This window comes from Pecten maximus, chromosome 1 (genome assembly GCF_902652985.1).
Source record: "Pecten maximus chromosome 1, xPecMax1.1, whole genome shotgun sequence".
NCBI classification, from domain to species: Eukaryota; Metazoa; Mollusca; class Bivalvia; order Pectinida; family Pectinidae; genus Pecten; species Pecten maximus.
In genome coordinates this window covers 12,387,177-12,503,719 of record NC_047015.1, presented here as the reverse complement: position 1 = coordinate 12,503,719, position 116,543 = coordinate 12,387,177, and the positions used below count along the sequence as shown (strand labels likewise).

Sequence of the window (116,543 nt, the reverse complement as noted above, 5' to 3'; positions counted from 1 at the left end):
GGTCCTCTATATTTGTGTGAAGTTTCATTGAAATCAGCCCTTCGGTTTAGGAGGAGTTGTCCGGACGAACTTAGTTATGGTTCTTATCGGAAAACCTGTTTAAAGTGACCAGTTGCCATAGCAACCATAATTTTGAAAAAAAGAAAGTGGCATGCACATCTACACATGATCATTAATATGTGTGTGAAGTTTCATTGGAATCGGCCCATCGGTTTAGGAGGAGTTGTCCGGACAAAATGTGTCTACAGACAGACGGCCGGACAGAAAACCTGATTCCAGTATACCCCCCTAACGTCGTTGCGGGAATATAAAAATAGGTGGGGTCAATCACAACAGGAAAAGGGAACCTTATTGGGACCAAGGAACGACCATTACTTTTGTCCCATTAACAGTGATAATCAGGATATATTGTATTACCCATTAACAGTGATAATCAGGATACATTGTGTTACCCATTAACAGTGATAATTTGGATACATTGTATTACCCATGAACAGTGATAATCAGGATACATTGTATTACCCATTAACAGTGATAATCAGGATACATTGTATTACCCATTTACAGTGATAATCAGGATACATTGTATTACCCATTTACAGTGATAATCAGGATACATTGTATTACCCATTAACAGTGATAATCAGGATACATTATATTACCCATGAACAGTGATAATCAGGATACATTATATTACCCATTAACAGTGATAATTTGGATACATTGTATTACCCATTAACAGTGATAATCAGGATACATTGTGTTACCCATGAACAGTGATAATCAGGATACATTGTATTACCCATTAACAGTGATAATCGGGATATATTGTATTACCCATTAACAGTGATAATCAGGATACATTGTGTTACCCATTAACAGTGATAATTTGGATACATTGTATTACCCATTTACAGTGATAATCAGGATACATTGTATTACCCATTTACAGTGATAATCAGGATACATTGTATTACCCATTAACAGTGATAATCAGGATACATTATATTACCCATGAACAGTGATAATCAGGATACATTATATTACCCATTAACAGTGATAATTTGGATACATTGTATTACCCATTAACAGTGATAATCAGGATACATTGTGTTACCCATTAACAGTGATAATTTGGATACATTGTATTACCCATGAACAGTGATAATCAGGATACATTGTATTACCCATTAACAGTGATAATCAGGATACATTGTATTACCCATTAACAGTGATAATCAGGATACATTGTATTACCCATGAACAGTGATAATCAGGATATATTGTATTACCCATTAACAGTGATAATTTGAATACATTGTATTACCCATTAACAGTGATAATCAGGATACATTGTATTACCCATGAACAGTGATAATCAGGATACATTGTATTACCCATGAACAGTGATAATCAGGATACATTGTATTACCCATTAACAGTGATAATCAGGATACATTGTGTTACCCATTAACAGTGATAATCAGGATACATTGTATTACCCATTAACAGTGATGATTTGGATACATTGTATTACCCATTAACAGTGACAAACAGTGTAAATCAGGATTATTTTAGGTGTAATCCATCCTCATAGCTTTAAAAAGTTTAAACAAGATTTTATATTGGAATACATTATGATGGAACACTAAAACTATGGACTTTTCCAACAAATGATATAAAACATGGCAAGCTGCAGTGTATCAGAATATACGTGAAGTGAAAGGCTGACATAAGTGTTTGATTTGCATGGTTGTTTACAAGCACTTTCAAAGATCAAAAACAACTACAATGCTTATCATTAAAATGGCTGACCATGAACTTCTCTGCAATAACATTATCAGGAACTTTATTATCTAGAGGTACAGCTTTATGTAAATCACAACCGATCTATCTTGTTTCTCTAATGCAAGAAGATTCTGTACCACATGTATATATACTGAGCGATTTTAATTAAGGGACACCAGCTACATGTATGTCTAAACATCTCTAACACTAATTGATCACAGGATGAATATCATATCCTCTATGATTGCTATCATATATACAAACTACAGAAACTACTTTGAAATACTAAATGGAAACAACTTTTGGATATGTAATTAGCCTACAAATGTTCTTGGTTTCTGGGACGATGGGTATTGGTATAAAAAAAAAGCTGTCCCTACAACACTGATTCAGAGGAGTAGCAAAATTATCATAAATTCATGAGTAAACTTGAATTCAAATGAAACAGCTTCGAAAATGATAATGAAATATTTAACAAAGTTTCTGATATAGTATAAACTCAGGTCAATGTACTAATGAGACATATATATCGCCTTACTTTCCTTGAACTACATCTGATGCATTTTACAAAATGGTAGTTGTTCAAAATCTGAGTATTTGAAATTAAAATAAGAAAATATGAATTTCTAATTAAGTTTGGGACATTTTTGGTGCTAATAATATTACACTGAAGAGAATAAAACTATACACATTTACAACATCATCCAAATGGCAGACAAATCACAAGGGAAGTAACTCTAAGACAGATGGCAAAACTAACACTACAGTGGAATTCTAATTTATAACCGATACTTTGGTGCCATTTACCTTATCTGAATATGTGAAAAAGAAAAATGGCAATTTGATTTGTTCTCTAGAGATCTCATGGACAAAAGTGAGTGGGGACTCGCATACACCTTCTCCTCCCACCCATCACTACAATAAATTTGACTCGTGAGGTAATACTTTTACATTAGCTTTTAATTTCAAGTGGTCAAGTGTGACATCTGACCTTTAACCATCAAAATCTCATCAGGTGTTGACTTTTTGTAGGGTGATGTTTTAGTGTGAAATTGAACTAAATCTATCCAGGGGTTCATAAGATATCTTATACATAAGCTTTTCATGCACACGCACAAAGTGATTACAATATAGCCCCCTTACAAAATAGGGGATATATGATATAAACTGCATCAAGATATTGCACACACAATTAATTGGTATTCTCAGTACACCTGTCCACTGTCAGCCCTGTATCTATTGTGACTTCTATATATGGCGACACCCGAGCTGTGTGTATAGTTGAGTTACTAACAATAAGTTGCACACCTAATCATCTATTTCAGATATTGGATGAGTTCATGAAAAAGTGACGGTGACAAAACTACTAAAATAGTACAAAATATTCATCAAACTAATCACTTTTGCCAATATAAGATTAGTGATATAGTGTTGTTTGATCGGTTTTATGCAGGTTCAACATCTAGTAAATATTCTGAGCTGGGATTTTGATTGGCAACATAATAAAGCATACAACTTTGAGACAAAGCTAGAATAGCTATACCGATAAAGCTGGCTTTTTATGTACATTACTACATATCAACATTTTTGAGTTCTCTGAATTTGAGACATAAGTTATTTCCCTGCCAACAAAGAAATTCTCTCATTCTCTTGACACATACATTTTTGTCCTAATTCTAATTATCAAGTCTGCCTGCTACCGTGTCAAACGTTGTACAAAATGTATTTATTTGGAAAAGGTCATTTGTACTTCATCTTAAAATCTGAAAACCAAAAGCTACAAAAATATGCACCACCCTCTCACATTTCTGTGCCGACAGTACATGTTCCATTAAAAGTTCCCAACTCAGCACACAGTATGATACAAATCATTTATGGATAGTGAACAATTAGCAAACCCAGGTTAAATACAGGTTTATACCACAGACACACTCACTCATTTATATATATTATCTTTGGAACACATTTAATTTAAATAATGAGATCCCACAGGATCTTGACGCCACCACTGAATGAACTTGATGTAAGACTGATGCTATCTCTACTTTTCCCTTCTTTCCCCTTTGCTATTTAAGTATTTGATAACAAAGGGAACCCACAAATGAAATCTAAGAGGATTCTAAGAAGAACTTTCTTTGAACAAGAAATAGCAACAAGGCATCACAAACGATACAAATCCCCTCGCGTGCTAACACATGAACTCTGACGCAAAATGGGGTGTGGGGTTATTGCAGGACATTGAAATAACATCAGTTGTCATTTGCACTGAACTCCAATAGACATGGATGGGCTTATTATCAGGCATGGGCTCATTGCCAGATAAATATGGTATATATTGTTATGCATTCAACAGTATCTGGTTACGCATCACACTAGCAACTTCATTTCCTGATAGTTATTATAATTATAATTGGCGCCCTAAAACACGAACTCATTCGAGGTATTCCCATGCTGGACCCATAAATGAAGTTTGGTCAGGATCTGTTCAAAAATGAAGTTGCAAGAGCGCTGACAAAGATTTTCTATAAATAGTAACGTTGACCTTGACCTTGGCACCCTGAAACACGAACTCGTTCGAGGTATTCCCATGCTGGACCCATATATGAAGTTTGGTCAGGATCCGTTCAGAAATGAAGTTGCAAGAGTGCTGACAAAGATTTTCTATAAATAGTAACAGTGACCTTGACCTTGACCTTAACCTTGGCACCCTGAAACACGAACTCGTTCGAGGTATTCCCATGCTGGACCCATATATGAAGTTTGGTCAGAATCCGTTCAAAAATGAAGTCGCAAGAGCGCTGACAAAAAGTGAACATACGTACGTACGTACGAACGGAATGCTATATCCCCTCCCCGACTTTCGTCGCGAGAGGATAATAACAAACTTCCAGTGTCAAAATCGAATATGACCACCTGTCGGCCATTTGGTTTACAAATCAAACTCAAATGGACACAACTAGGGACCAAGGGGAACCTACACATCAAATTTAAGAAATTCCAGTACTTCTGAAAATATGGTGAAAACAAACACTTGAAGTACTTCAACTGTCAAAATCAAAGATGGCCACCAAACCGTCTCCAAATTCAATATGAACAAATGGATACCAAGGTGAGTCAGCATGCAAAACTTAGGAAAGATCCAGGGAGAACTTTGGATAGATAGACAGCGGACGAAAGGGCGATTTGAATAGCCCACCATCAGATGGTGGGTTAAAAAGATGTGACAATGGATTCTGTATACATTGTAAACAGTACTACATGTACATGTAGGTCCTATATAAATCTAGTACCTATGAAGGAATGGAATAGAGGAATTAAAATACTTCAGGTTATTTGGTTTACTAACATACTATTCATACTTCATACAACATTTGGAATATAATTCGGAACATTAACCCTGTGACAGGGATTTCTCTTAATTCCTGAACACATTCCTTTGACAGGGACTTCACTGAATTTTGGAACACATCCCTGTGACAAGGATTTCACAGAATTTTGGAACACATCCCCGCATTAAACAGGGATTACACTGAATTAGGGAACACATTCCTATGACAGGGATTTCACTGAATTTGGAACACATCCCTGTGATAGGAATTTAGCTAATGTGTATTGGCCTGGATTTTCACCCGACAAACTACCATCTATATATAAACTAAACAGTCATATGTGCTCCTACTATAGGCATAGTGTCTGATTAATCCAATTACAAACCAGAACAATGAAATAGGGCTGTCCAAGATAATGCATTCTTATAAATAAATGGAAAATCTATTAAATAATAATTTGAAGACTTGCAGATTTCTTTCCTCACTATTGAAAGCACCATATATAAGTACGAACCTATTACCAGGTACATGGGCAAACTTTAGGAATAACTGGCTCAACACCAATACCATGACAATAACACATGTCCTGTAGACACCATTACCTACATCAGCAACAGTCACATGACACAATGACCTTTACCATCAACAGTCAACATAATTACTGACACAACCAAAAGTCACTTATACAATATAATGTATAAGCATCAGTCATGGTTGACCGGACACAATTATATTACCTACACTGCCCACAGCCAGTCATGGTTGACCTGGTTGTCCTGCTGATACCATTACCTGTATCAGTAACTGACAAAATTACCTGCACAATCAACAGTCATGGTTGACCTGACACAATTACCTACCACCAACAGCCATGGTTGACCAGATACCATGATCTACTGCAAAAGCAGTCACAGATGACCTGATACCATTACCTACACCACAAACAGTCATGGTTGACCTGACATCATTATATTACCTACACTGCCCACAGTCAGTCATGGTTGACCCGACACCATTACCTACACCAGCAAGAGTCATTGTTGACCTGACACCATTTCTTAATCAAAATTTAAACATGTTAAGTATTTTATCACAAACAACAAGCATTTGAGAAGCAACATTTTTGACAACTGATCTCACTGGACTTGTGACTACTCCTCTATAGTAGATGGAAACCTACCATTTATGCCCTGCTTCACAAAAAAACCCCAGATGTTTTCAACATCTTCAAAATGTAGTATTCAAAAACTGTTTGTGTACAATAGCATACAGTATTTGCTAAGTCGTTATGTGCAAAATCAATGTATGATTACATCCTTGTTAACTGTGATTCTGACTGATGATATGTAATATATGTTACTCGTTATGATCAGAAAAGACAGGGTTGCTTATGATGTAGGTATCGGGATACAGCTGACCAATACATTAGCGTTAAGATCTTAACATTCTATAATGGGTGATTTCTTATTGCTCCTCAAAGGCTTGATTTAGAAAATAATCTTTATGAAATATGTCCCTTTATTTGCAGTTGCCAGGGTTAGAAAGAGATTCCAACAGGTGAACAATTTGACGCTTCAAATGAAATAGCTATTTGTAAGAGTGTATTAAAGCTATTTCCTATCTATTCTTTAAAGTAATTTCTTATGAAGATGCAAAGTCAAAGTAAAGGTAGCAATATCTCTCCTGTTTGACACATATCAACACTTTCAGACCTTGTAAAAACATGTTAGACATCAAACTTTGGATTTAAAATTACAGTTTTTTGAAAAAGGAATGATCTTAGCTTATTCATTAGATGGTATGATAGTCTTCCTATTCTATTCATACCACATCAGACTTGTATAATACCAGACTCCAGACTCATATAAAATAATGCCTGACACATATTTCCTGCACTTATCATCAATCATTTACATATAGTAATGAATGTCTCAGATGACACCACATTATGTCTAAATACTGTCATTATAAATGATTTAACTGTTTAATAGATCTTTTATAAAAATTACAATAATAATTTTCCGGGAAAACCTTTCAAAAACATTTAAGGGTATATCAGCAAACAAAAATTAAACACTGAAATCATTTTCTTATTATATTATAAAATACTTGGTACTTGCTTCCAGCCAAGTATGTGTGACTGTCGTTGGTTAACAATTTTGGCTGTGAAATATATAGTTGACATTATGTATGTAATACAGTAGGACTGGGACACTATCAATCATTTGTACTCAATGACACACATATAAAAGGAATGACAACTAACTAGAGTAATTGGATGTGGCTCCTGCAAGTAAACGACACAACCATCCCCGTACTGAACGCACGATTTGTCTTGGCAAGGCGCACGGCTGAAGCTTGGACATCATCACTCCACAGTTGACCAGATAATCAGTGAAGTGTGTTAAGGAAAGTGGAAGATTACCAGTAAAAACTTATAATGTACAACATGAAATGTTTGTTTGTACTTTCTTTCATGGTTTGGAGCTTTCAAATTACTTCGTAGGTACTATTTTGACAAACTTTCATGGGTAGCCCATGCAAAAATAATATAACAGTAACACATACAACAATATTTGCTCACTTGTGTATATATTTGTGGTTCCATATATAACAACCATGAAAACAACGAAATTTCATAAACAACGAACATTTTATGTTATACAGTATACTTATTAAGAACTTTCATCTACAATGAATATGTAGTTACCGTATGCTTCATTTCAGCATGAAAATAATTTTTGAAAAAATGAAGTCAGAAAATATCATTTAAACTGTTACAGAATAAGTTTGTGATATGGTCATATTTTTTTTTGGAAGGTTATCTAAATGTCAATCTTAAAATGAAGCCTAACTTCGTGCTGAAAAGTTTCCAGGTGAAAGGCTGAGGCAGATTCTTTGTCCACAGTTAATTATATATATGTATATATGTATCAAACGTTTTGATTAAATGTAGCAACTTTTAAATATCTTTGTTCTTTTTTTTAAAAGACAATGGATATTCTTGAATAAATAGTGGAAAGGATATATGAAAGACCAGGGCGGCTTTCCTCCATTGACATACAATACATACAGATATCCATCCCTGGGTTTACCCTGAATCGAGTAGTAATAAGGCAGGAAGCTGTGAGCTTGGAATCGTCGCTTTTCGTAGAAACGGATAGCAATTACATTTGTAGCAAGCACATGAAGGTATACGGCCTTACAATTACACCGATCTTTTGATGTTAGGTAGGAGATAAGGCTGTCCAAAAGCAAGGAAGCTGGAAAAGAAATAGAAGAAATCTTACTTTCCTTTCATAATAAAACAAAATGGTGCCTAATTGTGTCTGGTGCTAACATCACCATTACACATTTTATATCAACAATTTTGTACTTGTACACCTGTAAATTAACGAATTTCATACATTTCTATGTACATATATTATGTTCAACTTGTACGCCATTACACCTGAGCCTTACCTATCCCATGTTTCCTGAAGTCCACAACAACTCCAAGGCTCAGTATGTAGGCAACCTGAGAAGTTGGAGGGTGATGAGTAGCTAAAATGTCAGCATCCTGTGGGTTAAAATGTTTACATATTAAAACAATTGTTTAATTTTAAATTTAATACCAAATCAAAGTAAACAAAGTCATACTCCCCACTTCACAGAGCTAACATGAGGTCAAACTAGTCAATGATCATGCAGCTCAGATATTTTTCATTTTTTTTTTTTTTTTTTTTACAAATTGATGGACAGAATGACTAACCAACAAAAAAAGGCAATCACTATGCTAGCTATTCACATTTGAAATAAACTGCCACATCTAAAAACATTTCGACAAGCTCAAAGCTGGATAAGTATCTACTAGAAGTGATAAAGTAAAACTACAAAATTACTTTCCAACAATGGGTCCTTCAACTGGTATTTGAACATAAATTGTAAATGGATATAAATGTCATGTATTTGCATAATAAAATGATTGCAGACATTCTCCTGATGAAAGGCCATGATTTTCACAGGATTAAGCCAGAGAGTATATCTACTTCTTCATGCTCAGAAATTACATATGTGGTTATAGGGTGGCAGCTAGAACCTTATCCACATTAAGATCCAGGGATTAAGTTATAAGTGACAGAGCCAGAAACTGGGGCAATCCCAGATGGGACAAATTTGTCCATCTATTCAGCCATGATCTATATATGTTATAAACATTTTCCATTGTATGACCTAATATAGTGAGTATGACTACTGGCAAGTCCTAAAGGGAAGGGTGATCTAGACTATCTAGCAAGACCTCAAGGGAAGGGTGATCTCGACTATCTGGCAAGTCCCCAAGGGAAGGGTAACCTCGTCTATCTGGCAAGTCTCCAAGGGAAGGGTGATCTAGACTATCTGGCAAGACCTCAAGGGAAGGGTGAACTCGACTATCTGGCAAGTCCTCAAGGAAAGGGTGATCTAGACTATCTGGAAAGACCTCAAGGAAAGGGTGATCTCGACTATCTGGAAAGACCTCAAGGGAAGGGTGAACTCGACTATCTGGCAAGACCTCAAGGGAAGTGTGATCTAGACTATCTGGAAAGACCTCAAGGGAAGGGTTTACCCTATGGCCAATCCATGAAACATTGGTGAACTCAACTCTTCACTCCCAGAAATTAAATATGGATATGTATGCCTACTGAACAGGTACAGTTAGTGGTACCTCTCGTTTAAGGTCATCCATGGGACATATATCCAGTACTCATTGTTCCTGGGAGATTTTTGTTATCATTGAGCACAAACTAATAGGATATTATATAATTATGTATATAATACAGTTTCAGGATCTCGACCATTCCAAGTTATAATTGCTGACCCCATTCCTCAAGTAACCACAAGTGAAATTGTTCTAAAGGGAGTTAATCAATCTTTCATGAATAGATTAACTCATTGAATCATAACATCATAATAATAAACATAACAGATCTTGAACACTGTACAATGGACAAATCTACCTCTTTGTTAATGGAGGACAGCAACTTGACTTCAGACACTATCATTCCCACAATTCTTGAATGGTAGGTTGCAGCCAACGAGTAGAACTTGGGGTTGGAGGTTATTTCTTGGTACCATGTATCTGGGTATCTGTAACAAGGGAGCAAATATCAAATAATATACATGATATGTGTATATAATTGATGTACTACATTTAGATAAATTAAATTACTTATGACTGTCACAGGTGATATATATATGTATGTACAACTAATATGATTTATTGAGATACATGTAATTTATAATTATTTACAAACATCCAGCTTATATATTTCCACACAGTCATACCATAAACCTGATCTACACTACTTGTGAATATAACGATGAATTAATCCTGTAATAAAATGAGCAAAATATTGTTTCAATATATACATGTACATATATTCATTATAAGGAAACTTTCAAAGCACTATGATGATTACTGTTGATAATTGTAAGAATGCATAAAGAATCTTTAATGAAAATAAATTAAACACAATCAGACTATACACACTCTATTGGAAACCATTCTCTGCACAACTTCTTGACCTCGTCAATATCTGCTGGACACAGAAATCGTAGCTGGACCTCCCTCTGGACACTAAAGGACATTGGCTGACACATGCCCCTTCCAGAAACATCAGCACCTGACCAACATGGCTGCTTTATGATCACAATGCTTTCTGGCAAAATTTTATTTTGTCATTGATTGACTCAACAGATATACCAACACTCCATTGTCATCAGCAAGTCTACCTGCAGATAAAACAGATGGAAATATATCATTTTTTAAATCTTCATTATCTTTAAATTGCATATATTTCAACAATTTATTAATGAAAATAGTACTCAATATACTATATTTTTAGTAAAAAGTTTAAGTCTTGTGAAAACAAGAACTGTAGCCTGGATGACTGATTAGCTAATACACCCCGCTCCCCAATCCACCCTGATTCCCACTCTGTCCCAATTCAAACACTTTTCAAGATAATACAAAAGGGGAAAGTAGCATATTAATTAAAACCGTAAGCAAAGTTGCACAGCCTCAGAGCACATGTGTGGTGATCATAATTAACTGTTGAAAGAGATGTTCCGACAAGGAAAAGGGACACGACATATGTGACTGTCGTAAGAATACTAGGTATGTGGATCCAAAAAATAAGCCAATAACTTCAGCTACAACCACAAAGTTTTGAAAACTTTAGATGAAAACTGTTAACTGTACAAAGATGTCCTGATAAGAATCAAGGCTTGAACAGATAGACAGACAACCTGATTCCAACTCCCCCTCCCCCCTTCCGTAACTTTGTTGCAGGGAGTATATATGAAAACAGTAAAACATGTAATCTCACTAATTGTGAAAGGCACAACATGTTCTATATGAATACAGGTTTGTAGAGGTAATTTGAATGGGTTTAAAATTTAGAATTTTTAGAATAGTAAAAGTAAAAACTTGCAAAAGACGCAACTTGGCCACTGACTTGATTTGTGTACAAATTTTTGTATCTATCATAAGTATCAGTTGAATCTGTTTCAAACTGGCCTTGTGGACAGATATGGGCACCACAGTTTAATGTCTCCAATAAACATGTTTTGCTGGGGGTTTAACTTTTATGTGAGTTATAAACTCTTTAAAATGTTACTCAAATGTCTAGATATGCTCTCATCTGATTTTGTTTAAACCAAACTGAACTGACAGCAGTGGGTTTTTGTGAGTCCAGCTGTTCAGAACAAGAGTTCCCAGAGGGATCTTGGTGCCCACCATTGAATGATCTTTATTGGTTCTATCTCACTGATCTTCTCTATACTTTTCTCTTCTTTCTTCTTTACCTCTTAATGATCTTGAGATAAGGACAAGTGGAACCCACCTTTGAAGTTTGAGAAATATATCCCTCCTGTTTTTTTCAAGAAAAAGCAATAACCATCTTCAATTCTCAAAAATCCAAGATGACTACCTGTCAGATATTTTGTTTTTCTGATAAAAAAAACCCCACAATGTATGGGCATAACTAGGGACCAAGGGAATCTATTCATTACGTTTGAAAAATATCCCTCCAGTGCTTTTCAAGAAATAGCAATAACTTCAATTCTCAAAATCCAAGATAGCCACCTGTTGGCAATTGTTTTTCTGATCAAAAATCTAAATTGATTCGGCACAATGATAAGGAACCAAGGGGAACCTAGACATGAAGTTTGAGAAACATCCCTTCAGTACTTTTCCAGAAATAGCAATAACATGGATAGCTTACAGACAGATGGACCATGCCACGGACCATGAACACAGCGATTTGAATAGCCCACCGTCCGATGATGGTGAGCTAATGCAATCTATGTACTTAAATTCACCACCAATGAGATTTTGTTCAATTATCAACCCTCAACTTTAACACATACAGGCAATAGATTCTTTTTTCTCACACGAATAGGACTCATTATATGTTGATAGTTTACCCTGTCAATAAAACAACATAATACGATTATCTTACTTAGATAATTTTTTTATATATATATTTTTAAAATCCCTCATTTCAGATATTAATATAATCTGACATGGGATTGTTTTGTGGACAGAGATATCTCAACCCTAGTTTAAGAGTTTTGCTAGCCAGCACAAGTTTAGCCAATTATATAGCTAAACTCTTACATGAGGGTTCAGATATCCCTGTCCATGGTACAGGTCAATGTTTGATTATATTTCTGACATATTGTACTCATAAGTAACAAATTGTAAGGTGATGTGAATTGTGAAATATGCATCAAAATTGACAATGTTGCTAGGGAAAAGATAAATAGATCTCACAAATCGGATTAAAGACAGCTGGACACACGTACTATATGACACTTCTCACAGTAACGTAACGTCCTCATTTGTACATCATCAATTTTGATGCGCATTCCAAGGAGCATTGTCGATGGCATGATGAAAAACTTTTATGAAAACTTACATTTGTTTGCAAGTGTCTGAGAAAAATAATCAAACATGGGTCTGTTCCGCAAACAAGGATATCTCATAATCAACCCTCATGTATTAATATATTAGAGTGTGGCTGGCCAGCACTCGGCAAGCCTTGTGCTGATCACTGGCCAAACTCTCACACTCGGGTTGAGATATCCCTTTCCACGGACCCATGTTAGATTTTATTAATCCCATTTCGAGCAACCACGGGATCACCCTGAAAAGTATGCGAGGGATTTTTTTTCTCTAATAATATTAATGCGGGAATGTCTCCAAATCTCAGGGGAGTTCCCAACCTGATTTATCATTACTGTGCACAGAAAATTAAATGGTACCTAACTAGTTTTAAATGGTACCTAGCTAGTAAGTAAATATCATTTAACATAATAAGTCATCTGATATGTCTACAACACTTTACTGAGTAAGTGTAATGCAGATTCCTCTTGCCATGACTGACCTTGTATCATACACCGTTTGCTGAGTAGGTGAGCAGTTTGCATATATTATATAATTTTCAAATATTGATATAATTATTATTAGAGTCACTACAAATTATTATTTGACCTGAAAACAAACCCAATGATTATCTATCGCCCGTTCTTTTTGATAACGCATACAGTCCTGTATGACTTGGTCCCTGTCATCTTCAAATCATATGACATGATACCAAAGAAAAAAAGGCCAGAGCTCGTTAAAGAAATCAAATGCATTGTTTAAATGCCTTAGCTTACTTACAAAACTAACTTTCGTCCATATCTGATACTTCAAACAGTACTTTGAATATCAGAATTCGGTTCAAAAATATCATTTTCAGCGTTGTCGAAAACGTAAACAGTTTCCCGGAAATAATAAACATGAACTGCTGTATGCATGCGCAAAGACAGATCACTAAAATGTTTTAAAATCTTGTATGTGCTGTACTAAACTCAGGAACATGAAAACTATGGACCTGTTCGCGTATGCGGACAAACCGGTTCGTCAGTTTTTTTTTATGATATATTTCAAACTTATATCTTGACGGACCTGCAAATGAGGCTACAGGCCTTGGGAGTCTATGTCAAGGCGCGTCTGAAAACAATATTGTAATTTTAAAAGTTGAAGGAGTAGTAGTTTGCAGCCAGCCGGGATCGAAGCCTCGACCCTCAGCTCACTGGTCCGCCGCTCTACCGACTGAGCTATAGGGAAATTCCCCCTAGCTGGTATGGGGCGCCGTTTTACTATTTATTCCCATTTGGTGATATCACCTATTCAATCAGTGATATCACCTATTCGAATAGGTGATATCACCAATTCATTTTTCAAATAAGTGATATCACCTTTTCGAATAGGTGATATCACTTAATGAAACGAATAGGTGATATCACTTATTCGAATAGGTGATATCACTCATTCGAATAGGTGATATCACCAATTGGAATAGGTGATATCACTTAAAAATATTCTTAAGTGATATCACTTATTTGAATAGATGAGATCACCCATTCGAATAGGTGATATCACTTACTAAATTCTGAAGTGATATCACCTATTCGAATGAGTGATATCATCTATTCGTTTCATTAAATGATATTCGAATTGGTGATATCACCTATTCGTGTCATTAAGTGATATCACCTATTCGAATGAGAGATATCACCTATTCGAATTGGTGATATCACCTATTCGTTTCAATAAGTGATATCACCTATTCGAATGAGTGATATCACCTATTCGAATGGGTGATATCACTTAATGAAACGAATAGGTGATATCACTTATTCGAATAGGTGATATCACTCATTCAAATAGGTGATATCACCTATTCGAATCGGTGATATCACTATAAAAAGTTCTTAAGTGATATCACCTCTTCGAATAGGTGATATCACTCATTCAAATAGGTGATATCACCTATTCGAATCGGTGATATCACTATAAAAAGTTCTTAAGTGATATCACCTCTTCGAATAGGTGATATCACTTATTCGAATAGGTGATATCACTCATTCGAATAGGTGATATCACCTATTCGAATCGGTGATATCACTATAAAAAGTTCTTAAGTGATATCACCTATTCGAATAGGTGATATCACTTATTTGAATAGGTGATATCACCAAATGGGAATAAATAGTAAAACGGTGCCCCATAAGCTGGAAGCTAGAACGCCTTTCCTTATATTATCTTTGTGTCTACTCTGTAGATACTTTCCCCCTTTCCACGAGTACATGAACATACACAATTCGGAGTATAACGTTAGTTTCGGTTGAGCAAGTACAAAACCCAGAATGCACTCAAGCGTGAAGAGACTTTTCATAACATTCTGTATTTATTAGGTCAGATCTCACTTATTACTGAATGGATTTTTGTTCGGACACAAGCAGCAAAAGGGTTGATTTATCGTCCTTAAAAAAATATAAGTTATACATTTGTATTTAACAGTATACAAAATTAGAAGTGAAAGTGGTGGCAGGAATGAACCCATATGAAATAAAAATGTCGATATCTACAACTGTTTTCGTTATAATAAATACCTATATCTCAAATAATACTGGACAGAATTTTGTTCAGGAACCACCACCAAACGACGAATGTAGTACTCGTTCACATGATATAAAATGTCTGAACACATATTCGATATTAATCGCAAAAGTAGTGACCGGAATGAATTGAGGTGGTGTGAAATATTAGCAAAATCATCAACGTTACATTCCCATCATTACTGGCCCATATCTCTTTTTATTACTGAACCGGTTATTGTTCGGGTATGCAGTAATAACGGAGATATGACTAAAGAAACACAATAAATCAACACAAATCTCTTCACGCCTGAGAGAATTCCGGGTTTTATCCTCTTCCGTTTCGGTCACTAATCCTGTCATTAGCGTGTCCCTCCCGTGAAAAGCGTTTTCATAACGCCGATTAAAAGAAAGCATGGAGAAAATAAATGAACAACTCGATCACGTTGACGTCCAAGGATTTACTGGTAATGTACATAAATTTAAAAAATCATGACGAAATTTTCCTAGTAATATTTCAATTCCATTAGGCCTTGAAAACGGACACAAAGCATATGATATTCGTGTTTAACGGGTCTGAATTGCCCCTCCCCCACCATATTCCACCCCTCAGCTGCTCCACTGGGGCCGCTCAACAATAAGAGGACAACGTTCACGACCGGTCGATTCAATGTACTACTCAGCAAAAACCGCAGTCGCGATCGGTCATCACGCTGAGGGTGCTGACTATTGGTGCAGTGAGGAGCCTTTTGTGCAGGTTAAAACTATTTACATGATGGGAGTAGTCCGTGTACTTCACATGAAGGAGAGGAAAATGCAACGACCAGTGGCGCCTATTTTGGTGACCCTCTCACCTTAAATTCACCACTGACAACCAGTCATTGACCTGTGATTAATATATAATAATAAGGAGCCTGGTGACTAGAAAATTTGTTCGAAAATTTTTAGACAAGAAGAAAAATCCAGAAAATGTGCTCTACTACCATCACATAAACACTTCTCTGATCACAATCTGAAATTAAACAAACTTTGTAAAATGGCAATTACCATCCAAAAACGCAGATATATGTTATTGTATACTGATCTGAAAAGTTCATAGGAAATGTTTTATAGAAATTAAAATAACTGGGTTGGTGACCCAGCTTTTCCAATTGGCGCATAGATTATAAGGCATGGTAGCTCATGATCAATAGGCCACCTGATAAAAAAATATACACTTTGAGCTGTGTTACCTGGCCACCAGCACAAGGTTCAGTCCAGTTCCGCTAGGACCACTGCACTACCGTCAGGTCTGGTGTCTATCATATGGCATTGAAACGTCTACCACTTAGAGCCAATACGACGGAAATAGATTTAATCCCACAGTTTTCTGTTGTTTTGATATGAATACTAGTTATTGACAATGACTGAATTTTTTTGTATTAACTCTTTTTTTTATAGAGAACATTTTCAACAATTTTTTCGCAGAAAGTCTTGTTGGGTGATCATGAAGACACCAACCTGCTTGTGCTGGTGCCGTTTTCAGCCCTGAACAGCCAAATAATTATCTGATATTGTATTGTATTTCTGTATTTCAGTTATTCAAGTGAAGTACTCAGCGAGAAGTAAAGCATCCCACTGTATTTACTTGAAGGAGCATAATGTTCGTGAGGAAGATAAGTGTAAACCAAAGGAAACCACACTGTTTCTGCTCAATGTACCTCCCTATTGTAATGAGGTAAGAAGTAGTGACAGTTCTGTGATAGTAGCTAACGATAGGTGATAAAGGTATGATTGATTCACAAGCTAAAAATAGCAGTGTCATTTAGCATGTACTCAGAACAAAAATCTCGAGAACTTAGGTAATTCCCCCCATTTAAGCTGTTTGGAATTGCATGGATCAGGGCTAGGTATTTTCAGTATTTGTATTGTATGAATGGTTACAATTTGTTTCTGACTTAAACACAGTCTTTGCTACTTTACAACTACACCTGTGGATATAGTTTCCCAATTATACGTTTTGTAAAATGGAAATGATTCTACTTCAATGCTAACCTACCCTGTGAATCTAACATTTCACATGTCAATATATATATATATATATATTACTACCTGTCATACTACCTACACATATGTGAATGACATATAAGTTGTTTCTTTAAGGAACATTTGAGACACATGTTCTCTCCTTTTGGAAAAGTCCTCCGTGTTTATCTCCATGAGAAGCCGTCCAGTGGACCTCCACTCAAAGATGCCTCTAAATACTTTCCAACTGTGAAATTGCATGAGGTGAGAATAAACCATAGTTTTCTATATCTGTTTAGATATTATCATTAACAGCAGGTACCATGCCTAAAAGTGCTAACATTTTCTCATATACTAGTAAATTACTGTGACCAATTAATGTTCAAGGTCACAGGGGTCAAGTAGGTAAAAAAATCTTTATAGAATCTTCTCAAGTTCTGGAAACCTGCTATTTGGCTATAAGACACCTGTTTTAAATTGCTGTAAAGTTTCCTCATACAAATGACCTTGACATATTTTCAAGGTCAGAGAAGTATGTAAAAGACTTCAGAAATCTTCCATCTTCATAAGTGCTAGAAGAGCAAGATGCCATATGATTTGTCAGAGGGATTCTGGGACTGAGAGTTATAACATTCCTCATTTACCTTGGGTCCTATTACATGGTCAGATAAGGAAAATTCCTTTGAGAATCCGTTTTCTCAAGTTCCATAAAATCAAGATATTTTGCCAGCAGGTGACTAGGATGGAGTGTTATTGTAACGTATAGGGTTCTGTACGACAAAGAACAAAGTCTCTGCGATTAGTTTCTATATTTATTCCGTTGTAATGTAATGTATCAGTGACTTGCGCCACCTCGTGGACATGGATAGAAAGGTGTTACACCGAGTACACCGCCGGCACCTGCTGCCAGACCCGGCACCACCGGCTCAGTACGCCGGCACTTTTAACCTGCTCCGGTACGCCGGCGTGTACCACCAGAGCACACAGGAATACCTGCCAAGCCTTCCCAGACTTCCGCTGAGCTACCTACATGTATCAAGTCTTCGTAGACTTACCTGCTCATGCTAATCCTCGTACGAGTACAGGGAATGTCCGTGCCGGCGGCGTCCACGTGTTTATATACATGTCCACGAGGTCGCTTACAACAACGAAAATGCATAACGCTTATTTCCTGCAAAATAATGTACAATTTAAACCACGAGTTATAAAACTGCATAACACTTATATAAAATGCATAAAGCTTATTTCAACAAATTACAGAAAGAGTTTACTAATGTGAATAATAAAAAAATATACTTAATTATTGCTTCCTCCACTAATGCTAAAAATAGATCACAGTACCTAGCTGTCAAATGATACACATTACGTTTCATTATAAAGTTTATAACTGATATAAATGACCTTGACCTATTTTCCATGTCACAGGGGTCTAAAGTTTTAAAATTCATTTGAGATTTTTCTAACCTTCTAGAAGACCAGAATAATTGTGTTTACCAGTAGGTGCTTGGTATGGAGTGCAAGCTATGAGATTTCCTCATACCAATGACCTTTTTCTGTTGTCAAGGTTGCAGGGGTCAAATGCACTAAACACTTCACATTTTTTTTTCTCAAATTTCAGAATACCCATAATAATTATATGCCCTGATATTTTACGAGTATGTACCATTCCAAGGTTGAAATGCTCAAAAGTTTCTGAATACTGGTGACCTTGAACTCTTAAGTTCACAGTGGTGAATCAAATATGTTAAAAACTTCAAGATACTTCTCAAATATCACTAACATAGAGACAACATGAACATTTGAAATAGTAATTTTCCTTTACCTGTTATGAATTAAAACTAATTACTAGCCATGTGAGCAATTCAGGCCATCTGCCCTCTTATTTTCAGGGACATGCAAGGGTGGGCAATTTGCTTGATGTTCAGTAGAAAGCTGTGTACCAAATTGGATACTATGAAAGCCCCAGATACCTCAGATATTTCAGATGGATATTTTTGATAGGATGACTCAAATTTAAGTATTCTGGAGCTTTCTTAAAATTGAAACATACTAGTTTACACATTTTATACACCAGTAGATAATGTTGTTTTTATGTACAATACACTGATACTATTTGTTTTTTAATACTACCATATCCATGTGATATTATTTACCTTACAGGGTTTCAAGGTGGCATACATAGTATTCAGAAAGCCAGATGCCATCAAGAAAGCAAAGAATATTCCATACAGCAAACCACTAATTATATCATTGGATGACCCTCACAAATGTACAGGCACAGGAATGGGTAGTAAGTAATTAAAAATACAATAAGGCATTACTATCCAAGGACAAGAACTAATAAGCGAACAGCAATAGCATTGCTGAAGTCGCTGTAACTTCTATCAGCCATTACAGTACTGTATTACCAGAAAATAAAACAGGTTAACTGTACCCTACCAAGCCATTACTGTATTACCAGTATACACAACAGGTTAACTGTACCCTACCTAGCCATTACTGTATTACCAGTATACACAACAGGTTAACTGTACCCTACCTAGCCATTACTGTATTACCAGTATACACAACAGGTTAGCTGTACCCTACCTACCCACAGGGGCTTGGCACGATTTTCCAAATGATAGTCCATATATATATGTATATAGTATCAAGGGTAGTAACTACAAAGAGGGGGAAGACGAACGTATTTAAAAAAAATTAATTTGTCGTATTCTGCGGGTCAAAAATCTTAGTGACACATACATTACCTTAAAGAGAAATGTTTTATCTTTCCAATGAGTGTTCGATGAACAAAATTGGCCAAGTATTATCCAAGTTATGACCTGACGAATTCGGAAATAGATGCCGAAATGGCTAGGTCGGAATCTCCCTGTCCGGTTGAATAGTCGCCTCGCCTCTAATGGGTACCTCAATAACCATTCAGAAATCGAAAAATCGACGCTTGCAGCGGTATACAGTAACCATAACTATGTCAATATAGGATGTTGGTTGGTTATGTTATCCGTCATGTGCCGTAGCCAATTCCATATTACATCACCGAGCTTACCGTCTTCAAAAACACCGCCATCTTTCCCTAACCTTTCGTGATTTTGTTTATGTCGTTACAAGTGGTGGTACAGCCAAGAAGCGTTCCGAATGAAGGGAAAGATGGTGGTTCTTTTTGAAGACGGTAAGCTCGGTGATGTAATATGGAATTGGCTACGGCACATGACGGATAACATAACCAACCGACATCCTATATGGACATAGTTATGGTTACTGTATACCGCTGCAAGCGTCGATTTTTCGATTTCTGAATGGTTATTGAGGTACCCATTAGAGGCGAGGCGACTATTCAACCGGACAGGGAGATTCCGACCTAGCCATTTCGGCATCTATTTCCGAATTCGTCAGGTCATAACTTGGATAATACTTGGCCAATTTTGTTCATCGAACACTCATTGGAAAGATAAAACATTTCTCTTTAAGGTAATGTATGTGTCACTAAGATTTTTGACCCGCAGAATACGACAAATTATATTTTTTTAAATACGTTCGTCTTCCCCCTCTTTGTAGTTACTACCCTTGATACTATATACATATATATATAGACTATCATTTGGAAAATCGTGCCAAGCCCCTGTGTACCTACCCATTACTGTATTACCAGTATACACAACAGGTTAACTGTACACTACCTACCCATTACTGTATTACCAGTATACACACCAGGTTAACAATACACTACCTAGCCATCACTGTATTACCAGTATACACAACAGGTTAACTGTACCCTACCTAGCCATCACTGTATTACCAGTATACACAACAGGTTAACTGTACCCTACCAAGCCATCACTATATTACCAGTATACACAACAGGTTAACTGTACCCTACCTAGCCATCACTGTATTACCAGTATACACAACAGGTTAACAATACCCTACCTAGCCATCACTGTATTACCAGTATACACAACAGGTTGACTGTACCCTACCTAGCCATCACTGTATTACCAGTATACACAACAGGTTAACTGTACCCTACCTAGCCATCACTGTATTACCAGTATACACAACAGGTTAACAATACACTACCTAGCCATCACTGTATTACCAGTATACATAACCGGTTAACCATACACTACCTAGCCAATACTGTATTACCAGTATACACAACAGGTTAACTGTACCCTACCTAGCCATCACTGTATTACCAGTATACACAACAGGTTAATTGTACCCTACCCAGCCATTACTGTATTACCAGTATACACAACAGGTTAACTGTACACTACCTAGCCATTACTGTATTACCAGTATACACAACAGGTTATACTGTACACTACCTAGCCATTACTGTATTACCAGTATACACAACAGGTTAACTGTACCCTACCTAGCCATTACTGTATTACCAGTATACACAACAGGTTAACTGTACACTACCTAGCCATTACTGTATTACCAGTATACACAACAGGTTAACTGTACACTACCTACCCATTACTGTATTACCAGTATACACAACAGGTTAACTGTACACTACCTACCCATTACTGTATTACCAGTATACACAACAGGTTAACTGTACACTACCTACCCATTACTGTATTACCAGTATACATAACAGGTTAACTGTACCCTACCTAGCCATCACTGTATTACCAGTATACATAACAGGTTAACTGTACACTACATAGCCATTACTGTATTACCAGTATACACAACAGGTTAACTGTACCCTACCTAGCCATTACTGTATTACCAGTATACACAACAGGTTAACTGTACCCTACCTACCCATCACTGTATTACCAGTATACACAACAGATTAACAATACACTACCTAGCCATCACTGTATTACCAGTATACACAACAGGTTAATTGTACCCTACCCAGCCATTACTGTATTACCAGTATACACAACAGGTTAACTGTACCCTACCTAGCCATCACTGTATTACCAGTATACACAACAGGTTAACTGTACCCTACGTAGCCATTACTGTATTACCAGTATACACAACAGGTTGACTGTACCCTACCTAGCCATCACTGTATTACCAGTATACACAACAGGTTAACTGTACCCTACGTAGCCATCACTGTATTACCAGTATACACAACAGGTTAACTGTACCCTACCTAGCCATTACTGTATTACCAGTATACACAACAGGTTAACTGTACCCTACCTACCCATTACTGTATTACCAGTATACACAACAGGTTAACTGTACCCTACCTACCCATTACTGTATTACCAGTATACACAACAGGTTAACTGTACCCTACCCAGCCATTACTGTATTACCAGTATACACAACAGGTTAACCATACACTACCCAGCCATTACTGTATTACCAGTATACATAACAGGTTAACTGTACCCTACCTAGCCATCACTGTATTACCAGTATACACAACAGGTTAACAATACACTACCTAGCCATCACTGTATTACCAGTATACACAACAGGTTAACTGTACCCTACCTAGCCATTACTGTATTACCAGTATACACAACAGGTTAACTGTACCCTACCTAGCCATCACTGTATTACCAGTATACACAACAGGTTAACTGTACCCTACCTAGCCATTACTGTATTACCAGTATACACAACAGGTTAAATGTACACTACCTACCCATTACTGTATTACCAGTATACACAACAGGTTAACTGTACCCTACATACCCATTACTGTATTACCAGTATACACAATAGGTTAATTGTACCCTACCCAGCCATTACTGTATTACCAGTATACACAACAGGTTAACTGTACCCTACATACCCATTACTGTATTACCAGTATACACAACAGGTTAACTGTACCCTACATACCCATTACTGTATTACCAGTATACACAACAGGTTGACTGTACCCTACATACCCATTACTGTATTACCAGTATACACAACAGGTTAACAATACACTACATAGCCATTACTGTATTACCAGTATACACAACAGGTTAACTGTACCCTACATACCCATTACTGTATTACCAGTATACACAACAGGTTAACTGTACCCTACCTAGCCATCACTGTATTACCAGTATACATAACAGGTTAACTGTACACTACATAGCCATTACTGTATTACCAGTATACACAACAGGTTAACTGTACCCTACCTAGCCATTACTGTATTACCAGTATACACAACAGGTTAACTGTACCCTACCTAGCCATTACTGTATTACCAGTATACACAACAGGTTAACTGTACCCTACCTACCCATCACTGTATTACCAGTATACACAACAGATTAACAATACACTACCTAGCCATCACTGTATTACCAGTATACACAACAGGTTAACTATACACTACCTAGCCATCACTGTATTACCAGTATACACAACAGGTTAACTGTACCCTACCTAGCCATCACTGTATTACCAGTATACACAACAGGTTAATTGTACCCTACCCAGCCATTACTGTATTACCAGTATACACAACAGGTTAACTGTACCCTACCTAGCCATCACTGTATTACCAGTATACACAACAGGTTAACTGTACCCTACGTAGCCATTACTGTATTACCAGTATACACAACAGGTTGACTGTACCCTACCTAGCCATCACTGTATTACCAGTATACACAACAGGTTAACTGTACCCTACATAGCCATCACTGTATTACCAGTATACACAACAGGTTAACTGTACCCTACCTAGCCATTACTGTATTACCAGTATACACAACAGGTTAACTGTACCCTACCTAGCCATTACTGTATTACCAGTATACACAACAGGTTAACTGTACCCTACCTAGCCATCACTGTATTACCAGTATACACAACAGGTTAACTGTACCCTACATAGCCATCACTGTATTACCAGTATACACAACAGGTTAACTGTACCCTACCTAGCCATTACTGTATTACCAGTATACACAACAGGTTAACTGTACACTACCTAGCCATTACTGTATTACCAGTATACACAACAGGTTAACTGTACCCTACCTAGCCATTACTGTATTACCAGTATACACAACAGGTTAACTGTACCCTACCTACCCATCACTGTATTACCAGTATACACAACAGGTTAACTGTACCCTACCTACCCATTACTGTATTACCAGTATACACAACAGGTTAACTGTACCCTACCCAGCCATTACTGTATTACCAGTATACACAACAGGTTAACCATACACTACCCAGCCATTACTGTATTACCAGTATACATAACAGGTTAACTGTACCCTACCTAGCCATCACTGTATTACCAGTATACACAACAGGTTAACAATACACTACCTAGCCATCACTGTATTACCAGTATACACAACAGGTTAACTGTACCCTACCTAGCCATTACTGTATTACCAGTATACACAACAGGTTAACTGTACCCTACCTAGCCATCACTGTATTACCAGTATACACAACAGGTTAACTGTACCCTACCTAGACATCACTGTATTACCAGTATACACAACAGGTTAACAATACACTACCTAGCCATCACTGTATTACCAGTATACACACCAGGTTAACAATACACTACCTAGCCATCACTGTATTACCAGTACACACAACAGGTTAACTGTACCCTACCCAGCCATCACTGTATTACCAGTATACACAACAGGTTAACTGTACACTACCTACCCATCACTGTATTACCAGTATACACAACAGGTTAACTGTACCCTACCTAGCCATTACTGTATTACCAGTATACACAACAGGTTAACAATACACTACATAGCCATTACTGTATTACCAGTATACACAACAGGTTAACTGTACCCTACCTAGCCATCACTGTATTACCAGTATACACAACAGGTTAACTGTACCCTACCTACCCATCACTGTTTTACCAGTATACACAACAGGTTAACTGTACACTTAGTCTACCTTGCCATCACAGTATTACCAGTATACACAACAGGTTAACTGTACCCTACCTAGCCATCACTGTATTACCAGTATACACAACAGGTTAACTGTACCCTACGTAGCCATCACTGTATTACCAGTATACACAACAGGTTAACTGTACCCTACCTAGCCATTACTGTATTACCAGTATACACAACAGGTTATACTGTACCCTACCCAGCCATTACTGTATTACCAGTATACACAACAGGTTAACTGTACCCTACCTACCCATTACTGTATTACCAGTATACACAACAGGTTAACTGTACACTACCTAGTCATCACTGTATTACCAGTATACATAACAGGTTAAATGTACACTACCTACCCATTACTGTATTACCAGTATACACAACAGGTTAACTATACACTACCCAGCCATTACTGTATTACCAGTATACATAACAGGTTAACTGTACCCTACCTACCCATCACTGTATTACCAGTATACACAACAGGTTAACAATACACTACCTAGCCATCACTGTATTACCAGTATACACAACAGGTTAACTGTACCCTACCTAGCCATTACTGTATTACCAGTATACCTAACAGGTTAACTGTACCCTACCTAGCCATCACTGTATTACCAGTATACACAACAGGTTAACTGTACCCTACCTAGCCATTACTGTATTACCAGTATACACAACAGGTTAACTGTACCCTACCTAGCCATCACTGTATTACCAGTATACACAACAGGTTAACTGTACCCTACCTAGACATCACTGTATTACCAGTATACACAACAGGTTAACAATACACTACCTAGCCATCACTGTATTACCAGTACACACAACAGGTTAACTGTACCCTACCCAGCCATCACTGTATTACCAGTATACACAACAGGTTAACTGTACACTACCTAGCCATTACTGTATTACCAGTATACACAACAGGTTAACAATACACTACCTAGCCATCACTGTATTACCAGTATACACAACAGGTTAACTGTACACTACCTAGCCATCACTGTATTACCAGTATACACAACAGGTTAACTGTACCCTACCTAGCCATTACTGTATTACCAGTATACACAACAGGTTAACAATACACTACATAGCCATTACTGTATTACCAGTATACACAACAGGTTAACTGTACCCTACCTAGCCATCACTATATTACCAGTATACACAACAGGTTAACTGTACCCTACCTAGCCATCACTGTATTACCAGTATACACAACAGGTTAACTGTACACTTAGTCTACCTTGCCATCACTGTATTACCAGTATACACAACAGGTTAACTGTACACTTAGTCTACCTTGCCATCACTGTATTACCAGTATACACAACAGGTTAACTGTACCCAACCTAGCCATTACTGTATTACCAGTATACACAACAGGTTAATTGTACCCTACCAAGCCATTACTGTATTACCAGTATACACAACAGGTTAACTGTACCCTACCTAGCCATTACTGTATTACCAGTATACACAACAGGTTAACTGTACCCTACCTAGCCATCACTGTATTACCAGTATACACAACAGGTTGACTGTACCCTACCTAGCCATTACTGTATTACCAGTATACACAACAGGTTAACTGTACCCTACCTAGCCATTACTGTATTACCAGTATACACAACAGGTTAACTGTACCCTACCTAGCCATCACTGTATTACCAGTATACACAACAGGTTAACTGTACCCTACCTAGCCATCACTGTATTACCAGTATACACAACAGGTTAACTGTACCCTACGTAGCCATTACTGTATTACCAGTATACACAACAGGTTAACTGTACCCTACCTGGCCATTACTGTATTACCAGTATACACAGCAGGTTAATTGTACCCTACCTAGCCATCACTGAATTACCAGTATACACAACAGGTTAACTGTACACTACCTACCCATTACTGTATTACCAGTATACATAACAGGTTAACTGTACCCTACCTAGACATCACTGTATTACCAGTATACATAACAGGTTAACTGTACCCTACCTGGCCATTACTGTATTACCAGTATACACAACAGGTTAATTGTACCCTACCTAGCCATCACTGTATTACCAGTATACACAACAGGTTAACTGTACACTACCTACCCATTACTGTATTACCAGTATACATAACAGGTTAACTGTACCCTACCTAGCCATTACTGTATTACCAGTATACACAACAGGTTAACTGTCCATGACCTAACTATTACCGTATTTATGACTTTACAGAGTGGTGTAAAAATTACGAAGAAGAGAGGATAAATGTTGAAGATCTGCAACAGGAGATTGACACGTACATGGCTGAATATGATGCTCGGGTGGATGAGGTAATGTTTACACAGGGGAAATGTTGTATTTCAGGGGGAAAAGAATCTGAAGTAACTAAATATTTATTAATCATTATTGAGTAATCAGATTATAAAACTCTTTTCTTTTTAGCCCACCATCATCAGATGGTGGGCTATTCAAATCGCCCTGCGTCCGTGGTCCGTCGTCCGTCCGTCCGTCCCTCCGTCCGTCCGTCCGTCCGTAAACAATTCTTGTTATCGCTAATCCTCAGAAAGTACTGAAGGGATCTTTCTCAAATTTCATATGTAGGTTCCCCTTGGTGCCTAGTTATGCATATTGCATTTTGGGACCGATCGGAAAACAACATGGCCGACAGGCAGCCATCTTGGATTTTGATCATTGAAGTTTGTTATCGCTATTTCTGAGAAAGAGCTGAAGGGATCTTTCTCAAATTTCATATGTAGGTTCCCCTTGGTGCCTAGTTATGCATATTGCATTTTGGGACCGATCGGAAAACAACATGGCCGACAGGCAGCCATCTTGGATTTTGACCATTGAAGTTTGTTATCGCTATTTCTGAAAAAGAGCTGAAGGGATCTTTCTCAAATTTCATATGTAGGTTCCCCTTAGTGCTTAGTTATGCATATTGCATTTTGGGACTGATCGGAAAACAACATGGCCGACAGGCAGCCATCTTGGATTTTGATCATAGAAGTTTGTTATCGCTATTTCTGAGAAAGAGCTGAAGGGATCTTTCTCAAATTTCATATGTAGGTTCCCCTTGGTGCCTAGTTATGCATATTGCATTTTGGGACCGATCGGAAAACAACATGGCCGACGGGCAGCCATCTTGGATTTTGACCATTGAAGTTTGTTATCGCTATTTCTAAGAAAGTACTGAAGGGATCTTTCTCAAATTTCATATGTAGGTTCCCCTTGGTGCCTAGTTATGCATATTGCATTTTGGGACTGATCGGAAAACAACATGGCCGACAGGCAGCCATCTTGGATTTTGACAATTGAAGTTTGTTATCGCTATTTCTAAGAAAGTACTGAAGGGATCTTTCTCAAATTTTATATGTAGGTTTCCCTTGGTGCCTAGTTATGCATATTGCATTTTGGGACCGATCTGAAAACAACATGGCCGACAGGCCGCCATCTTGGATTTTGACCATTGAAGTTTGTTATCGCTATTTCTAAGAAAGTACTGATTTTGACAATTGAAGATTGTTATCGCTATTTCTCAAAAAGAACAGAAGGGATCTTTCTCAAATTTCATATGTAGGTTCCCCTTGGTGCCTAGTTATGCATATTGCATTTTGAGACCAATCGGAAAACAACATGGCCGACAGGCAGCCATCTTGGATTTTGACAATTGAAGATTGTTATCGCTATTTCTCAAAAAGAACCGAAGGGATCTTTCTCAAATTTCATATGTAGGTTCCCCTTAGTGCCTAGTTATGCATATTGCATTTTGAGACCGATCTGAAAACAACATGGCCGACAGGCCGCCATCTTGGATTTTGACCATTAAAGTTTGTTATTGCCATTTCTGAGAAAGTACTGAAGGGATCTTTCTCAGATTTCATGTGTAGGTTCCCCTTGGTGCCTAGTAATGCATATCGCATTTTGGGACTGATCGGAAAACAACATGGCCGACAGGCAGCCATCTTGGATTTTGACCATAGAAGTTTGTTATCGCTATTTCTGAGAAAGTGTTGATTGGATCTTTCTCCAATTTCATATGTAGGTTCCCCTTGGTGCCTAGTTATGCATATTGCATTTTGAGAATGGCCGACAGGCAGCCATCTTGGATTTCGAAAATTGAAACTGGTTATCACTATTACTAAGAAACTAATGAAGGGATCTTCCTGAAATTTCATATGTAGGTTCCCCCAGGTGCCTAGTTATGCATATTGCATTTTGAGACCAATCGGAAAACAACATGGCCGACAAGCAGCCATCTTGGATTTTGACAATTGAAGTTTGTTATCACTATTTCTCAGAAAGCACTGAAGGAATCTTTCTCAAATTCCATATATATAGTATATATAGGTTCCCCTTGGTACCTAAATCTTAAATTTTATATATAGGTTTCCCTTGTTTGAAAAGTACTAGAGGTTTCTTCTGAGTTTACACAGATTAGTAAGACTTAGAAGAAGAGAAAAGTAGAGAAAAGATCAATCTGACATGGAACCTATGAAGAACATTCAATGGTGGGCGCCAAGATCCCTCTGGGATCTCTTGTTTTTAATTTGAGCTTAACTTGGGGGTTACAAAGCTATTTTTAAACCTGAGCTTAACTAGGGGTCACATAGCTATTTTAAGACCTGAGCTTATCTAGGGGGTTACATAGCGATTGGCACTACAGAACCCAACAAAAAAAGATGATGTGCACAGACTGATTTTCTATTTATACCAGGTGACATTGATATTTGACCTTTCAGTCTGAAAAGATATCAAAAGCAAGCACTTTCTTTGCAAAAGCACTGGATAAGTCAATCTAAGCAGAAACAAAATATTGGATCAGATTACTTGGTAACTATGCCCCGCCAGGAAATCGGGTGCAGCAAGGGCAATTTATGTCTTACAGACATTTTCTAGGTTTTAGGGTTACCTGAGTCGAAGTCTCAGATGACCTATTGTGATCACCTTTTGTCTGGTGTCGTCTGTTGTAAACAATTTACATTTTTGACTTCTTCTCAAAAACCACTGAACCAAGTTCAATGAAATTAAACAGGAAGCTTCCATCGTAAAATGTCAATCAAAATTGTGAATTATATGGTCCTGACCCCCCAGGGGGCCTGAGGGGCAGGCAAAAAATAGTCAAATTGACTAAAATTTCAAAAATCTTCTACACTCACAGATATGGTAGAATAAGATGCTCTTTACATATAGAAAGGTCTTTAGGTCCTTTACCAAAATTGTGAATTTCATGACCCTGGGGTCTCATGATTCCACCTGGGAGAAGTTAACTATAGTTTATAAAGGGAAACCATATTTTTGAGCATTATTTTTTCCAGTTGCCATTGGAAATAATACACACTTTGTTAGAATTATCAGTATGGGATGCATGTCGAGGCCAAAAAGAGAAAATTTCAAAAAACTTCTTCTCAATACCTAAATAAGGTAGAATCAAATAATCCCTGTATATGTCTTAAGGTGCTTTACCAAAATTTGTGAATTTCATGACCCTTGGGTCCCAAGTTTCCCCCTGGGGCAGGGTAAACTTTACTATAGTTGACTAGTTTTTACTGTCATTTGTTTGATTTCTATTGGAATTCATTCTAACTTTAGATTAACTTAAATATTTCAAAACTCAGGTGACTGTAAAGGCTCATGGGCCTCTTGTTTTCATTATTTATTTGGAATGAATTTTTTCAGCAGCCAGACTTTAAAAAAAGATACCAACTTATTGACAGACTGTCTTCCTAAACAAATTGAATTGTTTGACATTCCTAACATCAACGTAACAACATTATGGTTTGTCTACAGGAGAAACAGAAAGCCAAGGATATGGAGGGTGTGCCCGATGACGATGGCTGGGTGACAGTCACAAGACATGGTAAAAATAAGGGTGTTCCATGGAAGGAGTCACAAGAGAAAAAAGTTACAGCCCGAGAAAAAAAGAAAAGAAAAGACAAGGTAAACAACTAGTGAACTATTTTAAACTTGATATCTATCAATGTGCTTAAAGTAGTTAAAACTTGTGTTGGACTAAAATGATTTCACTTGTATTTTCAATTTTACCTGCCTATTATCACAATGTCAACAGTAGATGCTGAACTTTACTTTAACAAAAAGTGTTGGGTTTTTTTCCTTATTGAGGGCAGCCTGCATTTGGGTGAAGGGAAACCAATTCTTCAATGGTTAAAATTATATGCAGACATCACATGTATTTGATTTAAAAACTAACAATTATTTCCCCCTTTGTAGGAGTTGCTGAATTTCTATTCGTTCCAAATTAGGGAAACAAAGAGGGAACGTAAGTATTTTAATCTTGAATATTTTAGTCTCCCTTCATCTGACCTTATCTGTTGTAATTACATAAGATACACAAAAAGTATGTGATTTTGTTTATGCCTTCACCATCTAGTGTGTGGGTGGGGATGAGGCGGGGGCGGGGCGGTATATATACTTACCCATCTCTGTTTATCCTTTCCTGTTGTGAATCATTGACATATGTCTTAAGAGTCCAAAACAGATTTAGTTCATATTGACACAATAGAATCATATTCTGGTTGTTATTGATCAAGTTTGAAGTGGTCAAGTCACCTATTATCCCTTCTGCACAGGACACATTCCATAGTAATTCTTGAGAACCCCTTACCAAACTTGGTTCATATTTACACCCTATCTTTACATCGAGGACTACCCTGATAATATTCTGGTGGACATAGGTCAGGGTTTAAAGGTCAATGGTCACCTTTGGCCTCTGCTCAATGGACACAATGTGTCCTGTGTCATTTCTAATCAATGTCATGTCTTGAGAACCCATCAAAAATTTTGATTCATATTTACACCATGGTATCCTAGCACCAATTATAAGTTCTTTGCATTGGAGAGGGGGACATTCATGTCATTTTCTAGTAAAATTTTTCATTTGAAAACAGTATTTCATCAGTGTTAGTTACTGTCATCTTAACATTATATACAATTGTATACTTATGAATTCACTTTGATTCTTCCACAGAAATAGCAGAATTGAGAATAAAGTTTGAGGAAGACAAACAACGAATCGCTCTGATGAAGGCATCAAGAAGATTCCGACCATATTAATTGTTATGTTTACTGATTTTTAATACAAGAATATGAAAACTGAGTCATCTTTTCTACTTCTTTAAATACTCTTACATATGTACAGTACAAAGAAATATGATCATATTATGGTAGATGCCAAGATCCCTCTGGGAACTCATTTTATACTAGTCATCCATTTAACATCCCTCTGGGAACTCATTTTATACTAGTCATCCATTTAACATCCCCTTGGGAACTCATTTTATACTAGTCATCCATTTAACATCCCTCTGAGAACTCATTTTATACTTGTCATCCATTTAACATCCCTCTGGGAACTCATTTTATACTAGTCATCCATTTATCGTCCCTCTGGGAACTCATTTTATACTAGTCATCCATTTATCGTCCCTCTGGGAACTCATTTTATACTAGTCATCCATTTAACGTCCCTCTGAGAACTCATTTTATACTAGTCATCCATTTAACATCCCTCTGGGAACTCATTTTATACTAGTCATCCATTTAACATCCCTCTGAGAACTCATTTTATACTTGTCATCCATTTAACATCCCTCTGGGAACTCATTTTATACTAGTCATCCATTTATCGTCCCTCTGGGAACTCATTTTATACTAGTCATCCATTTAACGTCCCTCTGGGAACTCATTTTATACTAGTCATCCATTTATCGTCCCTCTGGGAACTCATTTTATACTAGTCATCCATTTAACATCCCTCTGGGAACTCATTTTATACTAGTCATCCATTTATCGTCCCTCTGGGAACTCATTTTATACTAGTCATCCATTTAACATCCCTCTGGGAACTCATTTTATACTAGTCATCCATTTAACATCCCTCTGGGAACTCATTTTATACTAGTCATCCATTTATCGTCCCTCTGGGAACTCATTTTATACTAGTCATCCATTTATCATCCCTCTGGGAACTCATTTTATACTAGTCATCCATTTAACATCCCTCTGGGAACTCATTTTATACTAGTCATCCATTTAACGTCCCTCTGGGAACTCATTTTATACTAGTCATCCATTTAACATCCCTCTGGGAACTCATTTTATACTAGTCATCCATTTAACATCCCTCTGGGAACTCATTTTATACTAGTCATCCATTTAACATCCCTCTGGGAACTCATTTTATACTAGTCATCCATTTTTCCTCCCTCTGGGAACTCATTTTATACTAGTCATCCATTTAACATCCCTCTGGGAACTCATTTTATACTAGTCATCCATTTTTCCTCCCTCTGGGAACTCATTTTATACTAGTCATCCATTTGTCATCCCTCTGGGAACTCATTTTATATTAGTCATCCATTTAACATCCCTCTGGGAACTCATTTTATATTAGTCATCCATTTATCGTCCCTCTGGGAACTCATTTTATACTTGTCATCCATTTAACATCCCTCTGGGAACTCATTTTATATTGTCATCCATTTATCGTCCCTCTGGGAACTCATTTTATACTAGTCATCCATTTAACATCCCTCTGGGAACTCATTTTATACTAGTCATCCGTTTATCGTCCCTCTGGGAACTCATTTTATACTAGTCATCCATTTATCGTCCCTCTGGGACCTCATTTTATACTAGTCATCCATTTATCGTCCCTCTGGGAACTCATTTTATACTAGTCATCCATTTAACATCCCTCTGGGAAGTCATTTTATACTAGTCATCCGTTTATCGTCCCTCTGGGAACTCATTTTATACTAGTCATCCATTTAACATCCCTCTGGGAACTCATTTTATACTAGTCATCCGTTTATCGTCCCTCTGGGAACTCATTTTATACTAATCATCCATTTAACATCCCTCTGGGAACTCATTTTATACTAGTCATCCGTTTAACATCCCTCTGGGAACTCATTTTATACTTGTCATCCATTTAACATCCCCCTGGGAACTCATTTTATACTAGTCATCCATTTATCGTCCCTCTGGGAACTCATTTTATACTGTCATCCATTTAACATCCCTCTGGGAACTCATTTTATACTAGTCATCCGTTTAACATCCCTCTGGGAACTCATTTTATACTTGTCATCCATTTATCGTCCCTCTGGGAACTCATTTTATACTAGTCATCCATTTAACATCCCTCTGGGAACTCATTTTGTACTAGTCATCCGTTTAACATCCCTCTGGGAACTCATTTTATACTTGTCATCCATTTATCGTCCCTCTGGGAACTCATTTTATACTAGTCATCCATTTAACATCCCTCTGGAAACTCATTTTATACTAGGCATCCATTTAACATCCCTCTGGGAACTCATTTTATACTAGTCATCCATTTAACATCCCTCTGGGAACTCATTTTATACTAGTCATCCATTTATCATCCCTCTGGGAAGTCATTTTATACTAGTCATCCATTTATAGTCCCTCTGGGAACTCATTTTATACTAGTCATCCATTTAACATCCCCTTGGGAACTCATTTTATACTAGTCATCCATTTATCATCCCTCTGGGAAGTCATTTTATACTAGTCATCCATTTATAGTCCCTCTGGGAAGTCATTTTATACTAGTCATCCATTTAACATCCCTCTGGGAACTCATTTTATACTTGTCATCCATTTATAGTCCCTCTGGGAACTCATTTTATACTAGTCATCCATTTACCATCCCTCTGGGAAGTCATTTTATACTAGTCATCCATTTACCATCCCCCTGGGAACTGATTTTATACTTGTCATCCATTTAACACTGACACATTTAAACACACTACGCTTTCACTATAAAATATGAGGTTACATTGAACTTTGAAACACTCTAAGGTACAGGGACTTGGGACAAATTCCTAATTCACATGCCATATAGATATACAATGTATATTATTGTACATGTTTATGGACTGATGGTTAGGAGTTTGTACCAAGTCCCTGAACACTTGGATGCAGGCAGCAATGTTGTGAAGTATGATCAAGATCTAGCCGATTCTCTGTCTTCAGTTACTGTAAATTACTTATATTTCGCGTGGGATTTATTTTCGCGTTAATTCGCGAGGAGAGTCGAACGCGAATTCAAATTCCTCGCGAATATTTATATAAGAATGACAAGGATCAGTGGCGTCCATTTTGAATCTATCGTAATCTTTAGTTGGTGAACAGACATCGACATTAAAGTAATAATAGAATGATAGATTATATACTTATATCAGAGTGTAATTTTATATCACAAAACACCAAAATTTCACACACAAAAAACCTGCTGAACACTAATATTGTAGTTGAACGCGGACTAAAATACCTTCTAGGCGATGATTTAGTTTAAGCGCAGTAGGTCCGGTCCCGAGGATCCCGGATGGTCACCCGGAAGACGTCGTACTTTATCACCTGTGCTGTTGTCTATGTAAGCTTACATGTATGTCGTACTTCACATCGCTTTGTTAACTGTTTCCGTAATAGGGACCGGCAAATTATCTTTGGTTACTATTTTCTTTAAATTGGAGATCTGTGGCGTGGTCATGTCGTTGAAATAATGCAGAAAAACTATATATGAACGGGCATGACACTGGTATATAGCCTAGAGGCGTATACAGGTACGGTACATACAATTCAGCATAGACAAACATCGATTTCACATGACTTTTCTTGTACCGTCACATGACTCTCATCAACAAAATGGCTACCAACATGGAAATATCGCCAACCTGTTAACGTCATTCGCGAATTTAAAGTCATTTTGAGGTCAGAATTCGCGAAATTATGTATTCGCGAATAAGTTGAATGAGGTGAGGTAAATCACTTATATTTCGCGAAATTAAGAACTCGCGAAATATAAGTGATTTACAGTAATCAGAAAACAAAATTTGACACTTGTGACCTTGAATACAGGTCAAGGCCATTTTTTACACCATCTCAATTCTAGGTGTTTAAGTTAATGAGAAATTGTTTTAACAAATTTGACCCATATTACTTTGAATAAAGGTCATTTTTGGGTGGGGTTGGGGAGGGGGGCATCACCCCAAGGAACCTATCGGCCAAATAACTTGATTCTTCGTGCCAGGTGAAATAAAGAAATTGTATGCCATAGTCATCCATTTAAAAATAGATGTTAACTCCATGACACATTAACCTTGCAGATATGACCTTGAAAAATCCTAAATATCTTCAATGCCCAAAGAGTAAACCATGTTTTGACACCGACATTCCCTTTAGATGTCAATGCTCCAGGACCTTTCCCAAGGAAATATCTATGGTCAAGATAATCCTAACACTATGGACAAAATGCTGTTAAGTATGATCATTAAAACAACATGGTAAAGGCTCGATCACAACATTGCTGATGGATGACCAAAGAGGACCACCTGTCGCCATCTTGGATTCATTGTCGAACATTATGAAGCAAAGTTAATAAGGATAAAGCATTGGCACCCACCATTGAATTCACTTTATTGGGTCCATGTAAAACAGTTTCTCTACTTTTCTCATCTTTCCTTTTAATATTTGAAAACAAGGGAAACCTACATGAAATCTGAGATCCATCAGGAACTTTCCAAGAAACTGATACTAGAATAACTTACTTAATTGAAAGGGGGTTGTTCATGGTCACCAAATGAAAAGCATTATGCTTTGTTCCCAGTTGGCAGGTTGATGGAGCTTAACATCCACACAACATCTGAGGTCGTATATGGTTGATACTAATTGTAATACTTGAGTAGGGACTGTGGTGGTTGAGTGGTTAAGGTGTCCCGACACTTTATCACCTGCCCTCCACCTCCGAGTCGCGAAATCCACATGGGGCAGTTGCCTTGGCCGGTGGTTTTTCTCCGGGTTCTCCGGCTTTCCTCCACCTCCAAAGCCTGGCACGTCCTTAAATGACCTTGGCTGTTAATAGGACATTAAACAAAATAAACGAAATAACTTTAGCAGTAGATAGAATTCGACACAAGGACTGTACTCAAACTCTAATCCCTTATTCATGAAAAGTCCTGTATCAGGTTGCATACTGATGTGAGATGTGGTAGCAAAAAAATATACAAGTACGTAGTTAATGATAAAAAATTCCTATATGTGAGGGGCCGTAACAAAAGCAAAATAGAGAATATTAATACAGGGTTCAAACTTTATCTGTAATCCATTATGAATAAGCCGCATACTGATTTTCAATTTGATGTGGCAAGTGGTAGCTAAACAAGAGTACCCTCATCAGTACAAAGCTCACCTCGCAGTGTATGTCACTATACCTCGCACTAGAATTAGTGGGCGAGTTCACCAACTGGAATCTATACCAACATTTAAAAAAAAAAGTATTGCAATATCAAAGGTAAAATAGACTCAGTTTGAGATTTTGAATTGTAGAAAGCATTAAAATCATCATTATTATAAAACATGTTTCATTCAGGGAAAATATGGTTAACCCCTAAAGCAACCCTGAAACCAATTATTAGAACTCTAGAGCAAATGCCTTTCAACACATTTAGAAACCAGCACTGACACCAGGATGACAAAATAAGCTCCCTCTCCTCAAGAGGCGAGGTAAAAAAAAGGCTGAAAAACAGGTATTTAAAGTGAATTTCCAATGTACAAAGGGCTATAGCTCCAGCAAAAAATGGAATACTGATACAGGATTCAAATTTGAACTAATTTCTTGTGACAAAGCTACATACTAGATAACAAATTGATGTTGATTATCAGTAGCGAGAAAAAAAAAAAGTAAATAATTAATGTGGATTTGCAATGTACAAAGGGTCATAACTCCAGCAACAAATGGTATATTGCCACAGGGTTCCAACTCCATTGGAAGTCTATTATGATAAAGCCACTCACCAAGGAACAAATTGATGTAGCAAGCAGTATCTGAAAAACATCTGGAAAACAGGTAAATACGAGAATTTCCAACGGGCAAAGGGCCATAACAGTAACCTGAGTTTTGAAATATTACCATCAAGCTATCATCCAATGCTGATAATGTTAAAGTTGGAATGAATTCCAATAGAAATCAAACAAATGATATTCAAAATTGTGATTTCCCTATATCAACTTTAGTAAAGTTTCTCCCTCCCCAGGGGCAAACCCGAGACCCCAGGTTCATGAAATTCACAATTTTGGTAAAGCACCTTTAAGGGTCATCTATATAGCAGAATAATGTTGAATTTCAAACACGAATAAATAGCTTAAAATTTGCACAAAAATAGTCATGAATATACCGAAATGTTTGTTTGGACATGTAGTGTCTTAAAATCACAAATAATTTGATGTAGATGCTAACAATTTCTTCTATAAAGTTACTTTGTGGTAAGTTGTAGCATGGAATAATTCTAAGCCACAAAAATAACCAAACCTGAAAAATAGCCCAGATGTCATGCTCACAGGTGTCTATAGCACAGGGTAGGAGCATTTGTTTGACCGGATTTGACTTTATGTAGGTATAAACACATATTCAGTTTTGACCTTGAAATGCAAATGGCGGCTGTGGATGATATTACACAAATATGGCATAAAGGGAGGCATTTCAGCCATTAAAAATGCTCCTATATAATACATTTAAGACATCTGATTATAGTAAGAATGACCATTTTAAGACAAATTGTCAAACTGGTGAGTTTTGGGCCTTTTTCAGAAATATGTATCTTTTACCCCAAACTCAACGGATGAACATTTTTTCCTAAAAACAGTCTTCCTGCCATGTCTAGAGTTCTCTATAGTATCTAATATGAGCATTTTTGACGTTTGAAATACCTTCTTATATGCCATAATTGTCTGATTTTATTCACAACCGCCATTTGCATGTCAAGGTCTAAATAAAATCAGTGTTAATACATATCATAAAGTCCAATCTAGTCAAACCAATGCTCCTATTTTGTGCTTAAGACCCTTGTGAGCAAAACGACATGACTGTTTTGCACAATAAATGAGATACAAATGAGTTAATTATGTCCCCCTGAAACATGAATTTTTCCCTCTTTTATGTTTTGTTGAAATTTACGAACTACTGAACAAATTGAATGTCAACAGCAAGGCCCACAGTTTGACATGATACATATCAAAATTTTATCAAGTTATTTCTATTAAATAACACCCTAGTAGGGATGTATAGCCTTGTAAAATATCAACTGTTTTGGCTGGATTTGCTGTTTAGATGCCCCTTAACCCTTCCATCTATTATAAGAGTACATAATGATTCTACCTTGTTTTGGTCTTGAGAAGATTTTGAAAATTTCAGTCAATTTGACCCTTTTGGCTACGCCCCTCAGTCCCCTGGGGGTGGGACCATAAAATTCACAATTTTGATTGTCCTTTGGCCATGGAAGACTTCTGAAAAATTTCATTAAAAATGGTTCAGGGGTTTTTGAGAAGTCAAAAATGTTAATTATTTACGATGCCAAACAAAAAGCGATCACAATAGGTCAACTGAGACTTTGTCTCGGGTGACCTTAAAATGTAGTTCAAGCACAAACTTTAAACAGTTTCGAAAACTGTTTGGACAAATTTTGGAGTAACGTCACAACATAAAAACTGATATATCTTTGTGTAAATATTATATGGAGTACGATCTGAATAAAGAGGCATAATTGCCTGCGTTCAGAATATATTAAGTTATACTAAGTTACTAATTTAAGTTATAAAATTAGCGATATTACTAAAATTGATACCACCAAATGCAATTGAATATTGAATTTGTCACACTAGAATAGTAGATCTAATTTTATGGTAAAAGGACACCTCTTATCAGTAGATATCCATCTGATCTATCTACCATCAGTGCATTCTTGGCATATAAGTTTTGGTGCGGGACTAATTCATTGAATTGTCTTGTTTATAATATCCTTAAATAATGATAACAAACTTCAACTATTAAATTCCAAGATGGCCACTTCTAATTTATTTTGTTTTCCTGGTCAGTCTCAAAATTGAATGGACAAAACGAGGGGCCATGCAGAAGACAAATCAAATATGAGAAATGTCATTTTAGTATTATCAAGATATATTTGAATCTTGTCTGTAGGTCTCCAAAAAGATTTTAACAGATCTCTTTGAAATCATATAGACTTGATAATCATGATATGTACATAGTTATGCTTTCCTGAGCAGCATTTTGGTTCCGATTTTTGCTAATTAGTATTCCTCTTTATATAAGTATTTTAATCTTGCCGTTTTTTTTTTTACTCGAGTGGTGTTTTGATAAGAATAATTTTATGTGAATGTTATTGCTCTTTGTTCATGTAAAAAGTATGTTAATACAGCTATGTTTTTGACTGGTTGTAAACTATACTACTATGTAACAAGGATTGAATAAACATTCTTGTTATTTGATATCCAAAATGACTTTCTCCTTTTGTTTTTTTCTAAATTTGCACAAAAGCATCACTTAATGATACATGTCTCTGCTAGTATATATATTTCAGGATCTCTATGTTTTCTTAACAATATGTCACCAAACCTCTTAGCGCCACTAGACCAAATCTCGTTGTAAAGCCAAATCTCCGTTATTACACCAGCATTTTAATGGACAATGGTGGCAGTATACTGAATGGTATTTAAAGGCATTAAGAATAAACAAGAAAATGTTTATATACAATTACACAAACATTTCTACATTTCAAATCATCACGGCATAATGATATAAATGTTGGAACCAAATGTAAAGTGTAACCAAACATTCTGCTTATAGATTTTGGTAAATAAGTTAACAACATCAGCATGTTCATTTGTTTTCACAATATATCTTCATATCCATAACAATATCAACTCCCAAACAGCTTCCAGGCAATACATCAGCATCCTAAACCATTTTTGACTGAGAAAAGAACCTAAATGCAAAGTCTGACTGAGGTATGACTGATGGACAAGGACTTTGAAGGGATGGGGGCGAGGATGTGCAAAAACAATACACATAAGGAAAAACTCTACAAGGTAAACAAAGAGTTTCATGAAAATTTATTACGCGCTGAAATTCAGAAAAAAAATGAATATGTACAAAGGCAATAGTGTGAATTATGATGTGTCCATGGGTTGGGTTGTCCAAGGTCTTGCAATGATCTGAAGTAATCTGAAAAAGAAAGCATTCATGTGAAAGAAACCCTCATGATATATGCTTTATATTCATATGTACACAGCTCATTTTTACAAAAATGAAAGTTTATATAAAGACATTTACATGTTTACTACCAATACCCATATTTTTCAATTGCTTCTTTAGATATTCACCAAAGGACCAGATATGGATTACTGTTTTAGTGCTTTAGGTATTTAGGTACATTTATACAAATTGTACAAACCTGTTCTGCGGTAAGATTTCACACAGTGTTAAGATTTCTTTACCACCTGTAAAAAGTAAACTTGTATCAGGTTTAACATAGGAATTACCAATTAACAAACTCCCTGGCTGTAACAGAAACTAAGTGTAGATTGGAAAGCAGCAAGAATGTCTTCTCAATTTATACAATACACTTGCCTTGAATACAAATAGGGAAATAACCATACCATGGTTTGTATAACTACTTGTATATTAACATCATAGCAATAATAATGTCACTATCGAGAGCATAACAATATTTTCATGAAATCAATGTTAAATTTTTAAAACATTTCCACTGAAATTAGATGTACAGTATTTTTATTCCTGAACTTACTTGTTAACTTCAGTCCACCTGTCACTATAGCAACCTGGATTATTTGTCCCAATCGATCAACTAATGTTTGAAATTCCTCCTCCGGTATGTTATCTTTACTGAGCTGGTAAATCCTAACGAGCTCCCTGGCTATTGATAAAAAGTGTGACATGTGGAATAGTTCCTGGTTCAGCTCCATGCTTTTGTAAGCCTGAAAGCTCTGTAAGATACTGAAGTGTAGTTTGGAAAGCAATGAGAACGTCTTTGTTTTATCACTGTGCAGTTTGTTAGGTGGTGATGGATCTGGTTCATGATGAGTTATGCATAGAATTTGTCCTAAAGTGCACCACTGCACTAGTCCATAGAATGGGCACGAGAAACTGGCCTGAATGCGGACAAGACGAACAGATTCGGAACACAGACATGGATCACCAGACACCCAGTTAGTGATGTATTCCAACAGGATTGGTGGGGGTGCTCGAGAGATTTCTGCAGAATAATAAAATCTATCATCACACAGTAGATAAAGATATTTCTGGAAAGACAATGGACACTGCCCTGCAGCTCAGAGCTTGAAAATGATACCTCAAGTACATGATTATTTTTTACCAGGCCAAGGACACATGCTCCTTTCTCAGTAGTTTCAGAATACTGTTACATGGTCATATACTGTACCAGATTTAAAAGGAACTTTTACATGTTGGATACAATAAAAGACCCTTAAGAATACAAAATGAGAAATAAGAGATAAAAATATTTTACAATTTTAGGAAATTATTATGGTGATTTAAAATACAAGTGTAATGTAGGTACATATGTACATGAAGTTCAGGTTTAAGCGTATGATCTGGAAAAAAAAACGAAAAAGATATATAAATAGGTACCATGAAATGGATATATGGTTGCCACAGCTGTGATGAAGTTGCAGGTGAAAAGAGGCGAGACACTGGGCAGTGTTTGGAAAGTATGGCTGATCTCTGGGAACAACAGGCAGTAGTCCTCCACCAGTCGCTGCACTAAGTCACACACAGTACTACTATGGCAGCCTTGTTCCTAGAAAACCAGAGTAAGAAACAACAAATAATCACCATATATTCTTGTTATCAAAGTTGTTTATATGAAACCTTTTGCATGCAATTAGAACTCTATATGAATGCCTCCAATCCTTTGGCACACTGTGAAGAAAAAGGTCTGGCCTGTGAACACCCACCTGCATCCAAAGAGCAGCACAGTCCAGTACTGCTCCACTGCCAATGGAGAGCGCCATGGAAACCAATTTCGTGAGGAGGGTAGTTTTTGATACTTCAATATTTCCACCAAAAATCACACTGAATATGCTAAACCGAGAGCTCTGTGGCGCCCCCTGTAGACAACTGCACACCATCTCCAGCAGCTGGAGCTCCTGAATGGCATTCAGTTTCTGTAAGCAGTATAAAAAACAGACAACTGAGAACATTGTTATTTCAAGAGCATGGGTTTTCACATTTATCTAGCCTTTGGTCAGACACAATATATTTTGAGTTATGCATTTGGATTGACCGGAATTCACATATAGCTGGCTTATTTTACCATGTAATACAGCCATGTACAATTGTGACTTCATTAAGACTTTGACATCACAATTAACAAACACAGCTGCATAATTGCTTATGTAGAAAACACATAGTGTCAGAGTCAAAATTCCCCACCTTGAAATTAAATTGAGATATTTCACTGACACTTCTCAGAAATATGTGTAATGTGATTAACAGAATCTTACACTTTTCAATATGTCATAAAATTTATCAAATGAGTTCAATAATTTGATTTGCCAAATTCCGTAACAATGAAGTACTACTAAAGATTGTGAAGGGGATGATTAGCTCATTTGGCAATATATTTAAATGTCACTTTGATATTACCAGTATTTCTCTGTTTTGGTCTTAAGAAAGTAATTTCTCTTTTGATATACCACTTTTATGTTAACTGTTTTTATGAGAATTTCAGAATTGTTATAACTGCATGCATTAATTGCACACACATTTTGTATACCTGATGAGCATTAACACACAATTCTATCTAAATCATATATGTTTACCTTTTGTGGTCCTCTTGTTCTGCCAGTAGCTGACTTAAACAATACATATTCTTGACTAACTTCCACTGCAAAGTTCTCAGCTCCCCCTCCTAGTCCAGGAATGGCCCCTCCTGTTGAGGATGTGAAGCATGATGTCAGGTACTGGAGTGCCACACGAGATGATTCAGGAAACTCAAGGACACTTAACCGCTTCAATATCTTACTCATCTAGAAATCTGTAATGGATCATTTGATTACATAATCTCGATGTTAATAAGAAATTAAATGAAATCTGCAGGTATGTCAGTTTTTCCTTTGAATGTGTATAAATGTACTGACCATCACAAAATGACATGTTTGAACAAGATACTCCATTACCTGTTTGTTCTACAGACCATTAGACTGTTTGAACCATGGCCAAATAAAAACCAAACATTATAATTTGTAAGGGTGGTCATGATCAGACAAAGACTGACATGTTCTATACATGTACATATCTATTTTTGTGCTGTCACCAGTTGTATGACAAGAAACAATTATTTTCATTTCACTTTGAAAAAGCCAAGTTACATGATAATATGTTTGACACAGTTACATTAATCCTGGCAGTTGCTGGTAACCCTGTAAGGGGAATCTGTGACAAAAATGCAATGTTCATTCATAGAAAGTGTTCAACGACAGGTGGTATCTGCATTTGGTTGGTTTCAGTTTTCGCTCTGTGGGTGGTTAAGGGTATATATATTTCTGTCGCAAAGTTGACAGTGTTTGCTTCATTTGTTCAGTTGGTTGGGCTTTATGGAGGGACCTCGGTTCAATGTTACTGTTATGAGCTGGCTAGAAATTTCAATTCAGTTTTTAGCATCAAATATTTTGAACATTATTAGGTTGTGTACACCATCACATGCATCTCTAGACTGTTTGTTATTTTGTACAGGACAGGGACAGATGCAGTTCATTGATATTCAGGTGTTCAGAGTGGATGTATGTTCATGATCAACCAGACCTTGGATGGTGAACCAGACCTTAGACATATCCCTGTGTTCTCTTTGATTGTGATCAACCAGACCTTATACGTATGCACATCCCTGTGTTTTCTTTGATTGTGATCAACCAGACCTTATACATAAGACATATTCTTGTGTTTTCTTTGATTGTGATCAACCAGACCTTATAGTATACATATCCCTGTGTTCTCTTTGATTGTGATCATCCAGACCTTATAAATATGTTCTTTGGTTTTTATGTTGCTTATTTTGATGTTTCTTCTGATGAATCTGATCATGAGTGATGTGTTGACTTTGTCTCTGATTTGAGAATCCTAAGTAAATTTTCATTTTTTCAGTTATTATATGACCTAAATACTTTACTGAAACTGTTTGTTTTATGGCTGTCTAGCCATAGAATGTACGGGTTTGTCCATTGTTTTTTTCTATGTGGAGAATTTCACATTTTCTGGATTGAAGGACATTATTACATGGTCTTCTACTAGATCTCTAGCTTTCTTTTTTCACTCTGAAGGGCCAATGCATCTATGTCAGTTACACAGACAATAGTACAAATGTATAATCACCAAATAGTGACTGGACTACCTATGGAGTATGGAAGGTCATTTATATATAGGAGGAGTCAACAGGTCTAAGCAAGTACTAGCTGGGCCCTTGGGTAAGCCTGACATGACTGTACAGGATGAGGATTCCATGTTTTAACGTTGTTGACAACAGTTTGACCATGAAGAAGGAGGAAGTTCTGCTTAGAGTGAAAGCAATGCTGTAGAGGACTGATCATTATAGGAGATTTGCTGATCAATGTGCGAAATACATGGTGCTGCGTGTGACGATATGCTCTATGATTCTTACAAAGGAAACAGGTCAGGGATGGGGCAGTATCTTTGTGCTTTATTTTTAGAAGTCAGATGCATGGTACTATACCGCTGGATAGCTATATATAAGGAGCTGTTAAATTAAAGATGTCAATAGATATTGGAGATTTCTTTGTGAGCATTTTTTAAAGAATTTATTAAGTTTTTATCATATTTTGTTAGACCTGTACCAGTCTGAGTTTCCTTTGGCCCTGATCATGACACATGTCTGGAGAAGTACCAGAGCGCACTACTACGATATAGATATGGGACTAAATGGGTGTTTTGGTGTACATAAATATCTCATTTATCCAAAAATGTAAGGTAAGTGTTATGTCACTCCGATGTTATTTTATCTGCGCCAAAATCTTAGCGACAACAAATGGTGTCGGAGAAATCAACGTTGTCATGGTGTCGGAGCCAGGGTTAGCCAATTCCTCTGATATGAGGACACCAGACATGGTGTCAGGGCCAGAAGAAACTCGGGCTATAGTTAGGTCTACTTTGAAGTGAACTGGTTTGCAAGAATATAGCAGTGAGTAAATTAACAGCGATGTTAGTGTTAACTACTGAACTAGGGTGACAGCAGGTTGGTACCACGTTAAGTATAAACAAGGAAATGCTTTTCTTCCCTCAAACAGAAAATGGTGAGATTACCTTAAGCGTACCTTACCTATATGCAATATAGCTGGACACCAAATATGTTATTTTTTGTACTCTGAACTACTATAACGTTAATGCAAAATTATACACATAAAACAAAAACAAAAAACACGCCCGTCAAAACCGGTGACACAGAACAACGCCAGTCTCGTTATTATTTGCATGCATGCTTCGTACATAAAAAATGTATCTAAATATTAGACTCAAAAATGCTATTTTGAATGCCTAACATCACAGAAATGTCCATACATCATTTTTTTCGGCACACGTACCTGAATTCGTAACGCAAATAGGCTAACTCTAGTTATCACTATCAGCTTTTGCTTGTCCGACTGCTTCCATGTGATCATGATTTGAAACGTTGAGTCGACTATTCGTCTAATATAGGACTCGGTGCCGGACTATCTATTCGGAGGATTGTGTGGGGAATCCTTATTGGCTATTTAATCATTGTTTTTATATCAATAATTCGAGTTCTTTATAGGCGCCGTTTAACTACTTATTTATTTCTATATATAAACAATCAAGCATTACGTTTTTCTTTGTTATAAAAAAAAATGTTTTATATAAAAAAAAAAAATCGAATTCTTGATCTAAAAAGATTGATGGCAACAAAGCGCCGGTTAATTATTTATTCATTATTATAATAATAATTATTTTTGTGTATCAAGACTTATTTTCTTTATCAAAAAATCGATTTGATGATATCAACAATTCGTATTCGTATTCTTGATATCATCAAATCGAATTTTTGATAAAATAAAAGATAATTACAAATAGGGAAGAGCTGCCTAATCGATTTGAGCAGAGACATATTACCTATTTTTTCTCTCATATCTCGCCATGTTGGATAGAGTTTGCCCATGTAAGATAGCTATGTAAGATAAATCTATCTTACATAGCATTTCACGCGCGCGGATTAATCTGCGTTCAAGGGGGACAACTCTCACAACGTCGTCTGCTTGTGTTCACATCCGACAGTCCTTATCGTCGGTGTCGGTTTTGAAACGTTGGACTTAACTATAAAAATACATACATTCTTAGATAAATATATATCATATCAGCAGTAAATCAATAGGGCTACACGGTTAAACGTATAACTCCGTTACTGTAACAAACAGTTAAACTACGCCTACAGGCCTGTTGTAACAGTTACAGTACAATACAGACTTGCCTACCCGACAGATTTGTCATTTGTCATTAAAAACATGTAAACACACACAATCACCTGGCAATGACAGGAAGTAAAATAAAAGCCATACATAAAAAAAATATAAAAAAGAAAATGTCAAACGTCACAATCTATGAAATGGTTCCGTTTGCGTCAGCAGGGGGCCCTGGAATTTGTTTACTCTACGATACTGTCAGTAACTGTTAGGCCTACTCAGTAACCTGTGTATTTGGAAGTTGGGAATTGGCTCTTAAATGAACGAACATTCGGTAAAAATGACACCCCTCGATGTTCATATAAAAAATATTTATTTCAATTGTAACTCAGAGTCTATATTTGTGTAGAGTAACCATGAAAACTAACTGCCATCCTAGCCTTTCAATATGATCATCGTTAGCCTATCGACTGACCTACCTTCGTCATTCCATCAAGACAACCGGTTAAACACATATAATCCTATGTCACAGAAAAGATCGAATACTCGTATAGAGTCACTGTTCGCTGGTTCACACACGAAGTTGCCAAAATCACAGTGAATTTAAAATTACCAGCCACGAAACATCGCCGCGTCATGGCGATCGAGATCGACATCACTCTCATTGAACTATGAATGGAATTCCAATGACAGTCGTGACGTCATGCAGTGACGTAGTATTTTATAAAAAAAAAATTTGACTTGACATTTAAAAGTACAGTGTGTTCTGTGAAATGATTAAATATGTCGAGGTGCAAATCAAATTATATGTGAAGTTGGGAAACTCATTTCAGCGTTGGCTTTCAGTATTGTTGATAGAACTTCTTTTTCTCGGATGTTGACAATTTGATCACGGCCACGTAAAAGTCGGTCAAGTTACGGTAATTTTATCGGCGAATTGTTCATTCGTTCATCACTTATCCACAAAATGAATGAAATTTGTGTGCAAACACTGTTTGCTAAAAATAGGGTATGATCTTTCAGAATATCATAAGTATATTTAGTAAAAACGTCAAATAAAGAAATTAAAAAATTGAAGAAAATGGATGGCTGAGGGACACTTTCGCCAGAAATTCGGTAATGATATGAGAGAAAAAGACTCTTTCATTATGTGTGTATGTAGGATAGGGATATTCCACCCTCGGGATCACAAAATGTGGTAAAACCCTCGGCAAGCCTCGGGTTTCACCACATTTTGTGACCCCTCGGGTGGAATGTCCCTATCCTACATATACACATATGAAAGAGTCTTATATTATATCAGAAAATTATGTGTAGAAAATAATTCTTTGATATCAAATAATCGTACGCATTTGATGGGACGTTTATATACGTCTATATTTACATTTACATTGCAGCCCACCACTTTATAACTTTACCAAGCTCACTTGAATGTAACGAGTCCATAAATTCCAAACCTTTATTATGACATCACTATTGTGACATCATAATTGTCACGTCCGCGATAACGAAAGACGACTGTTGAAAAGACTGTTCAGTCTTTGACGATGTAATATTTTTTTCATTCATCATAGGAGCTGTCAGCAAAATTCCTGGATATAATCTTTAAATATCGCTGCCAAATGTTAAAATAAGCATTGAACTGCTTTCAGTTGGAAGTTAAGGGCTGATGAATGCCAATTGGACAAAGGCAAATTCAATATGAAGCGAATGGTGAATGTAACAAAGTTGAAATAAATTTGTAAGTTTCTTAATTATACATATGGAATTTAAAAACGGATGGCAGAGGTAGATTGGAAGTTGTCGAAAGATGATTATGGTGCGTAAAAAAATAATGAAAGATGTGAAATCATATTTTCGTGAAAATATCGACCTCTTTCAAAAAGCCGAAAATTCGACCCAATCCCACATTAGAGAACATGTTCTCACTTCTGCAACTTGGAAGTATTTGTCACGAATAAAGAAATCTGAGCATTCGATCATAAAATTGTAACAGTGAATGGAGAGTCACATGCATAGCATAAAGGTGGGTCTTCTCGTTTTAGTTTAAACTGTGTTTTATTTGTCAATTTCCGTTTAACAATACATTGTATATATACACCATATAAAGGATACAAAAAGGAATCAGAAACAGGTGTCAAGACACTTATATTAATCTGACATCTATATATATAGGTTGACGTTACATCTGGTTGTAGATATATTTAATGTGGTATACGTATCAATCTAAATAATAGACGTACCGTAAAAATATGTATATGCTACGTTAGCATGGAGATCTGTTTGATTTTACAAAGAAATTTTGCACATCAAGGAATATCCTCGTGTTATCGTCGATGGAAAGAGAGGCTCCAGAGAGTAATAAACGTACAGTTACGTTACATGGTAAGGTAAGTATGTACTTATGTCGTAGATAGGAATAAATATTACACGTTAAAGAGAAAAAGAAAATATATTACACGTTAGAGAGAAAAGGAAAAGTATCCTCAATCAGACCACAGGTACACAGAGGTGAGGGAATTAAGTTTCTTTTAAATACATGATTCATGGAACTACTGTTCATTCTCAATATGGTATGATAGATTTTACCAAGACGTGTCCCACAGTAGAAATGATTTGGTGGTTACGGCGGAGATGATCTTGTTAGATAAGTTTAGAGACAAAAAAAAAGATGGATTGTTACGTATGCTAATTGACAAATTGTTCCAACTGTCAATAGCAGAGGGAAGGACAGAACTAGTATAAAAGCTAGTTCTACAACGAATCTGTGTGATATTTTCAGACTGTCTACTGTCTAGTCCTATGATTGTGAGTTGATGAAATTTGGTTAGGAACAAGATTGTTAAGGTATACTGGTGTATTATGATAATGCATTTTATGAAATTGGATGATTATGCGGTTTTGTCTTCTGTCGATCAATTTAGGCCACATATTCGTATGAGATACAGTCTCAAATGACGGCAGCATACTCTAATATAGGGCGAATACAAGAGAAATATATATTTTGTAAAGAACGTCTACCTAATTTGAATTTTGATTATCGCAGTTTATTTAATTTGCAAGAAGCTTTACCTATGATATAATTAACATTAAAGGTGTGAATGAATAAGATAAGATTGCCCAGTGCGACGTCGAGTGATGACTACTTCCTCCTTGCGACGTTTTCGCATTGGTGGGCGTGCACCAATATTTGACTTCATAGGGTTTATTGTTTGTTTCAAGAGAGTCCTTGATGGCAGATAAACTGGCGGTCAAGTGAATATCTTTGTTGTGGGATGCTTGGTTAGAGGACTCTTGGCTACAGTGTCGGCTCGGTAAGACATCAACTCGCGGACAGAGACAGGAGGCCATCCATCGACGGACAGAGACGAGAAGTAATCCATCGACGGACAGAGACAGGAAGACATTCATCGACGGACAGACAGGAAGACATTCATCGACGGACAGAGACAGGGAGACATTCATCGACGGACAGAGACGAGAAGTAATCCATCGACGGACAGAGACAGGAAGACATCCATCGACGGACAGAGACAGGAAGACATTCATCGACGGACAGAGACAGGAAGACATTCATCGACGGACAGAGACAGGAAGACATTCATCGACGGACAGAGACGAGAAGTAACCATCGACGGACAGAGACAGGAAGACATTCATCGACGGACAGAGACAGGAAAACATCCATTGACGGACAGAGACAGGAAGACATTCATCGACGGACAGAGACAGGAAGACATCCATCGACGGACAGAGACGAGAAGTAACCATCGACGGACAGAGACAGGAAGACATCCATCGACGGACAGAGATAGGAAGACATCCATCGACGGACAGAGACAGGAAGACATTCATCGACGGACAGAGACAGGAAGACATTCATCGACGGATAGAGACAGGAAGACATCCATCGACGGACAGAGACAGGAAAACATCCATTGACGGACAGAGACGAGAAGTAATCCATCGATGGACAGAGACAGAAGGACATTCATCGACGGACAGAGACAGGAAGACATTCATCGACGGATAGAGACAGGGAGACATTCATCGACGGACAGAGACGAGAAGTAGTCCATCGACGGACAGAGACAGGAAGACATCCATCGACGGACAGAGACAGGAAGACATTCATCGACGGACAGAGACAGGAAGACATCCATCGACGGACAGAGACAAGAAGACACATCGACGGACAGAGACAGGAAGACATCCATTGACGGACAGAGACAGGAAGACATCCATCGACGGACAGAGACAGGAAGACATCCATTGACGGACAGAGACGAGAAGTAATCCATCGACGGACAGAGACAGGAAGACATCCATCGACGGACAGAGACGAGAAGTAACCATCGACGGACAGAGACAGGAAGACATTCATCGACGGAAAGAGACAGGAAGACATCCATTGACGGACAGAGACGAGAAGTAATCCATCAACGGACAGAGACAGAAAGACATCCATCGACGGACAGAGACGAGAAGCAACCATCGACGGACAGAGACAGGAAGACATTCATCGACGGACAGAGACAGGAAGACATCCATTGACGGACAGAGACGAGGAGTGCAATGATATCTTACAGCCGATCTAATGCTGCTTCTTTTCCTGGCATCGTCTGAAAATCTCTGGTTTTTCTGCCCCGTGGTGCTCAATACCAGTTTCCATCGTCATCTGGTGGTCGCCAACTTCCCTCGGATGTTTCAACCCTGCACCACGACATCCGCCGGTTGGTGGGTCAGTAGTGGTGGCCAATCCACTACTCGATGGGTCCTGGCATCCAGCCTTTGTCGTTCCGATGGTGCCATACCCAGCATGATGCTCTTTCTGCTGCCTCTCCAAGTTTTCTCAAGGCCGATGACTTGGCCTTTCCCTGCATCCCTAGTTTTTGCAACAACCTGCTCATCGACTGTATTGGGAACCCTGTGCAACCGACCTCAACTGCAAACATCTACACCTTGGTATAAAAGTTAGTTCTACAACGTATCTGTGTGATATTTTCAGACTGTCTAGTCCTATAATTGTGACTTGATGAAATTGGGTTAGGAACAAGATTGTTAAAGTATACTGGTGTATTATGGTAATGCATTTTATGAAATTGGATGATTTTGTGGTTTTGTCCTCTGTCGATTAATTTAGGCCAACATAACTCACTGTACAGTTTTTCAATATAAGTTATTTTGTTAGCACTAGTAACTATTCTGACTGCTTCTATATTTACACTTTCGAGCTTTTGTATGAGATACAGTCTCAAATGACGGCAGCATACTCTAATATATACAAGAGAAATATATATTTTGTAAAGAACGTCTACCTAATTTGAATTTAAATGATCGCAGTTTATTTAATTTGCTAGAAGCTTTACCTATGATAAATTAACATAAAAGGTGTGAATGAATAAGATAAGATTGTCCAGTGCGACGTCGAGCGATGGTTACTCTCTCCTTGCGACGTTTTCGCATTGATGGGCATGCACCAATATTTGACTTCATTGAGTTTATTGTTTGTTTAAAGAGACCATCACTGCTGCCAATGGTCCTGGACTGCAGATAAACTGGCGATCTAGTGAGTGGCTTTGTTGTGGGATGCTTGGTTAGAGGATTACAGGAAGAAATCCATCGACGGACAGAGACAGGAAGAAATCCATCGACGGACAGAGACGGGAAGACATTCATCGACGGACAATGATTGGTGTTACCATGTTATTTCTACCGGATATCGTCGGCATTTAACGCTAGAAACTTACCCCGCTTCCATTTACAACGCAGTTCCATTTTTATCGTTACACAAGCTAACCATCAGATAGACATTCCTAAACCCGCCCACGAAAACGGTAAAGCATCATAGGTTTTCGAGAGATGAAAATTAATGAAGGCAATGGGAAAACTGTTTAGGATACGCACAATTGCTAAACTTTTTGAAATGCATTCTTGAAAATTATAAAATGAATTTAATTATATGTCTTTTGTACCTCCCATCCAGAAGTGTCATTTCTTTTGACCTATTTCGAGCTTTTCAGTCGTTGCTATGATCACGTTAGGCCCTTAAGTTACTAACGAGTCCTAGAAGGATGAAGCATATTGATTCATTTTTGTTTTACTTTATCTAAAGCTCCATATGTTTTGAATGGTGTTAATATCTTGGTGTCTTTTGTCTGACAGGCGGTGCTGCACTGAGACGACTTGGTCATCGTACTTAAAGGTATGTACAGGAGAATTATGACCTTAATGTAGTGGTTATTCACCAGTTCTGGTGTATCTTTCTTATTTGTACGTTTTTCCTCCGGTTCCCAATTCTGAACTTTTCATATTCCATATCGTTCCTTTTTCCCGTAATTAATAGAGACACAAAAACAATGAGGAACACTGACAGAATAAGACCTGTCGCTCCAGAAAAGAGTGTTGAGCTTCATCGATGACACGCGCCATATTGTAAATACAATACCCACGTTTGTAAGTGTGTTTTGCTGTGAGACATTGTAAAAAACATAGCTATATTGGACACAGAAAAAATACAAAGGCAAAACTGATGATATATAAAATTTATTCCGTGCAATAAAAAAAATCATGCTATCAAATCTCAATAAAATCTTTGTGACAATCTCAAATTGCATGTACATATGATATCTAATTATTATTATTATCATTTTCAAGTTCATTTGCCGTAAAGGGAACAACGGGTTTGTTCTATAGTGGCGATGTATTTACAAAATCACGTAACTCGTATGAGCTAAGTTTTGATATCATAGCATCACCGATTTTGGGCGAGAGTACCGTCTGGTGTGGACGAACGTCATTTCCTTCAGTTGTATCACATTCAGCAAGGAAAGGCTGCAACACAAGGGTGGTAATAGATTGAGTTGTTCGAATTGTTCTATGCAGAAATTGAATTAGAACAAACTAGGTATGCTTTTTGAATACATGTCTAAACCACAATCTAATGTTCCATCTGAGATACATTTTAAAATAGAATTGAACATATCTTAAATGAATTAAATTAAAACATTATCTAATATTTCTGGTACAGGAATATTATATTGTTAATATATACCTGTGACACCTTTCCGCACTTGGCGATGAGTAACTCCAGGCCCAATATGAGAACACTTAGTAGACAGCCTCCACACATTACGATAAATATACCTCCAAGGGCACTTAACGTCAAGCCATCACTGTCGTCAACATTAGGACAGGTGACATTATTGCTTTCCCACCATTTTTCTTTTAGCTTCGTCAGAAGAGTTGTGGATTGGATCGAAAGTAATCTGAAGAGACAAATAGAGTATATCACACCAAACGTAAAACACATATTAAAGTCATTTGGTCGACGGTAGTCTTGTGAAAAATACATGTCCAGTTCTCAGGGAAACGACTCTCAAAGTGAATAAATGAATTTAAAATACCTTACTTTTTTCACTCTCATAATCGTGTACTTTCCTTTTTTTCATTACACACGCGTTGACCCTCGGTACTGGTAATACTGACCTTCGACCTTGTCCAATAGAACATCGGTCGATTACCAGTACCTCGTCTCAAATATTCTGGACTATTGCACAGACACCCATGATATACTTGTATACTATAAGATATTAACATTAAAAACGGACAACGTTAATGAAGAAATCAGAAGAGTTTGTGACCCTTACGACATACTCACGAGCTCGATATATTTCTGGTATTAGGTGAATTTTGTGGCAGAACAAAGGCGTATGGTTTTGCGCTGAACATGGATCCCACAGAGAGAAGCCCACACCGACGACTCATTTCAAACTTTATCATGGGGGTTTCATGGAACAGGACAAAGTTGCCCTCTAAGACCTTGGCGATGCCTTCTTCCGTGTTGATAACATACCCAGTCTTCTGTATGGACTGCCAGAGTTTAATGTACTTGTCTCCCAGGGGATAGTCCCACACGGCATATTGTGTCATAGCTGAACTTGAGTCTGTAGAAAAACTTACATCCTTCCAATAACTATAGAAACCCGCCTCGATTTTGGCCATCCTCTGGAAGTAGGCTTCCCCTACTGTGCCTTTTTGGACTGTGTACTGATAGGCAGACTGGGTCACCAGATCATCGAGGGACTCAACAGGTGAAGTTAGACGCGATGACGTCAAAAATGCAGCAAGATTGGCAGTGTAGGCGCTCATTATGATTTGACAGAAAAACCAGAATCCGGCAACAATCAGGCGAGTGGAGGTCATCGACGGGTGTTGCTGTGGACCTGTAATATACAGAAAATGACAAAACTTATACTAAATGCGATATGAAGTATGATGTGAGTAATTAATTTCGTTATACGTAGATTTTTTTTCTAACACACTACAGCAAAACATAGCAGTTTTATCAAATTGAATACGTTCTTATGGAACAAGGAATATCCTTCCTGGCATCATTATTGTATTTTATCTTCTTCGTTATATTGAATTGTGATATAGAGGTGATATGCGAGGTATGATATTGATGACATTGATAATGCCGTATATTAGTGTGAATACCGTATGAAATATAAATATTCGATCTTATGTTTTATGTGTACGAACCTGCTATAGCAACGGACATGGCAACGAACCAGAAGGAGTTCTTCAGGGTGAATTTCTGTTTTAGATCGTGCTGCCCGTCCCTATCAGTGATATATTTATATTTGAACCTATGGAACACACAGAGTATGACGACAGTTGCGATGAGGAGGGTGAGCCACACGCCCCATGACAGTTCCGTGAAGACAGTAACAAAGACGAACAACGACGGTTGTTCTCTAGTGTCTTTGGTCAGGATCTGGAGTCCGGCGTAGTCATAGTACGGAGCAGTAAAGTCAATCACAGTCTCACGCTCGGCTGTCACTGATATTGGGCCTGCTCCCATGTCAGCTAACTGTCATCAAGGGAATACATGTATATACATGAATTAATAAAAATGATTCGTTCAACTTATACAACCTCGGTGTCTCATTTGTCGACTGATAGATGGATGCTAAATCGAAATACCCAAAACGATAGCATTAAGTTAGCAGTCTATCGATTTAAAGTTCTGCTGCAGCAAAACATCTCAGGCAGTCGGTTACACAATTCAGTTAGATATCACTTCGAATCGTTACAGTTAACAATACAATAGTTTAAGTCTCACTTATCTGATATTGGATACCTAGACATAAAGAAATGGCTGTTCTCTTCACTGTATACTTACTCCTGTGGCCACTTGTCCGATAATCCCTGTCCACGTTCCGTCAGAACTCTGAATCCCATATTCGTTGTCAGGAACCTCATAAATCTGGTACTTAAATCCGTCCCTCCTTGCTAACTCCTGCAGAACATCGATGGTATAACCCTCGTAGCTGATGCTTCCATTGTCATGGAGTACACGTTGTACAAAAGGAGGTTCCTGCAATAAAACGTGCACACGTGTATCTGTAAATAACAGATTACATACCCTGGACATCTCGTGATGTAGAGGTCATACATGTACCTTATGTAACTATGTAGAACATAATCACCTTATATAAAACTATATAAATCAAACTGAAGAAAGGTAGGGGTGCTGTCCCCTGTCTCGTAATAACCAAAATGTTAATAGATTGATATTCTGCCACTTTCAGTTTGACAATGGATGACTGGCCCTTTCAGTATCTGTTCGGTGTTCTGCCACTACTTAAACATTTCAGAGAGATAACACTTTAAAGTTGTCAGTCGTTGACACTGTCTTCGGATGGCTTCGAGGACGCCAATAGCATGCCAGAGTGCTTATATAATGAGTACCATAGTAGTGGACATTGCTTGTTATATTTTGGTGACTTTAAAGAGAAATTTAATTTTGAATTATATCACCTCATTTAAATCACCTTACCAATTTCAGATAATAAACCTACATGGATTACAACGACTTTTAACACAGGAGGTGGCGGAGGTTCAAATACATCATCTGGACGTCTATATAGCGTTGTCCGACCTGCGGTGATATCTCCAACCTGTGAAAACACATTTATCAGGTATTGGTACCAGTAATACAGGATTCGGCTATTCCGAAGAATGCCAGTTTATAATGATAGCTGATGTTATTGTTGATTTATGTATCTCAAATAAACAGTGGAATACCATATACAGTCCAACCCACTTAATACAAACTCTGATAATACAAAAACTCGCTTTATACGAATGAAAATCAAATCCCCTGTACATTTCACGAGTATGACATCATACTGGTATTTTTTATCATACGAGTAAAAAATTATTTTATATCTTTCAGGAAAGCAATGACATTGATCTTTCTTCTTTTGAATACGAAACATATAGGGAAGTCTACGTAAAAAAAACCCACCGGGTTTAACGGTAGAATAATAGTTGACGACGAATTTCAATGACGTTACGCTTGATAGAGAGTGGTATGTTGAATATCTTGTGTCCTTTGTACAATGTATTGACTGTTCCGTTATCACATGGTAAGGTTTGTTTACTGTTGTTAAATGTGTGTTAAAAACCGCAGTATATGCAGCAAAGCAACCGCCTATTTTGGTATTGGAAACATCGCCGATGTCAATGCGCTGAATAGAATGCACCGTTCTAAATAAAAAAAACTAGCTATAGCATCTCTAGTGATTATAAAGTAACTGATGATTTTTATTAATTGATACTATACCTGATATTTCAATCGTAAATTTTAGCCTAACATTTAACTCTAGTTTTACTCACAAAATTAGTTCCCATTCGAACAGTTGAAACAATTTGACAGTTATACAACACACCGGAATAAAACAATATGACAGTTATACAACACACCCGAAATATAACAATGTGACAGTTATACAACACACCCGAAATAAAACAATGTGACATTCATACAACACACCCGAAATTAAACAATGTGACAGTTATACAACACACCCGAAATATAACAATGTGACAGTTATACAACACACCCGAAATATAACAATGTGACAGTTATACAACACACCCGAAATAAAACAATGTGACAGTTATACAACACACCCGAAATAAAACAATATGACAGTTATACAACACACCCGAAATAAAACAATGTGACAGTTATACAACACACCCGAAATAAAACAATGTGACAGTTATACAACACACCCGAAATATAACAATGTGACAGTTATACAACACACCCGAAATATAACAATGTGACAGTTATACAACACACCCGAAATAAAACAATGTGACATTCATACAACACACCCGAAATAAAACAATGTGACAGTTATACAACACACCCGAAATATAACAATGTGGCAGTTATACAATACACCCGAAATAAAATAATGTGACAGTTATACAACACACCCGAAATATAACAATGTGACAGTTATACAAGGCACCCGAAATATGTGTGTACTGAAAGGTAGTATTACCTGTAACATATATCACGTGTGTGTTGACAGGTAGTTTTAACTGTCAGAAGCTTTATATGCCTAGGTGTACTGATGCATGATTGTTAGTTAATTCTTACACAAATGTCACAAAGCGAAGTTACCTCAACTGCTATTTTGACCACCACTTTTAATGGAATATTTTATGAGATAGAAAGACAATTCTAATTTTCTAAAAGTAATTGTACATTTCTGAACAGTTGATGTTTATGTTATTTTCAGGAAAATTAATGACATTGAATAAGCTATTTTTCGTAGCAGTTTTGAACTTGACCAAAAGGTAAGTATACAAAGCCACATACCTACTCCCAAATAACCTAAAATTCTAGTGTACACGTGTATGAATAGCAATTCAAGATGCTCATTCACGCTCTCCTAACAATAAAATGACCATTGGCCTGAACATTGACCGGAGGAGTCCTTCGAGACATCAGTGTATAAAAATAACTCGCCGCATTTATTTTATCGCAAGATTTCTGAAGTAGCCGAGAACGAGGCTATAACAACGTGCACTGCACATAAACTACACACATGACCGTTGTTTACATATCGAGTATACGTGAACTTTGCCTAATAATGCTTTCATTAAAACAAATTAAGAGAATATTTGCGTAATAACTGAACAAAATAATCAAACATACATCTAAATACTTAATTTTAAATGTAGCAATATGCATATTATTGAAGTTGACAAAGTTCCGCCATTTTATAGACTGATAACCCGCCAGTTGCATTATAGGACTATTTCGCATAGAAACTTGGTCTGCCGGACCCAGTTATTATTTTTGGGGATTTCCCGTATACTTTCATTAATACACATTTTTCTCCAGTTTTTGATTCGCGATAATTTGTTAGGTATATATTAAGTCTGAAAACCATAAAAAGCTCGAAATGTAAATATTTCTTTTGGAGTATGTGGCTTTAAACATTAGTTTTTGATGAATTTGTATCTCATTCACTCTAAATGATACTTTTCAACACAGTACCTAGAAATTTTGTTCAATACCATTGTTGTATAAAGGAGATGTGCCAATTGGGGCCTTTCTGCGGCCAATCACTGATAAGACTAATATGTTGCAGGAAGATGCCTCAAGGTCAGCTGCATATGGTATGATATTCAAAACATCAGATTTTTTCTATGCTCATAGAAATTTCAGGGGTCAAAGGTCAGAGCGTGTAAAATGCAAGTTCCATTTTTTTTGTCTCATACAAATTCAATATTTAAGCAAAAATGATATTTTGGAAGTTTTTGTTAAAAAGTGTCAGGTTAAGAAACACAGGTTGAAAAAAATGTAAATATTTCCACAGCAAAGGAGGTCACAGTGACCTAATTTTACGTCTTGTCAGTTTTGGTTGTAAATACTTCAGAAAATCACCCTGTAGTAACTTTCTGCACCGCATCGGGATCAAAATATATATTTGGCAAGTTGCTGAACCTTCAGAGTCCTAGTGGTCTAATGACAGGGCCCCAAACGGCCTGAGGGCTGAAACAGGTTGGGTCACAGAATGCATTTTTAGCATCATTTCAGCTTATAAGCCACATAAGTCTGATTCTGACGATACTTGGTAGCAATAGTAAACAATTGGTGGAATTATAATCTATACTCAACAGATTGATCACCTCTCTTAGGGGTAAGGTGGATGTAGAGGCTACAAAAAGGTCTACAGCGTGTTTTTGGCTTAGGGGTGCAAAATATTAGCCTTCTTATTGATTGGCTGCAGAAAATCCCAAATTGGCACCCCCTCCTTTGCTATTTTCCATACTCTTCATAATCTGATATGATCACGGCGCACTATTCTGAGATGGTCGTTCAATAAGTAATCGACGACGCAATTTTGTCCTATTTTCAGAAGTCTAGTTACTGAGTATATCAATGTCGTTCCTACGTGATAATACATACCAAGGTCGAATGATCAGATGACGTATGCTTCGAAATGCTAATAGGGAGGTGATGGGATGAGGTATACCATTGAAAATATTCCTGAAACATTAACAAATGAAGAATGATAAACAAGTCCAGCAAATGATAAAGGTCAAAATACAACACACTATTATTTATGAAAAACTTTTTTTCGATCGGCATTTGAAAATTAAGACAAACGGGTTCGTTTTCTCCCACATCAAATTATTTATTTGCAGTGTGGTAACTATATGGATTCAATCCTAGTCAGTTCGACATACGAGTATGTTGATGTTTTTTCCACAGTTTGGTAATATAAAAAGTGCCAATGGGACTAAGGCATACAAACCAAACTTGTATGATTTTTGGTATCATTCCCCTCCTCCATTGTTTTAAATGCGCCTTTCATGAAATGTAATGCATCCATCCAATGAGGCTGTAGAAAAGAACGTCAGGCTTCATCTTAGATACATAAAAGTGTAAACCAGGGGGTTGTATTTCTCCCAATAGCGTGAATGATAGCGTGTCCTCAAAGCCAGAAAGTTTTACTGGAACGTGTTGTACAATGTATGATTTCTCTTTATTACATTGTTACTATCACCATAGATAAAATATTATATTTGTGGCACCTGTGTAAATACAACCTTATCTTATTGGTAATATCACCCAAAATAAACCAGTTTATTTTATGTTTTACCAGTGAAATATCGAAAATTATTCATTCCACAATTTTTTTCTGATTTGACCAATCAAAGCACCGCTTACAAACGACAACGGAAGAACTTTAAAGTTGCCCCGATGGATTTTGCTATAAAATGTAACAAACAGAATATCCAATAGTATCTTAAGTATTACAACAAATATTTAATTCTTGCTAACATTTTGGTATCTTTCACTCGTGGTACGCACTCGTGAAAAATTTCAAAATATTAGCCCCACTCGTGAAATATATTTGGTATTACTGAAGACAATATTAGATATCCCTATATATTAGTTGCACCTGTGTAAAGACTACCTTGTCTTATTGATAATATCACTCAAAATACCACATAATATTTACATACCACATTGTGTGACGTGCCCTGCTGGTGTATACAGATGAACGATACGTTTAGCTGTCCTGGGCAGGTGTCAGAGTCCAAAGGTAAAAGTATCCACTCGTTATTTAGCATCCTAACTGTCTGCACCATCTAGGGATACAGCATAAAGATTGTACAAGACTGGCTTTATCTAATACTAGATAATCCCAAGGTTAACAACGCACTGTAGTGTTAACAAAATTATAAACAATATAATTAAGGTAAACTAGTAACTTTATGGATTCATCCATGTATACTTATATTTATTTCTTACGACAGTTTTCTACGTCTAAATTGCATGTACAACTTATAATGTCACTGATTGAGGAAACCATATCCTGTTAGATAAATAAGACATTTATGTAATGACGACAAATCAATTCGAAAAAACCATTTTAAATGGAAAGTCAATAGTCGGATTTCCTCACCTCGTGAAAGAAATGTGATATCTGTGAATACGTCGCTGAGATTATGACTCGTCTCGCGTCTATTAATAAGCGTCTCGATATTTGTTCCTCTATGAGTCCCTGGATGTTGTATATCATCGTATTACCTCCTATTTTATTATTCGAGTCAACTATGCCAGGATCCATATCTGGAATGAAAACAACGTCACCAACTCTTTACAAAGTTGATATAAAATCAAGTGTTCCGGAAAAAGCGATGCTCATGGAGAATATTATATCAATAATCCTTTGTTAATGGGCGGTAATAAACTTGTAAAATAGTTAAGTATTATTAAAATAGATATCTTGTATTCGATAACTAATTAATGGAAAACAATATTTAAACCAAAAAATTACCATAACTAAACCACCAACCTACCAAAGTCCGAATCCAACAGAAGGAGTATTACGTCAGAGGTAGTGCCGACTTGGCGAAGTACGTCTATCACCGGATTTAAGATGTTTGATGGGGATGGACGAAATGTGATTGGATAACAGTCAGATGACGATTCAGATGACGATGAAATGTATGGTATGTTGTTTGCCATTGCTATCCCACAGTTCACCAGGTCAATAGATGTTGTTACGTCCAGAACAATTTTCCAATTTCCCAAATCGTCGGTCTGTTCGTCTTCTACAAATGAGTGACACAAATAATCATTTATTCACCCCTTTCTAAGTTGACGTCAAAACGGGACCTTTCATTGATATGGCTATACCAAGAATAACTAATTCCGGAATCAGTGGGTTGTTTTTATAGAAGCGTTAGCATAGTTTGTGATGAGTTCGAGATTTACCAGTGAAATGCAATGTCACTTCTAACGACTTCTTAAATAAAACCGAAAATAACTTATCCGAAATTGAACTGTAAATGAAAATGGTCTCACAACTTAATTACGTCAACGTTAGAAAAGTTGCTCCATTTGTTTCTCGGTAAGTTATTTCAAATTTTGAAATAGTATTCCATATACATGTAAAATGTACTTTAGTATTCCATTAAGGTAATGTAAATGATTAGTGTATATTAACTTTAAATCATCTATTTGTGATAACGTGTGATTCATTCAGTGTGTGCTCCGATCAAACGCACCTTGATGTCATTAACAGAGCTATGCAGATAGCGCATCATTACTATTTGAAAAAAGGCTAAATCAAACAGTCTTCCATATTTGACAATCATTAAAGCAGAAAGCAGATATCATTGAATTAATACCATTTAAGGTAGTCAATACCTGAAGATCCTGGCTTGGTTCAGGAGAAATAAAACAAATAATGTTAGTCGGACTACGTACCAAATAACATGTAGTCTACGGTAAGGTTTCTAGTCGTAAAGTGCAGGGAAACGGGAATATCTAGTGTCCACGAGGCTATTTCCTTCTCCATCAACATCCTGGTGTGAAAGGTCTCGTTACTCCAGTCGTCAAACACATAAGTATCTGAGAAAAAACATTTCATTCACACTTACACACATATTTTTTACATTCTCATTATCAATATAGGAATTAATTCATCATACTATCCATTGATTACTTCTACATTGTTATTTGTTCTGTCTTCTCAAAAGTTTTTTTAATCTTACGTGATAAAAAAAACACTGGGAAACAAATACCATAGTGTCTACACAGTGGAAAACAAATACCATAGTGTCTACACACTGGTAAATTAAAAACATAGTGTCTACACACTGGTAAACAAATACCATAGTGTCAACACACTGGGAAACAAATACCATAGTGTCTACACACTGGGAAACAAATACCATAGTGTCTACACACTGGGGAACAAATATCATAGTGTCTACACACTGGTAAACAAATACCATAGTGTCTACACACTGGTAAATTAAAAACATAGTGTCTACACACTGGTAAACAAATACCATATTGTCTACACACTGGGAAACAAATACCGTAGTGTCTACACAGTGGAAAACAAATACCATAGTGTCTACACACTGGTAAACAAATACTCTAGTGTCTACACACTGGTAAACAAATACCGTAGTGTCTACACACTGGGAAACAAATACCGTAGTGTCTACACACTGGGAAACAAATACCGTAGTGTCTACACACTGGTAAACAAATACTCTAGTGTCTACACACTGGGAAACAAATACTCTAGTGTCTACACACTGGTAAACAAATACCGTAGTGTCTACACACTGGGAAACAAATACCGTAGTGTCTACACACTGGGAAACAAATACCGTAGTGTCTACACACTGGGAAACAAATACCGTAGTGTCTACACAGTGGAAAACAAATACCATAGTGTATACACACTGGGAAACAAATACTGTAGTGTCTACACACTGGTAAACAAATACCATAGTGTCTACACAGTGGAAAACAAATACCATAGTGTCTACACACTGGTAAACAAATACCATAGTGTCTACACACTGGTAAACAAATACCATAGTGTTTACACAGTGGGAAACAAATACCATAGTGTCTACACACTGGGAAACAAATACCATAGTGTCTACACACTGGGAAACAAATACCATAGTGTCTACAAACTGGGGAACAAATATCATAGTGTCTACACACTGGTAAACAAATACCATAGTGTCTACACACTGGGGAACAAATACCATAGTGTCTACACACTGGGGAACAAATATCATAGTGTCTACACACTGGTAAACAAATACCAGTGTCTACACACTGGTAAATTAAAAACATAGTGTCTACACACTGGTAAACAAATACCATAGTGTCTACACACTGGGAAACAAATACCATGATATTTCTGTGGTAATAAAGTAAGGAATGTTGAGGGATGATATTTCGGTGGTAATAAAGTAAGGAATGTTAGGGGATGATATTTCGGTGGTAATAAAGTAAGGAATGTTAGGGGATGATATTTCTGTGTTAATAAAGTAAGGAATGTTAGGGGATGATATGTCTGTGGTAATAACGTAAGGAATGTAAGAGTATGATATTTCTGTGGTAATAAAGTAAGGAATGTTAGGGGATGATATTTCTGTGTTAATAAAGTAAGGAATGTTAGAGGCTGATATTTCTGTGGTAATAAAGTAAGGAATGTTAGGGGATGATATTTCGGTGGTAATAAAGTTAGGAATGTTGAGGGATGATATTTCTATGGTAATAAAGTAAGGACTATTAAGGAATGATATTTCTATGGTAATAAAGTAAGGAATGTAAGGGGATGATATTTCTGTGGTAATAAAGTAAGGAATGTTAGGGGATGATATTTCTGTGGTAATAAAGTAAGGAATGTTGAGGGATGATATTTCGGTGGTAATAAAGTAAGGAATGTTAGGGGATGATATTTCTGTGGTAATAAAGTAAGGAATATTAAGGAATGATATTTCGGTGGTAATAAAGTAAGGAATGTTGAGGGATGATATTTCTATGGTAATAAAGTAAGGAATATTTGATATTTGGATATTGGAAATAATACCATAGTGTCTACACACTGGGAAACAAATACCATAGTGTCTACACACTGGGAAACAAATACCATAGTGTATACACACTGCGAAACAAATACCATAGTGTCTACACACTGCGAAACAAATACCATAGTGTCTACACACTGCGAAACAAATACCATAGTGTCTACACACTACGAAACCATACCATAGTGTCTACACATGGGAAACAAATACCATAGTGTCTACACACTTGGAAATAATACCATAGTGTCTACACACTGGGAAACAAATACCATAGTGTCTACACACTGCGAAACAAATACCATAGTGTCTACACACTGCGAAACCATACCATAGTGTCTACACATGGGAAACAAATACCATAGTGTCTACACACTTGGAAATAATACCATAGTGTCTACACACTGGAAAACCAATACCATATTGTCTACACACTGGGAAACAAATACCATAGTGTCTACACACTGTGAGACAATACCATAGTGTCTACACACTGAGAAACAAATATCATAGTGTCTACACACTGGGAAACAAATACCATAGTGTCTACACACTTGGAAATAATACCATAGTGTCTACACATTGTTACACAAATACCATAGTGTCTACACACTGGGAAACAAATACCGCAGTGTCTACACACTGGGAAACAAATACTGTAGTGTCTACACACTTGGAAATAATACCATAGTGTCTACACACTGGGAAACAAATACCATAGTGTCTACACACTGGGAAACAAATACTGTAGTGTAAACACAACGATATGGTCATTACTCTAGTTTCAACCAGCATAATCATTACATGTTACAAAACAAAGCAATGCACACCAATAAAGTTAAAACAACATTTCTTTTAGCTGTTTATCTCTGTAGTCGATGTTTCTTACCTATTCGAAGTGAGGAAATACCGGTACATGCCATCCACAGTAGGAGTGATAGCTCACACACTATTGGTGTCCACGTGGGTAGCATCCGGCTGCAGAAGTCAACCTCTTGTGGTTCTATCAGGGCTTGTCATGTCTTACTGAACTCATACCTGTAACTACAGGTATTGATGGTGAGAACTCCGCCGAGCTCACCCAGTGTCAGCGGCAGTCACTGATATCGACCATCTGACTGCCAATGTATGGTCTGGATGGTTCAAATAGTGCAATATCTGTGGGAATGAAGTCCGGAGTAATGTTATGTGTTGTTCATGATACATTGTAAAATATCATGTCCATTGTAATATCATGTCTGGGGTATTGTTTTCATAATTTGTTGTGCATGATACATTGTAAAATATCATGTCCATTGTAGTACCACGTCTGGGGTAAAAAAATCCCCAGCTTATTTAACTTTTTTGAGTATTCAAAAGTTGAACCAGTTAATTTCCACGACGGGAAATAAAGATTAATAATGATAATGAACTTTGATGTCATTTACACATTTTACACAATAGTTAAGCTCTTTGTAGGTTTCTGAAATAACGTTGATCAATATTTAAAGTAGGTGAACTTAGCCTAAAGCGCGCAATCCACTTTTGGTATGAGTTATTAATTAGCTTTCTTGAATGATATTTTAGAAGAAAAAAATATCAAGAAGGTGTCGATAAAGAAACTCTTTTGAACTTTTTTGAAAACTGCATAATAATTCCTGCTGGTATACATCAGGTAATCTTTGTTCAATAATTATGTATATTTTCTACTATCAACACAGTGAGGTTCCTTAATCCTAGTTTGTTTGTTTGTTTTTGTTTAACGTCCTATTAACAGCCAGGGTCATTTAAGGACGTGCCAGGTTTTGGAGGTGGAGGAAAGCCGGAGTACCCGGAGAAGAACCACCGGCCTACAGTCAGCACCTGGCAACTGCCCGACGTAGGTTTCGAACTCGCAACCCAGAGGTGGGGGGCTAGTGATAAAGTGTCGGGACACCTTAACCACTCGGCCACCGTGGCCCCTTAATCCTAGTATGTAGAGTTCAGTTTGGATGTCTGTCATTGAATGATATTCGTTTTTCGTAATATGCAATTATGCGATGCTCATATTTTTAACCAGAACTCAATAATTCTAAGTTTCTTACAAACATATAATAGCAATCCTCCTAGCTCACAATAAACTAAATCATTACATGTGTTCTTCCTCACACCAAGTAACCTTTAACAAAATGATTGAATTAATTATCCATAAGCATTTTGTTTGATAACTTACGTTTTCTTTCTGCAAATCACTGAATTTGTCAAAGTGTTTCGGATTAGTTCTTTTAAGATATTCCATCATATCTGTCTCTTATTTTTGTACCTTTTCTTCACTGAAGGTCTACCGTTTCTGATAGATTCACAATCATTAAATACGTGTAAGGCGGGTTTATATTATTTACATTTCCACTTGCAAGGAAGGTTAAACCAAGGTTTAGGCTCATTTGTTCTTTCACGTGACTGGTTAATTTGCGATGATTTGTATGTATCGCACATTGGTAAAGAAATTTTAAAAGTACACAATTACTAATACACAAGTCATCATCCGACTTACTTAACAGAGGTATATCTTTCCAGTAAAAATATCAGTGTTTTGACTAAGATTCTCACGAAGAAATTGTGCATTATCATATCTCTATTTTACATCATGACTACCAGGTATATCTCCATCTTAATTAAAAACAAGTCCCGAGTTATATGTTATAGGCGAGTGATCAGACATTGGTACTCGTATTGAAATGTGAAGATTTTTTACTTTCAACATGAGATGATCAGTGGTCTAAGACTGGTACCATTTGAACTGTAAAATGTAACGCTTCCGTTGGAATCACCCTGAGTGACGTCGATTCATAATTCTAACACCAGTAGCTTTACAGGGTGATAACAACTGTCTTCCAAAAGGGTTTACATGCTATGTTATATGTCAATAGATCAATACCATCCTCCAGATTATCGCTATCATATCAGGTCTGGTACCAGTTCTAGCATTAAGGTTTCCTGTTATATATATTTCCCCATTTTACATATATTTACTAATCGGATCTTGTAATTTTTTAAACATGTCTATTTCTTCTGCATCCTCTCTATCATAGAAAACACTATTTTCTTGAGGAAAGAAATTGGCTTTAACAAAAGCATCCTTCGATTTTTAACCATATAATACTATCATGAATACTTTCAGCCATATATATAACCTGTTTTTGTCGGTCGTCTGTTTATGAATTTATTTATTTATTACTACATCACGAGGTGTTTATCAGCTGTTAATGTATCTATTCATTATTACATCACGTGGTGTCTATCTGTTGTTAATGTATTTATCCATTATAACATTACGAGGTGTCTATCGGTTGTTAATGTATTAATTCATTATTTCATTACGAGGTGTTTATCAGCTGTTAATGTATTTATTTATTATTACATAACGAGGTGTTTATCAGCTGTTAATGTATTTATTCATTATAACATCACGAGGTGTTTATCAGCTGTTAATGTATTTATTCATTATTACATCACGAGGTGTTTATCGGTTGTTAATGTATTTATTCATTATAACATAACGAGGTGTTTATCAGTTGTTAATGTATTTATCCATTATTACATTACGAGGTGTTTATCAGTTGTTAATGTATTTATTCATTATTACATTACGAGGTGTTTATCAGTTGTTAATGCATTTATTCATTATAACATAACGAGGTGTTTATCAGTTGTTAATGTATTTATTCATTATTACATCACGAGGTGTTTATCAGATGTTAATGTATTTATCCATTATTACATTACGAGGTGTTTATCGGTTGTTAATGTATTTATTCATTATTACATTACGAGGTGTTTATCAGTTGTTAATGTATTTATTCATTATTACATTACGAGGTGTTTATCAGTTGTTAATGTATTTATTCATTATTACATTACGAGGTGTTTATCAGTTGTTAATGTATTTATTCATTATTACATTACGAGGTGTTTATCAGTTGTTAATGTATTTATTCATTATTACATTACGAGGTGTTTATCAGCTGTTAATGTATTTATTCATTATAACATCACGAGGTGTTTATCAGCTGTTAATGTATTTATTCATTATAACATCACGAGGTGTTTATCAGCTGTTAATGTATTTATTCATTATTACATCACGAGGTGTTTATCGGTTGTTAATGTATTTATTCATTATAACATAACGAGGTGTTTATCAGCTGTTAATGTATTTATCCATTATAACATTACGAGGTGTCTATCGGTTGTTAATGTATTAATTCATTATTTCATTACGAGGTGTTTATCAGCTGTTAATGTATTTATTCATTATAACATAACGAGGTGTTTATCAGCTGTTAATGTATTTATTCATTATTACATCACGAGGTGTTTATCGGTTGTTAATGTATTTATTCATTATAACATAACGAGGTGTTTATCAGCTGTTAATGTATTTATTCATTATAACATAACGAGGTGTTTATCAGTTGTTAATGTATTTATCCATTATTACATTACGAGGTGTTTATCAGTTGTTAATGTATTTATTCATTATTACATTACGAGGTGTTTATCAGTTGTTAATGCATTTATTCATTATAACATAACGAGGTGTTTATCAGTTGTTAATGTATTTATTCATTATTACATCACGAGGTGTTTATCAGATGTTAATGTATTTATCCATTATTACATTACGAGGTGTTTATCGGTTGTTAATGTATTTATTCATTATTACATTACGAGGTGTTTATCAGTTGTTAATGTATTTATTCATTATTACATTACGAGGTGTTTATCAGTTGTTAATGTATTTATTCATTATTACATTACGAGGTGTTTATCAGTTGTTAATGTATTTATTCATTATTACATTACGAGGTGTTTATCAGTTGTTAATGTATTTATCCATTATTACATTACGAGGTGTTTATCGGTTGTTAATGTATTTATTCATTATTACATTACGAGGTGTTTATCAGTTGTTAATGTATTTATTCATTATTACATAACGAGGTGTTTATCAGTTGTTAATGTATTTACTCATTATTACATTACGAGGTGTTTATCAGTTGTTGATGTAATTATTCATTATAACATAACGAGGTGTTTATCAGTTGTTAATGTATTTATTCATTATTACATCACGAGGTGTTTATCAGTTGTTAATGTATTTATTCATTATTACATCACGAGGTGTCTATCAGCTGTTAATGTATTTATTCATTATTACATTACGAGGTGTTTATCAGTTGTTAATGTATTTATTCATTATTACATAACGAGGTGTTTATCAGTTGTTAATGTATTTATTCATTATTACATTACGAGTTGTCCATCAGTTATTAATGTATTTATTCATTATTACATTACGAGGTGTTTATCAGTTTTTTAATTCATTTATTTATTATTACATTACGAGGTGTTTATCAGTTGTTAATGTATTTATTCATTATTACATTACGAGGTGTTTATCAGATGTTAAAGGGACATTCCTTCGTTCACAAATCAGAAACATGCACAATTTCTATTGATGAAATATATAAGTTCATTAACACTGCTCATTTGTTAAGACAATACATATACGGTGAGTGACTTCCTGATGATAATAACTTGTTCTCAATAACGTAGTAGAAAGCCCCAGGGCAAAGAACAGGGAACTACGGTAACTATTCCAATACACTTTGATCAATAGAGACCAAATTAGTAACGAAAACACTCTAAGATCAATTAAAGACGAAACAATATAGAATCTGGTAATGTCGGCATCGACATGGCTGTAGCAATAATACCTGTACCTAACCAAACCTAGTAATAATAGGTGTATTGTGTCTCTGGGGAAATAGGGTTTGCCACGTGTTAGATATATGGTGTCTCAGGGGGACATATGGTTTAACACGTGTTAGGTATATGGTGTCTCATGGGACATATGATCTACCACGTGTTAGATATATGGTGTCTCAGGGGGACATATGGTCTACCACGTGTTAGATATATGGTGTCTCAGGGGGACATATGGTCTACCACGTGTTAGGTATATGGTGTCTCATGGGGACATATGGTCTACCACGTGTTAGATAAAAATATGGTGTCTAAGGGGGAGATGTGGTCTACCACGTGTTAGATATACGGTGTCTCAGGGGTACATATGGTCTACCACGTGTTAGATATACGGTGTGTCAGGGGGACATATGGTCTACCAGTTGTTAAGAAAATACACCGAGTTAGACCCCGATGGCAGACACTGTTAATACAATGTAAATACATTTCGATATATAAATATTAGAAAATAGATATTTTGATTAACAGTGGATTACCCCAAAAAAGATCACTCAACAGTTTCATCGTTCTTGTTAGCGATGCATTTTGAAAACTTGAGAATTAAAACACGTGTTCAGTTGTATTAACTGGCTAATGGACAATCAATAAGCATTTGTTTCTTTATTTTGTTAACAATAATTATTATCACTGAGAAAAATCACTATATCATATTGAGTCTGGAAACAACAAATTAGTGTTATTGTCAGGCAAGCTTCCAGCTATTATTCCTATCTGTACACAAGTCAGTGTGAACTCACATTGTCAAGGTTTTTCAGTACAAATATTGACAACATAGAAGTGGGGTAAAAATTGACAGGTAATTTCTTAATGGAATCAACTACAGGTATATCTCACACATTGAAGTGTTTCCCAACTCAACTAACATGTCAATACGTCCCGGTGTGATATAGAATGCCTATTTTCATTGTTTACGTTAACAAAAGTCTTCGTATAGCGTTCACGTGTTTTCTGGGGTTTTAATTAAGCAATTTATTTAACAATTGCTTTTCAGGTGTATCATTTAGCATAAAGTTGAGAGTGGCATATGGTTGTCTATTGAATTAACTTTTTATTGTGATATAATGGCAGTACAGACTTTCGTGATCGTGGTATTATCTGTAATGATACACAGTTTAGATTAATTGTCAAAGTAAATCAATATTTGTCGTTCTTTTATAAGAGTCGGTATATACAAATAGGATGCTAACAATGTCTGCTGGTATTTTCTTCATTAAGTTTGTAAAACCAAAGATAATAGATAATCGCTTCATGTCCGTCTCTTAGACGTGAAAATAAACCATGGAAGACATTCAACAAAATCAATAGGATATGTGAATGACCTGATCAGTATATACCTCCTTGGTTTCTATTTCTAAGTAAACGTTGTGGCATCGTTACCATGGATATGCACGCCTATATCAATATTAAACTAAGTCTTTAATGAGGTCAAGCTCACTTCATGGTTGACCTAGGCCCTCTATATTATAATTTTAATGCTCTGGTCTTGATACAATTGTTCAGATAGCAGTGGTGGTGGAGATTGTGGAATCAATTAAGGTTTGTTTCAGTTGGCAATTATGGGCTGACAAACTGGACAAAGGCAAAACTGAAGTCGCTGTCTAGTTGGCATTATCAGTTAAAAACTGCCAACTGAAACCAGTTCAATACTTATATTTACCACTTACTATTAAAACAAATTACTACCATTAACTGAATTCAAGTTTCCCCGCCATTCTCGGCTGTGAGCCTGCTAATAGTTCTACCATGTTGTTCCGCGTAAAAATAGCACGTAAGATAATAGAAAACTAGACGAGTATCAATGTAATACAAATATGTAATGTAAATTGATTTGTGAAGATACAAAATATAAACTTCTGTCTGGTTTTTTTCGAAAGGAACATGTGTATTCGTCATTTTTCCGCCACTGCGGTGTGCTTCACTTGGCACATTATTGATGCGACCGGTTGGCAGTTTATGAGATGGTAATGCTCAACTACTGTTGGTAAGGTTATATATTTACAATGTCATAGAGTGGTAAACACCGTGAGATAGTATATAGTAGTGACCGTGAGGTATTATATTGAAGTGACCGTGAGGTATTATATTGTAGTGACCGTGAGGTATTATATTGTAGTGACCGTGAGGTATTATATTGTAGTGTCCGTGAGGTATTATACTGTAGTGACCGTGAGGTATTATATTGTAGTGTCCGTGAGGTATTATATTGTAGTGTCCGTGAGGTATTATATTGAAGTGACCGTGAGGTATTATATTGTAGTGACCGTGAAATGTTATATTGTAGTGACCGTGAGGTATTATATTGTAGTGACCGTGAGGTATTATATTGTAGTGACCGTGAGGTATTATATTGTAGTGTCCGTGAGGTATTATATTGTAGTGACCGTGAGGTATTATATTGTAGTGACCGTGAGGTGTTATATTGTAGTGACCGTGAGGTGTTATATTGTAGTGACCGTGAGGTATTATATTGTAGTGACCGTGAGGTATTATATTGTAGTGACCATGAGGTATTATATTGTAGTGACCGTGAGGTGTTATATTGTAGTGACCGTGAGGTGTTATATTGTAGTGACCGTGAGGTATTATATTGTAGTGACCGTGAGGTATTATATTGTAGTGACCGGGAGGTATTATATTGTAGTGAACGTGAGGTATTATATTGTAGTGTCCGTGAGGTATTATATTGAAGTGACCGTGAGGTATTATATTGTAGTGACCGTGAGGTATTATATTGTAGTGACCGTGAGGTATTATTATGTAGTGACCGTGAGGTATTATATTGTAGTGACCGTGAGGTGTTATATTGTAGTGAACGTGAGGTATTATATTGTAGTGTCCGTGAGGTATTATATTGTAGTGACCGTGAGGTATTATATTGTAGTGACCGGGAGGTATTATATTGTAGTGTCCGTGAGGTATTATATTGTAGTGTCCGTGAGGTATTATATTGTAGTGACCGTGAAATGTTATATTGTAGTGACCGTGAGGTATTATATTGTAGTGACCGTGAGGTATTATATTGTAGTGTCCGTGAGATATTATATTGTAGTGAACGTGAAATGTTATATTGTAGTGACCGTGAGGTATTATATTGTAGTGACCGTGAGGTGTTATATTGTAGTGACCGTGAGGTGTTATGTTATAGTGACCGTGAGGTATTATATTGTAGTGTCCGTGAGGTATTATATTGTAGTGACCATGAGGTATTATACTGTAGTGACCGTGAGGTATTATATTGTAGTGACCGTGAGGTGTTATATTGTAGTGACCGTGAAGTATTATATTGTAGTGACCATGACGTATTATACTGTAGTGACCGTGATGTATTATATTGTAGTGACCGTGAGGTATTATATTGTAGTGACCATGAGGTATTATACTGTAGTGACCGTGAGGTATTATATTGTAGTGACCGTGAGGTATTATATTGTAGTGTCCGTGAGGTATTATATCGTAGTGACCGTGAGGTGTTATATTGTAGTGACCGTGAGGTATTATATTGTAGTGACCGTGAGGTATTATATTGTAGTGACCGTGAGGTATTATATTGTAGTGTCCGTGAGGTATTATATTGTAGTGACCGTGAGGTATTATACTGTAGTGACCGTGAGGTATTATATTGTAGTGACCGTGAGGTGTTATATTGTAGTGACCGTGAGGTGTTATATTGTAGTGACCGTGAGGTATTATATTGTAGTGACCGTGAGGTATTATATTGTAGTGACCGTGAGGTATTATATTGTAGTGACCGTGAGGTGTTATATTGTAGTGACAGTGGGGTATTATATTGTAGTGACCGTGAGGTGTTATATTGTAGTGACCGTGAGGTATTATATTGTAGTGACCGTGAGGTATTATATTGTAGTGACCGTGAGGTGTTATATTGTAGTGACCGTGAGGTGTTATATGGTAGTGACCGTGAGGTGTTATATTGTAGTGACCGTGAGGTGTTATATTGTAGTGACCGTGAGGTGTTATATTGTAGTGACCGTGAGGTATTATATTGTAGTGACCGTGAGGTATTATATTGTAGTGACCGTGGCGTATTTTACTATGCCTGATTTGAACAGCGTGTTTACCAGTTCAATAAGTTCATGAATAACGATTCGCAGCAATGACGAAAGCAGTGGAGGTAATTATACTCTAACAGTCGAACACTGGTATGGGAAAAGGCTAAATACACCATGGTGTGACAAGGTATGCATTAAAATACCGACGCATACATTTTTTTTTTCTTTCTTCCGTTGAAATGTAATCAATTATAAAGATGGTTAATTGAAATAATGTCAGAGAGTATGTTTACAACGCTCTTTACATAACTTTGGTACCTATCAACTATTGAGCTAAGCCGAGCTGGCAGGCATCATATACGTGTTTGGTCCCAAGTCAATGAACAAGTTCATGATGTGGCTATGAAGGTACAAAAACTACTGTGTAATTTGAATTACATGAAGATAAAAACGAGAACGAAACTATCATTTGATGTTTAGGTATACTCTTTGAATAATTGTAGCGGACATATTGTGTGCACTGTTTGCACTCGGTTGACCGGGGCTATTCTCTAGTGAACATTTACTAAATGAACAAAACACACATAGGCTCTAATTTTCATTACGGAATTGTCTGAATTAAAGAAACATCAAATGTCCATCGGATGTACACAGCTATTGGTAATGGTATTATTTTATTGAAGAGTTAGGTATAAGCACTTCCGGTGTAAGGAGGTCCAATCATGACATTTTCTAATATATCGTATTTAGTCCATCACTGAATGTCTAATCATATTCATCATCTCCTGGATGGCACGATGTTATCCGAGTTTATCTGGAATGGGGAATTACGACCTCTCGTGACGGGAAGAAGAGTTTTTCATGACAAGATTTAATGCATTAAACGATTGTATCTCAGGCTGCTACAAATGGTTTTCAATTGAAAAAACGTGTATGTACGTTTCAACAATTCCCCTTTATCAGCAAGATTTTCAAGGCAAACCAAATGTTTACTCTCCTAGAAATATTGACCTGAAATATCCATTTTCTCTTAGTGTTTGATTCTGTGGTGGCCCATTTTTTAAGTTACTGTTGTCATCGACGATCTAATAATGATGAGTTAATTATCATCACGCTCAGGTAAGGTGTCTTCAGTAGGTACAGAGAATGTCAATACATCTTAGCGAATGGGTACCTGTCTACTACTAAATCTACCCGGTTACATGTAAACAAGGCATGAAACATAGCCATTAATGTGTTAACATCAGACGCTTGCCATGACAGAACACCTGTTCTCCCATACTTCACATGGTTATCCGGCGGTTGCTAGGGAAAAGATCAATCGATCTTACACAGGGTGGGTAAAGACAGCCGGCACGCGCTATATGACGCTGCTCACAATAACGTAACGTCATCATTTTACGTTGAGTAACTAAGTCGTAAATGATAACGGCATCAATTTTGACGCACATTCCAAGGAGCATTGAAAACGGCGCGATGACAAACTTTCATAGAAACTTACGTTTGGTTGCAAGAACATTTATGTGAGAAAAATAATCAATCATGGGTCTGTTCCGCGAACAAGGATATCTCAACCCTCGTGTGAGAGTTTGGCTGGCCAGCACTCGGCAAGCCTCGTGCTGTCTGGCCAAACTCTTACATTCGGGTTGAGATATCCCTGTCCACGTAACAGACCCATGATAGATTATATTAGTCCAAACGCAACGGCCTATCACTGTACTACTTACTGGTGATACGACAGTCTATCACTGTAATACTTACTGGTGATACGACAGTCTATCACTGTAACACTTACTGGTGATACGACAGTCTATCACTGTAATACTTACTGGTGATACGACAGTCTATCACTATAACACTTACTGGTGATACGACAGTCTATCACTGTAACACTTACTGGTGATAGGACAGTCTATCACTGTAATACTTACTGGTGATAGGACAGTCTATCACTGTAATACTTACTGGTGATACGACAGTCTATCAGATTCACTGTAACACTTACTGGTGATACGACAGTCTATCAGATTCACTGTAACACTTACTGGTGATACGACAGTCTATCACTGTAACACTTACTGGTGATACGACAGTCTATCACGACAGTCTATCACTGTAACACTTACTGGTGATACGACAGTCTATCACTGTAACACTTACTGGTGATACGACAGTCTATCACTGTAACACTTACTGGTGATACGACAGTCTATCACTGTAACATTTACTGGTGATACGACAGTCTATCACTGTAATACTTACTGGTGATACGACAGTTTATCACTGTAACACTTACTGGTGATACGACCGTCTATCACGACAGTCTATCACTGTAACACTTACTGGTGATACGACAGTCTATCACTGTAACACTTACTGGTGATACGACAGTCTATCACTGTAACACTTACTGGTGATACGACAGTCTATCACTGTAACACTGGTGATACGACAGTCTATCACTGTAATACTTACTGGTGATACGACAGTCTATCACTGTAACACTTACTGGTGATACGACAGTCTATCACGACAGTCTATCACTGTAACACTTACTGGTAATACGACAGTCTATCACTGTAACACTTACTGGTGATACGACAGTCTATCACTGTAATACTTACTGGTGATACGACAGTCTATCACTGTAACACTTACTGGTGATACGACAGTCTATCACTGTAATACTTACTGGTGATACGACAGTCTATCACTGTAACACTTACTGGTGATACGACAGTCTATCACTGTAACACTTACTGGTGATACGACAGTCTATCACTGTAACACTTACTGGTGATACGACAGTCTATCACTGTAACACTTACTGGTAATACGACAGTCTATCACTGTAACACTTACTGGTAATACGACAGTCTATCACTGTAACACTTACTGGTGATACGACAGTCTATCACGACAGTCTATCACTGTAACACTTACTGGTGATACGACAGTCTATCACTGTAACATTTACTGGTGATACGACAGTCTATCACTGTAACACTTACTGGTAATACGACAGTCTATCACTGTAACACTTACTGGTGATACGACAGTCTATCACGACAGTCTATCACTGTAACACTTACTGGTGATACGACAGTCTATCACTGTAACACTTACTGGTAATACGACAGTCTATCACTGTAACACTTACTGGTAATACGACAGTCTATCACTGTAACACTTACTGGTGATACGACAGTCTATCACTGTAACACTTACTGGTGATACGACAGTCTATCACTGTAACACTTACTGGTGATACGACAGTCTATCACTGTAACACTTACTGGTAATACGACAGTCTATCACTGTAACACTTACTGGTGATACGACAGTCTATCACTGTAACACTTACTGGTGATACGACAGTCTATCACTGTAACACTTACTGGTGATACGACAGTCTATTACTGTAACACTTACTGGTGATACGACAGTCTATCACTGTAACACTTACTGGTAATACGACAGTCTATCACGACAGTCTATCACTGTAACACTTACTGGTGATACGACAGTCTATCACGACAGTCTATCACGACAGTCTATCACTGTAACACTTACTGGTAATACGACAGTCTATCACGACAGTCTATCACTGTAACACTTACTGGTGATACGACAGTCTATCACTGTAACACTTACTGGTGATACGACAGTCTATCACTGTAATACTTACTGGTGATACGACAGTCTATCACTGTAACACTTACTGGTGATACGACAGTCTATCACTGTAACACTTACTGATGATACGACAGTCTATCACGACAGTCTATCACTGTAACACTGGTGATACGACAGTCTATCACTGTAACACTTACTGGTGATACGACAGTCTATCACTGTAATACTTACTGGTGATACGACAGTCTATCACGACAGTCTATTGCTGTAAAAATTACTGGTGATACGACAGTCTATCACTGTAATACTTACTGGTAATACGACAGTCTATCACGACAGTCTATCACTGTAATACTTACTGGTGATACGACAGTCTATCACTGTAACACTTACTGGTGATACGACAGTCTATCACTGTAACACTGGTGATACGACAGTCTATCACTGTAACACTTACTGGTAATACGACAGTCTATCACTGTAACACTTACTGGTGATACGACAGTCTATCACTGTAACACTTACTGGTGATACGACAGTCTATCGCTGTAATACTTACTGGTGATACGACAGTCTATCACTGTAACACTTACTGGTGATACGACAGTCTATCACTGTAACACTTACTGGTGATACGACAGTCTATCACTGTAACACTTACTGGTGATACGACAGTCTATCACTGTAACACTTACTGGTGATACGACAGTCTCACTGTAACACTTACTTGTGATACGACAGTCTATCACTGTAACACTTACTGGTGATACGACAGTCTATCACTGTAATACTTACTTGTGATACGACAGTCTATCACTGTAACACTTACTGGTGATACGACAGTCTATCACTGTAACACTGGTGATACGACAGTCTATCACTGTAACACTTACTTGTGATACGACAGTCTATCACTGTAACACTTACTGGTGATACGACAGTCTATCACGACAGTCTATCACTGTAACACTTACTGGTGATACGACAGTCTATCACTGTAACACTTACTGGTGATACGACAGTCTATCACTGTAACACTTACTGGTGATACGACAGTCTATCACTGTAATACTTACTGGTGATACGACAGTCTATCACTGTAACACTGGTGATACGACAGTCTATCACTGTAACACTTACTTGTGATACGACAGTCTATCACTGTAACACTGGTGATACGACAGTCTATCACTGTAACACTTACTTGTGATACGACAGTCTATCACTGTAACACTTACTTGTAATACGACAGTCTATCACTGTAACACTGGTGATACGACAGTCTATCACTGTAATACTTACTGGTGATACGACAGTCTATCACTATAACACTTACTGGTGATACGACAGTCTATCACTGTAACACTTACTGGTGATACGACAGTCTATCACTGTAACACTGGTGATACGACAGTCTATCACTATAACACTTACTGGTGATACGACAGTCTATCACTGTAACACTTACTGGTGATACGACAGTCTATCACTGTAACACTGGTGATACGACAGTCTATCACTGTAACACTTACTGGTGATACGACAGTCTATCACTGTAACACTTACTGGTGATACGACAGTCTATCACTGTAACACTTACTGGTGATACGACAGTCTATCACTGTAACACTTACTGGTGATACGACAGTCTATCACGACAGTCTATCACTGTAATACTTACTGGTGATACGACAGTCTATCACTGTAACACTGGTGATACGACAGTCTATCACTGTAACACTGGTGATACGACAGTCTATCACTGTAACACTTACTGGTGATACGACAGTCTATCACGACAGTCTATCACTGTAACACTTACTGGTGATACGACAGTCTATCACTGTAACATTTACTGGTGATACGACAGTCTATCACTATAACACTTACTGGTGATACGACAGTCTATCACTGTAACACTTACTGGTAATACGACAGTCTATCACGACAGTCTATCACTGTAACACTTACTGGTGATACGACAGTCTATCACTGTAACACTTACTTGTGATACGACAGTCTATCACTGTAACACTTACTAGTGATACGACAGTCTATCACTGTAACACTTACTGGTGATACGACAGTCTATCACTGTAACATTTACTGGTGATACGACAGTCTATCACTGTAACACTTACTGGTGATACGACAGTCTATCACTGTAACACTTACTGGTGATACGACAGTCTATCACTGTAACATTTACTGGTGATACGACAGTCTATCACTGTAACACTTACTGGTGATACGACAGTCTATCACTGTAACACTTACTGGTGATACGACAGTCTATCGCTGTAACACTTACTGGTGATACGACAGTCTATCACTGTAACACTTACTGGTGATACGACAGTCTATCACTGTAACACTTACTGGTGATACGACAGTCTATCACTGTAACACTTACTGGTGATACGACAGTCTATCACTGTAACACTTACTGGTGATACGACAGTCAATCACGACAGTCTATCACTGTAACACTTACTGGTGATACGACAGTTTATCACTGTAACACTTACTGGTGATACGACAGTCTATCACTGTAACACTTACTGGTGATACGACAGTCTATCACGACAGCCTATCACTGTAACACTTACTGGTGATACGACAGTCTATCACGACAGTCTATCACTGTAACACTTACTGGTGATACGACAGTCTATCACTGTAACACTTACTGGTGATACGACAGTCTATCACTGTAACACTTACTGGTGATACGACAGTCTATCACGACAGCCTATCACTGTAACACTTACTGGTGATACGACAGTCTATCACGACAGTCTATCACTGTAACACTTACTGGTGATACGACAGTCTATCACTGTAACACTTACTGGTGATACGACAGTCTATCACTGTAACACTTACTGGTGATACGACAGTCTATCGCTGTAACACTTACTGGTAATACGACAGTCAATCGTCTGTTTGTAAACAAGTACACATGTCAAAAAAACCGCGGGAAATATGCACACATTTACATTCATCCATTTCACGTGGGGTGACGTCACTCACTCATCACTGTCCGACTCGGAGTAAATCACACGAGGTCGCTTTGAAATCGACTTTGTGTTGTCATTATGGCTGTGGAAATGGATATTAAATGTTCCCCCACTGTTTGTGGATCCATAAAACACCGATCTTGTGACATCGGACGGAGTTGGGCACAAGGAAATGCTGTTGTGCGATCTTTTTACTTGTGACAGTTGAACAATTTTGTCGCGATCGGTACAGGTAGGTGCACTTGTGCTCTCAGTTTCAGTTGTAGGCCTACAGTTGGGGGATTCATTTGTATTTGAAAGAATGGCAGACATTTTTTTTGTTTTTGGAAACTGTTCAGTTGTCTGTAGTTGTTTAGAGACTGGGGATTTTTGTATTATTGTGTACACAATTTGTTTGTTGACGTAGCAGACGACGTAATGTAAACAAAAAAAGTAGTTCCGGTAGTACTTCCGGTGAAGAAAGTGAGCGCGTGCAATCTGTCACACCCTAGAGTATGACAGATTGCACGCGCTAAAATAGACAGAGAAATCTTGTACACTCAAAACGGGAGACAAATCAGTGAAAGGTGGTAGAAACGACAGTCTATCACTGTAACACTTCCTCGTGACACGACAGTCTATCACTGTTACACTTACTGGTGATACGACAGTCTATCACTAACACTTACTGGTGATACGACAGTCTATCACTGTAACACTTACTGGTGATACGACAGTCTATCACTGTAATACTTACTAGTGATACGACAGTCTATCACTGTAACACTTACTGGTGATACGACAGTCTATCACTGTAACACTTACTGGTGATACGACAGTCTATCACTGTAACACTTACTGGTGATACGACAGTCTATCACTGTAACACTTACTGGTGATACGACAGTCTATCACTGTAATACTTACTAGTGATACGACAGTCTATCACTGTAACACTTACTCGTGATACGACAGACTATCACTGTAACACTTACTGGTGATACGACAGTCTATCACTGTAACACTTACTGGTGATACGACAGTCTATCACTGTAACACTTACTGGTGATACGACAGTCTATCACTGTAATACTTACTGGTGACACGACAGTCTATCACTGTAACACTTACTGGTGATACGACAGTCTATCACTGTAACACTTACTGGTGATACGACAGTCTATCACTGTAACACTTACTGGTGATACGACAGTCTATCACTGTAACACTTACTGGTAATACGACAGTCTATCACTGTAACACTTACTGGTGATACGACAGTCTATCACTGTAACACTTACTGGTGATACGACAGTCTATCACTGTAACACTTACTGGTAATACGACAGTCTATCACTGTAACACTTACTGGTGATACGACAGTCTATCACTGTAACACTTACTGGTGATACGACAGTCTATCACTGTAACACTTACTGGTGATACGACAGTCTATCACTGTAACACTTACTGGTGATACGACAGTCTATCACTGTAACACTTACTGGTGATACGACAGTCTATCGCTGTAACATTTACTGGTGATACGACAGTCTATCACTGTAACACTTACTGGTGATACGACAGTCTATCACTGTAATACTTACTGGTGATACGACAGTCTATCACTGTAACACTTACTGGTAATACGACAGTCTATCACTGTAACACTTACTGGTGATACGACAGTCTATCACTGTAACACTTACTGGTGATACGACAGTCTATCGCTGTAATACTTACTGGTGATACGACAGTCTATCACTGTAACACTTACTGGTGATACGACAGTCTATCACTGTAACACTTACTGGTGATACGACAGTCTATCACTGTAATACTTACTGGTGATACGACAGTCTATCAGATTCACTGTAACACTTACTGGTGATACGACAGTCTATCACTGTAATACTTACTGGTGATACGACAGTCTATCACTATAACACTTACTGGTGATACGACAGTCTATCACTGTAACACTTACTGGTGATACGACAGTCTATCACTGTAACACTTACTGGTGATACGACAGTCTATCAGATTCACTGTAACACTTACTGGTGATACGACAGTCTATCACTGTAATACTTACTGGTGATACGACAGTCTATCACTATAACACTTACTGGTGATACGACAGTCTATCACTGTAACACTTACTGGTGATACGACAGTCTATCACTGTAACACTTACTGGTGATACGACAGTCTATCACTGTAACACTTACTGGTGATACGACAGTCTATCACTGTAACACTTACTGGTGATACGACAGTCTATCACGACAGTCTATCACTGTAACACTCTATGAATCCCGTGTCATTATTTAAAATCTTCCACCCATTCAAATATTAATTACAAATTAACAAAGAGGATGCTATTCGCTATTGGAACATTTCCTTTGATATTTTCATCAAAGTTTTTTTTACTTTAATGTATATTCGACATGATACCACATTGATGTCATGTCACGAGTTATGATTGAACTTGCGTAAAAAGTTAATTTTCTTACACTTAAACACTCCCTACTGAATAATACCTTGATCTTGTCCAGCGTCGTGGAAAAGCTGGTATCATTTTAAAAATGAGAATGCTCAGATGAAAGACTTGGCCGGAATATAGATTATCAGAGTACGAAGTACAGCATCACTCCCCCTGTACAGGTCATTGATATCACTTGTGATAGGATACACAATAATCAAAACGATGAGATGAAAGGCTATACTAAATGAAATTATTTCAAGTAATCGTACAATGATTACAGTTCTGATAAACAAAGAAAACCTTCTAACACAGACTTACCCACTAATTATACTACCGATCAAACACACTTTTATGTTCAGATTACATAGTAGTCAACCAGAAAACATGTTCAAAAAGATAATGCTGATTTAAGATAACCCTAATAAGAAAACTCCGTGAAAGGCCTTTTCGACAACACGAAGCCAATATCAGATACGAATGAGTTCGCGACATCCCGATTACCGTCACTGAAGTAAACATCATATATGTATTAACCTTAGTTCCGCGGAGTGATACCACACCCGAGACTGGATGTGAGAATCTCAGTAGATAATCCATAGAGAACGACACCGAGTCAACAAGGATATTTACGTAAGCTATATATGATCATCAGAGTTGACAGGGATACGCTTATTTAAACACCAGAATTAACGGGGATACCCTAATTTAAACACCAGAATTAACGGAATGCGCTTATTTAGACACAAGAAAGAATTAACGGGGATACGCTTATTTAAACACCAGAATTAACGGGGATACGCTTATTTAAACACCAGAATTAATGGGGATACGCTTATTTAAACACAAGAATTAACGGGGATACGCATATTTAAACACCAGAATTAACGGGGATACGCTTATTTAAACACCAGAATTAACGGAGATACGCTTATTTAAACACCAGAATTAACGGGGATACGCTTATTTAAACACCAGAATTAACGGGGATACGCTTATTTAAACACCAGAATTAACGGGGATAGTCTTATTTAAACACCAGAATTAGCAGGGATACGCTTATTTAAACACCAGAATTAATGGGGATACGCTTATTTAAACACCGGAATTAACGGGGATACTCTTGTGTAAACACCATAATTAGCGGGAATATTCTTATAAAAAACAAAATTAATGGGAAAACACCAGATTTAACAATTGAAAATTGTCAACGCTAATGGGAACCATCCAAAGCTATAAAGACGAAGGAAAGAAGAAACTTAAGATTGAAAGATCCATTATGTTGACGTGAAAAATGTATACCAGTTTTTAATGAAACAACTCCTAAGTTGAATAAATAGAGGTTACACATGTTGGATATGGGATTTATTTCACTCAAGTAAGTTTTTTTTTTAAGTTACAAAAGACACAAGCTTTAGCGATTGTCTTTTGTAACTTTAATAAAAAAAACTTGCGAGTGTGAAATAAATTCTGTATCCAAAAATCACGGGTTGTGTGACCCGTTTCAAAGGGAAACGTGATCAAGTCTTATTTCGCGTATGCAAATAAGGTATAAGGTGACGGCCGGGACCGGTGATGTGACGTCATTCGATTATTGAGGACGTCAATAACAATTGCAGCTCAAAGTTCGAATTCTTGAACAAATCAAAAGACCGGAAGGCTGTATTCCACAAGTGGAATATAGCATATATATATCCAAAAGTCGGCACATTTATACCATGGATTGATACAGCGTATTGTGGTAGAACTCAATTTAAGACAAGAGGCCCATGGGCCTAAACGGTCATCTGACAAACACTTGCAGCAGTGACATCCCCCCTCAATCCAACATCATTATAATAAATTGTCTGTTCGCAGACAGTTACGTTTCAGATCAAATTTGGTTTTTATCAATTTTGGCTTAAAGAAGAATAGCATCTTAAAGCAAAATTTCAGCCAAGTTCTAATTTTGGGGGCACGCCCATTTGTCCCCATGGATCGGACCATGCTCATTTATATCAATTAGGATTGCCCTTCCCAAATGGTGTTTCACACTAAATACGGTTGTAATCAATCAATGCAATAAGGAGGAGTAGCGTTTTAAAGCAATATTTAAACCAAGTTCTCCTTTTGGGGGCCCCGCTATTCTTTCCTCAGGGGTTGCAACTGACTCGTTTATATAAATTATGATTTCCGTCCCTTATGATATTTCAAACCAAATTTGGTTGTAGTCCATTAAGGCATCAAGTAGGGTAACATTTTCACGCAAAATTTCAGCTAGGTTCCTCTTTTGGGGCCTCACTCCTCTGTCTCCAGAGATTACACCAGCCTCATGTATACAAATTATGATTGCCATTCAATTATGATGTTTCACACAAAGTCTGGTTGTAATCCACTGAATGGTTTAGGAGGAATAAGGTTTTAAAGCAAAAACAAAGCAAAGTTCCCCTTTTGGGGCCCCACCAATCGAGCCCTATTGATCACACAAACCTAATTTATATAAAATATAATTTCCCTTCCCCAACGACGTTTCACAACAAATATGGTTGTGATCCACCCAAGGGTTACGGAGGAGTAGGATTTTATAGCGAAAATTCACCAAAGTTCCCGTTTGGGGGCCCGCGCCTCCGGCCCCAGGGGTCTGACCAACCTCATTTATATATATAAAAAATATGATTGTTTTCCCCCAATGATATTTCATACAAAAGTTTGTAATAATCCACTTTGGGGTTTAGGAGGAGTAGAATTTTAAAGCAAAATTTCATCAAAGTTCCCATTTTGGGCCCCCAACCTGTCCCTAGGGGTCGGACCAGCCTCATTGATATAAAATATGATCGGCATCCCCAACGATGTTTCACACAAAATTTCTATGAAATCCACCAAAGGGGTAAGGAGGAGTAGGATTTTAAAGCAAAGGTTCAGCAAAATTCCCCTTTTCGGGCTCCGCTCCTCTGTCCCAGGGGCCACGCCAGCCTCATTTATGTAAGATATGACTGCCCTCTTCCAATGTTTCACATTAAATTTGGTTGTAATCCATCCAATGGTTAAGGAGGAGAAGGCTTTCTTAGCAAAAATTCACCAAAGTTCCCCATTTTGGGCCCCGCCCCTCGGGACCGATGGGTCACACTAGCCTCATTTATATAAGATATGACCGCCCTTCCCCAAGGATATTTCATACCATATTTGGTAGTAATCCACCAAAGGGTTAAGGAGGAGTAGGATTTTAAAACAAAATTTCTGCAAAGTTCCCCATTTAGGGCCCCACCCCTCTGTCCCTAGGGGTCAGACCAGCCTCATTTATACAAAGTATGATTGCCCTCCCCTAATAATGCTTCAAACCGAATTTGGAAGTAATCCACCCAAGGGTTAAGGAGGAGCAGCGTTTTGAAATACAAGAGGCCCATGGGCAGGGACAAACCCCTCAATCAAGCATCATTATAATAAATTACCATAAATGATCTATACGCAACCAGTTATGTTTCAGATCAAATTTGGTTTTCATCAATTTTGGCTTAAAGAAGGAGCAGAACCTTCATGCGAAATTTCAGCCAATTTCCCATTTTGGGGCCATGCCCCTTTGTTCCCATTGGTTGGACCAGCCTCATTTATGTCAATTAGGATTGCCCTTCCCCAATGATATTTCATAATAGATACGGTTGTAATCAATTAAGGCATTAAGGAGGAGTAGCGTTTTAAAGCAATATTTCACATAAGTTTTCCTTTTGAGGGCCCCGCCAATCTTTCCCCAAGGGTCGAACCTGTCTTATTTATATAGATTATGATTGCCGTCCCTTATGATACTTCAAACCAAATTTGGTTGTAATCCATTAAGGCATTAAGGAGTAGCGTTTTAACGCAAACTTTAAGTTTGGAGAAGTATCCCTTTTGGGGCCTCACTCTTCTGTCCCCAGGGATCACAACAGCCTCGTTTATATAAATCATGATTGCCATCCCCTTATGTTTCACACAAATTTTGGTTGTAATTTGGTTGTAATCCACTGAATAGTAAGTATAGAAGAAGCGTTTTAAAGCAAATTAAATCACAGCAAAATTTCCCTTTGGGGCCTACCAATCGGGCCCTATTGGTCACACTAGTAGACTAATTTATATAAAATATGATTTCCCTCCTCCAACGATGTTTCACTTTAAATTTGATTGTAATCCACTAAAGCAAAATTCACCAAAGTTCCCCTTTTGGGTCCCCGCCCCTCATGCCTCAGGGGTTACACCAGCCTTATTTATATAAAATATGACCGCCCTCCCTCAATGATGTTTCACATTGTAATCCACCCGAGGGTAAAGATGGAGTAGCGTTTTAAAATAAAAAAAAAGCCTTACGCACGGCGGACGACGACGGACGGAACACGATGGCTATAGGTCATCCTGACCTTTTGGGGCAGATGACATAAAAAATCTATCTATATAGGAGAATTATGTTGAATTTAAACCTACAAATTTGCATCAAACTAGTCATGTAATATACCAAAATGTTTGTCTGGACATGAAGTTTCTCAACATCATCAATAATTTACTGTAGATACTAAAAGTTTCTTCTGTAGAATTACCGTATGTTAAAATATAGCAGAGAATAATTATAAGTCGCACAAATTATCCAACCCCAAAATAGCAATGCTGTTATAATCACACATTTCTATAACCCATTGTTAGCCAAGATGTATGCTAACATTGATCAAGTTACTTCTGTTAAATTGGTCCATAGTTGGGATTTATAGGCTTTTCAAAATATCACTGGATTTGCTATTTAGATGGCCATTAATGTCACAGTTCCCGAGTCTACTAAGGTATTAATTAATCACAAACAACGTCTCAACAATTTATATTGATTTTTATTGGTCAAGAAAACATCGCATCAACTGCCACGGGTGGATCACACGTCCTTGTAGTGAACACATTTGAACATAGGCTAATGTAACCTTGGTTTGGTTTGGTTTGATTTTGTTTAACGTCCTATTAACAGCCTGGGTCATTTAAGGACGTGCCAGGTTTGGAGATGGAGGAAAGCCGGAGTATCCGGAGAAAAAACACCGGCCTACAGTCAGTACCTGGCAACTGCCCTGCACGTAGGTTTCGAACTCGCAACCCAGAGGTGGAGGGCTAGTGTTAAAGTGTCGGGACACCTTACCACTCGGCCACCGCGGCCCCTCCTAATGTAAGCATGTTAGTCAAATTCAAACCCATTATTGACCGTTCCGTTGCCGAGACCATTATTTATCTGAGTGTTATCAAGTTTTGGCATTTTCCTCTGTTTTACGTACGCCCGTCGCTTCAGGCATATCTCAAACAGGAGGCAAACAAATGACAAGGCTGCGATACAAACGTAGACCAAGAACGGCCCGGCCAAACTGTCGATACCCAACGCTGTAGCTGAACTGGTTCGATCCGAGACAGAGCACTGGTCAGAACGGGGCCACCATACCTGTCGCCATTTCTCTATCAGTCCCGCCTCTTGCATACGCATGATACTGCAAAAATATATATAAAATGAATTTCGCCAACATTTGGAACAGTGACTGGAATATGTTTTACACGTTCCTCTGATTACTGTAGATCATTACTGTCGAATGTTAACACCGTACTTACAAACATCTAAACATCATTGTAGGGACATGTAAGCATCCATAACTACAAACTATTGTGTATCATTAAAGGAACAATTTAACATTCGTACCTCAAAATATCTATATATAATTTTATTGGGGCATGTTTTCCAATCGTACCTCTAAACATAGCTACACCACCACTTATTTAGCGTTTCGTTAATATTTAACGAAGATAATTAAATCACACCTGTTTATCCGTCTGTTAATGATGTATCTCCATTTATATATGATAGGAAAACAATTTTATCTCGCACGTGGACCAATCAGGTTACTGCTAGTGATTGTAACGAGTCTCATACAGATTATGCAATTTCGAAAATGAGTCGGTAATTGAACGAAATTCATCAAAGGTTTAGGTTAGAAATCCATCCTGTTAATGTCACGAGATGATTAATTCTTATAGCCATTAAGACGTGAATTCTGGCGGTGTTTGATTGATCTGAGGTACCCAGCTATAACAACATCCTTGTTATCCCTACTCATCTAAAGGAAGCTGTCACACTATACGTTCCGTTAACAGTCAGAAATTATCGAACACCGTTTGCCTGAACCTGCCCTACATATACCTAACATGCACACACAAACGAAGGTAATTATTAAAACTAATTACTTGTAGTTAAAGCAATCCAGGTAAGGAGCATGTTCCGGCACCACGAATCCATAGCCAGCTGTGTTGAATATTTCGTCGGCTAATGCATATGTTTTGCAGTCACTCAAGACGTGATATTCTAACTGGGAACGGTCAGTCATATAGGCCGTGTCCGAATTTCGGACAAAGTCAAGTGCGTCGTTCGTACTCTTGACCACAGGCATATCACCCATCCTGTTCCATATTGTCTTGTAAATACCAGAATCGGCAGTCTGTGGACAAGAACCAATTGACATTTGGTAATGTCTAGTTTTTAAAATAATATTCTACAGAAGAATGAAACCCTCATGCTCTGCAAGTGAGAGAAATGATTGGATTTCGGTGAATATATCAGTATTTGATATGTATATATGGCCGGAGTGGCGAAACTGCCCTAAGGTATGTATATGTATGTATAAAAACATACATTAAAAGAAGGAGCTCATAACTCTCCTTGTATTGACCAAAGCTTCATTAAGTTTACCCAACATGATATAGTCTAAATCTCTAAGTGGCCCGGTAATATCGTAATATCATAAAAAAAATACCATTTGATTTTCCTAAATATCCGTCTGGGTTTCCACACTTTTGAAACGAAGAACGAAACAGCTGTGTGATGTAGTTGTGTATTCGTTATATTCCACGACATAAGACATACTTTATATCGCAAAAACAGTTAAAGGTGATTATCGCTCGTCTTTGTAAAATGAATCCTTGATAGTAGTCGTTTCTACGCTGTATAACATAATCTATACAATGTACATACCTGGAAAAGGGAGTAAAGGTTGGTTCCTGCCTTCACAAGAGGTTTGATCTGCTCGTGAGCGGCAAGTTCGTTGAGACTGTTGATTGGTTTCACGGCTATGGTAACAGTAAGGAAGGCAGCGAGATTGGCAGTATAGGTGGAGGTGATGAGAATGGTGAACACCCACCAAAACCCCACAATACATCGACCGGAAATGGCTGTCGGGTAGGTCACTCCTCCTGTCGGCAATAGAGTGTAATTAGCTCGGTGATCGACTATCTATTTATATGATTATATCAATGACACTCACTTTAAACTAGCAAATCGTATCGTCATCTTAGCTAAATCATCTTTGTATAATGCTTAAATTGCCGACGTTGGACTGCAAAAAAATGTTGTTATAATGAAATGACAACTACCTTGGTTGACGAATGTTCCAAACACCAGCCACATGTTGCTTGTTAAGCTGACCTCTTCTGGAGACGACTCCTTGTCTTGCCGGTTGTACGCCGTATATGGACTGAGTCTGTTCACAATAAACAACAAAAAACCCACACAAACGATGGCAATGGCGATACAGCCCCACACTGGCAGAGCGAACGGCCGGATTATCCGGAAGAACTTGTCAGAGTCGGCGTCCGGCCGAGTGGTCAGGATACCTGCTCCATCCTCCATGAAAGGCTTGGTAAAGTCAATAACACGCTCTCGTAGGGATGTGATAGTGAACGGTCCTATTGCAAATGCGACTTCCTGTGAACAACAAGCAATTTTGATATCTTAGGCTTGAAAACATATTCAACCAAGTATATCAGTAACAGCTATTTAAGCGACAAAACGTTTTAAAATGTTTTTACTCGAAAGGTTTAATTTGTTAAATATAGGATTTTTAACACATACCCCTTTCATAACCATGCCAACCATACCATTCCAAGTGCCGTCCGTATTAGGTCCTCCCCAAAGGCCGTCACGGGGTTCTACGAGGGTGTATCTGAAGCAGGACAAAATATCGTAGTTTAATGTGTGGCATAAAGGAGACATGATATCCAGTAAACGTAAAACTTGACACGTATTAATGCCATCGTGACGGACGAAATGAAACACCTCACCTGAAGTTAAACCTCATCGCAAGTTCGTCCAATATGTCCAAGCAAAATCCAGTGAAAGTAACCGTGCCGTTATTCACGGAGCGAATCGTAAAAGGTTTAGCCTACAAGAAACAATATGCCGCCTGATAGTACTACCTTAAGAAAATGTACATGTATGTATTTTCACAGCAGAGAAGTAATGATTTTGATTTTTAAAGATAGTTCTTAAAGTACACTGTATGATATAGCATAATTATCTTTGACATTTTAATGTGGCATGGTAGTCTATATAAAAATACAAAAGTTTCACTACACCCTCCTTTTTACGTACCTCCTGTGTTGCAATAAGAAGTGTGCGGTTTCCGAAGTCCATAAACTCATTCAAATAAAATAAGGCGTCTTTCATTTGGAATCCCTTGATATTGTCCCAGGTTGCAACTAAGGAACTATTCCTCCGATCAGCAGTACTAAACATGTGGTATTCGACCGAGTTTAGAAAGCCATTACTATCGAAGTTCCGGGTATCAGCTGTTATCCTTGTATTGTTTATCTGTAATACATAAAATTGTTAATTTAATGTTTTGTAATATTGTGTTATTAAAGTACCCTAGTTGATGAGGAATTATACTCCATATGCGATAAATGTGCTGAAATGGGAAACAAAGGAAGAACACAGGTTTTTATTCTCATGGTAGGATAAGTCTGGTGTAACACTGAACTTCATTGTTGGTTTTACTGAAGGATTGGTTAGATGTTCACTATCGTCCTCAGGTTGAGTAGTCTTACGGTCGACAAGATTTATCTTATCAATATGCCTTAATACACATTATATATAATTTATTTGACTGTTACCAAATCGCAGAAAATGATGTTTATGACTTATGTAACGACATTCAAATCATAATAAAACTAAACATCTGCAGGGACTTTTCTACAACTGGGGTCAGGGTCCATTGAATTGGGAATTTCTAAGCCACAAAATGTGACATTGGGAAAAACAAAAAAAATAATGAAATTCATACAAATTTCATTTTTCTTTGACGAATATTGCCTTTGTATTATTTTTGATTTCATTTTGTTATCTATAGCTGTTTTTTCCCCAAAAGTACCTTAATATAGCTATGGGCCTTTTAAACAAATCCGAGATGGACGTACTGTACGACATAGTTGAATTCATTTTTGGCTTCACTGTTTCATAACTCAATAGGTATTGAAGGTGTTAATATCTTGTGTTATATACACTCTCCTCTAATATTTGAGACATCAACACCTCATTATCCTAGTATACCCCCTGTTGTGAATTAATGATCATCTACTTCCATCAGTTATCAGTACCCCCCGTCACGTACCTCGTATAGGTGGGAGCGTACTGTCCGCATCCACGGAGAAGGCGACATTTTCAATTCCTCGCAACTTGTCGAATTACTTCCCGAGTATCTTTCCGTGCCGTTGACATGTCCTCTGGTGAAAGCCCGACTTAATATGACATTTGCTTCCTCAATGAAGGCAGAGCTTATCTAAAACAATGGACATGTTCTAATAAAATACCATTTATCTACCGATTTGATTTTTGATTGCTTTATTTTGATAGAAGTATTAGATAAATAAAAGGTGTCTTATCACAAAAACATCAAAGTTATAACTAATATCATGATACATCTACAAGGTGAGCATTGCTGTTGAATGCTGTTCAAAACATTCTATACTTAACTGATATATGACGAAATATATTAACAATATCGTTCTTTGTGTTTCTGGTAGCGATTTCACTATGTCGTCATATCATTAAAACTCACAGTCTAAAGAGGTTTCGCACAAGAAAAAAATGGCCTGTTTCAGTGTAATCATGTTCACATTTTAGAAAGTTATAATAGGGTTTTTTTCGTGGAATTATTAACACACATAATAGCTCCAAAATTAAATCAATTGTGAATAAAAATACAAACCACACTGGTTCTTACACTTTAAATCCGAGATATAGAGTGTCACTAAAAATATTAATCAGAGAGGAAAACGTTCCTCCACCATGGAAACTGACATTTAACATACCACATCATTCCTGGTGAACTCATCCACTAAAAGAATGATAAAAATTTTCCCACTAAAGGTGATAGCAGTGTTAATTCTTCATTTTACAAACGCGTGTAACATCATTGTGTTTACCTTCCCCTTTTGACAATGATCACTCGTCTCCATCAGACTCTTCTTTCTCCGCAACACTATGAGATGACTCTGTGACAGTTGTACAGAAGGCTCCCAGCACAGGGTTGGACTACTCTCCACAACCAACCAGAAAAAGTTCGGGCCAAGCATTCCACTTTCGTACGCCTAGATAACAAAATGTAATGTCAATTCGGACAGAGCTTATGTGGAATGAGGGTAGGTGTCAATGTAACACCAACAGAAGGATTGTACCAAAGACAAATTAACGTCACCTGTAGATAAAACTGCCCATACAGACCTAAGGCTTGTCAGTGATGTTACGGATCAAAACTGTAGAATAGCAAAACAGAAGTCAGGAAAATAAAAAAGAGCCTGAATATATGTTAAATACAGAGGGGACGCATTTACCGCTAATTGAATCAAGTTTGTAATTTTAGACGATGGGGATTTTTTTTAATTGCTACAAAATATGTTCATACATGTTAAACCGGTACCACAAGTAATTAGAATTTAAACAAAAGAAAAGTAAGAAAGGAAAGAAAGTGGAAGAACAAATATTGAAAGTGCTGCAATTGGGTAATCATATCACTTCTGGTCTTCAATCTCCTCATAGCAGAAGACAGAAGACACTTATCAAGGGACCCGTTTTTAGTGGCCTCCAACGATCATCATGTAGTGTTATAATGCATACCTTATTATAGGGCTATCCAATGTCCATAAACTGACGACCCTCCAAGTAGCCATCCCCCACCTCTACAGTGGTTCTAACAATAAGTCACCTCTTACGGCATTCAGGTGAGATATAGCAAATTTATATCATATTTCCTATCTATAATAACTATCCAATAGAACATAACGACCCAATAAGACAAATTGATGTGGGAGGGTGTGGGCCACTTAGTTTGAGATATTACTTATCAGATTCAATGACATCGGAGTACACACCTTTTGTAGGAGATCATCAAGTATGTCCTCCGATACAATGACAATCAAATTCAGGCCTTCCGGTCCTTGGTTGGTAGGTATCACATGTACGATGTCGGTAGTGTTTGTAATCCTTATTAGACGAGAGTGTGTCAGAAGTTTGGAAATCTCCATCAATAAATTCTGCATACATCGAGAATCTGGTTAGTAAGAGAGACACAGATATATTTTCAATATTTAAAAAAAATTGTTTTGAATATTTTCAATGTACATGTAATTTGAACGGTATCAATTTAGTGGTCAAAACATAGTTGATACTCAAGACTTACTGTAAATGGAATCGTACAAAATGGTGACTTCCGGCCAGGTCTGTGCTTTAACAACACTCGTCACAGCTCTATTGAGAGTGTAACAGTCGGGGAGCATTTTGATGGTGGGGTACGTTGACTTGTGTACCTCGGGGTCGCACGGCTCTGTCGCGTATAATAAGCTTGGAATTTCAAGTCTTGCTGTGTAATAGTCCATATATCTTGTTGAAGGACAGTCTAGTAAACTTACGAAACCAACTCCGCCGTCGTCTAGATGTTTACAAACTGAAAAAGGAAGATAAAACACATGGCCAGTTACTCTTTGTCTGCAACTAGTTCTTTTACTGTTGTATTTGTTTTTCATGCTTATTATTTGATGACTATTATCTTAACATGTCGAATTATCTCAAATAGTTTTTTTAACGTGCCTAACGTGTCGTAACAGTGTAGGTCACACTGATGCAAACGTGTCGTTACAGTGTAGGTCACACTGATACAGACGTGACATACAGTGTAGGTCACACTGATACAGACGTGACATACACTGTAGGTCACACTGATGCAGACGTGTCATACACTGTAGGACACACTGATACAGACGTGTCATACACTGTAGGTCACACTGATACAGACGTGACGTACAGTGTAGGTCACACTGATACAGACGTGACGTACAGTGTAGGTCACACTGATACAGACGTGACATACACTGTAGGTCACACTGATACAGACGTGTCATACAGTGTAGGCCACACTGATATATACGTGACATACTGTGTAGGTCACACTGATACAGACGTGTCATACAGTATAGGTCACACTGATACAGACGTGTCATTCAGTGTGGGTCACACTGATACAGACGTCATATAGTGTAGGTCACACTGATACAGACGTGTCATACAGTGTAGGTCACACTGATACAGACGTGACATTACAGTTTAGGTCACACTGATACAGACGTGACATACACTGTAGGTCACACTGATACAGACGTGACATACACATAGGTCACACTGATATATACGTGACATACTGTGTAGGTCACACTGATACACACGTGTCGTTACAGTGTAGGTCACACTGATACAGACGTGTCGTTACAGTATAGGTCACACTGATAAAGACGTGACATACAGTGTAGGTCACACTGATACAGACTTGTTACAGTGTATGTCAAACTGAAACAGACGTGACATTAAGTGTAGGTCACACTGATACAGACGTGACATAAAGTGTATGTCACACTGATAAAGACGTGACATAGAGTGTAGGTCACACTGATACAGACGTGACATAGAGTGTAGGTCACACTGATACAGACATGACGTTACAGTGTAGGTCACACTGATACAGACGTGACATACAGTGTAGGTCACACTGATACAGACGTGACATACAGTGTAGGTCACACTGATACAGATGTGTCGTTATAGTGTAGGTCACACTGATACAGACGTGACATACAGTGTAGGTCACACTGATACAGACGTGTCGTTACAGTGTAGGTCACACTGATACAGACGTGACATACAGTGTAGGTCACACTGAAACAGACATGTCGTTACAGTATAGGTCACACTGATACAGACGTGAGTTTACAGTGTAGGTCACACTGATACAGACGTGACATACAGTGTAGGTCACACTGATACAGACGTGACATACAGTGTAGGTCACACTGATACACACGTGACATACAGTGCAGGTCACACTGATACACACGTGTCGTTACAGTGTAGGTCACACTGATACAGACGTGACATACAGTGTAGGTCACACTGATACAGACGTGTCGTTACAGTATAGGTCACACTGATACAGACGTGTCGTTACAGTGTAGGTCACACTGATACAGACGTGACATACAGTGTAGGTCACACTGATACAGACGTGTCGTTACAGTATAGGTCACACTGATACAGACGTGTCGTTACAGTATAGGTCACACTGATACAGACGTGTCGTTACAGTATAGGTCACACTGATACAGACGTGTCGTTACAGTGTAGGTCACAATGATACAGACGTGTCGTTACAATGTAGGTCACAATGATACAGACGTGTCATACAGTGTAGGTCACACTGATACAGACGTCATACAGTGTAGGTTCCAATTCCAGGCTATATTACCTTTTCTGGAGACATCCAGTATGTTGTGCTGTAGAACCTCAATATAGAGTAAAGACGTGTTGCTGAACGTTAGGCTGTCGTCCGTTCCTGCTACAAATGTCGTGTTGGTCGTGGACACGGGTGGTTTGTCTTTATGATACAGAACGGCTGAAAACCAGTGTTGGATGTATACAAAGTCACAGAAAAAAACTTATATCCCGAATTAAAATGTTATTTTTTTCGTAAAGATGCATAAATATAAACCATATTTCGCAAATAACTGAAATGTATATTATATTATATTATATTATATTATATTATATTATATTATTCCAGTGTGTGAAGAGGTACAACACTACTAATAGGGACATATGTCTGTCCCGATATATCAAATGTAAAACAACCGCTGTTAATTATAAATTATATCAAATACAATTATATTATTACGCGTATATACACAGATAAAAATCTGGCTGGTCATTGACCGAGTAAAATACTCACCGATCCTGTATGTATTCGAAAGGGTCCCTCCTATTCCCAGAAGTATCAACGCCATAAATAACATGAATCTCGCCATTTAACACGTATCCTCGATCAGGTGGTGATATTTTCTGTAAAAACAACCGATCTTCTAATTATAAATCGATTAAGGTGCTCAACCGAAAATAATTCCGTATACATGAACTTCACTTCACTTCCGATGTTTCCTGCCTTTGCGATATTCATTAACTCTCCAACGCCAACAGTTCTGTTAGGTACATATTGGAACAACATGGACGAATCACGAACATACGCTATAACAAATCGATATGTTATCAATTATATAGCGTAATTATTCAAGGATTGTTGACCGGACCGATATCTATAAATTGTCATTTCAATTTAACTAAGGATATAACGCGTCAGATCAGGTCTCTTTATGCCATCTTTATCGCTGACATTTGAGCAATGACACGTTCTGGAACGAGACACATCATTTATCCGGGTTTTAAGCGTTTGGCTAATCATAACTCGTAACATCCATCTGAACTAAAATATTTGACTACATACGATCAGATTTATAAGATTAACCATGATCCCGTAAATATAAACGTGCCTTTTAATGATTTCTACAAATCTGTGTAAACATGAGGCTTTCTGACATGGGGGAAATCGTTCCTTAGTAACAGAGTAAACTATATGTGGTAAAATGATATTTCGCACTAAGTGACAGCACAATTAGGGCACCAGTCAGTTTGCAGAATTTGGCAGAGATCACTTGAACCGTTTTCAGATCGTAACCCGGAAATGCTTGCCAACAGTAAATGTGGTATCTCTGATTGCTTTATTTGCTTCCACAGTAACAGACAAATATCAAAAATGGAAATCTATTAACAGAAAAAGCACAACTAGGGCACTAGTCTATCATGTGTTCAAAGTTTGGTAAAGATCAGTTGAACAATTTTCATATTACAGCACGAGAAATATCTGTGGACAGACGGAAATTCAATATACCCAACAGACGCTTATCTAAACATGAGGCTAAAACGCCCGACTTAAACATGTGCTCTATTAGTAGGTAAAGGAGAAGACGCTTACTCTCCCGAAATACCTGGTCTTATGGTATATTATTTGGAGTGTATATTACCACCTGTTATCGTTGAATTAATTTCCTTCACAACTTGATTTTATTTTTCGTAGCTCAGAAAATTTTATGTTTTGATACTGTTCCCCTTACAAGTGGTACTCATCCTCGATACGGCAGGGCCTACGTTAGCTACATGTAACCATGGAAATGTTACAAGTGGTACTCGTCCTCGATACGGCAGGGCCTAGGTTAGCTACATGTAACCATGGAATATGTTACAAGTGGTACTCGTCCTCGATACGGCAGGGCCTACGTTAGCTACATGTAACCATGGAATACGTCGTGTGGCAAATCAAAAGCACGCATCTAGTTCTTTGATTGGTGGCAGGAAAAAAACCTAACCAATCACTAAGCCGATAATTTCTCTTGAAGATCACAGAGGAGTAATAACCAAGTTCAAAGCTAGTCAATGTAACGGTATGGCAGCCTCGAGATCAAAGGATCAAACTATGTAGGTAGGTATCATCCAGTGGTGACTGAATCTTCATTTTTACCAAGACAGGGGTGCAGAGAACAAAAGTGAACGTAACACGTAAGGTATCGAGGACGATGGCTACCCTTCCTGTTCGCACGCTTTATTGTCCATTATGATGGCTATTGATTACAATTTGTTATTGTCGTGAGGCGTCAGTAGAAACAAGTCCGCTACACATTGTTTTTGTGTAAAAAAATTAAGAGGTTATGGTATAAATAGCCAGTATAATCATTTTGAAATGCTATAATACACTATAACTTTGATAGAGCATATCTATCACAATGATATTGTCTACACACAGGAACATGTAACAATGTTTGTGGGGAGGGGTTTTTCGTAATATACTCTAAGTTGTGTCACAATTACATGTAACAAGGTTTCTGAGGGAGGGACCTTGTGTAGTATACTATAAGTGGTGTCACAATGACATGTAACAAGATTTCTGTGGGAGGGGCTTTGTGTAGTATACTATAAGTGTTGTCACAATGACATGTAACAAGGTTTCTGTGGGAGGGACCTTGTGTAGTATACTATAAGTGGTGTCACAATGACATGTAACAAGGTTTCTGTGGGAGGGGCTTTGTGTAGTATACTATAAGTGTTGTCACAATGACATGTAACAAGGTTTCTGTGGGAGGGGTTTTGTGTAGTATACTATAAGTGTTGTCACAATGACATGTAACAAGGTTTCTGTGGGAGGGGTTTTGTGTAGTATACTATAAGTGGTGTCACACTGACATGTAACAAGGTTTCTGTGGGAGGGGCTTTGTGTAGTATACTATAAGTGGTGTCACACTGACATGTAACAAGGTTTCTGTGGGAGGGGCTTTGTGTAGTATACTATAAGTGGTGTCACAATGACATGTAACAAGGTTTCTGTGGGAGGGGCTTTGTGTAGTATACTATAAGTAGTGGGACATGTGACAAGTTTTCCGGTGGAGAATTCTTATCGTAAAATGAACCAATGAAATACCAGGGAGAAATTCGCATAATTTTAGAAAAGGTCGACATCAATCGGTCAAATACGGTTGGATTTCTACATATTCCAACCAAAATTTTATGTTAGATCAGGAAAATACAACTTCAAATACAACCGACTATATTGACACAAACGAGTGCTCAACAGGGTTCAACCGATAAAAACCCAAAATATTTTTTTGTCGTAAAAGCATTGTTGTATTAGGGCTTTGTCCGTGTAATAACCTCCACCGTTTTCCTTATTAATAGTGTCTTGCCTAGACCAAGTTGTTGTGATAGTACAGACTACTTGATTGTCTTTACAAGACTCTTCCGTTAGATGGTATTTGTTAGCACTACTGTTCCCCGATGATGAGATGATGTCTCTTACGGGAATGTTTTGGTCCTAAAACGATACCTTTTGGTATTCCAACGGGAAGTAAGAGCCGATAAATAATAACATATTTAGGCCCACCCCTTGTTTACGGTTTAATGTAACCTACCTCTCCAATCTTTAATGTATATGATTGGATGTTTATACCGAACCGTATATAGGACCTTCCACGAAATATCTATCTTGTCAAAATAGTTGGTCTATATATTTATTTCAGGGGTGACAAAAACGTCCAGTGGCTTCCTGGCATATGATTGTTGAGGATTTACAAAGGGGAATGCTTTCCTTTGCCTCAACTATGGTACAGCTTATCGTAGCCAGACGTCATAACCAGCTGTGTTCCCTAAGGTTAGTGGTTGGTATAGTTACTATAAATAGATATGTAGTTGTGATGTCCATTTGTGTTCCCTAAGGTCAGTGATTGGTATTGTTACTATAAATAGATATGTAGTTGTGATGTCCATTTGTGTTCCCTAAGGTCAGTGATTAATATAGGTACTATAAATAGATGTGTAGTTGTGGTATCCATTTGTGTTCCCTGAAGTTAGTAATTGGTATTGTTACTATAAATAGATGTGTAGTTGTGATGCCAATTTGTGTTCGCTAAGGTTAGTGATCGATATACCAAGAAGCTTTGATTAGACCTTTGTGAGACCTTTCGTATATATACCTGTTTGATGGTCATCATTTCCTGATGTTGCACTTAGCAAAATATGCTCAACTATGTCACATTTGATGGTCAATATCCGGTTGTAATATACACTATAATGTCACACTATTATAAGGAATAAAATGGTTGGCTAATCACTGTGTCTTTATCTGATTAGATCAAAGGTATAGGAATTTCCTTCTAAAACAATTAAAAAAGGCTATCTTAATACTACCATGATTTCCTGTGTATTGCCTGATTATTTAACCTCTGCAGTATTTGTTTAGCTCTCACTATCACAGAAAACACCCGCTGTATGCGTTTAGCTCTCGCTATCACGGGAAACTCCCGCTGTATGTGTTTAGTTCTCAATATCACAGAAAACACCCGCTGTTTGCGTTGAGCTCTAACTATCACGGGAAACTCCCACTATATGTGTTTAGTTCTCAATATCACGGGAAACGCCCGCTATAATCGTTGATCTCTCACTATCACGGGAAACACCGGCTGTATCCGTTTAGCTCTCACTATCACGGGAAACTCCCGCTGTGTGTGTTTAGTTCTCACTATCACGGGAAACCCCCGCTGTATGCGTTTAGCTCTCAATATCATGGGAAACACCGGCTGTATCTGTTTAGCCCTCACTATCACGGGAAACACCCGCTATAAGCGTTGATCTCTCACTATCTCGGGAAACACCCACTATATGTGTTTAAATGTAGCTCTCACTATCACGGGAAACATCCGCTGTATGCGTTTAGCTCTCACAGAGAACATGCATTCTAGTACATTGCCTTGGTACGTGAACATTAATATATTGCTATTCACATTTCGGATGTGAACAGCATTGTCGACACCTGTTAGTACACAGGGAAACACATCAAAATAGTTTGTATGCTTCTTGGAAAACATTTCATCAGATAGCCCACAACGGCGTGTTTTCGGCATAGCCGTCTAATTTTCTTTTGGCCCCGGATATGACGCGACAGGTGGCGTTCTGGTTAAGATGAAGTATGTGATTGGTCAATGTAGCGGTCAATGCAAAATGCAGATATACAGTTAAAAACGAAGCAAAGTTAAAGGGACCTCACGGTAAACCAATATTTATTTTGTATTTTTTATCATATTATTGGGTATATCTTTTAAAAAAAATAACCTTCTGAACAATGACCATTCGAATTCGATGATGTATGTACATAAAAACATCAATTATCAATTATTAAAATGTTATCACTCTGAATATGCAAATTTTGTGACATATGCGATACACGCATGCGCACAACAAACTAAAACACATGGAAACAAAAATGGTTTCCAATGTGAATCGACTGGGGGTGAAAACGATAACAGCTTCCGCAATGAAGAGAATAATAGGAAAATGGGTCAAACACAATCCGAGAATTAAACTGGGGAAGCAGTACAATAGATTGTAACAGTTCAAACATGAAAACAACAGTAATACGGACGCCGCTCGTATTCTGCTTGATTGTTTGATAGTAAGTCATGATAATCTCGGTAATATTTACACAAACTCGGTATTTACACATAAATATGTGTGCCGTAATATATACAGAACGTGTTATTTAACATTTAAACCACTGTGTATAATATCGTTATCCAACTAACCCAGATGGAATATAGATATCGCCTTGTAAACTATCGTGTGTTTGTGTTGCCACGATTTCAAAACAGTCACGTAATGATCTAAAAATAATTTCCGCGCTAAATTTAGAGGGGGATTCCCAACTAAATCGAGTGGTCAAGCTGGACATAGGGATTGACTGTGAACATTGGAACAGCACAGAAACATAACTGGAAAGGAACAAAACGCGTACATTCAGTGAAAATTGCAACGTTTTTACAGTGATGTCCCTTTTAAATTGAATGCAAGCTGAATAAGTGGATGCATCTATTCAAATGACACATTTGCAGTCTTATTATCACCAAAATGATTCAAACTGATATAATTTTGTTATCCCTGCTGAAACTACGCATTTATTAATTACATCGTAGCTCGTTAATTTATTTCACCAGTAGTTTTACATTATAACCACCAGCATTAAAACTATGCCGTTTATCTTTTTTAAAGATATTTCTTGTTAAGTTTTAAGTCGTATTGCCGGCAGACAATACACGGGAAATGACGGTATATAACGTTCGTACTCCCTACGCACTATGTACCCAGCATGGTTGTAGGTATCTCGGGTATCGTGTTTTGAATCAAAACCAGAAGAATTTATAAGATATGATAAGAATGAATGTTAGCTGTCGTGTACATGTTAAGGAATGGTCTTTTCAAGATGGCGGGTCAATATGATCACAAACGATAGTTTTAGTGAGATTCTCATTAGGATAATTCAAAACGAATTACGCTTCGATGACGAGTTTTACAGCTCGCCCAAATTTTGCGAAGAATTTTACAGTTGTTTATGAAAAAAACATCATCTGTTTAATGTTGAGATATAAATCTTAACTATTTCTGATTTACCCTTTGTAGTTGTCTCAGTCAGATTGTTCTTATAAATCAGTGATTTCGTAGCTTAAAGTGTCCTATATTCTCTGATCATGATGGCCCACCATCTTGAAAAGACCATTCCCTATCGGATGCGGCAGTGATCTTAGGCTTTTAGATTCTAGATACAATCGTTTCATATTAGTGATTTTACCTTACCGCAATGGTGATCATTATTAGGGACTCAATGCTTTTAACATGAATACTTTAAACATAAAACATTGTTCTTCAATCAATACGAACAACGGGGTCGATACACAATGGTCGCATTTCATTTAATTTTGAAAAGAATAACTACTTGTTTAACACATTTTACTGCTGTATAGCACGTTCGTATTTCCCAGCCAGTATTTGATTCTCCGTGTGACGTCTTCATCACTAAACTATTTTGTCATTGTTTGTAGAAGGTGACAGAGTGGAGCACAGGAGACGTCACGAATAAGATGTTAAAATCAATACTAAATAAATGAAAGTCTATACAAACCAATTTCAACAACATGTAACACAGCATTATAGCGAAGGTGCAAAATTCAATAAATGTAATTTATGTGTGAAAGCAAATATCTATGGCATAATGTGTGTTCATTATTTCAAGCTTTGTGTGCAAAAAAAGTTGGTGTAATATTTTTGTATATGTATGCAATAAATTATGTATGTGTGCAAAACCAGAAATTTGTGTTTAATACTATTGTTATATAACGCCTTTAGTAATGCGGGCATTTTCAAACGTAAAACTAAATTTTTTGGCTTCCTTTTGGTTGATAGGGTTGGGATAGAGTTTTAATTGGATTAATGAAAAGCTCTTAAACTTCTGTAGAATCACCATGTACAATGTATCATATACTCCCGGACACATGCTTCTTGTCACAGAATCTACCTGTATAAACCACCGTCTCTATTGTATACCTCATGGTACATATGGCTCTTTTGAAATTTCAAAGTTGAATAGTTTAAGTATAAAACATAAAAAGTTTCATTTAATGATTGTTACAATGTATGAAATGGTGTATTCACCATGTTTTCCAAAATGTACATTTTTAAAGCATTGAATCCAGAATCCATGACCAGATTCTCTCCACTCAGGTGATACAGACCACAATGGCCATATTGGCTTATCAGCCACCGGTCATCTACCAATGAGTTTTTAAACCGGTCATGGTCACTGCATTCTGATTTTCACAGTTCCGATAGTTAAGAAAGAGAGAATTTAGCAGATAATCAAATGTAGTGGTGGATTTAGATAAATATTTGTCTGTTTCCAGTATATAGATTGTAGCAATCATTGTTACATTGCTATACTATATGGATGAAAAATTGAGAGGTTTTGGATTATGGCACCATTACAAGATTGTCCTCAAATCAAATGTATCATATCTGTAAAGATATATGTATAGGTCTGATAACTCACCATGCATCAAAATAAAAATCAGTCAGATAGAGGTACATCTAGGTTGTAGTGATTGTGATTAAATCATCACAGTCAGATAGAGGTACATCTAGTGTGTAGTGATTGTGATTAAATCATCACAGTCAGATAGAGGTACATCTAGTGTAGTGATTGTGATTAAATCATCACAGTCAGATAGAGGTACATCTAGGGTGTAGTGATTGTGATTACATCATCACTGTCAGATAGAGGTACATCGGGAGTGTAGTGATTGTGATTAAATCATCACTGTCAGATAGAGGTACATCTAGAGTGTAGTGATTGTGATTAAATCATCACAGTCAGATAGAGGTACATCTAGAGTGTAGTGATTGTGATTAAATCATCACAGTCAGATAGAGGAACATCTGGGGTGTAGTGATTGTGATTAAATCATCACAGTCAGATAGAGGTACATCTAGGGTGTAGTGATTGTGATTAAATCATCACAGTCAGATAGAGGTACATCTAGGGTGTAGTGATTGTGATTACATCATCACTGTTAGATAGAGGTACATCTAGAGTGTGGTGATTATGATTAAATCATCACAGTCAGATAGAGGTACATCTAGAGTGTGGTGATTATGATTAAATCATCACAGTCAGATAGAGGTACATCTAGAGTGTAGTGATTGTGATTACATCATCACTGTCAGATAGAGGTACATCTAGTGTAGTGATTGTGATTACATCATCACAGTCAGATAGAGGTACATCTAGAGTGTAGTGATTGTGATTACATCATCACTGTCAGATATAGGTACTACATCTAGGGTGTAGTGATTGTGATTAAATCATCACAGTCAGAAAGAGGAACATCTGGGGTCTAGTGATTGTGATTACATCATCACTGTCAGATAGAGGTGCATCTAGAGTGTAGTGATTGTGATTACATCATCACTGTCAGATAGAGGTACACCGGGAGTGTAGTGATTGTGATTAAATCATCACAGTCAGATAGAGGTACATCTAGGTTGTAGTGATTGTGATTAAATCATCACAGTCAGATAGAGGTACATCTAGGGTGTAGTGATTGTGATTACATCATCACAGTCAGATAGAGGTACATCTAGAGTGTAGTGATTGTGATTAAATCATCACAGTCAGATAGGGGTACATCTAGAGTGTAATGATTGTGATTAAATCATCACAGTCAGATAGAGGTACATCTAGAATGTAGTGATTGTGATTAAATCATCACAGTCAGATAGAGGTACATCTAGAGTGTAGTGATTGTGATTAAATCATCAAAGTCAGATAGAGGTACATCTAGGGTGAGGTGATTGTGATTACATCATCACTGTCAGACAGAGGTACATCTAGGGTGTAGTGATTGTGATTAAATCATCACTGTCAGATAAGGTACATCTAGAGTGTAGTGATTGTGATTACATCATCACTGTCAGATAGAGGTACATCTAGGGTGTAGTGATTGTGATTAAATCATCACAGTCAGATAGAGGTACATCTAGAGTGTAGTGATTGTGATTAAATCATCACAGTCAGATAGAGGTACATCTAGGTTGTAGTGATTGTGATTAAATCATCACAGTCAGATAAAGGTACATCTCGAGTGTAGTGATTGTGATTAAATCATCACAGTCAGATAGAGGTACATCTAGAGTGAAGTGATTGTGATTAAATCATCACAGTCAGATAGAGGTACATCTATAGTGTAGTGATTGTGATTACATCATCACAGTCAGATAGAGGTACATCTAGAGTGTGGTGATTGTGATTACATCATCACAGTCAGATAGAGGTACATCTAGAGTGTGGTGATTGTGATTAAATCATCACAGTCAGATAGAGGTACATCTAGAGTGTAGTGATTGTGATTAAATCATCACAGTCAGATAGAGGTACATCTAGAGTGTAGTGATTGTGATTAAATCATCACAGTCAGATAGAGGTACATCTATAGTGTAGTGATTGTGATTACATCATCACAGTCAGATAGAGGTACATCTAGAGTGTGGTGATTGTGATTACATCATCACAGTCAGATAGAGGTACATCTAGAGTGTAGTGATTGTGATTAAATCATCACAGTCAGATAGAGGTACATCTAGAGTGTAGTGATTGTGATTAAATCATCACAGTCAGATAGAGGTACATCTAGAGTGTAGTGATTGTGATTAAATCATCACAGTCAGATAGAGGTACATCTATAATGTAGTGATTGTGATTAAATCATCACAGTCAGATAGAGGTACATCTATAATGTAGTGATTGTGATTAAATCATCACAGTCAGACAGAGGTACATCTAGAGTGTAGTGATTGTGATTAAATCATCACAGTCAGACAGAGGTACATCTAGAGTGTAGTGATTGTGATTACATCATCACAGTCAGATAGAGGTACATCTAGAGTGTAGTGATTGTGATTAAATCATCACAGTCAGATAGAGGTACATCTAGAGTGTAGTGATTGTGATTAAATCATCACAGTCAGATAGAGGTACATCTAGAGTGTAGTGATTGTGATTAAATCATCACAGTCAGATAGAGGTACATCTAGAGTGTAGTGATTGTGATTACATCATCACAGTCAGATAGAGGTACATCTAGAGTGTGGTGATTGTGATTACATCATCACAGTCAGATAGAGGTACATCTAGAGTGTAGTGATTGTGATTACATCATCACAGTCAGATAGAGGTACATCTAGAGTGTAGTGATTGTGATTAAATCATCACAGTCAGATAGAGGTACATCTAGAGTGTAGTGATTATGATTAAATCATCACTGTCAAATAAAGGTACATCTAGAATGTAGTGATTGTGGTTAAATCATCACAGTCAGATAGAGGTACATCTAGAGTGTGGTGATTGTGATTAAATCATCACAGTCAGATAGGGGTACATCTGGGGTGTAGTGATTGTGATTAAATCATCACAGTCAGATAGAGGTACATCTAGAGTGTAGTGATTGTGATTAAATCATCACAGTCAGATAGAGGTACATCTAGAGTATAGTGTTTGTGATTACATCATCACTGTCAGATAGAGGTACATCTAGAGTGTAATGATTGTGATTAAATCATCGCAGTCAGATAGAGGTACATCTAGAGTGTAGTGATTGTGATTAAATCATCACAGTCAGATAGAGGTACATCTAGAGTGTGGTGATTGTGATTAAATCATCACAGTCAGATAGGGGTACATCTAGAGTGTAGTGATTGTGATTAAATCATCACAGTCAGATAGAGGTACATCTAGAGTGTAGTGATTGTGATTAAATCATCACAGTCAGATAGAGGTACATCTAGAGTGTAGTGATTGTGATTAAATCATCACAGTCAGATAGAGGTACATCTAGTGTAGTGATTGTGATTAAATCATCACAGTCAGATAGAGGTACATCTAGAGTGTAGTGATTGTGATTAAATCATCACAGTCAGATAGAGGTACATCTAGGTTCTAGTGATTGTGATTAATATCAAATAATGGAGGATGGAGGTGTTTACGTGGTTCATCCTACAGATAATTTTTTTTAAATACATGTTATGTATATATGTTCTCATCGGCACTACAACAAGTACTACAACATGTCCGGTAGCATGGATTTTGCACTTCTTAGTTGCATTCCTCAATGTAAACATGATAGCAAGTTCTTAACTCTGATGTATATGAATGTGTCTAAAGAGAAGACATTAACACCAATATACTGAACACAGTTCATGACACCTAACCCTGAATGTTGAATATCATATTTTGAATTGGTATTATTAAAGTAGAATTTATATTGCATAAATTACTACACTAAAAAGCGTTTAATCTGTTCCGTGGATTAATCCTGATCGTGATACTTTCAGAGGTATTTTTCTTTTACAAAGCGGCATTGCTGTTGAAATAATGTGATGGCGTCGCTGTGTCACATTTGACGCAACTCTTATGAAAGCTGATGTTTTAAACATTATCAATGAAAATCAGATCAAGTAGCAAATAACGTGTAACAAAGATATCTACAAAATGTCAGGAATATGGAAACTGCAATCTATCAAAGAAAGGTGTACTTACAGGTACGATATCCTGCGGGCTGGCGGCTGGAGCGGACAGGTGTGTGATGATGGGAATACTAGCAGGCTATAGTCAATCAACGATCTCAAATACAATCGGCTACCGACCTCCGCTGGGTAAACAATACAAAGTCGAAGCTATGAAACACCACTGTACCATAGATTTTGTACTGGTACGTTTGCTGTTCATGGTATTAATACGGCAAGTTTATATTTCATTCCTCAGACCAATATCTACCGTTGCATTGTGTTTTTTTTATTAATTGGAAATAGGACACAGAAACAAAAACAACAAGGATTGTTCACGTGCGCAAACTGTATTTCCTGTCCTGTCTGTATTTCCTGTCTTGTCTGTATTTCCTGTCTTGTCTGTATTTCCTGTCCTGTCTGTATTTCCTGTCTTGTCTGTATTTCCTGTCCTGTCTGTATTTCCTGTCCTGTCTGTATTTCCTGTCCTGTCTGTAATTCCTGTCCTGTCTGTATTTCCTGTCTTGTCTGTATTTCCTGTACTGTCTGTATTTCCTCTCCGGTTTGTATTTCCTGTTCGGTGTGCATTTCCTGTCCTGTCCTGTATTTCCTGTCCTGTCTGTATTTCCTGTCCTGTCTGTATTTCCTGTCCTGTCTGTATTTCCTGTCCTGTCTGTATTTCCTGCCCTGTCTGTATATTCTGCCCTGTTTGTATTTCCCGTCCTGTCTGTATTTCCTGTCCTGTCCGTATTTCCTGCCCTGTCTGTATTTCCTGTCCTGTCCGTATTTCCTGCCCTGTCCGTATTTCCTGTCCTGTCTGTATTTCCTGTCCTGTCCGTATTTCCTGTCCTGTCCGTATTTCCTGTCCTGTCTGTATTTCCTGTCCTGTCTGTATTTCCTGTCCTGTCTGTATTTCCTGTCCTGTCTGTATTTCCTGTCCTTTTTGTATTTCCTGTCCTGTCTGTATTTCCTGTCCTGTCCGTATTTCCTGTCCTGTCCGTATTTCCTGTCTTGTCTGTATTTCCTGTCCTGTCTGTATTTCCTGTCTTGTCTGTATTTCCTGTCCTGTCCGTATTTCCTGTCCTGTCTGTATTTCCTGTCCTGTCCGTATTTCCTGTCCTGTTTGTATTTCCTGTCCTGTCTTTATTTCCTGTCCTGTCTGTATTTCCTGTCCTGTCCGTATTTCCTGCCCTGTCTGTATTTCCTGTCCTGTCTGTAATTCCTGTCCTGTCTATATTTCCTGTCCTGTCTGTATTTCCTGTCCGGTCTGTATTTCCTGTCCTGTCTGTATTTCCTGTCCGGTCTGTATTTACTGTCCTGTCCTATCTGTATTTCCTGTCCTGTCTGTATTTCCTGTCTTGTCTGTATTTCCTGTCCTGTCCGTATTTCCTGTCCTGTCTGTATTTCCTGTCCTGTCCGTATTTCCTGTCCTGTTTGTATTTCCTGTCCTGTCTTTATTTCCTGTCCTGTCTGTATTTCCTGTCCTGTCCGTATTTCCTGCCCTGTCTGTATTTCCTGTCCTGTCTGTAATTCCTGTCCTGTCTATATTTCCTGTCCTGTCTGTATTTCCTGTCCGGTCTGTATTTCCTGTCCTGTCTGTATTTCCTGTCCGGTCTGTATTTACTGTCCTGTCCTATCTGTATTTCCTGTCCTGTCTGTATTTCCTGTCCTGTCTGTATTTTCTGTCCTGTCTGTATTTCCTGTCCTGTCTGTATTTCCTGTCCTATCTGTATTTCCTGTCCTGTTTGTATTTCCTGTCCTGTCTGTATTTCCTGTCCTGTCTGTATTTCCTGTCCTGTCTGTATTTCCTGTCCTTTCCGTATTTCCTGTCCTGTCTGTATTTCCTGTCCTGTCTGTATTTCCTGTCCTGTCTGTATTTCCTGTCCTGTTATTTCCTGTCCTGTCTGTATTTCCTGTCCTGTCTGTATTTTTCTGTCCTGCGTCTGTATTTCCTGTCCTGTCTGTATTTCCTGCTCTTCTGTATTCTGTCCTGTATCCTGTCTTTATTTTCCTGTCTTTTCTGTCCTGTATTTCCTGCCCTGTCTGTTTTCCTGTCCTGTGTATTTCCTGCCCTGTCTGTATTTCCTTCTGTCCTGTATTCGTCCTGATACGATTTCCTGCCTGTCTGTATTTCCTGCCTGTCGTATTTCCTCCTCGCCTGTCTTATTCCTGTCCTGTCCGTTATTTCCTGTCCTGTCTGTATTTCCTGTCCCTGTCTATATTCCTGTCCTGTCTGTGATTCCTGTCCTGTCTGATTGTTCGTATTCCTGTCCTGTTAATTCCTGTTATCCCCTGCCTGTCTGTTATTTCCTGCTGTCCTTCTTGCTTTTCCACTGTCCTGTCCTGTATTCTTCTCTGTACCTTGTCTGTTTTCTTCCGCCGTGTATTTCCTGTTTCTGTCATTTCTCTATCTTGTTTTTCTGTCTTGTTCTGTCCTGATTCCTGTCCTGTATCCTGTGTTTTCTTCCTGTCTCTGTATTTCCTGTCCTGTCTGTATTCTTCCTGTCCTCTGTATTGATCCTGTCCTGTTGTTTTCATCTGTCTGTCTGTATTTCCCTGTCTGTATTTCCTGTCCTGTCTGTATTTCCTGTCCTGTTTGTATTTCCTGTCCTATCTGTATTTCCTGTCCTGTCTTTATTTTCTGTTCTGTTTGTATTTCCTGTCCTGTCGGTATTTCCTGTCCTGTCTGTATTTCCTGTCCTGTCTGTATTTCCTGTCCTTTTTGTATTTCCTGTCCTGTCTGTATTTCCTGTCCTGTCCGTATTTCCTGTCCTGTCTGTATTTCCTGTCCTGTCCTGTATTTTCTGTCCTATCTGTATTTCCTGTCCTGTTTGTATTTCCTGTCATATCTGTATTTCCTGTCCTGTCTTTATTTTCTGTTCTGTTTGTATTTCCTGTCCTGTCTGTATTTCCTGTCCTGTCTGTATTTCCTGTCCTGTCTGTATTTCCTGTCCTGTCTGTATTTCCTGTCCTGTCCGTATTTCCTGTCCTGTCTGTATTTCCTGTCCTGTCTGTATTTCCTGTCCGGTCTGTATTTCCTGTCCTGTCCGTATTTGTCCTGTTCCTGTCTAATTTCCTGTCCTGTCTGTATTTTCCTTGAAATCATGTATATTGTAATTCCTAGTCTGTTATTTCGATGTGATTACAATATACGTCAGATGGGACATTAATCATGATTGTGATTAATCATCAGTCCATGAGGTACATTTATGTATTGATTGTGTGTATATCCTCACATTCAGTGATTCTATGTGTGTGTTGTATTCTCCACTCATAGAGTCATATCTAGTTGTCTGTGATTTATGTATTAATCCGAAGTAGTACATCTGGTTAGTGATTGTGTATTTCTCACTGTCGACGTACATCTAGTGTGTTGTATCTAGTCGTAAGACATCCTTGATATGGTCACTAGTTAGTATATTCTCAGTGCTGATGTGATACTGTCCTAGGTTGATTCTGTCTTGTGTGATTTGATCATCTTAATCGTCAGGGTACATCTAAGTGTTGATTGTGATTAATCATCACAGTCATAGAGGCATTCCTGTCTGTATGTGATTAATCTCCAGTCCATGGTATTCGGTGTAGTGATGGTGAATTAATCTGATCACTGTCCGTAGTTCTTGTGACTGTCGTATCTAAGTCACGTCTGTAATGTCCTGTTGTTGTATTCCGTCGGTCTCGTATCTGTCCGTCCGTGATTAATCATCCTAGTCTGGTATTTGCTATTAATCATCACAGTCAGATAGAGGTACATCTAGGTTGTAGTGATTGTGATTAATATCATAATCATCAATGAGGTACATCTAGAGTGTAGTGATTGTGATTAAATCATCACAGTCAGATAGAGGTACATCTAGAGTGTAATGATTGTGATTAAATCATCACAGTCAGATAGAGGTACATCTAGAATGTAGTGATTGTGATTAAATCATCACAGTCAGATAGAGGTACATCTAGAGTGTAGTGATTGTGATTAAATCATCAAAGTCAGATAGAGGTACATCTAGGGTGAGGTGATTGTGATTACATCATCACTGTCAGACAGAGGTACATCTAGGGTGTAGTGATTGTGATTAAATCATCACTGTCAGATAAGGTACATCTAGAGTGTAGTGATTGTGATTACATCATCACTGTCAGATAGAGGTACATCTAGGGTGTAGTGATTGTGATTAAATCATCACAGTCAGATAGAGGTACATCTAGAGTGTAGTGATTGTGATTAAATCATCACAGTCAGATAGAGGTACATCTAGGTTGTAGTGATTGTGATTAAATCATCACAGTCAGATAGAGGTACATCTAGGGTGTAGTGATTGTGATTAAATCATCACAGTCAGATAGAGGTACATCTAGAGTGAAGTGATTGTGATTAAATCATCACAGTCAGATAGAGGTACATCTATAGTGTAGTGATTGTGATTACATCATCACAGTCAGATAGAGGTACATCTAGAGTGTGGTGATTGTGATTACATCATCACAGTCAGATAGAGGTACATCTAGAGTGTAGTGATTGTGATTAAATCATCACAGTCAGATAGAGGTACATCTAGAGTGTAGTGATTGTGATTAAATCATCACAGTCAGATAGAGGTACATCTAGAGTGTAGTGATTGTGATTAAATCATCACAGTCAGATAGAGGTACATCTATAGTGTAGTGATTGTGATTACATCATCACAGTCAGATAGAGGTACATCTAGAGTGTGGTGATTGTGATTACATCATCACAGTCAGATAGAGGTACATCTAGAGTGTAGTGATTGTGATTAAATCATCACAGTCAGATAGAGGTACATCTAGAGTGTAGTGATTGTGATTAAATCATCACAGTCAGATAGAGGTACATCTAAAGTGTAGTGATTGTGATTAAATCATCACAGTCAGATAGAGGTACATCTAGGTTGTAGTGATTGTGATTAAATCATCACAGTCAGATAGAGGTACATCTATAATGTAGTGATTGTGATTAAATCATCACAGTCAGATAGAGGTACATCTATAATGTAGTGATTGTGATTAAATCATCACAGTCAGACAGAGGTACATCTAGAGTGTAGTGATTGTGATTAAATCATCACAGTCAGACAGAGGTACATCTAGAGTGTAGTGATTGTGATTACATCATCACAGTCAGATAGAGGTACATCTAGAGTGTAGTGATTGTGATTAAATCATCACAGTCAGATAGAGGTACATCTAGAGTGTAGTGATTGTGATTAAATCATCACAGTCAGATAGAGGTACATCTAGAGTGAAGTGATTGTGATTAAATCATCACAGTCAGATAGAGGTACATCTAGAGTGTAGTGATTGTGATTACATCATCACAGTCAGATAGAGGTACATCTAGAGTGTGGTGATTGTGATTACATCATCACAGTCAGATAGAGGTACATCTAGAGTGTGGTGATTGTGATTACATCATCACAGTCAGATAGAGGTACATCTAGAGTGTAGTGATTGTGATTACATCATCACAGTCAGATAGAGGTACATCTAGAGTGTAGTGATTGTGATTAAATCATCACAGTCAGATAGAGGTACATCTAGAGTGTAGTGATTATGATTAAATCATCACTGTCAAATAAAGGTACATCTAGAATGTAGTGATTGTGGTTAAATCATCACAGTCAGATAGAGGTACATCTAGAGTGTGGTGATTGTGATTAAATCATCACAGTCAGATAGGGGTACATCTGGGGTGTAGTGATTGTGATTAAATCATCACAGTCAGATAGAGGTACATCTAGAGTGTAGTGATTGTGATTAAATCATCACAGTCAGATAGAGGTACATCTAGAGTATAGTGTTTGTGATTACATCATCACTGTCAGATAGAGGTACATCTAGAGTGTAATGATTGTGATTAAATCATCGCAGTCAGATAGAGGTACATCTAGAGTGTAGTGATTGTGATTAAATCATCACAGTCAGATAGAGGTACATCTAGAGTGTAGTGATTGTGATTAAATCATCACAGTCAGATAGAGGTACATCTAGTGTAGTGATTGTG

The 116,543-nt window shown here is 37.4% G+C and overlaps 6 protein-coding genes across 6 annotated transcripts; 1 reads left to right on the top strand and 5 right to left on the bottom strand.

Moving 5' to 3' along the window:
- Positions 1-4,556: 4,556 nt before the first annotated feature.
- Positions 4,557-13,912, bottom strand: LOC117325234 (N-alpha-acetyltransferase 60-like). Its single transcript, XM_033881332.1, has 6 exons — positions 13,804-13,912; positions 10,627-10,868; positions 10,094-10,223; positions 8,580-8,676; positions 8,146-8,380; positions 4,557-7,511 (listed from the first exon to the last, which is right to left on the bottom strand). The coding sequence occupies exons 2-6, from the start codon at positions 10,734-10,736 to the stop codon at positions 7,379-7,381; spliced, it is 705 nt and encodes a 234-aa protein (XP_033737223.1). The 5' UTR covers positions 10,737-10,868; positions 13,804-13,912; the 3' UTR covers positions 4,557-7,378.
- A 2,036-nt stretch (positions 13,913-15,948) lies between these two features.
- Positions 15,949-32,582, top strand: LOC117325228 (ribosomal RNA-processing protein 7 homolog A-like). The gene is made up of 8 exons (XM_033881323.1): positions 15,949-16,033; positions 17,144-17,283; positions 17,709-17,834; positions 19,731-19,860; positions 27,701-27,798; positions 31,256-31,405; positions 31,697-31,745; positions 32,454-32,582. The coding sequence occupies exons 1-8, from the start codon at positions 15,982-15,984 to the stop codon at positions 32,537-32,539; spliced, it is 831 nt and encodes a 276-aa protein (XP_033737214.1). The 5' UTR covers positions 15,949-15,981; the 3' UTR covers positions 32,540-32,582.
- An 8,818-nt stretch (positions 32,583-41,400) lies between these two features.
- Positions 41,401-47,034, bottom strand: LOC117325219 (uncharacterized protein C7orf26 homolog). Its single transcript, XM_033881311.1, has 7 exons — positions 46,943-47,034; positions 44,171-44,385; positions 43,304-43,513; positions 42,978-43,146; positions 42,115-42,582; positions 41,761-41,806; positions 41,401-41,531 (listed from the first exon to the last, which is right to left on the bottom strand). The coding sequence occupies exons 2-7, from the start codon at positions 44,375-44,377 to the stop codon at positions 41,477-41,479; spliced, it is 1,155 nt and encodes a 384-aa protein (XP_033737202.1). The 5' UTR covers positions 44,378-44,385; positions 46,943-47,034; the 3' UTR covers positions 41,401-41,476.
- Positions 47,035-54,333: 7,299 nt separating this feature from the next.
- On the bottom strand, positions 54,334-57,239 carry LOC117325211 (ionotropic receptor 25a-like). The gene is made up of 5 exons (XM_033881300.1): positions 56,964-57,239; positions 56,321-56,651; positions 55,437-56,001; positions 54,831-55,044; positions 54,334-54,610 (listed from the first exon to the last, which is right to left on the bottom strand). The coding sequence occupies exons 1-5, from the start codon at positions 57,213-57,215 to the stop codon at positions 54,467-54,469; spliced, it is 1,506 nt and encodes a 501-aa protein (XP_033737191.1). The 5' UTR covers positions 57,216-57,239; the 3' UTR covers positions 54,334-54,466.
- Positions 57,240-57,606: 367 nt separating this feature from the next.
- Positions 57,607-110,604, bottom strand: LOC117329091. Its single transcript, XM_033886854.1, has 9 exons — positions 110,559-110,604; positions 66,903-67,171; positions 63,879-64,022; positions 62,966-63,220; positions 62,569-62,735; positions 62,126-62,251; positions 61,411-61,497; positions 61,062-61,142; positions 57,607-57,741 (listed from the first exon to the last, which is right to left on the bottom strand). Exons 2-9 carry the CDS (start codon positions 66,985-66,987, stop codon positions 57,607-57,609), a joined length of 1,080 nt encoding a protein of 359 aa, XP_033742745.1. The 5' UTR covers positions 66,988-67,171; positions 110,559-110,604.
- Positions 89,937-99,300, bottom strand: LOC117325207 (glutamate receptor ionotropic, delta-1-like). The gene is made up of 13 exons (XM_033881288.1): positions 98,997-99,300; positions 98,517-98,663; positions 96,405-96,668; positions 96,097-96,275; positions 95,152-95,316; positions 94,338-94,505; positions 93,320-93,538; positions 93,010-93,110; positions 92,801-92,891; positions 92,323-92,653; positions 91,925-92,142; positions 91,141-91,391; positions 89,937-90,392 (listed from the first exon to the last, which is right to left on the bottom strand). Exons 1-13 carry the CDS (start codon positions 99,070-99,072, stop codon positions 90,089-90,091), a joined length of 2,514 nt encoding a protein of 837 aa, XP_033737179.1. The 5' UTR covers positions 99,073-99,300; the 3' UTR covers positions 89,937-90,088.
- Positions 110,605-116,543: the final 5,939 nt, after the last annotated feature.

Bases quoted from the DNA above. Each gene is read 5' to 3' on its own strand.
- LOC117325211 (XM_033881300.1), bottom strand. From the start codon at position 57,215: ATGTCCAGGGTATGTAATCTGTTATTTACAGATACACGTGTGCACGTT. The intron at 56,652-56,963 runs GTAAGTATACAG...CCTTGATGACAG, and splicing joins TCGGACAAGTGGCCACAGGA to TTAGCTGACATGGGAGCAGG. The intron at 55,045-55,436 runs GTGAGTATGTCG...TTGTCTCTTCAG, and splicing joins ACCAGAAATATATCGAGCTC to ATTACTTTCGATCCAATCCA.
- LOC117325234 (XM_033881332.1), bottom strand. From the start codon at position 10,736: ATGTGTCAGCCAATGTCCTTTAGTGTCCAGAGGGAGGTCCAGCTACGA. The intron at 10,224-10,626 runs GTGTGTATAGTC...CCCTTGTTACAG, and splicing joins AGAGAATGGTTTCCAATAGA to ATACCCAGATACATGGTACC. The intron at 7,512-8,145 runs ATATCCTTTCCA...AACACACTTCAC, and splicing joins AAGCCGCCCTGGTCTTTCAT to TGATTATCTGGTCAACTGTG.
- LOC117329091 (XM_033886854.1), bottom strand. From the start codon at position 66,987: ATGCTACCCACGTGGACACCAATAGTGTGTGAGCTATCACTCCTACTG. The intron at 62,252-62,568 runs GTGAGGAAATCC...CTGTATCCCTAG, and splicing joins TATCACATTTCTTTCACGAG to ATGGTGCAGACAGTTAGGAT. The intron at 61,498-62,125 runs GTATGTAAATAT...TCTTTTCTACAG, and splicing joins AGGGCACGTCACACAATGTG to CCTCATTGGATGGATGCATT.
- LOC117325219 (XM_033881311.1), bottom strand. From the start codon at position 44,377: ATGAGTAAGATATTGAAGCGGTTAAGTGTCCTTGAGTTTCCTGAATCA. The intron at 41,807-42,114 runs GTAAGTTCAGGA...TACTTTTTACAG, and splicing joins AGGTGGACTGAAGTTAACAA to GTGGTAAAGAAATCTTAACA. The intron at 41,532-41,760 runs GTTTGTACAATT...TTTCTTTTTCAG, and splicing joins GAAATCTTACCGCAGAACAG to ATTACTTCAGATCATTGCAA.
- LOC117325207 (XM_033881288.1), bottom strand. From the start codon at position 99,072: ATGGCGAGATTCATGTTATTTATGGCGTTGATACTTCTGGGAATAGGA. The intron at 98,664-98,996 runs GTGAGTATTTTA...ACTGGTTTTCAG, and splicing joins TTCGAATACATACAGGATCG to CCGTTCTGTATCATAAAGAC. The intron at 93,111-93,319 runs GTACGTAAAAAG...TGTTTCTTGTAG, and splicing joins TTCTTATTGCAACACAGGAG to GCTAAACCTTTTACGATTCG.
- LOC117325228 (XM_033881323.1), top strand. From the start codon at position 15,982: ATGGAGAAAATAAATGAACAACTCGATCACGTTGACGTCCAAGGATTT. The intron at 16,034-17,143 runs GTAATGTACATA...TCTGTATTTCAG, and splicing joins TGACGTCCAAGGATTTACTG to TTATTCAAGTGAAGTACTCA. The intron at 19,861-27,700 runs GTAAGTAATTAA...ATGACTTTACAG, and splicing joins TACAGGCACAGGAATGGGTA to AGTGGTGTAAAAATTACGAA.